The 140,424-nt window shown below is 51.1% G+C and overlaps 3 protein-coding genes across 9 annotated transcripts; all 3 read right to left on the reverse strand.

The window, feature by feature from the left end:
• Positions 1–971: 971 nt before the first annotated feature.
• On the reverse strand, positions 972–19,395 carry ERLIN1 (ER lipid raft associated 1). Of its 5 annotated transcripts, none has more exons than XM_080598622.1 (12): positions 19,200–19,395; positions 18,771–18,894; positions 17,354–17,435; positions 16,848–16,894; positions 10,479–10,540; positions 9,370–9,495; positions 8,099–8,172; positions 3,762–3,820; positions 2,636–2,727; positions 2,006–2,095; positions 1,650–1,729; positions 972–1,448 (listed from the first exon to the last, which is right to left on the reverse strand). In XM_080598622.1, the coding sequence occupies exons 2-12, from the start codon at positions 18,881–18,883 to the stop codon at positions 1,230–1,232; spliced, it is 1,044 nt and encodes a 347-aa protein (XP_080454748.1). In that variant the 5' UTR covers positions 18,884–18,894; positions 19,200–19,395; the 3' UTR covers positions 972–1,229. The 5 variants fall into 5 exon arrangements, with proteins under 5 accessions (XP_080454748.1, XP_080454749.1, XP_080454751.1 ...); XM_080598623.1 differs by having other exon boundaries at positions 19,208–19,377; XM_080598625.1 differs by having other exon boundaries at positions 19,164–19,367.
• A 158-nt stretch (positions 19,396–19,553) lies between these two features.
• On the reverse strand, positions 19,554–51,421 carry CHUK (component of inhibitor of nuclear factor kappa B kinase complex). Its single transcript, XM_080598614.1, has 23 exons — positions 51,290–51,421; positions 49,432–49,529; positions 48,953–49,342; positions 48,780–48,874; positions 47,649–47,763; positions 45,471–45,540; positions 42,969–43,057; positions 42,211–42,300; positions 41,916–42,040; positions 40,835–40,942; positions 37,757–37,892; positions 36,583–36,777; positions 36,161–36,263; positions 34,976–35,099; positions 33,579–33,730; positions 32,404–32,465; positions 29,320–29,429; positions 28,186–28,235; positions 27,335–27,431; positions 26,345–26,492; positions 23,519–23,655; positions 21,938–22,037; positions 19,554–19,951 (listed from the first exon to the last, which is right to left on the reverse strand). Exons 1-23 carry the CDS (start codon positions 51,297–51,299, stop codon positions 19,925–19,927), a joined length of 2,631 nt encoding a protein of 876 aa, XP_080454740.1. The 5' UTR covers positions 51,300–51,421; the 3' UTR covers positions 19,554–19,924.
• Positions 51,422–51,453: 32 nt separating this feature from the next.
• Positions 51,454–63,731, reverse strand: CWF19L1 (CWF19 like cell cycle control factor 1). Of its 3 annotated transcripts, XM_080598617.1 has the most exons (12): positions 62,858–63,728; positions 62,671–62,755; positions 62,172–62,250; positions 60,377–60,478; positions 59,397–59,611; positions 56,503–56,621; positions 55,691–55,775; positions 54,996–55,136; positions 54,430–54,541; positions 53,311–53,390; positions 52,175–52,384; positions 51,454–52,071 (listed from the first exon to the last, which is right to left on the reverse strand). In XM_080598617.1, the coding sequence occupies exons 1-12, from the start codon at positions 62,875–62,877 to the stop codon at positions 52,039–52,041; spliced, it is 1,281 nt and encodes a 426-aa protein (XP_080454743.1). In that variant the 5' UTR covers positions 62,878–63,728; the 3' UTR covers positions 51,454–52,038. The 3 variants fall into 3 exon arrangements, with proteins under 3 accessions (XP_080454743.1, XP_080454745.1, XP_080454744.1); XM_080598619.1 differs by lacking the exon at positions 51,454–52,071 and having other exon boundaries at positions 52,175–52,290; XM_080598618.1 differs by lacking the exons at positions 51,454–52,071; positions 52,175–52,384 and adding an exon at positions 52,406–53,167 and having other exon boundaries at positions 62,858–63,731.
• Positions 63,732–140,424: the final 76,693 nt, after the last annotated feature.

Here is a 140,424-nt window from a genome sequence, read left to right on the forward strand (position 1 = left end):
GTGCCTGTGGGACTGGAGACAGACTCCCCACTGCAGCTGGTCAAGGATGTACAAGGCAGGTCCAGCTTCTTGGAGTGATGAATGCTGCTCTGGGGAGTGGCAATGCCCTGCCAGCTTTGCAGCTGAGGAATCAATCTGCTGCAGAGCAGGGTCAACTGCACAAGTGGGATGGAGAGTGCAAAGCAGCACTGGGCTGGACAGGCTGCCTGCTGACCTCAGGCACCTGGTTCTCTGCCTGGCAGTGGTCTGTAACAGAAGGCCATCTGAGGAGCAGGATAATGACAAGACTCCTGCACTCCACCCCAAAAATTTCTTGCATCTCTCATCACTTCTCTCCTTTTGCTTTGCAGCAAGGCAAAGCCATGGAAATTCAGCACCCTTTCTGTGATGAAAAGACCTAGAGGGAAGCTGTAGTCTGACCAAAGATTTCCCAGCTCTGGACCCTCTGTTCCCAACCAGCTGCTCTGAGGTGTTCCACGCACTCTGAATTCTGGTTTACGGAGCAAGGTGAGACCCAGCCACCCAGGTGAAGTGTACTGCAGTCAGTCACGGACACCCAACGTGAGGCTCTTGCTTGGAGAAGGGGAGTTACAGAACCCCATCAGAGACTGCTTGCTCTGAGTTATCTACTTTCCACTGCCTACAGGAAAGGAAAAGATTATGGCTATGCAGATCCTATTCAAATAATCTATTCCACACCAAACCACTCCTTGCTGGGTCTTGCCCTGAGCAGGAACATGCAGCCTCTGCTGGCCAACAACAGAGTCCTTGAGGAGAGTTATGTCCCGTAGGCATAAATCTGCCTTGGAGTCCACAAAGTGAAGCTTCCCCGGCAAGACGAAGGAAAACTCTTTGCTTAGCCTCAGCGAGAGCACTGTGGAACAACCAGTGCGCAGCCACATCGCACTCAAAGCCACATATCCTACCTCACGGGTAATGCTTGCTAAATAATTGCACCTACTGCAGAAGGCTTTCCTGGTGTCCGTCTTTTAATATTCCAGTATAGGTATGTTAGTACAGGATTATCCCTCATTTGGAAGCACCAATTTAATAGGGAAGAAACGGAAGAGGCAGAGCACTTGCAATGTGCTGCTAGAAGAAAATCAACCCAACTGCCGCCTATATGCAAGATGTCCACATATGCCACATCTGCCCCACCAGCACAGGGCAACATCCCCATTCACAGCTGGGTAAGCTGTCAAACTACACCAGGTCTCTTTCTACCTCTGTCAGCCAGTACTTTCCTTTGGTTTGAGGTGGCTTTCTGCAGAGGTGTCTGGGACTTCCTGTGAAGAAAGGCTGGTTTCTTGGACAGTCCTCAGTTCAGCTTGCTGAAAGGCACAGGAATCCAGAAACACATTGGGGATGCTGTCACCAAAATACAGCTTGCTGTTCGTAGCTATCGCCTGATACTTCATTAGTTCCAGATACTCTGGGGTAAGTTTCAGCTACAAAAAAGAAACCAGAGACTGTAAGAGACAACTTTCTAGGATTGGCATCATTAGACTTCATCTCAGGTAGCTGCTTCCTGGAAGTTGGAATGTGGGCTGTTAAATCAAGTGGTTTTTTTTCAGTGCTGCCCACCTGAACCTAGTCTGTGCAGAGGAAGAGTAAGCAAGTCCTCTTCTGACCAGCTTTCAAGTGCTCACCTTGTTGGAATCTGCCAGCTTCCGAGCAGTGTAATACTCTGCATCTGCTTTTGCTTTCTCTCTTGCTAAGAATGCAGCATCTAACACAGCAACAGAGGATGGACAGGAAAAGAAGCATTAGCAAGTGAACAAGTACAGCATGCCCAGCATGGGACAAGCTGACCCATGTGTACCTGCGACAGCTCTGCTGCCAGGCACCTCCACTTCTGGCTTCTTGGAGAGGTAATCTCATGCTACTGCACCCTTTATTATTTTTGTAGGACAGTACTGCTTGTGAGCCCAGTTTGGGGTTTCTCAACCCGCAACCACCCTTAGGCTGAAAGATGCCCCCAGCAGCATGCCAGCACCACGGTTACCTTCAATCTCAGAAATTCGCTTCTCAGTTTCCTTCTCCATAATCTTCTGTTGATAGTGAATCCTGGCCACCTGAGCAGCCTTCTCTGCCTCTGCAATCACAACAGGCTCATCTCAGATATTCGCTTCTCAAGGCCTGAGCATCAGCACCCTGACCCCAGCCCTGGTCAGGGACATGCTGCCACGCAAGTGATTTGCCCTCTGCTGCCTCCCTTTCTGCTTGGGTCCTATGGTCCTGTATAGGTTCAGTGCATTTATGCTTCAAGCAACAGTTATAGAAGGACAATAGTGCTGATGCTTCTAGTACTGAACTGGCTGACACGCCTTTTACAAGTATGTCAACGTTCCCTGACTTGGGGACATTTTAAAGCACAATTAATTTTGCTGGCAGAGGGGTTAACTCTTGACCTGCTGCAGCAGCAGCTGTGCTGTAGGATGGAGGCACTCTTTGCTCTGCTGCTGTGGGGAGGGAGGTGGGAAGTAGATACAGCAACATAAACACTCCTCTTTTCTACTGTCTCTGACTGTTGGTGCAGCTTCCATCAGGACAAGGTCCTGTACCAGCTTCCTGGGGGATGCAGGAATGGGAACTCTGTCTAGCCCCAGTCTGCTGGTACTGACTGCTCACTTACCAATAAGCGCTTTTTTCCGGTCTGTCTCTGCCTCCTTCTCTACTACCTTCTGCTTCTGGGCTGCAATGAGCAGCTTGGTCTTCTCAGCCTCCCTGCAGGGCAAAAGACAATATTGCATGAAAACAGAGCAGGGGAGCAGTTCTGCAAACAAGGGCACTAGATGCCTGGGTGGGAAGATGTTGACCAGATGTCAGTAGCATTCCCTTGCAGCAATGAAGGCTAGCTCCGTCTCAGGTGCATGAGCACATGCATTGCCAGCAGATCAATGGAAGGGATTATTCCTCCTCTTTATTTGGCACTGGTGAGGCCACATCTGAACACTGCATATGGTTTGAGGCCCCCCACTGCAAAGGGGCATCGACAAACAGAAGCAAACCCGGGGAGGTTCTGGTGATGGTGGGTGGAAGACGTGTACGTGGGGGGGGGGGGGGGGTTGATACGTGTGGCCAGGATGCAGAAGCAGGGCTTGCTCAGCTGCAGGCAAGGAGGCACCAGGGTCCAGAGGGCATCTCCTCTGGCCCAAGGGGGTCCTGGAGATGCTGGGGCCAGACCCTACTCTCAAGGGTACAGTGAGAGCACTGGAGGCACCAGCACAAGTTGTAGCACCAGACACAGGCCCGAGGAGACAGCCCTTCCCATGCAAGCAGGGCGTTTCTGTCCTCGGAGACAACCCTGATGCACTGGGACGCAGCCCCAAGGAACTGTGGTGTTGGCCCTGCTTTTGGGAAGGGGTTTTGACAGGAGATCTCCACAGGTCTGTATCAACTAAAATCTTTCTATGATTCTTTAAGTTTGCAGACAGGAGCTTGCAAGCAAAGCACAAGGACTCCAGAACCCTGAATTCAGTTTATCAATCTTCTACAGGTTCTCTACAGATCAGTGTCCCCTCCATACGGGAGCAGTAATGTAGCCTTGCTACAGACTAACCATCTAATAACCATGAAAGGCTAAAAGGCTTCAGAGTGAAAGAGATATGGAAATGGAAAAAGACTGCACAGGTGTACCTAACCAAGCAACTGCATGGCTAGAGTCCACCTCTCACCTTCTGAACACGAGGTTAGAGTCTTCTAACAATACACTTATGCCTTCCAAACCAATTCATACAGTTTTAGGTGTTGCTACTCACATGAGCTCAAAATTTCTTCGGATGGCTTCTGGGATTTTGGGTTTCGTAACACGAACAGCCTATGAAAAAAAAAAAGTGGGTGCATTTTAGATTAAACATTTTGATGAGATCTGCATAGCTATGAAATGTCTTTGCAAAACTGGACATCTTCAAATTAATCCAAGACCACACATAGAGGATTCCAGTCCTTGTGTACAACACAGTTGAGTACAGCCACTTTCAGACAAGTACCTTACATTTTATTTCCTGTCTCTGCACCTTTAATGAAACCAAAGTGATCACGTAATGAATGTGGAAAAGACTCCTAAAGAGGTTCACCAGCTCTGTTAGAAGCCCAGCTCTCCATCCCACAGATGGGAAGACTCCTCAAGCATCACCAGACAACAGTTCCCAAAATAGTGCTCAAGAAAGGGGCTCACCAACCCAATGAAATTAAATTGCAGGAGTAAGAATTGCAAACAGAGGCAGAGCCACAAGCTCAGTAATGAGTTTTCTAGGAGAAAAGCTTGCAGAAGCTACCATGCAATGACAGACATTGCAGTGAAGACACAGGAGAGCAGCAGGGCATGCGAGGCAGCGGGGCACAGCTGCTGCATGTGACCACTGATCACCAAGAGCGATTTGCATGGCAATACTGATACCACGTGGCCAGAGGCAGAGCCAGTTGCTGAGCTGCTCTGCAGAGGGCTCCCTCTGAAACAGGAAGGAAACATCTAAAGATAAGACCAAGAGCTGATGCCTCCCAGCCCATGTGCTGCCTGGTTCATTAGGGAGCTTTGCAAGATGGAGATTAACACAGTCCATGGCGGTACAACGGCTTCACAACCCTCCTGCTCCACCTCTACTGCAGGCCTAGCACTGAACCTGCTGCTCACTTCTCTCTGGGGCCAGCAAACCTGCAAAGAACAGATCTGAACTTCCACAGAGGGGAACATCACACGGGCACATCCGAAACAAGTCTTTGCAGGTGGTAAGAGAAAGGGAAACGTTTGTATGACAGGTACTCCAACCCTGTTACACGCATCCTGCCTGGAGAGAAGCAGCCAGCCTGGCATCACAACAAGACACTCAGGAACAACTGCTGCTTCTCTAAACAAGCAAAGCAAGCAGATTTATGGGATATCAGACCAGAACATCTTTCAGCGAAAGGATTTTTTTTAAGCTCCTGACAGGAACAAAGCCTCTCCAAGTCCCTGGAAAGGTTCTGCATGCAGAAAGCTCACCTCGAAGCAACTCCCTCATGCTCCCAGCCACAGCAGGCTGCATAGAGGTATATTATTTCTACCTCTGTAATACCACCTGCACCAAAACAAAGACTGGTTTCCAGAAGCGTGGCTTTTCAAACATGGTCAAAGATTCCTTTTCACAGTTATTAGGAACCTCCCTTGCTGGCCGTAATCTTTCAAAGATAAGTGAGTAGCTTCACAATGTCAGGAGGCAGCAACTCAGACCCCTTGGATGCATCCCCCCTGGTTCCACCCATTTGTGTATTCCCATCTGCCTAAGCAGTTTCTATGCTCAATCGTCTTCTACAGCAGGCAATGCTTTACCTCTGCAGACTCTGGCAGCAGGGTAAGGACCTGGGCAGTCTGAGGGCAGGCCATGCTGGAAAGAAGTGATGGGCAAAGAAGGTGCCAAGTACGTGAGCCTTTTCCATGTTCTTGGCCACCACGTCCTCTGCCCCACAGTACAGTAGGCCCATGGCTTCTTGAGCCTTCCTCTCGCTTGGATGCACCTCTGAAGCCCTTTATGTTGCCCTGCACATCCACACCATTAGGTCCAAGCCCCAGCTCACCTATCCCCTTTTGTAGGCTTTTCACTTTTCAGCTCAGCTCGGCGCACTGTGTTCATCCATACCAGCCTCCTATCTCACCTACTAGACTTTCTACAATTTGGGATGTCCTTGACATTGAAGCAGACTCCTGCTCCCCTTGGCCATCCATGGTAGTCACTCGTGGGACCCTGCCAAACAGATCTTACACAAAGTGAACTCTGTTCTCCTGAAGTCCAGGCCTATATATTCTCCTGTTCATATCGCTTCTCTAAGGACCTTGAACTTACCACCTCACAGCTGCTACAGACAACGCTGCTATCTGACTTCACCTCTCAACCAGATCTTCCTTCTAAAAGGTCCAACAGAGCATCTCCTACAGTCAGCTGTGCTCACCAGTGCCAAAATCCGTATTCGACACCCTTCAGAAAATCTGGTGTTGCCTGCAGCCAACCCTTTCTGCCCTTCCAAAAAATATGTCAGTGGTTAAAGCTCTCCATGAGTACTAGTGATAATGATGCTTCCTCTGCTTTTCCACATGCAGCTTTACCTACTTCATTCTTCGCCCAGCTAGGGTGAAGGTCTGTAGCAGAAAAGGACCACACCATACCCAGTGTTTGCCTGGTCTTTACCTACAAGGTGTCTCATCTCTCGTGAGCTATCCCCAACAAGCCACGGGACTGCAAACAGGCACAGGTTTCCAGTTGCACATTTTTGTTTCCCAAGATGCACCCGTTTATGTCCAGACACATAGGAAAAGCCCCAGACTGTGCTGCTATCTGAAGGAAAGTGCAAAAGCCAGCCCTATGACACTGTCCCTAGACACCTTCTTACTATCCACTGGCCTCCGCTTCTCTTAGAATCATAGAATATCCCAAGTTGGAAGGGACCCATAGTGATCATCAAGTCCAGCTCCTGGCACCGCACAGGTCTACCCAAAAATTCACGCCATGTGACTAAGAGCACAGTCCAAACGCTTCTTAAATTCAGGCAGGCTCGGTGCAGTGACTACTTCACTGGGGAGCCCGTTCCAGTGTGCGACCACCCTCTCAGTGAAGAACTTCTTCCCGAAGTCTAGCCTAAACCTCCCCTGCCTCAGCTTGACACCATTCCCACAGGTCCTGTCACCGGTGACTAAGGAGAATAAATCAGCACCTTCCCCTCCACTCCCCCTCATGAGGAAGCTGTAGACTGCGATGAGGTCTCCCCTCAGCCTCCTCTTTTCCAGGCTGAACAGGCCAAATGATCTCAGCTGCTCCTCATATGTCTTCTCCTCTAGGCCCTTTACCATCTTTGTAGCCCTCCTCTGGACACTCTCCAACAGTTTTACATCCTTTTTGTACTGTGGTGCCCAGAACTGCACACAGTACTCGAGGTGAGGCCACAACAGTGCAGAGCAGAGCGGGACAATCACTTCCCTTGACCGACTAGCAATTCCAACTCTTCAGACTGTAGTCAACGTTCCACTTAGAAAATAAAGTTTTTTTATCAAGCAACTTGCAGGATTCGTCGAAGTTTCATCTACATTAAATAGTTTTAATAGAACCTTGAAATAAATGCTGTTAAATCCCTCTAACACCACCTTTTCAATAATGAATTGGGAGGGGCCCTTTATCAGGGAGTGTAGTGATAGGACAAGGAGTAATGGCTTTAAACTAAAAGACGGTAGATTTAGATTAGATGTAAGGAAGAACTCTCTACTTATGAGGGTGGTGAGACAGTGGCACAGGTTGTCCCAAGAAGCTGTGCATGTCCCATCCCTGGAAGTGCTCAAGGCCAGCCTGGATTGGGCTTTGAGCAGCCTGATTTGGTGGAAGGTGTCCCTGCCCGTGGCAGGGGGCCTGGAAGTAGATGATCTTTCAGGTCCCTTCCAACCCAAACCATGCTATGATTCCATGAATTATTAAGAAATAATAAGAAAAGATCTGAGCTTTTCATCATGATGGTAATTTTGTTTTACGATAATCCTCCATAGGAATGCTGTGGGCAATGTACAGTTGGGTATTTGGAAGAGCAGAGCCATCTCATCTTTTTTGGTAAGATACTGCCTGTGGTTGACTCTTGTCAACAGAGCAGCCTATGGCAAAAATACGCCTTAAAGCGGAAAGTAGTATTTACTGCAGCACTTCATATGCTGTCAAAGGGAGGCTCTCTATCCCCGCACAGCCAGCTTAGCTAAATGTGGCAATAAGAATTGCAAAACAGATTTAGTTTCATTCTTCCCCACAGTGGAAGTTTCCAGAGATTTCCATTTTAGCCCTTGCAAGCCTAAGGTTTACCCAGTTGGTTGCCCTGAACTTCAACATGACAAAAACTGGCAGGTCCCATAGCCTGACTAAGACTAAAGATGATCTTCTAACATTAAACATAAACAGAAAATCATAGCATTTCAAAGTGGTAACTGTTACATGGACAGTCTTCAACTGACAAACCTCGTATCTCCAGGCTCAACTATTTCATGAGGTGGAAAACAGAAGCAAGAAACCTCATCAAACCAATAAAACGTGAGCAAATGAGAGGTGGGAAATAAAAAAACAAAGAACGTTTTGTTAGGCAAGGAACCTACCTGGATAGTAAGACCTGGTGCCATGACATTGAGATCTTTCTGCAGGGCCAGCTTCAGATTCTCATCTATCTGATCTGTTTGGAGGACAAGAGAGAGACCAGTTAGCTTTTATCACCATTTCTCCTACACCTTGTGTGGCAACAAGTCAGCTGGCTTTGAAGAGGCATCTCTATGGTGCAAGATAAAAAGACTTTTTGAGTACATTGCTTCCCTTCCTATACTCCCTGGCAAATATTCCCAAGAGTAGAGCCATAAGAACCACACACTAGTGCCTCTGGAAAAGTTCAACTACTGATGAACTCATGATACCTGAGCTGAAGGTAAGTGGCTTTCAGGGTCTCAGAAAGGAAACATACCCAGAGCCCACAGCAGAAGTCCATCCCTCCCTAGCCAGAGCCATGCCAACCCCACTGCCAACAGCAAGCTCTGCCTTAGGTCTTGAGGGACATGCTGGATCCAATACTTGCTACTGAAAAAAATGTATTTCTGTCACTTCCAAGTTCCAGGAAGATTTTTCCACTAAACTGGACAGTTACAATGGGATTAAACTGCATGTACCATCAGAAAACTCCTCTCTGACTACAGATATTTGGCAAGTCTGAGTATAGCATTCAAAGATCTACTGTTTCTTAACATTATAAGTCTGACAGCCTTTCACCTTCCAAAGTGATAAATCCATTTTCCCCTGCTCCTTCCCTCAAGAAGGAACATAATGCTGTTATGTCTTTGGAGCCACGGGTATATGCCAAGGTCAGGGCACTGGATCCCAGGAGCAGAACATTAAATGGTATAATTCCTGAATGACTGATACCCCCTTGTGAAAAAACTAGAGCAGTGCAACGAACTGCAAGCACGTCCCTTCTGGCTCTTCCCTGCCAACAGTCAGAATTAAGCTTTTAAAGTAAAGAAGTTAATTCAGCAACAGGCTGAAAAATATAAGTGAACAAGACAGAAGCATCATCATAATGAAGACAATGAGCATGACTCCATGCACAATAGCAGAGAAACTACTTAGTATATCCAGAACTCAGTCCTAAGTGGAAGGGGACAAATCAAATTGCACATATAGATGAGGTAAGACAAAGAAATCCAAATCATTAAGGAGTGAACCTAAAAAGGAAGTGGCATACAGATACATAAGGAGATGGTTTCTAGACTACAACTTCAGTACAGAGGCTGTTTGCTCACAGGACACTGCTGTAACATATTCCACAGCAGAAGAGGGAGACTACACAGACCTTGGTGGGTGTGTCTGGCTGCCATCCACTTACCAAACAGCTCGATGTATACTTCCTGAAGAGTATGAGCACTGCAGAACTGATTCAGCTCATGATGAATTTTATTGAAGATCAAGGTCTTATCGTAGTCCGCAGTGTAGTTTTTCACAATATCATACACTGAGGAAATAAGAGAATTATCACAGCTCACCACCAGCATCGATCGCATCCAGTGACTCCGTTGACATGTACTGCTTTCTGCAATGCCTGAACCTCAAAATGACAGCTCAAGACATTAGGAAAGTAGCGCAGCGCTACTCAGGAAAGACATCAGGAAAGTAGTGCAGCAGTAGGTCACCAAAGAGGTGGGGGACCTCCATCCTTAGATGTGTCAGGACTTGGTCGGACACAGCCACAACTGCCCAGACCGGCTGTTCATGGTATGCCTGCTGCAAGTGGGAGGGAGGTCAGAGGAGAAACCCACAGTGGTCCTCTCCACAAGCACTGCTGGGGTCGTATGACTTCAAAGAGATGAGTCAATACAGCAACACATTTTGTCAAACATTGTCCTGTTTTATGATCAGCATAAACAAATGAAGCCCGTCCAGGACCCACATGTATAGGAAAGGACACTAGAAAAAAGTGATAAAAAAGCATAATTCCCACAACTGTAACATGAAAAATGCCTCAATAACACAAGAGTTTTGCATTAAACTATGCTGCTGAAAAAAAGCTGTTTGGGTCTTTGGGCTTGGCAGCTGGTGAAATAAGTTAAGAGGCTCCTACATGGGATTTGCCTTTGTAATGGTCTCAGTAGTTGAGCTGGCAAGCAGCTGGGAGCTCTGCTGTGTACGCCGAGTTTCACAGGTCTCCCTTCTCTTCAGCTCCAAGAAATAGGATTGCTCTAGCACTTGCCACAAGCAGCCTAACACGCACAGGTATAAAATCCTTCAGGGGAGAAGCAGTCCTAGAATTTACTGTCACCTCTGCAAATCTATGGCTCTTTGAAAAGCTTGCAGACACAAACATGAAACTAAGTGGTGGGAACCACAAAGGTACTAAGACAGAAAAAAAGGAAGCAGTGTTGCAAACCAAGACAGAGCTGCTAGAGGATGAGTGAAAACAGTCACAGTGCTGCTTGTTGAAACAGGACAGGAAAATACCTGCATATGGTGCCAATTTATTCACAACTTCTATTCGGTCAATGTAGATCATAACACCGCCACTACAAGTGAAAAAGAGAGTTAATGGATTACTAACTAAATTGTTAACACTGGTCTGCATTTAAAGCAAAGTTGTCTTTTTTCACCTTTTTACCAAACTGTTGGAAACTTGCAGTTAATTTTTACCCAGAACAATTCTGACCTCTTGAGCATTTTGCAATCAGATGGCAGCAAGCAAGCCCCAGCTTTGCACAGACTGGTCCCTCTCTCTGCATAAATCAAAAGCCTGTTTCAACAAGTCTGCAAGGCAGCTTTCACTTCACCTTATCTCCTACTCAACCAACAAAAGGAAAATACCCTCAAACAGGAACGTAGCTGCAACCATCAGAAAGGTGGAGTCCAACACAACGAAGGGAAGGCAGCAAGGACAGCAGGTAACACCTGCTGCAAGCAGCAGGGCCGCCTGTTTTACACAAACTGGAGACAGATTGCAGCTCTTGTAGGCAGCAAACACATTTAAATAGAAAATCCACTTAAGTTCACTAACTCCAGCAGTAACTGGACAAGGTCACTGTCAGAAATGAAAGAAAGAAAGCACGTAAGAGATTTTAATTCACATTCATGTGTCACCATGCCACACCACAGCTGCTCTGCAGCAGTAATGCAGCTGCAGGAAAAAAAAACCAAAAACCTCCAGATGCTGATAGGAAGGAACCCATGGCCCTCCTGGCGAGACCAGGCGCTGTCAGATGGGCCAGAGAAAGTTGGCAGGGCTTGGTCTCACGAGCACTTCCAAATGCTAACAGACTACTGGAGCTACTGCTCATACTCCAGAGCAACAGCAGTGACAATCCAAAACAGAACAGAAAGCTCTGAGCCAGCCCTCAAGGAAGACTCACTAGCTATTTATTTTAAACCTGTGGCACTAGATAGGAATAAACCATCATCAGCACATGGACCTCCTGATCCGAATGAGGTCTCCAAACTTGTCTCTCAGTCCGAGGCATCAAGAGGCTTCCAGTACACTTCCACTCCCTTTCACTACCTTAGCCTCTCCTAGAGCTCATCCCTACCTTTAATTTATGAAATTAAATGCCATTAAATTCAGGCCTTGTTTATGACACAGGTGAAAAGCACAGACTCTGCAGTGTAGAAAAAAACTTGCAACAGCTCTTAACTCTCTCAAGAGCACGTTTTTAAAGTATGATACTCTCTCAGTTTTACCCTCTGTTGAAAGGCAAGGCACAAACAAGAAGTTTTAGCAGAAACCATTAAGAGTCAGCTGCTCTCTAGATGTGGATCTCATCCGGCTCCAAACTGTGTGTTTTAACTCAGATGTATTCCCCACAACCAACTTGGTTTCTTATTTCGCACTTCTTAATCTCCATCAGTTAAAAGTTAAGCTTGCAGAAAAATTACCTTGCCAGTTTTAAGCCAAATCTTATTGCAAGTGGGCAGATTGAAACAGGGAATCATTTCTGTGCTCTTTTAGGAGAGGTCTGCCAGGCACAGCCTGTAGCTTGTTCTACAAACCAGTGTGCTTCACGGTAAGCTGCTAGTTGAAAAAAATGATGATGGACTGCACTTGTCTGCTGGGAGGTAAAAGCCAGCAGAAAAGACATTCATGGCTGAAGAGAAACTTACTTCCTGGTGAGATAATACTCTAAGGAGAATTTATCTCTTTTTTTGCTCAAGATTTCTTTCTAGGCCATGGTCATTCCTTCTGGCTCTCTTAAGAATTATTATTACTTTTATTTAAGACAGGCCTTCGAAGTCCTTCACAGATGTGTCAAGCTATGAGCAGTTATAACAACACAGTATGTGCATTTTTCTCCATCTCATTTGTTCTGCACTCTAACTGTCCCTCCATGCTCAAAAAAATGACTATTTCTCATTTCAAGTGACTTCCAACAGCATTCCGCAGGATTTTCTGAACCTGCTTTCATCCTAATGATTTGCTCCAGTCACCTCACAATGCTTCCACAAGGACAGGGAAATCCAGTTACCATCTTGGCTTATCTTCAAAACATCCTGGTGAGGAACCATAGCAGAAAGTGTGGGTTTCTTCCACCGCAACCCCCCAGTAGAGCAATGCTGCACATTTTAATACTGGGGTCCTTTTCGCATTTCAATTTTATGGGGCTATTAGAAGCAAAATGATAACATCTCATACAATCCGTCTCCTATGCAGCATGCATATGCAACTCCTCATCACCTCACGTGCAAGAAAGGCACCTCAGGTCAGAAAGGACTGCCTGCTCACCCTAAACCAACCAACACTATCTATAACTCTTCCAAGGATCCCAGCCACCAGTGTGGGTCAACAGAGAGGGCATAAGCGAGTATGCTCACTGAATAGGCGGGCCACCTCCTTCCTCACTGAGGGTGCAAGCCTACAAAGCAGTTAACACTGAGTTTTACATTCAGCCAGCTGTTGAAGCATCTCATCTAACACTGGGCAGCACGGATGGTCCTTTGGACCTTGCTGATGTAGATCCAGGAGCCAAACTGGACTGTAACACACTGTCCTTAAGATGAGCACTTCAGACAAGATCTCCTCGCAAACAGCCTGGTACAGAGGATACTGGTAATCTACTGGGCTGCAGGAGATAGCATCCTGGGCAGTTTGGGGACAGTTGTTCTTGCAAAGCACCATGCACTGATCTGAGATAAGAATCCAGCTGCTTTACTTGTGCTTTGGCACCTACAGCTTAAATGCCATCTCGGACAACACTCTTCCCATTTCAGCAACTGACTTCCACTCAAAAAACACCCCAATTTACAAAAGCATGCTCCTCGCCAGATGCAAGGCAGGGTGACTCTTACAGTGCAGCTCCCGCAGGGACCTCCAGTGCTTACAACTCTGCACCATAGTTTCCACAGCCTCTCACGCACTGGAATTTGCAGCCTCTGTAATGGTGACTCACGGGGCCCAAGGTCCTCACGTCAGAGCTGCTCACAAGGTTGGTCAGACAGAGCAGCCCTGAACTGATCGGGCTCTTTAGTCAGGGAGAAAAGAACAAGAAGAAATCCATAAGAAGTCTGAAAGGAGAATCAGCACATTGGCTATGTGCATCTGGGAGAAGTTTAAGCATGTGGCAGTTTGCTGTATCATCTAAGAGATGAAACCAAGAAAAGTTGCAGGGAACACAGCTAGAAAGAGACCCGTGGTAGCGGTGTCTCTACTACAAACCTTCAGCAGTACCTGTCAGCCCTAGCCACAAAACAAGATGCTCTTATTCTGGGTACTGCTAAAAAAAAAAAACACAGTAAAAAAAAAAAAGCTATCCCGAACTTTAAAGGACAGGTGAAAACGTACAGGGGATGCTACAGGAGACTGACGTACACTAGCAGGCATTTCAGTAGAACTTTGCCTCATACATTTCCGGATTTTAGCGTGTGTCAGGCCAGAAGTCAAGGGAAGAACTAAGGATGCTGCCATAAAAGAGGCTATAAAAAAAGCAAACCTTCAATGCTCACTGCTAGAGCTGACCATAGACAACACCAGACCAGGTTAGGTAATGACAGCATATAAAAACAAGGCTTAAAAGTTAGACCTGATAAACCTAACACATCCACTTGCAATCTGCATAACACATTTTTCCACAGGACTAGCTAACAGGGATCCATCCCAGAGCAGCATTCCTCTAGCACTGTGTTCCTGCCTAGAATCTTCAGCACAAACACAAGACAACTCTCACGTTTGCAAATAAACATCTAATACTACAAATAAAACATCTATAATACTAATACAAATAAAACATCTAATGTTACCTGGGTAACAATACTACTTAGTGTCTTGGCTATTTACTGTTTCTTGGCATGGTAAAACCTGTACCATATTTAGCATGAGTCCTTCCAGTTAAGTTTGTAAGAAAAATGCCACTTACCTAATTCTCTCACGCAATATTTGACTAAACTACTCTCAACCTGTTTATTATATTGCACAAGCAATACGTTCAGTGAAGTATTCTTCAAGTCAGTTCTTTGGAATACCTTGCTCTTCTACAACTAGTTTATTGAGCTCTCCTGATTTCTCCTTTATTTTGGAGATAACAGACATGCCGTGAGGAAACTGCTGAACTTCCCAAGGAACTGAGCACGCATTTTCTTGTCAGGGAAAGCCAGAAGTCTCAGACACTAGAGGCAATCACATAATTGATTTTCTTCATGGCTTAGAGCACATAAATATCCTACCTGCTATAATGAAATGGTTTTAGTCTCTGGGGTGACAGCTGTTTTATGAAAAACATACGTCTGGTGTCAAAACATTTTAAAACCTCTATTGAACATATTCATTTAATACTGTCAAGTATAAATGGGACAAGTAAGGCAAAAATTGGAGATGGGCACCCACACAGCCACTGGGAATCTTCCCAATGTAGATGAGGATACAGGGAACATGAATAAGGTGGAAGAGAAACCAGCCTTTGAAGTCTGATGGTTCAGAATACAATTACAGAACTTTTAAGTGTTTAGGGTCTACTCCTGTAACAAACTTTGAGCCTGGATAGTAAAATTTCAGATTTGATCCGTTCATTACTTAAAACATTCGTTTATATTACAGAAATTTGGATTCAAAGCTTTGGAACGGAGTGGCTTCAGACTTTGATTCCAAATGCAGAAAATTTGAATGCATAAAAGAAAATACAGAAACTCATTCTAGTAATAACATCTTAAAAATGGAAAGGTCTACTGGGACCTCTGGTCTGAAGTATATTCAATTACTAAGAACTGCTTCAGCAGCTGTTTGGTGTATTTGAGCATGCTTATTACCTGTAACTTCACAATGACTTGTAGTGCACAACTGAATTCTGCAACTCTGAAACTTAGCAGGAGCTTAATGAACTTGGTATATGAAACTACACAGTTTAGCTGTTAAATGACAAAACTGCAGAACAGCTGAAGCTGGCAGGGACCTCTGGATCTCCTGTCCAACCTCCTCTGCTCAAGCAGGGACAGAGCAGCACAGTTTAATTTTGACTGTCAGTATGTCTACCGTGGTTAAGCTTCAGCAGAAATCTCTGCTTGGTCTGTTGAGACGGCTTCCAGGACAACATCTCTGGCCCAGAGGTGTGACGCTGTTTTACGAAGTCCAGCAGGTGAAATATTATTGATACTCATAAGCCAAAAAAGTTAGCATTAAACACATTCTTAAAACTCTGCTCTGATGACTTATTTTTTACTGTGCCATTTAAGACATGGAAAAATCACAAGTCTTACTTCTCTTCCAGCAATTACTTTTCATTTGCACCCAAAGATTCTTTACCTAATAACAAAGCCCTGGCTGCAGCTCTGAACAGTAGCATTATTTACAAACACTCCTGTAAGAAGTTTAAGATCTAAAATTTAAACCTGTTAGCAATCCGTAAGAATGTAATGTTAATATTTAAGCCCAAGCAGTATCTCATGACTTGCTATAGGAATAATTCTAAGAACTAATTCTAAGAAGAAAAAGAGATCAAAATCAACTTTGCTTTATTTAAGATGTCACTAGTGTTCAACTTTTAATTTCAGCAGGGTTGCTATGTGTCATTATTCAAGTCATACTGGCAGGTTTTTTTTTAAAAAAAACAAAAAACAAAAAAACAAAAAAACACCACCACCACCAAAAAAAACCAGAAATATTAGGAGTACATTACAGTTAAAACATAGGAAGAATCACCAGTTTTGACTGATCCTGCAGGAACAGATTCAGTGATCCCTTTAACTTGAGAATGAACGAACAGACCAGAACCTGCAACCCAACTCAACTTGCCCTCTCCTTCTGTTCTTGCTCTACTTGTTGGAATTATAAAAGGATCAACTTAATTATGAAGCAGGCAAGGGCCACCCATGCATATGCTGCCTCTTTAGCCTGCCTCTTCCTTTATGTCAGGTGAAATGCTTATTCCAAAAATGCCCCAATTATCCCAAGAAACTCATTTTCTTGAGCTGTTTTTGACATGAACCATCTCCCCTTAAGGAGGAAGGATTCCTATTTTCCCATTCATTATTTACTTCTGCCCACTGCTGGAGCCAACACTTGTATGAGCCACAAGCCTCAGACTAGAAATAATGCAAAACACAGGGCAGTCCAAGGCACAACAATGGGTTTGCAGAGTAACTGAGGGAAGAAAACAACAAGTTAAGAGAATATCACCGGAAATGCAAACGATCTCTGAACATAGATTCCAGTGAAAGCAAGAACATTCTCTCCCATACCTCTGCTTAATTTCCAAGTATAATGTATGTGTTCATGTTTGGGACCAATTTTAGGGTAGGTGCCTTTACTTTTCAGCCTCCGTATCACAGTACTATACACAGTTGCAACCTACACAATGGAACACATCTGCTCATCACCAGAAGAAATACAAAGAAAAAACATACCTTGTCCCACAAGGCACGTTTTTCACTTCATCAGTCTGCAACGTGGTCTGAAATAAAAAGACAACCAGTGCTCAGAAAAACACCGTGTTCCCAAGGAAGATTGCGCAGTATCCAGTCCCTTACAACCATTACATAGGCATGTGGAATCAAAAACATGTCCTCTACCTCCCTCGTGACTTCTGTAGGTGTGAGCTGAAGACAGACTTTGTTCTGACTGCATTTTGGGAGACACAATGCAGCTGTGCTCATTTCCCTACTCATACTTCCTGCAACTCTCCTGGCAAACAATCAGGCCACAAATGCAGACTGTCTTCCTGAAGCGAGGCATGTCTTGTCCAAGCAATGCACATTGGCACCCAGGTGGTGGGAACAAAAGGCTTCTGAGGAGCTGTAGCTCCAACTGCCAACTCACTGAGCCCCTCTGGAAACACCAGTTACCTAAGTCACCCCTATCCCTTCTGACATTTGCTCCCACTCACCCTCTTCCAAGATGAGGAGGCACTAACCTGCACAGATTTGAAGGTGGTAATGAATGGGAGCATGATGTGGTAGCCTGGTCCACTCGGACTAGTTAACAATGCACCACCCCTAGAGAGAGAGAAAGAGAAATGCAGAAAAAAAAAGAGAAAATGGAGAAAAGGTTCAAGCAAACAGAAAATACTATGTGCTGGTTCCAAGAGAGAGAGCATGTTCAAAATGCCAGGAGTCACAGCTGTGGTAAGGCAAATTACATTACTCACCTGCTCCAAAGTTGCAGCATCAACACAAGGTGTCTCAGAAGGAGTCACTGCAGGCCTGTAACCTTATAGACTACAATACCAAACAGCAAGCTGGTGAGCATAAAGCAAACTGCCCTGACTACACAACTCGCCTATAAAAGAGCTGATTCTGCACAAGATGCTTGTCTGTTGCCACTTGACAATCATTTTCTTCAGTCCTGTGAGCAATTAACTTCTAGAGGTAGCAGATATTGCTAAAATCCTCCATCACTGGCAACATTGCAAAGAGCTTCAAGAACACAGATTTTTCTTCTCTAAATAGTTGACTGGCAACCATGGAAAAATCCAGCAGTTGGTGTGATACTGTCAGTTTGGATTTCCACAAGGCATTTGGTACAGTCCCTTACCCAAAGCACAAAACAAATCTGCAGTCTCTTGTGTGGTCTGACAGTTGGTTAAAAGACAGGAGGCACAGAAGAACTCTTAAGTGATCAATCCTCTCAGTGCATTAATGTCTCCTGCAGCATCCTGCTTCAACACACTTGTAATAAAAGGAAAAAGCAGCACAAAGGAAATGGCCCATGATGGCAAATGTGAAGTGTAGAAAGGATGTAACAGAAATATAGCAGAAAAAAAGGAAATCAGAAAGGCTGGGTACTGAATTCCTCTGTTCTTTCATTAAAGTTTGAAGTAAAATCTGGTCAACAGGTGGCATTTAGTGACTGCGACCACTCTCTCTCTTGCTCTGCAAAGACTATCCACAGCAGCTGCAAGCCCCCTGTGAAACTCATTCCTGAGTCAATATTCTGGATGGCCTGGCACAGAGGTAACAGCACTCAGCATGAGAGGGAGAGGGTCTACAGATAGGAAAGGACTGGGTGGACCAAGAACATTGGCTTTAAGCTTTTAAATCCAAGTTATGACCGGAAAAGCCATCTCATAAGAGATACGAAAAGTAGCTCAGGATTCAGAAAGACCAAAGTTCATAATGGCTCTGTACACAGACGGGCTTTCTAGACCCATGTTGGTGTAAGAGCGCAGAAACAACTCAGCCCGCCAATCTCTGAGCGAAACCCTGAGAAAAAAATCAGAGGGCAGCAATCACCTCCAAACGTGGTCCAAGGGCCGAGGAAGAAACCTAGCGACAGGAAAAAAAGCTACGGAAAGCCACAGAACCCTTCAGAGCGCCAGAAGGAAACAGTACCTGTAATACACAGCCAGGTGCCCCTCCTCAACCTTGTGAATGGAGGAGTACAAGAAAAAGACGAGGACTCCCGTGGCGGCTGCAACTACCGCTCCGGCCTGGGCCATGGTCATTCTCGCAGCACCTGCGGGACAAACACGGCGCGGCTCAGGGGACAGCGGGGCCGAGGTCCCGCCTCCCCTCCCGCTGCCCTTTTTGCAACGGGAAGGGAAGGGCCTGCGCGGGCCGGCGATGCGGGAGGCGTCCCCGCAGCACCCCGCTCAGCACCACGGCGGCCTCCCCCGTTCCAAGCGCTGTTACTGCCTAAGCCGCCGCGCTCCGTCTCCCGCCCCCGCCCCGCATTACCGCGACCTTCCGTCGACGCCCCCCGCCCCGGGGAGCCGCACACCTCACCGTCGCCCTGCGGGCTGACCCGGGACCGGCTCTTACCCGGTTACCTGGCGGAGCCGTCCCGGGGGAGGCGCCCGCCGGGCTCCTGTGAGGAGGGAGGGAGGGAGGCGCGAGCCGGGCCCGCTGGACGCCGCTCCCCCGGCGGAAGGCGAGGCCGGGCCGGGCCGGGCCGGGCCGCGCCCGCTGCACCGGCGGCCCAACGGGTCCCGCCGCCGCCCGCGCAAAGGCTCCGCCCCCCCCGCTCCCCTCCCTCCCTCCCTTCAGCCGCCGGGGGCGGGAGCGCGGCCGGGGAGGCGCCCGCTGATGGCGTCACGGCGCGCGGCCGCGGCCCGGTTGCCCGAGCAGGGCGGCAGGACGGCTGCGGGGGGCCTGGGGGCAGCGTTTATTTACAACAAACTCGGGTTAAAACACACGCGCGTCTGCGGCACACGTCGCGAACCGCTCCGGCCCGTTCTCCCCCCCCCCCCCCCCCCTCCCGTCGCCTTCCTTGGCGGGGCCCGGCCCCGGCCCCTCAGCGCGGAGCCCGGCAGCGGCGGCTGCTTCCTCGGTGCGGTGCCGCCCGGCTGGGTGCTCTCACGGCGGCAGGCCGCCGAACGCCGTGGCTGCCAGTCCCGTATATCCGCTGCAGCCGTTGTCACCAGCTCGGCTGCGGTTACAAAAGGCGAGGCGAGGGGGCTGCGGTGCCCCTCCGTCACGGCGCGGGGCAGCCCAGCAACCTCTCTGCGTGCAGGCACTCGCAGACAGCGGCACGGGGGGTCCCGGGGCTATTTCAGCCAACTCCAGTCAAAACCCTGCAAGAAGAAGCAAGGAGACGACTGACGTGAAGGAGGCGACTGTTCCATGCCTGCAGGCAAGGCGGTGAGCGAAGGGTTCTCGCTATCTAGCGGCTCTCCTGAAAAGCATCATTTTGACGGAACAGCTGGAAAAATCCTCACAATTTCACCTCTCGGTTTGCCTCCCGTGCAAAATTCCCTGTCCTCATTACAGCACTCAGGCACGTCACAGGCTGTACTGTGCTGTCACTTCGGAAATTATATCCTGTGAATATGTGATTTTGGGAATTATATTCTGTGTCTCAACAAAACCTAGTGCCACTGGTCCTAGTGATCGTACAGGTACTGCAAGAACACAAAAAGAAAACTAAAGTCTCCAAGTTATACTTCTGTAAGAATAGAGAAAAGAATTTTATAGTTATTCTTTTTTTCCTCTGTGTTTTTCTAAGTGAACTGGACAACTTCAATTTTCTGCTGCTTTTCCGTTGCCTAACTTCTGTTTCATGATGCAAGGAAAACAGGAAGGAAACCAAGCATAAACAAACCCTATGCTGATCTGCAGAGCGTGATTCCACCACAACAAACAATCCTTCTGGGTTAAAATATGCCAGAGACAGATGCTGCACCTTGGAATGAGAGGCCGGAGAGGACAGATTAACAGGTAACTAGGCAGTCGTAGGTCTGCTTTCTCCTCTCCAGCAACAGCAAGGAAACACAACAGGAAAGACTGTATTACAGAATTGATACCAACCCTGTGAGGGCTGAACAGAGTATTCACTGACCAATGGCTAAAGACCAAGCTATGCGTAATTAAGGTTGTTTTCTTACTAACGTAACTACTTTGCATTAATCAGTGGCTAATTTCATCCCCCCATGCATATTGCTCAATGCCTTGGTATTATGAAGTTGTCTGCAACTCCTACTAATGAGTTTTCATTTGCTGATGAGTTTTCATTTCACTGAACTCATCCTGAATAACTTAGTAACTCCAGCAAACTCAATTCACTGTTTACTATGTTTCATAAACAGCAGAACATTAAAATGTCTATGAATTAAAATGTTTAAGAATTACAAAAGCTCCATTTCGTCAAACATCTCCATTTCTCCAACCCTCTGTTCCTTGCTATTTTGGCGGTTACAACTGGTAAACAGCTTTAACTTTTTATCCCATGAGAACAGATGTTAGCCCTAAGGAGACGCTATAAGAAGCTTTTTGAAAATCCGAGGTATAGCATGCCAGCAGATCTCACTTCTCCACAGATCAGTGACTTCCTTAGAAGACTGCAGTAAATCTGTGAGACAATCTCATGCTGACAGAAGCTGTATTGACACTTCTCCTTGATAAAAAGGTTGATATACATGCCTAATTGTTCTTTTCTCATTATATTTATATAGGTGTTTCTATGATATAGCCTCCAAAATCAGGTAAGAACCTTTTCTAGAAACCTGGTATTCTGTGGTGCTCTTCATCCTCCCAGTAACTGAGCTCTTTTAAGCCGTAACTTACCAGCCTTCACCAGTAGTTCAGGAACAGTTTCAGATCACATCAACACTTCTGGGTGATCTTTATCTACTTTTGTCATGTCTTGGTATTTCAAACACAGATTAATACAAAAAGCCTTCCTAGGACTCTCTCAGCCCTGCTTCTGCCCTAAGGAGAGCTTCATTTAATAACCAGAAAAGGGCTCTGGGAATTGGAGAGCCCTGCCCACTCCAGTGCAGGGATGTGAACCAGAACAGTCTTGTTGAAAATGAAACCAATATTCTGATCAAACACTACCCGCCGGAGTCTCCCTGTGCAGTCTACCCAGCTGACACTTTTCCGAGTACTACTTTCCGTAAGGACCAGCATGTTAGCAGAGTCCAGGGGAGTGAAAGCCATTATGTGCCAGCCACAGCAATTTGCATAATTACGAATTACCCTATTTAAGGAGTTATTTGCACCCCAAAAGGATCTTGTGGCTTTTAAAAATCAGGTCCTCAGAAATACACCGACAGGCTTACCATCATGCTGTTACTCTGCTCTTGTCTTGCCTCTTGCAAAATACTGCTGAAGCGGTCGAGATAATTGAAATTCTCTTCTATCACATCAATAAAATCTTCCCTGTAGGGAAGGCATAAGAAGACAGATTTAAAAGACAATTAAAACTGATGTCAGTAGGCTCTGCACTGAAGAAAAGAAAAGAAACAAACAAAAACAACGCAAGAACTAATTGTTCTCTGCAATTATAGGAGCTGCCTTGTAGTGCACAAAACATGCCTTAAGGTGGCATCGTGCAGATCCTGACTCTGGATGTGTGGATTTGCACTCCTTCCCTTCAGAGGCAGTACACAAACCACACTGAAATCCAACCTTAACAGAACCTGGGAAGCAAGCTGAGTACAAAGGGCCTGGAATTAAATCTCTCAACTCTTTATACAGTGCCTCACAGTGAAGCCATAGTTCAAAGAGAAGCTTTGAGGAGATCACCCATTAAAGGGTGATCAATGCACATCCCTTGGAGGTGGTATTTGCCCTGCAGCAGCAGACAGAAAAGACAAAGTAGCAAGAGTTGCTCAAGTTTCAAAAAACTGACTTCCAGCAACAGCCTGCTTAGAAAATGTTTATCTTCAGACCTAAATATTTCCTTGACCACCCAAAAACAAAGAGATGGCCAAATGGTTTGATAAATGAAATGCTTGTGTTTATAACCCCTGCCCTGGTCAACAAAATCATCACTGCTGCAGATCGAGTGCTGAGCAGTCTTTGAGGAGTGTCTTCTTTCTGTTAGGCTGACTGGAAGTAAAACTATTACTGAATTCAGAAGAGCGGGGAAAAAAAAAAAAAACAAAATCCAAACCCCTCAGCTCCTGACAACTCTCCTACTTCAGCTAGGACCAGCTGATAGACCTTAATAATGAAAGTCAACCAACCACAAGACTAAGTAATCTGACATGAAAGAAATTAACGGTACAGTGCTAGCTGACGGAGATTCCAAGCAGTAGCTAAGAGTGGTATGTAGAACTTGCACAGGACCAGAGTGTGGAAGTTTGTGAATAAAGATAACCTAACTTCTGATTTTTATAGCATTAGTAACTTACTATTACTAGGTACTGAAAACTTTTTGGGAAGGACAAAAAAAAACAGACATTGAACCAGATGGACTGCTTGCTAATAACCCCAGCTTCAGACATCCATTCACACAATTAAGACTTTTTAAAATCACTGAAGCCGTCTGTAATAAGCACTAAATATAGCCTGATTTATCTAGGACTTCCACCAGAACTTGGGTATGAAAAGAAACCGGTCAAAGTCTAATTTTGCTGTGGTCCCCTGGGCCACTGTTGTGGTGTAGCTGGAAGAAATTATTTAAAAATGCCAGTCAGGAACTGAACAATGTTGCCTTCAGAGGCAGTATGGTATGCCATAACGCTCCTTGCCTGTTATCCAAAAACCACCACATGGGAAGTGAAGACATGTCAACAGGATGGGCTCCCGAACACTGGAGACTCCAGTGGCAGAGGACAGGATTTCAGAGTGTATGCACAAACAATAGTTACATTGGCTCTTTCTCTGCAGCAGCATCCTTTCCCCATAGTTCTTACCCATCTCCGGGAGTTGCCATAGATGATAGCGGGTGAGGTACATGCTCCGAGGAGCTCTGGGGGAGCCACGTGGCTGCGGAAGTTGAGGCTGCCCCTTCCAGGCTGGAGCTTACCAGTGATCGAGAAGAGCTCTGAGTCTACAAAAAAAAAATTATCGATTTGCTGTAATAGGCAAAAGGAAGAATTTAGTCAGGCTTACTTTGTATGCAAGACTTGTGATTTAGGCCCCACGAACTCCATTTGTTATATACACAATCTAAGCAAAGTCTACAGCTAGGACGTCAGCTGACAGAACCCTCAGTAAGTTTGCAGACACCAAGTTGGGGGGAACTGTTGATCTGCCAGAGGGTAGGGAGGCCCTGCAGAGGGACCTGGACAGGATGGGCAGAGGCCAAGGGGATGATGTTCAACATGGTTGTGTGCCAGCTCCTGCACTTTGGCCACAACAACCCCATGCCACACTACAGGCTTGGGGCAGGGTGGCTGGAAAGCTGTGCAGAGGAAAAGGACCTGGGGGTGTTGGTCGATGCTCACCTGAACATGAGCCAGCAGTGTGCCCAGGTGGCCAAGAAGGCCAACGGCATCCTGGCTTGTATCAGGACTAGTGCAGCCAGCAGGACCAGGGAGGTGATCGTCCTCCTGTACTCTGCTCTGGTGAGGCCACACCTCGAGTGCTGTGTTCAGCTTTGGGCCCCTCACTACAAGAAGGCCATCGAGGCCCTGGAGCGTGTCCAGAGAAGAGCTACGAAGCTGGTGAAGGGCCTGGCACACAAGTCCTGTGAGGAGCAGCGGGGTGCACTGGGGGTGTTTAGTCCGGAGAAGAGGAGGCTCAGGGGAGACCTCATTGCTCTCTGCAGCTACCTGAAAGGAAGCTGTGGGGAGCTGGGGGTCGGCCTCTTCTCACAGATAACTAGTGATAGGACTAGAGGGAATGGCCTCAAGTTGCACCAGGGGAGGTTAAGGCTGGAAATGAGGAGACATTTCTTCTCAGAGAGAGTGATTAGGCATTGGAAAGGGCTGCCCAGGGAGGTGGTGGAGTCACCGTCCCTTGGGGGATTTTAAGGAAAGGCTGGATATGGTATTTAGGGACATGGTTTAATAGGTGATAGTGGTGGTAGGGGGATGGTTGGACCACACGATCTTCGACATCTTTTCCAACTTTAATGATTTGATGATGGTTCTGCAAATAGCTGGTGCCAACTGTCTCTGCAAATAAGTCACCTGTGCTATGCATGGCATGTATTTTACAATGAGGAATTTGGAGGAGGTGTCTATTGGGTTTACATGACAAGGTTTGGGTAGTGAGGGCGGGGTGCAGGGGTGGGCAGGAGCTGCCCTGTGTTAGAGAAGAGCCAGCTCCAAAAGGGACCTGCTGTTGGCCAGAGTTGAGCTAGTGAGCAATGCTGGTTGAGCCTCTGAGAGGGGGCATTGAAGAAAGGGTAAAAAATGCTGCACAGTAGCTGGCGAAAGTGAATAAGAAAATATGAGGGAAATAACCATGCAGACACCAAGGTCAGTGAAGGAGGGCAGGAGGTGCTCCAGGCACCACATAGAAGTTCCCCCGCAGCCTGTGGACAGAACCATTGTGATGCTGGCTGTCCCGCTGCAGCCCGTGGAGGAACCCATGCTGGAGCAGGTGGATGTGCCTGGAAGGAAGATGCAACTTGTGGAGTGGAGCCCATACTGGAGCAGGTTTGTTGAAGGAGCTGCAACCTATGGGGGACCCATGCTGGAGAAGTCCTTTCCTGAAGGACTCCATCCCATCCAAAGGAGCAGCTTGGGAAGGAATGCATCCCATGGGAGGTACCCTGCACTGCAGCAGGGGAAGAGCACGAGGAAGAAGCAACATCAGAGATGAAGCGTTATGGACTGACTGCAACTCCCATTCCCCATCACTTGTGCTGCCCAAGGCAGGAACAGGCAGAAGAACAGAGATCGAAGTTGAGTCTGGAAAGAAGGGGAGGGTGAGCGAAAGTGGTTTTATTATTATTTTTTTCAGTTCTCACTGTCCTACTGTTATCAACTGGCAAAAAATTAAATTAATCTTCCCCAAGCTGAGTCTGTGATGACTGATGGTAATTAGCAAGCAATCTCCCTGTCCTTATCTCCAACCACAAGTTTCTTCATTTTATTTCTCTCCCTGTCCTGCTCTGGAAGGGGAGTGAGAGCACAGCTGGGTGGGCATGTGGTGGCCATCAAGGCCAACCCACTGCAATGTGCCATGTCCTAAACTGTGAGCCACGCACAGCAGCAACTATTTTGAGCGCGTAAAGACTATGTTTCCTATGCTGACCTTAAATGTTAGCATGTGGAAATCAGGAGATTGTTTTGGCTCTACAGTCACTAGAAATGATGCATAAAAAGCCGTGTATCCTTAGAACACCTTATACTATTCAAGAAAGCACCTATTTCACTTGTGCAGCAACACTATCATAATGATAGGTTTAAAAGAGCAGACTGGAGTTCACCTATCCCAGTATATGCCCTCCGATGCTATATGCTCAGGGAACCTAAGAACAAGGCTCATGTCGTGCCATGTCATGTGTACTGTACTCCAGCCTCCAGCAGTTTGCCATCTGAGGACTCACTGGAACCAACGACTCTTTTACTGGACTTCTTTTCCACTAATTTATCTAGTGCCTTTCTAAATCTGTGTGAACTATTAGCATTTCAAACTTCCCTTCTCTACAGTAAAGTACCGGTTGTGTGGATGTATCTTTTTTTTTTTTTGGTCTGTTTTGATCTCGTCTCTTCACAGTTTCATTTGATGTTCCCTGGTTCCTGTAATGGAAGGAAGAGCCAACAACTAATCCAAAAGCTACTTACGCAAGCAATTTTGAGCAAATGCCATATCTCCCTTTGTCTTTTGCCCTGCATCTGCATCACCGAGTTATCAGCTTCTTTGATGTTATTTAAAGCCATTTCAATCTTTGGAAGCAAGTCAATAATCTTCTGCTTACAGCCCAAGAGCTTGCTGAAATGAAAACAAAACACAGTTACTTTTCTACTTGTGTGGTAGTATGCTTTGGCAAGACCAAGGTGGCCTCATCTTGGGATTCACAAAAACGTCTGTGAGAACAGTCCTTTCTCTTAGCACAGCACTGTGATGCAGGTACAATAGCCGCAAGACTGGAGAGGCTCCTGGACTTTACTAAGTCCAGTTAAAACTCAAAAAAGCGGGCAGACAACACACAACAATACCCAGAATATAAGCTATTCTTATACGAGATACAAAAATTGGTCCTAATGACAATGAACAACAGAGAAACTCAACCATGGTATTTTAATTTTCCTTGGTCTGTACTGGTCTCTGTGGGCTAAGCATACTTTAGCCAGCAACTTTTTTTTGTGGCATAAGCCACACCTGAAAATAAAACTAGGTCATGTTTTGCTGATTACTGAGATCTGCATATTATTTCTTTTGTTGATCTGTTTGAGAATTTAATGAACAAATCAATGTTATCTTCTCAACTGTTACACTATTCTTTATTTTATTTTTAAAAAGAATTTAATCCCAACCTAAGCACTGGCAGAATTTGTCACATTTTAAAGCAGCTTCTTGGATGCTAACAGTACAAGCCATTACATTCTCCTCCCTCTTGCTACTAGTTGCATACATTAGCTGCATTTTAAAAGAGTTAGGTGGAAATTCAACTCTGACACAAAGGAGCAGAATTAATACAATTAATACTGCTATGAGAAGTTCACATTTGTGAACACATCACCTGGGTTCTGTTCTCCATGGTTTTCCTCTCCTTTCCCGCTATAAAGATACAAATACTGAAAGTTGCATGTTTGTTTTTCTGCATAAAGTACCTGAGATGGCCGAAGAGTTCCTTGAGAACTCGGTCTTGACTCTGAACTGTCTGCACAATAATCTTCACCATGTCCGTGCTGTCACTGTAGGCATGATCTGGAAGGGACATCAATCACCATATAAGTATAATACTCTTCAGTGAGGAGCCACTGTGGACACAAATGCCCAGCACCAAAGAAAGTCAATGAATACGTGCAGCCACATAAACTGAAACATAATTAAAAAATTCTGAAATCAGCTAAAATCTCTCATTAGGCCCAGCTTTTCCTTAATGTCTCTTCTCTCCACAGGTATGTATACAATTCCAGCAACTCTTGCTGCCCAGATACTGGTTTCAATAAGGTCTGCAGGTGGTTGCCAAACGCGTAAGTAACTGACTCTTCCTACTCATCAGCTACTATGTTCAGAACACCTAGCACCCAGACATGGGGCTCCATCCAGTATAATTAAGACGTAGAAGGAGGAGAAAAGAAACTGCCCTTTGACTGGAGTGATGACAGAGTTCTTCCTGAATCTGGTTGGAATAAAGGACTACCCTGTAATTGGGACAGGAGAAAAGAAATGCCTGGAGGCAGACAGACTTCTTCAAGGCTGATGCTCCAAGTCTGAAAACTGTAGGACAAACTCATGTCTGAGGAACAGTGCTACAGGAATTTGGGAGAGCTCTAGGCTGAGCAAGAAGAAGAAATCAGCTTGAGGTATGCTCTTGAGTCTGGTTAATTTTAATACAATAATTTGCCTTCTCCTAAACAGTATTTTCAGGGTTGCAGGATTTGAGTTCAGAAAAATTAGCAAAAATTAGTGGTCAGGTACAAATGCAGAACAGTCTTTGAACAATCTCCTTCCATACCTGGTGGTCTTGTTTTTAATTGCTTGTACAGGTCTATGGCTCTCTGTTCCCTTCGAAAAGAAGAAAATTATTCGTACATATATCAACAAAGAGATGACTCAAGAAAAAAAAACACAACACAACAACATTATAATTAAGTTATGCCTTGCTGAACCTCATACACTGGAGATGCCACCTTCTTCTGTTGCAAGTGCACAAGTATGGTATTTGGGATACAGTAACAGTCTTCCTGTGATGGAAGTCAAGACTTCCCTAAAAGCAGTCTCTCTTTTCCTGTGATTATATGCATTTTCTTCTCAGACAACCACTAACTGGAGGTTATTTTCAGTGTCAAATTTTCATGTGGCTCAGATGTGCAATCATTCTGTGATATCTTTAATTGTGAAACTTAATTTTCAACTATAGGTATTTCTGCACAACTGCCTGAAAAATTCTTGTTCCTGTTCTGCTTACTTTGCCTGGTCAATTTTACAGTGAAATTCTGCAAACAGAAAGACAGCCACATCAAAAACAATAGGACAATAGTGTTTTTCTTCTTCCCATTAAGTCTATGTTCTTTTACAGTGAACTCCTAATTTTCTCACGAATCACTGTAAATTCACTCTTCCCCAATTCCAAAAAAAATCCTCTGCATTTTTAATTTGAGACCAAGATATGAATATCTTAGGCCCATCCTATTCTTAGATGAAGGTCTCGTAGTCAATGACGGAAAAGCATCCTGTTCTCTCCAGCTGTGTTCTCCATGTTTCCCCAAGTCTAGTTATTGTGTGGGTGCAATTAAGTTAGACAAGCTAGGTAAGCTTGCTCCTGTGACTGAATGCTAATCTTTCTTGGACATCTAGCTTTCTGACAGATCAGTGTCAATCTGCCTTACTATGTTGCTAACTGATCAGTTGATCTTCAAGAGGAAGGAGGAGCATACGCCACAGAAAGTGGGACTTTACCTCTTACCAGCAGAATGATCTTAAACTGATTGCAACGCTACTCTGTATACTCAGATTGGAAAAAAATTGAGGAGTACATTTCTAAAGAGCTGACAGAACAGCCATTACAAAAGACAAAAAAATATTGCTCAAACACCAAAGTCCACAAAATCCATTCATGTACAACAAAAACAGCAAGCAAAGGACTTACAGACTCTCCATGACTTCTCCTTGGCGTCTTGCATACGGACTCTTCTGAAGCTCCACAATCTCTGTGTGCAGAGCCATGATCTGTTCATCTAGATGTCCGATATCTTCGGCCTAATGGGGAAACGTAGCTGCAAATCAAACTGAAGGAGATATAAATTCCCAGAATATACATTTGGGTAGTGGGCAGACTTCAGGAGACAAAGACTCTTCAACATGGCTGCTGCTGTAATAACTGAGGTCACTATTAGTACCTTCTCAGTGATTGTATCACCTACATTCACATCTCTGACAATCACACTGGACGAGAAAAAAACTTCTATATAAATCACAGTGCTTTAAGATGCACACTTCACACACACTCTGGCTCTACAAATGCTCCAGCAATGGAGAATTTTTCCCCTGCTCTTACAGAATGAACAAAGGATGTTCTCACATTTATTTTACACCTCCATATGCCGGGGGCGTAAAATAAATCTGTATTTTGGTCTGACATATTTCTAGTATTTCACACCTTCCTCAGAGCAAGGTACCAACCTCATACCAAGCCTCCCACATGGCTTAGATGAAGCAACCATCAACAAACTTCTTGAGCATGAGGACTAGCCAAGTGGTGCCTGACATGCACCAGAGATCTCCGGTAGCATGGTAGAGAAGACACAGGCTAACAGCTTTGTACCATGGACTGGGCACTGATCACACAATACAACTGGGTGGCGAAGAAACTGCCTTCCTGAGAAGGTATTTTGGGATATTTCAGCTTTTTCCTTCTGACTTGGGGCTGTAGGATCTGCAGGAGGAGTATTTTCTAGAACATACTTGGTGCTGAAGCTGCAGAAGTACTTGGCGTGAGGCTGTATAAGAGGGATGTGACCCCTTGACCAGAAAAGGACATCTTGAAAGTAAAGAACAAACCAAGAAGAGGAAAAGTCACACATGGTCAAAAGAGAATCAGATTGTGAGAAAAATGTGAAGTAAACCCTGTTGTCAGAGTCTCTATCTGGAGCACCGTGGCTCACTACACAGACTAACTGTGTCTCACAGAAGTTAAGGTGCCCTCTAGATAGTCTAAGATACCACTGTATATTACATGGTAAAATATTTTCCATTCCTGATAAATGTTATGTGGTGCAGCTACTTATTGGACTACACAGCTTGAAGACAGAACATAATTCTGATACTCTGCAAAGCAAACAAATGTTGATGCTCTTGGTTTTCTGGAAACAGCCATCAACAGCTTTGAATTATTCTGCTAGAAGCAGCTTCCGTTCTATCTTTTTTGCTTTCTAAACGGAACTGTATTGGGTTTACGTTACAAGGTTTTGGTAGCACGGGGCTGTAGGAGTGGCCTCTGTGCAAAGAGACCAGGAGCTGCCCCCATCCTGGACAGAGCCAGTTCCAGCTGGCTTCAAAAGGTACCCACTGCTGGGCAAAGCAGATGCTATCAGTGGTGCTGTCATAACCTATTTAAGGAAGGGCAAAAAACACTGTGCAACAGCAGTGAGAGAGGAGTGAGAAAAGCATGAGAGAAGCAACCCTGCAGACACCAAGACCAGTGAAGGAGGGAAGGAAGTGCTCCAGGCACCAAAGCAGATGTTTCCCCTGCAGCCCGTGGAGGACCATGTCAGAGCAGACATCCATGCTGCAGCCCGTGGAGAGTCCCCAAAGGAACAGGTGGGTATGCCCTGAAGGAAGCTGCAGCTTCCATTAGAAAAGAAGAAACAACAGCCTTTGACAATAAACTTTTACACTTATCCTACTTCCGAACCTAATTTTCATAGCTAGAAGTTTACTCTTTCCCTATTAACATCTGGACAGAACTGTAAGCAGAATTAGTGCAACTCCTCACTGCTTTCAGTGGAAGTAGAATTAAAATGCTCATTCCTCAAAAATGGAGATCAGAATTCTAAGTAGTAGATACATTTCAACTAAACCTTCTTGTAGGACTCTCTAAGAAACACAAAGCCATTATGTCAGCTCAACTGTCCACAAATGAAGACATCCATTATCCATTAGGACAACTCTGAGTAAGAACTAGCTCTAGTTCCACTCTGAATTTCTTAAGAACGCATCTGTGCTGGTGTGGCCTCACCTCAAGTACTGTGTGCAGTTCTGGGCACCACAGTACAAAAAGGATGTAGAACTGTTGGAGAGTGTCCAGAGAAGAGCTACAAAGATGGTGAAGGGCCTAGAGGAGAAGACGTATGAGGAGCAGCTGAGGTCACTTGGCTTGTTCAGCCTGGAAAAGAGGAGGCTGAGGGGAGACCTCATCACGGCCTACAGCTTCCTCACAAGGGGGAGTGGAGGGGAAGGTGCTGATCTATTCTCCTTAGTCACCAGTGATAGGACCCGCGGGAATGGTGTCAAGCTGAGGCAGGGGAGGTTTAGGCTAGACATCAGGAAGAGGTTCTTCACCGAGAGGGTGGCCACACACTGGAACAGGCTCCCCAGGGAAGTAGTCACTGCACCAAGCCTGTCTGAATTTAAGAAGAGATTGGACTGTGCTCTTAGTCACATGGTCTAAACTTTTGGGTAGACCTGTGTGGTGCCAGGAGTTGGACTCGATGATCCTTATGGGTCCCTTCCAATTCAGGATATTCTATGATTCTATGATTTAATTTCTTTTACCAAAACCTAATTTGCATATTTACTCGCAAAATCCAAACAAATGTATGTCTGTACTCCTAAATGAAGTAGTGCAATTTTGAAACCACGGTTTAGTAAGGGATTGCTACTATTTTCAGCTTCAGCAATGCAAACTTTTGTGTGTAACAAAACCAACAAAGACTCTTGGCTATAGCAATGCTATTCTCTGCAATAAATAACACATCTCTGTAGTCTCCTCTCCTATAGAGACAACTGAGTCTGGTGAAATTTGCATTTGTTTTGTTCAAACCAATAAATCCAAACAACCTTGTGACTGAGGACTGTTTCTTTTTAATGCTCCTTCCTGTAGCTATGATTTTCTCATTCTCACAGCATAAAGTGTATCAAATAGACTGAAGGGACAAAGCAACAGACGACAGTTAAAGTTCCTGTCACATCCTCCTTCACAGAGAGATAATAAAGCCTCTTTAATATCCCCTACCTGGGCACACTGAGAAGCCTTCTCTTCCATCTCCTTCCATGCTTTGAGCATCTTTTCTGAAGCTTAAGAGAAGAGATTTGTTAACTTATAAAAAGCTGTAGATAACAGAAATAAAGCGTGACCTGAACTTTGTATCTATCAGTTGAATTTGAACACAAACAGCGTAAGGCCAAATCTCCAAGCAGGAGGCATAAAACCAGAGATCAGAGAGAGCCAGCAAAGTCACAATGTAACAGAAACTCAGAGCTGACCTTAACTTGAAGCAAACTGTTTGTTAGGATTTCACTGTTTGCAATCACTGGTCTAAAATGGCTTTAAGTCTTTAAACACCATTATTAAGCTCAACAACTGTCACATTTGATTAAACACAGACTGTACAAAAACAGTTCACTGAGTACTTCTATTTTCCATCATCATCCTTCTGCCCAGTTATAATTTTTGACTCAAGTTTCATTTTCTAGCCATATGTCCAAACTGTGCATAAATTGCTACTGTCCCCTGAACAATATTTGTAAGATCCAAACATTTCTACAACATTAAAACTGCAGTTAGGGCTTTTTTTTTTACCTAATCTCTCAACCTGACTTGTGCTACCTCCTGATATCAATCACCACAAGATCGCTCTTTCAGTGCTGTTCAAAACAGTGTTACAATTACCATGTTGGTTTCTTTTGCCACAGATGGTTAGTAGCCCTCCTACTGCACATCAAGTGCAGCAACTCTGCCCTTCACTTTATGCCCACTGACCATTCCAAACCAGTAAGGCTTTGAAAAAAATAAACAGCAAACACTTACAACATGAGTATTTGGCAGAATGGGCAGTGTTATATATCTTAAATGATAAAAAAGTGACATCATTCACATGGAGCCATATGCACTACAGAAGCCCAATGTTCCTTTATTTTCTTGGCTTGGTATGATTAGTTGGGAACAATCTACTTGTTTCACTGTGCCTGAAGGTATGCAGACATCTTTTACTTATTATCTTCCTGCCTTTGCTTGTGCCAAACTCTTCCATTTTCTCCCAGAAAAAACATAAAGATGCTGAGGAACAGAACGGCAGCTCCTGCATTCATTTTCTTTTAAGCTAGTTCCTACCCACAGTCCTTCACAGTCAACTTGATCCTTTACAGGATCAGAAAAGAAACTCAGGCGAGTATTACACAAATACGTACATATGCCATAAGCCATCTGGTCACTGTATCTCTCCAGGTCAAGGCGAATGCTCTGATGAAAGAATTCCAGCTTTGCTTTCAGTTGCTGAGATGCTGATACCATATTGTTTTTCATTTTGATTAGGTTGGCATTATACCGAAGGAGACTCAGCCTAACAAATGAAACAAGAACAGCACATGTTAGTTGAAAAGTGTAGGTGGACTTATGTAGCCAGAGCCCAAAGAAGCTGTCACATCACCTGAAGGAAAGACACCGTTAGCAAAAAATTGCCTAAGATCTTTGGAACAGGGAGTCTCGGTGGGGCCACAGACTCACATCCACAGAAGCTGCAGGTGCTCAGCAAGCAAAAGAGGAAGTACTTCCATGGTTCCTTCCTCCCTCTCCCCCCCCCCCCCCCCATTTAAACTGTCTTTGCAGCGTGGACTATTTTTAGCATATATGGGCTCCTGTAGCACATGTGGCTCCATGTGAATGATGTCACCTTTTTATCATTTGAGATATAGAACAGTGCCCATTCTGCCACTCAGTCATAGGATGAAACCTACAAACGTAGCAAACAGTTCCATAGATTCTGTCACCAGTTCCATGTGAAACAACTGTCCTGGGCTGTGTTGGGAGGAGCACTGCCAGCAGGCTGAAGGAGGTGATGTGATCCCTCCCTTCTGCTCAACTGTGGTGAGGTCACACCTGGAGTGCTGGGTCCAGGTTTGCTCTCCCCAGTACAGAAGAGATGTGGAGCTACTGCAGAGAGTCCAACGAAGATGATTAAGGGACTGGAGCCCTCCTCGTGAGGATGGGCTGAGAGAGCAGGGACTGTTCAGCCTGGAGCAGAGAAGGCTGACTGAGGATCAGCATGTGCAAATACCTGAAGGGAGGGTATAGACTGAGCCAGGCTCATTTCAGTGGTGCCCAGTTACAGGATAAGAGGCAATGGGCCAAAAATGAAAACACGGGAGGTTCCATCTGAACATCAGGAAACAATTTTTTACTGCGTGGATGACGGAGCACTGGCACAGGTCACCCGGAGAGGTTGGGGGTTCTCCCTCCTTGGAGATCTTTCCAAGTTGTCTGGATGTGGTCCTGGGGAAGCTGCTTGAGCAAAGGTTAGACCAGATAACCTCCAGAGGTCCCTGCCAAACTCAGCCATTCTGGAAGTCTGTGACTATATTCAAGGTTCAACTTTCTTTAATTATTATCAACATCAGGAACTATGCAGTAAAATTCATGGAGTGGAACTATTTCCAAGCCCAGATACGCTTTATAATGTAAAAGTACAGAAGAGCAGAGGGCTGTAAAATTTTTGGTAATCAGAACTCCCCTGAGATGTACATTTCCATTCAAACAGTCTCCATGCTTATATAATACTGTATCTCCTGAAGTAGGAATAACAACTTACATGGCAGCTCTCTGGCCCTGGAAAAGCCTGCTATAATCTTCTTTTAGGCCAATCACGTAGTGAACTGCTTCTGCCCATACCTTGCGCAGCTGAGGAATTGGCAGTTGGATTTTACTATCCTGTACTGAATGCAAGAAAAACATGACTGTACATAAACGAAAGAACAACTCTAGAAAAGGAGCCTAGTGCTTACACTATTCCAAATTCCTGATTTAGGTGCCTAAACTAAGAGATCAAGACACGTAAGAGCTGCTTATATGTGCTTAAGCATCACCATGTAACAAATAAGCTTTTCATGTTACAGTTCCCAAGTACTGGCCAGGCAGTAGCTCATGTTTAAACTCACAGCTAAGATTTCTTTGAGCATGTTGGTTTTTAGCACTACAAGTCATGGACTAACACCACATGAAACACGGCAGAAGGCAGAACCCATGATTGGTTTTATCCACTAACTCCGTTACCTGAAGCACTTGCTTAAGCTATCAAAGCAAATTTAGTTGCTCTCTTTAACCAATTGACACTGGTCACTGTCCTGACACGTGTTTCATCTGAAATTGCCTTCAAATCTTCTTTACATTTCCCTCCAGAATCCTGAAGTAGATACCTAAGGAAAAGATGTAGGATTCACGTGGGTTCCCCTATAGAGATGAGGAACTGTCAGTACACTGGGATATCAATGAGCGTGTTGTAAAAAGCCTTAGCCCCAAGATATACAGCAGAATAGGGCAATACAAGGGGATTCACCAGAATAAAATAGTCCAACATATAGAAAGCAAACAAACAAACACACAAAATAAACCTGAGTGGCAGTAAAAGGAGACAGGGAAATCCTGTAGAATCAGGCCAAAGAAAATTAATCTATTTAACAGTAACTGGTATGTGTCACGAGGCATTTCCTTTACATGCAGCATCCTTGCAGATGTCTCCTGTCCTTTGACACTGTTTTTTCTTTCGTAGAGGTATAGTAGGTCAGGCAATAAATGCTTTGACCTGTTAAATCTACAAAATGTGGAAATACAGCACTGTAGATGAAACTTTGTTAGGCTGCTCCAGGTTCTTAAATGGTCCTCTTTGTACTAGAGGCTGCCCTTCAAGATATACACAGAGATCTGTAAGGCAAATCTACTTCCATATTAAGTGAGAAGCAATGCTTTCAGGTCCAAGGGGTCCTCCAGCATTACTTACCAATGTAATTTACACAGTCAGACAGACTCCGAGAAGCAAAGGGTCCATCATAGACGGTTTTGCTTTTATCAAACAAATAGACCATATAGCTATCCCAGCCTCTCTGGTGAGGAAAAAGAACATGAATATGAGAAATCCTGGTTACAACATGAACTAATTATTGTTGACAGAAACTCATCTGATGCCTTAAAAAAACACATTTTGATAGATCCTACAGAAACACAGGACCATTTGCTAGCAAGTTACTTTAAATAAAGATTTAGAGTATAACCACAGGAACCTAATTTACATTACCCAATAAAGAAAATAATGCTGCATAGAGTAAACTCTCCAGTGGGAAGAGAACAAGGCAATTAATCTTTCCTAAGATTTTACATTTCCTGAGAATGTGAAAGACATTAAATGAACAGAATCATTCTTACTACGCCATCAATAACACATTGGGAAGCAGGCTTCCGGGGGTCCAGGCAAATTCCTGTTTCCAAGAGTAGTTCCTGATTACCAGTACTTATTCCAGTTTCATACTCAATCCGAGTCTGAAGGGAATGAAGGCTTTCCTCGGGATGCAAGAGAAATGAAACAATCTTGGCAGAGGTCATATTTAGGATATGTACTATCTGTAAAAAGAGTACAAGTTAATTACAAATCACTGGCTGTCAAAGACAAAGGACACAAAGGCATTGGAGGGAGTATGTAGCAATAAATGTAAGTTAGGCTAAGAGCATCATTTGAGTTTTGATAGCCACAATAATCAAGTAAAAGCCCCATAACAAAAAATTCAAAGCCTGGGCCTTTAACTTTTAATGTCAGAGAAAACTATGATCAAACCAATTAACAGCTTGCATAAGCCAAGCCGCAGCTTAATTACATCAAAAGAATAGCGACAAGCTAGAAAAAAGGCCATCTTCAGTCCTGTTGTCTCTGATGTTGGCCAACATCGCTCCTAAGAAGGGGAGTCTCACATCTTTTAATTCCTCCATGTAAAGAAAGCATTTACACACCTCTGCCTATCATTGCTTTCTCTAGTTTTACTGTATCTGGGTGGAGACTGTAGGACCCAAACCCCACCACAATATACATATTTTTTCAAGTCCCAATTATTGGCACAACATTTCTTGCTTCTGTCTCCAATTCCTCTGGAATCCTTCCAGATCAGACCAAACTGTCCTCTGGCTTCTGCACACACTTGCCTCAGCTAGTCTCACTGCAGCAAAGCTCCAATAAATTACTTGGAGGGGAACAGCCAAGTGAATATAATCTCTGCTCTACTACACGTAGTAGTACATGGGCCTGGAAATGACAGTATCAGTAACAGTGTTCAAAAGTCATTAGAAAATATTAAACCATCACTTGAGCTTGCTGAGTCCTTACTAAGATGACAGGCAGGAATATAGGGCCATTCTTCTAGAGAGATTAATATAACTGGTGATATTCTGCCTTCGAATATGTACTGGACAGGCTGCATATACACTTCCCAATACCAACAAAAACATCCCTCATGATCCACAAGTTGGATGATGCCAGGATTATAGCCTTGCTCCACTGAATGCAGTTTCTGTCCTCTGCTTCCAGTAAACCCAATAAAACTACGCTCACCTTCAAATTCAGTATGTGATCCATTACTACGAAACACTTTGGACGGCTGGTCTCAGGATCAAAACCTCCACCCCTCTGTTGTGGATCCCAGTTCAGCATCAGTTGCAACCAGTTTTCCATGGGTTCTACAATTAAACTAAACAATAACAACTTTATAAACAGAAGAGTCATGAGAAAGAGAAGGCAGATATTCTGCCACGCTAAACCCACTTAGGAAACCAAAGTCTTACAAAAGCAGTAAGGTTACGAGAACATCTCAAAGAATAGTACGCAGTGCAAAAAGCTCAAAGCACTACATAACTCTAGTTATATTTCATTCTCAATTTCAGTACTTTTCCTAGAAGTTTGCCAGTGCCAATGAGTTGTGCTGCACCTGCTGGGCACTTTTAGCACTTGTGTCTTTAGATAAGCGACAAATAACCTGAGTCTGACTTCTGACTTGGTCAGAATCCTTAATTCTTCCTTCTTAATTTGGGTTGGAGGCACTCCCAGAGGTCTCTCAGTCTGGGCATTGCTCCCAGCAGGGCCAGTGCCACAGATCCAGCAGGCTGCACAGGGCCGCGTCAGGGATATAAACATGAAGAATTCCCACTGCCTGGGCCTGTCCCATGGATGCATTACTAGCACGGGGTAACTTTTTCTTGTGTCAAATTTCACTTCCCTTTTTGAAACTTGCACTGTGGCCTTCTGTCCTCTCATTTTGCCCCCTGGTAAGAGTCTGAATCCATTGTCTCTGTAATGTCCCACTAGACAGTGGGAGACAAAAATCAGATCCCCCTTTGCCTTCTTTGTCGTTCTGAACAAGCCCAGCTTCAGGGACCTCTTTTTTAATACGCTCAGCATGCTCTGACCATCTTTGTGTCCTTTGCTGGGCTTGCTGCAGTTTTTATCCATCACAAGTACTAGAAGCCTTTGCTTTCACCGAGCAGCTAATTCAAGTACCTGTGACTAAGTTGTATTAGAAGTGTTTAAGACCTGGTTTATGAGATTTAATACCATCAAATTTTCAGGTAGATATTACTCAGTGGCCGTGTGATAATGGGCGGAAAGCAGTGACAGAGCTCACACTGCAAGGTGAACTGCTACCGTATCATTTATACCGCCACTCTCAGTGAACAGCCCAAAGTATCAAAAAAAGAGCCACTGTGGCTATAGGCTATTCACAGAATCACAGAATGGTGTGGGTTGGAAGGGAACTTAAAGCCCATCCATTTCCAAGTCCTGCCATGCACAGGGACACCTCCCACCAGCCCAGGCTTCCCAGAGCCCCATCCAACCTGGCCTTGGGCACTGCTGGGGTGGGCCATCCACAGCTTCTCTGGGCAGTCTGTGCCAGTGTCCCACCACCCTCACAGGGAAGAATTTCTTCCTAACGTCTAATCTAAACCTACGCTCTCTTAGTTTAAAGCCATTTCACCTTGTCCTATCACTACACTTCCTGACAAAGAGTCCCTCTCCAGCTTTCCTGTGGACCGCCTTTAGGTACTGGAAGGCTGCTGTATGGTCTCCCCGGAGCCTTCCTCAGGCTGAACAATCCAAACTGCCTCAGCCTGACTCTGTAGCAGAGGTGCTCCAGCCCTTTGACCATCCTTGTGGCCCCCTCTGGACTCGCTCTAATAGGTCCATGCATGTCCTTCTTGTTGTGAGGGCCCCAGAGCTGAACACAGGGCTCCAGATGGGGTCTGACGAGAGCAGAGCAGAGGGGGACATTCCCCTCCCTCGCCCTGCTGCCCACACTGCTGTTGGTGCAGCCCAGGGTACAGTTGGTTTTCTGGGCTGCACGCACACATTACTAGCTCTTGTTGAGCTTCTCATCAACCAACACTCCCAGGTCCTTCTCCTTAGAGCTGCTCTCAATCCACTGCCTGCCCAGCTTGGATTTGGGCTTGGGATTGTCCTGGCCCAGGTGCAGGACCTTACACTTGGCCTTGTTGAACCTCATGAAGTTCACAAGGGCCCACTTCTTAAGCCTGCCCAGGTCCCTCTGGATGGCATCCCTTCCCTTCCCTCCAGTGTGTCTACTGGTGTCATCAGCAAACTTGCTGAGGGTGCACTTCATCTCACTGTCCATGTCACAGACAAATACATCAAACAGCATCACTCCCAATACCAACACCTGAGGAACACCACTCGTCACTGGTCTCCACCTCGACAATGAGCCGTTGACTGCAACTCTTTGAGTGCAACCATCCAGCCAATTCCTTACCCAGCGAGTAGTCTATCCGCCCAATCCATGCCTCTCCAATTTAGAGACAAGGATATCATGGGGGACAGTGTCAAATGCTTTGCATAAGTCCAGATAGACGATGTCAGCTGCTCTTCCCCTATTCACCAATGCTGTAACCCCATGTTGTGGTTTAACCCGGCCAGCAACTAAGCACCACACAGCCATTCGCTCACCACCATTCGATGATTGATGCCCAGCCTATCCCCAAGCAGCCAGTCCCCCCACCCCGGCCAGCCCTCCCACATTAATTGTTCAGCATGCTGTCAGATGGTACGGAATACCCCTTTGGCCAGTTTGGGTCAGCTGTCCTGGGTCTGTCCCCTCCCAGCTCCTGCTGCACCCCCAGCCTGCCCGCTTGAAAAGTCCTTGGCTTAGTGTAAGCACTGATCTGCAACAATTAAAGCATCAGTGTGATATCAACATTATTCTCATCCTAAATCCCAAACACAGCACCATACCAGCTACTAGGAGGAAAGTTAACTCTATCCTAGGTGAAACCAGGACACCCCATCATAGCAGGCCACCAGATTTGTTAGGCACAATCTGCAGTTAGTGAAGTCATGTAGGCTTTCGCCAACCACCTCCTCATTTTCCATGTGCCTTAGCAGAGTTTCCAGGAGGATCTTCTCCATGATACTGCTGGGCACAGAGATAAGACTGACTGGCCTGTAGTTCCCCTAGTCTTCCTTCTTTCCCTTATTAAAAATGCGGCTTATGTTTCCCATACCCTATTACTTAACTGCAAATGGTAGCTTGCCTGAGGGCTCAAACAGTGTTTAGAAGAAAGAAGGACCCTTCTGTTTAAAAGGCGAGCCAAAAATTATCACTTGTAACCACATCGTCACGCTTACCTACAGACACTGTGAGGCTGTGGCAAATGAGTACTAAAGCGAACTTCCCCATTCATCTCTTCGAAAGCAAATATGTGCTTTGGATCCTTCTTCTTGATTTTTTCATGCCTAGAAAATAATTTGTGGATATACTAACAGTTTTACTTTTGTAAAGGGACAAGTTAAATTTGGCATCAGCCCGAAGTGCCAAATTATAGTAACTTTAGAAAATAAACTGTTCTTTCAGGGCAAAGAAGACATTTCCAAACAATCCACCTAGAACAACTACCTCCAAGAGGAAGAAATGAACCCTTGCAATTATCTCTGCCTCTGGAAGCATTTTCACATCTGCTTGCAAGGACATCTGGAGAGCATTAAACAAAAGGATCAAGAGGTAACCAATCACTGACCCCAGGGCAAGTTTTCCATATGTTGGAAAAAGTGGGACAAATACTGAATTACTAAAATAATAAAATAATGTTTGTTCTGTTGCAGAATCACCCTTTTAAATACCTGGCTTACATACAGTACTGATATTGCAAGGTAAGAAGTGGAAATACATAAATAAGCATCTCTGCCCCTTGTTGTAGCTATCAAAGAGCAAGAAGAAACTTCCACATGCAGGTTAAAGTCTTTTAGTCCTCATTTTTGTAAAGTTATTTAAAAGCACTTCCTATGTGTTTACTACAGAACACACTGTCTGGTGTGTGTTATTTATTGCTAAAACCTAAGTAACCTCACAGCCTAGGTGAACATAGGACTGTATGACTCCTCCCCATACCTGAAATTTTTCTGACACTGCTGCTGCCTCAGTGCACCATCATTTAAATGACTGGCTTATAATTTAATTTTTTTGATTCAAATTTCCCTTTTGAAGGAACTGCTATACCCAGAGGCTATCACAGGAGGTAAGCAGCACCTATGGCAGTATATATAAATGGCCAATTGAATCATCATTGATGCCATGGAAGAAACACCTGCTTCTGCAAAGCTGAACAGAGCAACAGCCTCACCATGCAACCGGCAATAAATCTGTCATTCCGGTTCACACAGTCCCCTCACTACATACAACAGACGTTGGGTCCTCTTGAGAATGTCTTACCAGGTGAATGGCTGTAGATTATGTAAGAAAGGTCGAAATCCTGCAATGCACTCAAACACCATCGTTCCAAAGCTCCAGTAATCAACAGTAACAGAGTAGGATTTATTCTCAAAGAGTTCAGGAGCCTAGAAAACAGCATAAAGAGACATTTTGAAAGCAGTGTTTTCAGGCCACAGCTGCCCTGACCTAGAGCTGGTGCCAGCCCCAGTGCCAGCTGGAGGCTGACAAGGGACCTGTGCAGGTTCTGACACATGCTTCCATTTGTATACATCACCCACCCACTCCCCCATCTTACCAAATACTGTAATGTTCCAACAAATGAAGTGCATAAACTTCCTTGGTCCAGGTCCTTCGCATAACCCAGGTCTATTATTTTGTGAACAATCTGAAAGCAGTTTAAATAGTTCATCAAACACCAAACAAAACAATCAAACAAAACCAAACCTGTTCAGTGACATCCAAAGCATGCATCTAAGAAGGGGGAAAGAGAACAGAAATTCCAGAAAAGGTCCATGGTGAAACTCTGAAACGTGACACAGTGTTAAAGCCTGCTGTTTCACCATGTAAGCTGGCCTCATTCACCTAACTCAGCTTAGACTCTATTTATAGAGCTTGGCCAGTTATAACTTGGCTGTATCTAGCTTTCTGTCTTGGCATTTGAAGTTATTTATTAAAACAGTAACAATAAAGAAAACCCCTTTTATTAAAAAATCCCCTAGGTTGTCTATTTGAACTAGTTTGATTGTACATGCAACTGTCAACCCCACAAATGTACCATTATCAAAGGCTACTATCTCATATCATTCATATTCTGTTGCATGAAAGGTTCTTGAATGGAAGCAAAAGTTGTTTGACATGGTTTTCAGAATAAGCAAAATAGGATTTGATTCTCCAAGAAGATGTGAACTTTTCACAAATTCAGAGTTGAGTTTTCAGCCCAGTTCAATGCCAGAAACTACCCGCTCTCTTTTATTTCTCTCAGGCAAAACAAAGCTGCTGACAATTTCTAGAAATGACAGCTGGAACACTGCCGACAGAGGCCACCTGACCTACCTTCCCACCTTCATCCTGTAGAACAATGTTTTCAGGCTTTAAATCTCTGTGTATAATTTTGTTTTCATGCAAATACTGGATACCAGACCCTGAAAGACACGTGTGATTTAAGAGAAAAAAAACACACTGATTAAAGACATTGTTAATAAAAATCTAATGTCTCTGATTTTAGGGTTGACAGTAGCGTATTTTCATTTAAAAGCATCACTAAGAACTTGACTTAGATTTATTAGCTTTTAGTGTATGGATACAAGACTAAACAAGCCCTGTTCCTCTGCTCTGCAAAAATGGAGCCCATTGTGGGGTTTAGATCTTGTGGTATAACCACAGGTCAAATCCCTTGCCTTAAAGGTGAGAGAAGGGAGATGAATTCTTCTCAAATTGTACAGTTACAAAATGAACCACGACATGCAGACAAGAGAAAGGTCTCTAAAACGTGCAGACTGCCTGAAACCTCTCTACATCTCCTCTGTTCTAAGACATTGATAAATTAAGACAAGATAATGAGAAGGCCTATTTATACTTTACGGACGTTATGCAAAATATTGTTGTAAGAAAGCACTGACATTCATTATGTAAATGAAACAAGTCCAGCTTTCTTTTGACCTAGAAGTACTGCCAAACAGTGGCTTACAAAGTGCCTCATAAACTTGCACTGCTCCTTGAAGCAGTGCAGTGCACATCATTGCTTCAGGGAGGGGATTGTCCAGCTGTGGTAAGACAGAAGCACAGCTGGAGCTAAGGACTCATGTCTGGGTAGCCTCTGCTTAGCACTGCATGGAGCAGCAGCCCCATCAGTAACAGCAGCACTGAACTCACTGGCTTAGGGAATCCCCTCTCCTGCTGGGGAACCGGTGTGCTCAAAGCAGCATTGCTTTTGTCACTCCCACCCTTAAAAACGTAATTCCACGGTTGCTTTAAGCTGATCTACATGGGGTCTGTCCCCAGAATGAACACAGGTTCCTGAACTCTCCTTTCCCAGACACAACTTCCATGGCAGCACAAGCGTTTATCAGGCTGTGTGATCAGCTTGATCCCGGAGCTGATCCAGCTGGAAAATGCACAAGAAAAAAATAAATCAGGTTTTAGCCAGGCTGGTTTCCAGAGCCTACTCCTCACATGGTTGTGGGTGAGGCTGGAGGGAACAGGAGCACACACCCAAGAAAAGGCAAAGGACAGGATTTTGCCTTGTGGCAAGTTGCCTTGAGGTGACTGTAAAGCCACTAGCAAAAAAAGAAACACAGCACAAATCCTGCCACACAGAAGGGGAAAAATCAGGTCTGTCCAAAGAACAATGCAGGCTGCTAAATAAAAGGTTTTCTACTAAGTATCTGCCACACGACAAATCCATAGACAAAAAAAGACTTTCAAAATCCAATTTATTTTTTCTAAGTCATGACTTTTCAGTCTTGGAGATGTCCAAGTGGAAACAAATAAACGAAAAAGATCCTGTGAAAGGCCCAAGACAGGTAGTGTATCTTCCTATCTCCATCACAGGGTACTTTAAATTTTGCTATGCAAAAGGTATTCAGACTGCTAATTGTGTTAATCCAGAAGCCTAGTACTAACCAGCCATGCCTGTAAATTCATTATGGGATTATTATAAGGGAAAAATTCAACCCATGTGCCTTATCCACAGTTCAACACTTTATCCCATCAGAGCCAAGCCCCCAGCCCTCACTGATTTATCACTCATTTACACACTTAACAGCTTTTCACTTGTGCATTTCTTTTCCATGGCATTTTCAAATGCCTTGGGAGCCACTGCAGAGACAGAAAAGCAGCTATAGCATGAATTTAATACAAAGGCAGCAAAACTCTGTCTGCATGTGGAAAAGGAATAGGGATGAAGGAAGATGAGAGTTGCATCTGATTTGGGAAATTCAGCTGCAAGTCCTCTGAGCACTGGAAGGAGAGAAGCATGCTGCTAAACGGGCTGTGAATGTGGAGAGGCCTTTGAGTTCACACACCTGATCCGCACCTCCAACACTTCTGAGTTGGACAGTTTCCTGTGATTTTTCAAGTGGTGTCATACCCACCACTTGAAATGTTGTTTTTTTTTTTTTCCACCAAACACAAGTTCCTTGTTACTAAGCGAACCCCACACAGACAAGCCACACTGCAACTTTGGCGCTTCTCAGATTGCTTCTTGCTTTTAGGCATGTACAAGTTGCTTCAGCTGACATGGAGCTTGGCATCCGCAGAGCCAGGAACTGAGCGTTCAGAACAGTAAAACTGCCACCTTAATGCTACGGTTACCCACAACTGATCAGTACACATCTTTTCCAGTCCCTTTCCACAGACACATCATTAGTGCATGTTTCTCATCTCTGTGATCAGGAGGGACAGAAACAAGGTCCTTCCTCTGGAACAAAAGCCCAATTTGGTTTTGCACCCTGATCTTGTTAGTACCCTTCTCAGGGTCAGCTGAAAAAGCAAAATGCCATTACACATAATAAAGACATAAAAACAAACAAACAAGAAAGGCAGTAGGCTACGTACCAATGTCGCTAAGCAGAGACAGTATTTGACTTTCCTTAAGTCCACAGCAGTTTTCTGGTTTGTTTAGCAGCTACAGTAAAGAAAAAGATGTTTACACTCATAATGCAACAGTTAATAGTCTAGAATGTCATCTTACATTCCCTGCCAACATGACACAGCAAACAGCATAGCTCAAACGTAACTCTAGTTGAACAGAGTGAAATAAAAGAGGGGACGGGAGGAAAGAAAACAAGTTGGACCAAACAAAAATTCACTGCACTGAGTCAGGGTTGAAAAGAGTTGGACTGCTAGAATAATAGCACAGAAGCATAAAAGCCATCGGAAGGCAAGAGACTCAGGCAGGGCTGCATGCAACTTAACCAAGCCCTGTTTTGGAGCACGGTCTCTCTCCTGACTGCTCTCCCAAAATGGCAAGAAGCTGTTCAGCACTCAGGCATGCTGACTCTGAGATCAACCACATAGTTAACCCTGAAGTAAAAAGCAGATCATGGACCACGATTTGGAGTCTCGGCTCTGCACCCACTCTAAAGCCCTCCTTCATCTCTCCTCTCCCTTGCCCTGAGTATTTTTCCTCTAGAAAAAGGTGTGGCAGAAGCACTGCAGGCCACCCCCTCCTAAATTACTGTCTCAGACAGTGCATACGCCCTTGAATCAACCGGCATGTGATCTGTTTTTTTTCACTGAGGACTTTTATAAATGACTGAGGTACCCTCTGCTCTGCAGCCACCTGCTGTACCCTTGTACTTCTGCCTGCCTCCGACATCTCAGGCACAAGCAGCAGTCAGACTTCTACAGGAAGAGAAACCAAACTTCACCATCCTGCTCCCTGAACTCTGGGTGTTGCTCTACTGAGCAACAAAGGAGGATGGGGCAAAGTCAGAAATCAGGCTCAGAGCTGACAGTACTACCCTAAAAAAGCACAAACCAAAAATATGTGCATAGCCCATATACAGAAGCTGTCTTTATGGAAGATTATGGATGTGTAATGAGAAATTAACAGCAGTGCAAAACACAATGCCAAGCAACTGGAAGAGAAAGACTCAAAGATGAGTAGGATCAGAACTAAGAAACCATGGTTATTTTTTTTAAGGAACAAAGCATTACATATGATCAAGTGAAATAAAGCATGTTACTTCTTAAATTGTACCACTATCTATGCATTAGAAATTAAATACTGCACTGAAGGTAGAGCTAATATAACCCCAAATTTCTTGGACTCCAATTTACCTTTAAGTGTCCCCAAAACTTCTCCATAAATACAACACCCAACTGTCACAGTTCTTTGGAATTTTCTTTGCAATATGCTATTTTCATGCACACCCACTTCCTTTAACTGCCAACCTTTCAGCCTCTTAATGTCCCAATTGTTTCAAACAGCACTAAAAAACACAATGAGGCTAAGTAAGTTACACATTAACTGCTGTCACAGATACGCAGTTACTGCATTCAACATCTACTCACATTTCCTAGTTCGTCTGCTATGTAGTTCCAGAAAACAGTTTAGTAGTAGTAGTAGTTCCAGAAACAGTTTAACAGAAAAAAAAGTTTCCCGATCGCTTATATAAGCCAACTCCTAAGCAGATGTTAAGCAACAGAAATTTACTTCTTCATCCGTAAACAAACGGCTGCTTCCTGAACTTAACTTTCTACAATGGAAATGGAGCACAAGCTCCTCTCTGGCCATGCAGCTGCTGCCTTCCTCTTGAGTGCTGCTGCTTTGCAGAGGGGGCAGTTCCCAGCTCAGCAAGAAAGAACCTGCTAAAGCCTCTGAAATCCTAGTGGCCCCAACCCAGTACGAAAGAATTCTTCCTTAAGCTGTGAGCAATGCAACACCAGAGAGACACAAATTAATTTTAAACAGATACAGACACAGAGCAACAAAGCCAGACACACTGGGTGCTAGGATCCAGGCTGCAGGAAGCTGCACTAATGCTGAAGCAGTTCTGTGAGAGGATACACTGCTTCAAGATAACGTAATACGGATTGCTGTCTGTCATCTGGCTTCAGTAGTGCAAACCTTATTTCCCCACTCATGATCACTGTACATTTACTTCCCTGCACTTGTACTAAAAAGAGAAGTGCCACAGAACGTGCAGGGTTTCACAGATGACCACGGCTATGGACATAGCATTAATCGCACTCATTTTGCTACACAGTGCAAAGCAAAGCAGACATTACCTTACGGAGGTCACCCCCTGAACAATACTCCATTGACAGACGAGGAACACCATTAACAAGAAAGTTCATCTCCTCAGGAACTTCACAGGCTTTTACTACATTTGGATGGTTCAACCTAGGCACATGGAGATCTTGATGAAAACTCCAACTCCTCTTTTGGAAGAACGGGAATAAAAATTGCCAGCTAACCAGGTTTTTTGTTTCAGGTATAATTTCTGTTCCCCAAACAAATCCTTGCTAAGAAGTGCTACCTACCAGTTGGTATCCAATTGCATAAAATTTCTACTTTGTATCATCCCTTACCACTGCAGGGGGGTTAGAATTAGATGATCTTTAAGGCCCCTTCCAACCCAAGCCACTCAATGATTCTGTGATTCTATGAATACAGAAACATCTCAAAGCCAAGATATAGGACTTTGATGCTGAAGATCCAGGTTTCTGGATTCCTGCACATTCCCTGCAAAGTCATTTTGTATGTGTCTCTATTTCTGCATATGGGTACAGCCTCTTTCTGGCCCAGGGGTTTCTTGAGAATATTGTCTAACTGTACGGGAGAGGTGGAAGCAGGTGGGTAAAACACATGTACACTACAAAGGATTCCTTTCTGCAACTGAATTCTAGCAGGGGCCCCCAACTACCTCTAATTCACTACTGCTAGGAACAATGACGGAATTAGATGATCTTTAAGGTCCCTTCCAACCAAAATCACTCTGTGATTCTATGACAAACATATCCGGGAGAACCTGAAGACAAATTCCTCCTCCGTAGGCATCCCAACCCCCCTAGAAGCCAACACAAAAGCAGCTGCAGACGTGTGTCTGAGCGTCCGTGCTCAGCAAATTAACAGGTTTGTGTGAAAACGTGAGCGAGAGCAGCAACCCCCCCGTCCCAGCTCAGACTGGGCTGCCAAGCGCTGCCTGGGAGCGGCTTCCTTTGCCACCAGGCCAGCAAGGCGCGGCACGACGAGGGCTGGGGGGGACAAGGGCTGCTGGCAGGGCCCAGCGCCCCCTGCATCCCCAGCATGGGGTCAGGCGGGTGAGGCCCCGGCACCCAGCGCCGCATCCACGGGGAAAACCCCCAAGGGCAGGGAATCGCAGCTGAGGCGACTCGAGGGCCGTGCCCCGCACTCACTTCTTCATGATGTCGATCTCGTGACACCAGCGGTCCTTGTTCTTCACGCTCAGCTCCAGCCGGCACGACTTGACGGCCACCTTGGCTCCCGTGTCCTGCGGGACGCAGCGCCGTCAGCGGGCCCCCTCCCGGCCCCGGCTCCCGGCCCCCCGCCCGCCGCCGCCCGGCCCCACCTGGTGCTGGTAGAGGCACACGTTGCCGAAGCCGCCGGTGCCCAGGCGGTCGCGCATCTCCCAAAGCCCGCAGCTCGCCGCCGGCTGCCCGCGCGGCGCCGGGCCGCTGCTCGGGGGGCCCCGCTCCGCGCCCCGCTCCATGGCGCCGCAGCCGACTCCGCGCCCGGGCAGCTCCGCCTTTATTGCCGCGTCAGCGCCGCCAGCCGCCCGCCCGCCCGCCCCTCCGCCCGCCCGGCGCCCCGGCGTCACTCCGGCGGGGCCAAGTCGAAGGGCTGGAAGTCGCGGCGGAAGGCGCAGGCCTGCGCCGCCTCCTCGGGCCGCCCCGCGGCGCAGCGCCGCCAGTCGGCGCGCTCCGGCAGCGCCAGCAGGGCCGGGCTGGCCAGCACCGCCCTGCGAACACAACGGGGCCGCCTCAGCGCCGGGCAGCGGCCGGCGGAGGGGCCGGGGGAGCGGGGGGAGAGGGAGAGGGAGGCGCCCACCTGCCGAACTGCAGCGGGAAGCTGCGGCGGATGCGGTGGAAGAGCTTCTCGCCCGTGTCCAGCTCCACGTAGAAGTACGGCGTGCCCGGCCGCGCTACCTGCGGGGAGGGGAAGCAGGAGGCTGAGGCCTGCGCTCCGATCGCCAAAGCAGATGCCCTCCTGGGATGGGTTTCCCTGCCGATTCCTCACCACTTGCTTCCCTAGGTGCCAAGGGAACTCGTGTTTCCCCCAGCACTTCTCCGAGACCATACAGACCCCAAAGTTCAAGCCTTTTGGTTTGAAAACGCATGCAGAGCCTATGCACGTCTGGTAGCTACTCTAAAGAGCAGGCGTTGCCTCGCAAGAGTCTCCGGCTCCATTACTTTTAGATGGGAGCCCAACAAAACAAGCAAACCCAGACTGCAGCACGCATTCCAAACCGCGTCAGTGGAGATCTCAAAAAGTTAACTTCCAAATATAAGGAAGTGGTGGATTGAAAAGTCTTATGAAGAGAGGCAGAGGGAACTAGGGTTTCATAGCCTGGAGAAAAGGAGGCTCAGGGGAGACCTCGTTGCTTTCTACAACTACCCCAAAGGAGGCCGCAGTGGGGTGGGGGTCCATCTCTTCTCCCAAGCAACCAGCGAGAGGATAAGAGGAAATGGCCTCAAGTTGTGCCACAGGAGGTTCACGTTGGGTATCAGGAAGAATTCCTTCACTGAAAGGGTTGTGAAGCAACCCTGGGACAGGCTACCCAGGGAAGTGGTCGAGTCCCCATCCCTGGAGGTATTCAAACGATGTGTAGATGTGGTGCTCAGGGACATGGTTTGGTGGCAGACTTGGCAGTGCTAGGCTAACGGTTGGACTTGATGATCTTTTCCAACCTAAATGATTCTATGATTGGTTTCTGCTGGGTTCACTGTCTACCCTTGCCACACAGGGCACTGGACAGTACACTACTATAATACTTGTTGCAGTTTAATTCTGCAGATGGCACTACAGGGACATTAAATAACTGAGCTTGGGTACAAATTATCAGAACTGCCTGGCTAAGCCATCCCATGCTAATATGCCATATTGTAGAGAAAGAAAGGAAAATTACATGAATAGAGTACATCTGCACTTCTCAGATGAGAAACTGGCCTCAAAGCTTGCCAGGGTGGCTATAAGCAATTGCAATGACTAAGAAAGCAACCAGCATGCACAGTGCATGCTGTTTCAGGCTCCTGCTGCAGATACAGACTCCCTGTGACCACTTGGTACACACAGAAGAAGCCCAAGTCCCTGCTGACTCACTTCTCTCACTGTAACAGGAGGATTTCTTTAAAATTCCTATCTGGTGGAAATTAAAACTACCTGATATTTAGTGACACTGGAAAAGGGGTTGTTGATCTCAGGAGGAGTAAGTTCAGCAAGCCTTACACAGAGCTGAAGTAACATGACAAGGGCTATTTCTTAAATCCCTGCCCTTTGAGTCATGTTTGTGCCTCACCCTTTTGTCTTAGCTGTATTTTGAGTTTTGCCTCTAGGAAAAGCCATGCTGAGGAAACCAGAGGACATCTTAGCATTCTGCATTGTGATAGAAGTGCTAAGAGAACCTAGAAGCACAGATGTCTGTCAAATGGAAAGAAGACCTATGCTTTAGGCCCTCCAAGGGTAGTCAACAAATGCTGTAGGCAGACAAACCACTTAATTTTCAGATAAACAATGCATCTTACATTGTTTGCAGGAACTTTACCTGGGCAGAACACATCTGGCATGGGGGCTCCAAATCAAGTCTACCATGGTCTGCCTCCAACAGCTTAATCTTACCCCACAAAGTGATCTCATGGGGAAACAGAAGCCCCAACAGGACAGAGGTGAAGTAAAGTGGAAGTGAAACCTTGTCTCATACTTGCGTGATATCCGAGTGCTCTGGGATTTCTAATAGATCAATCTGTTGCTCCTGTGCCTGTGTAATAAAGGACTCTTTAATGTCTTCGGAAGTACAGTCCAATGGGACAGGAATTACCTGGAGAGGGGAGACAACATTTCCAAAGAGATGAGTGAAACAACTGACTTGCAAAAAGCAAATCAATCCATCATTGGAGCTGGTATGCTCCTCAGTTCTGATCGACATCATCAAACAGGAACGGTGAGCACCTCCCTGTACAGGCTTAAACTTATGAGAGATTTTCTGTCGGAGGTGAACAAAAAGCTGAAAACTAAGAGTCTGAAAAAGTTCTCAGCACAGCCTCCCTCCTTTCTGATCTCTGTGGTAGTTCAAGGCCGCTCTGATACAGTTACAGATCTGCCAAATCCAGAAGCCACCACAACAGGCCACTGACCGATATACAAAGAAAATAAAACCAAAGGGTTGGCATGACAATGACCAGAGTTCTGCATATATCCTTAGATTTTCAGTCTACTCCAGTTAAACTGTGAGCATCAAGAGCTTCTGTATCCATGGGAGCTTATCAGAGGAGGAGCAAGGTCTCGTAACTTGTCTGGAAACCTTGTGGGCTTTTAAGATCAGGTCCAAGGGAAAAGTATTCCTTACCCACTCAACACAGTCAACACTGTGCTGCTGTACCAGGAAGAATTTAAGGGCTGTGGCAGAACCATCACACTGGTTTTATTTTTATTCTGCCTCTATCTGTGGGCAGAATGACTTCTCCCTGTACTCTGGAAAGGCACAGAATGAAGAGGGAAAGCTGAAGGTGAGCTTTCTCTTTCAATTTATTCAAGTGCAAGGTTATACTCTCTTAAGGTTACACTAAAACCATACCTGTAACTGCAGATGTTGACTCCTATAGTTTCTTTCAAATAAAACATATCTCTTCCCCTTGCTTCTGAAAAATTCCTTCAGGGCAGATTTGTACTTGGTCACTTCTTCCATCACCTCTGGAGACAAGTCAACCACTGACTGATAGTGCCCAATAGGCAAAATCAACACATGATCAGGTAGTAAGCCACCCTTGGCCAGCGCAAGATAACACTAGAGTGACACAATACGCAACAGTTACTCACTGCAAGCAACACTTACTGGTATGCTGTGGAAATTTACTTGTGCTCTCTGGCTGCGCTCTAGGTATCCCCCAGCCTAGCTGTTTTACCTCAGGAATAGTACAGTCTTTTACCCCATGTCACTTATTAGGGATTGTTCAATAGCAATCAATAAATTACGAGAGGAATGAGAAAGAGAAATGAACTGCTAAATTTATAAATAAATAAATAACACTCTTCTGAATGCCAGAGAATGCAAGGCCTGCAGGAAAACAGCTGAGTGAACTTTACCACTGCTGCTAGAATTTCTCATCATGACAGGAAAATCCACTTGAAAATTTAAGCTAAAAACATGGACAAAGGTGTCCTAGCAGTTTGAAGTGGATTATTCCATACAGTAGCAACAACTTGAGGCAACGTAAATGTACCAATGACTTAATTAGTCTCCAAGACGTACTTTGAAATGTTGACTTAAAAGCTGTCTCATCTTCCGCTTAATCTACATGCGACAATATTGGAACCAATCAATGCAGGGACTTTTGGCATAATACCAGACAGCGCATCCCCTTGTCAGCAAGGTCCCAGTTTACACCAAGTTCATACTGGAAAAATTTTGACAGTTAGTAACTGAAGCAAATCGTGAAGATTGCCCCAGCAAAAACTCTTCAGGCTCTAGAACTCAGCTCTGCTGATGGAGCAAAACAGGGCCACGTTTCGTACTTGAAAAGACTTCTGCCTATATACCTATGTCTTCTGTAGGGGGGATGCGAAGTAACTGAAAACAAATATAGGGAGTCAGTTCCAAACAGATTGTTTGTTTGCTTCTTTTTTTAACATTTAAAATTAGAGACAGGTATTTTATATTGCCACGCATTAGCATGATTCTGCTTCATGTCGGAAATTGCTACGGGTACTTACATGCGTGCCAATGCTGACAACCAAGTGCTTCTCCACTTCTGGGCTGGCAAGGCAGAACCAGCAGGGCCCCGTGGGCTGTGCTTTATTGGGAAAGGAAAAAGAATAAGTGTTAGATAAAAGCCCATTGGTCAGAACAAGGTCTGGCAGAGCTGAATTTTCCGGCCACCTTTCCCAGTCAGTGCAGTGCTGAAGACATCAAAAGGTCACAGCCCTGGGAAATAGGATCTGGCCAGAGAACCGATGCCTCTGGGAAATTCCAGCAAGAGAGCAGCAGGTGGCAGAGTCACAAACTTGCTGAATGCCATTCCCACTGAGTGCTCTGATTTACTGGAAGAGCACTATGTCCAAGAATTTCGTGATTACAGCTCACTAATAAAAAAGCACCACTCAATTTAAACACAAATCAAAATGAGTTAAAATTACTGTATAGATATAAGGACAGATGCTGTCAAACACACACGCTTGTTTTGGCCTATTCATCACACTCAAAACATCTGAATTCACACCCGAATTGCAATACTTGATCTGACCTTTAATATAAACTGTTGGCATTGATAAACTAGGCCTCTCATTAGGGTCAAACACTACATTCACACCCTCCTCCACAAGCTTTGTACAGGAACAATCAGCTTTGCAAATGCAATACATGATAGGGCTCTCTCAAGAACCGCGGGAGGTAACCAAAGGTCCAAGACAAGGGTTCATTTCCAAACAAGACAGTGTATTGAGGCTCCCTTTGTACAACATGAAACTCCAGAAGATTTTGGAAGTTATATGAACGTGCACAAGGGTACGCTATGTCCCACAGAACAAGCTGGTCTGCAGAACTGCCTGCTGTCAAGTTGAGAGGCCAGTCTGGTTCACAGGGTAAATGGCATTAGCCCAAGACTCACAGTTCAACTAACTTTTAAACTGTATTTTTGACTTTTCTTTCATCTGTTTATTGCCAGTTTTTTAGGAAACAAGGGATTGCTCATTCCTCTGTATACCTACATTACCTAGTACATTAGCAAAGTGATATCATAGATAGCCCAACAGCCTGAGAAAAATGAAGAGTGAGATGGCCCAGTGCCTTCAAAGAAGCTCTTAGGGGAAAAAAAAAAGCATCCACAGACTTACAGGGGTTTTTGGCTTGCTTAGGTTGCGAGTTCCCTCTCTCTTTCCCATCTGAGGGACGTTTCTTTCCTTGATGTTTGTTCAAATCAAAGAAAAACTGACACGCTGGTTCTTCCTGTTTAGAAAATGAAAATCAAAACCCATTCATTATACCTGCATCCCAGAGAGTCACAGTGCATACAAGAATCTGCTGTTTTCCTGAAGAAGTGCGTAGCCATCTAGAAAAACATCAATATCCTGGATCAGGACAGCTTCAGCTCTCTCAGTCATGCAATAGTCTTTGCCAGCCTGGATACATATCCTCAACTGGGGAAAGAATTATGGAAGAGCTGCCCCAAATTGCTACATTTTTCTGCGTAGCCTCATGTCCAACATTCAGAATTGCTCAATTCTACAGATGATTCATATCTCTTTTGACTTCACAGCCGGTGCTAAAATGATGGCTTTATCTCTTTGTGGCTAGACTCACAGCAGACTCACATGGAGTCTGAAATCATTTGATCAAGCAGTAATATAAGAAAGAACACCTGAGCACAGAGTGAAACCAGAGCAGCTGAGTGCAGCAGTACCTCTGCACACACAAGTGCTTTGGTCTTCTGTGCCTCCTTTCGTGACTTTCGGTATGGATTTTCTGTGACGTCTTGTGGCTGTTTCACTAGCTCTGCAGGATCCATCAAGCTCATCGGAACAATGCTGAATGCGTAGAGATACTGGAAAGAAAACAGACTGCTCAAATGCAAGAAGCTTTTGCTACGACAGTAGCTCTGAAGAGGTCAGTTCTAAACTACCAACATGTCCCTCTATACCAATATTCTGTAACTTTCTTAAGGGGAGAAGAGAAACAGGTTAAAAAAAAAAAAAAACACAGACAAAACACCCATCTCACCCCAGAAGATATTTTAAGCAATTTGTAAGGATTCTCATAGAACTTTGCTTTTTTCCTAAAGCAGCCCATGGGAAGGGAAAATTACATAAAGCAGCTGAGGAAGGGGAAGGAATGGCAGTTTTCTAACCATTTTCCTCTGTAGCAGTCTTCACAGCTAAATGCCATTTGACCAGGTGGAGAGAAACAAAGGTGTCTCAGAATACATCTTGCAGTCGGTACCCTTTTGACATGATGGGCAAATGATGTTACTCAAGTGAGACACCTCCACTTCAGCAGAGCTTTTAAGTGATTTACACTGTATTCCGACTAGCCAAATTTGGGGTTACTGCCCTATTATTTGTACTTGAGAAACGAAGAAAGATTCAAGAGTGCCAGTACCTTTTTCTTGCTTGTATTGCCAACATCAGCAAGAGCAATAAACCTGCTCACATGCTGTGGGGTCTCCTGTAGCACTGTGTGATTTCTGTAGGGAAACAAAATGCGATTGTATTGGCACATATGTAAAGGACAGTGAGAAAACCACATGCCCTCCATGAAGGCACTCAGATACCACATCAAACACATCAAGGCTTTCACCGAGAACGAGAAGGTTTGAGAAGAGAAAGACTCATGGGATCTAATGACCAACAGCTATGCAGACCAAAATGGCATCTCACTGCAGACCAAACATGGAGCCAAGAGGACAATTCACTAGACTGAAAACAACTACATTTTCCAAGTGTTTTTGCTGTGGCAAGGGTATTACACAGCATTCACATAAACAGCCTTAGTTTTATTTGTAGGTTGTTCTGACACCTTCTTTATGTCACTAGTCACATTTTGTGTATGAAGTTATAACTGAAGACACCAAACTCTTAACCATATGACAGCTCTTCCACAATACACTTTAGAGATATACCCCTAAATTAGACTGAACGATTTTGAAATAGGACTCAGGGCGACTAAATTGGCATCAGATTCACAGCGATATACTTGGATCAGCATCATCAACAATAGCACAATTTTTGAGGCAGCAGGCATTATGGTCATAAGAGATATCTGAGAAACAATCTTGACTCGTTGTTGAAAAAAGTGAGAGGTTTAAAGGGGTAGCGTGACTTCATAAAATTACTTTAGAGATTTCCTCCTGTGTTCTTCAAAAATTGAACTCTCATTACAAAATAAGTGTGATTTCAGAGGGTCTCACAAACCTGTAAGGAAGTCTTTCATAATAGGCCTTCTCCAATGCAGCAAAGTGATACCTTGGTTTGAGACTTGCAGCTAGATCAGATATTAATGTGGAACCACATTTCTTGGTATCTATTTTTCCCTACAAAATATAAAACAAGTTTTATTTTAAAAACTCTGTCAGGTTACAGTGAAAAGAAATTGTTTTATAACAAAATGCTTGCTGGAAACTTAGAGGTTATAACTACAACTGTTGCTATTCCTCGTAGCAGGAAAGTAAAAATGGCTTCATCTCTTATCTCCAACCCAAGCCTACTCATTTATTCCATTCTGTGGGCTCAAGGTTTGCATCTATTCATTTCACCAATTCAAATTTGTCCTTTTTTTTTTTTCTTCTTTTGGTCTTGTGAAGCCAGTGCAGCATATAATGAGTTTTGGCAAACACCAACACACATCAAAATCATTAAAATGAGTTTTAAGCACATGCCCAGAATGTCAGAGCTATAGTCCACGAGTCAAGCGAATAAGAAAATGCTGAAGTTTCCTGAGGAAGCAAAATGTTATCCCACTCCTGTCCCTAAGACATCAGAGCAAACCAAAATACCAATAAAGAGCAGACTTGAAACTATTTTCTTGGGTGAAGGCTATTTTTGCCCTGTCTGTTCCTTATTAGCCTGAAAAGTCACTTCATTACTGAGAAGTAGAGAACAAGGGAATCTCAGAGACTTATTACAGAAATCTTCAGGTCCTGAACTATACATTTCAGTAAGATGCCTATTTTAATAGCAATATTAACATATTCATCTCTTAATCCAAGTGAGTACGTTTTCAGAAATTAATGTTGAAGTAAACCAAGATCAGAACAATATGCTGAACTACTACAGAGGATCCCCATGTGGATTTCTAGACATTTTTTTTCTTGAATGTAGAACACCCCTACATCTTGATTCTCTCCAACCACCTAGTCTTGTGGGGTTGGCCTTTTTATTTGTTTCATTGTTTTGTAGATGTTTTCCTTTTGAGGGGCCTGGGAAGACAGTTTTTATGCTTTTACAGGGAGGATCATATCTCCCTTTTGCATGTCAGAAGATGCTGAGAGGAAGCAAAAAGTTGTCCGTTTGTCATATGTAGCATTCCTCTCCAGGGAGGTTTCAGATCATCTGAGTTATGACTGGCAAGTCATTTCTGCCGAGCAACAGTTACAACTGTAAGTTGTACACAAACTAAACAACACCCTCAAAATCCTGACAGAGGAAGAATCAGACCATTTAGTACAACTGACCTAAGGAAATAAACACAAACACCTGAAAAGTTTTGAAGAGTGGAGAAAGATGACTTGATATCAAGTCATAAGGGAGGTGGTTAGAACACAGCATTCAGAGACTAACGGCATGGCCCCACAATAACTGCATCCAGTTGAATGCAGAGCAATAGCTGTGAGTAAAAGAAAGCTGTTTACTCTGATTTTTCCATCACAGAAAGATAAAATACGCTGAAATTTCACAAATCCCCCTCCCCTTCTGTCCTTAACTTCATTGCTGAAGAAGACACAGAACATCCAATGTCACTCTCAACTTTAGCAAGCCCTTGGAGATGGCCCAATGACTGGGATTCAACTTTGATGTAAATGACAAAACTGACAGCTACTTTGGTAAAGCTGAAGTTCAGGAGTATCAAGAATGCTGGGTGGAGAGGGAAAAAGACATACTGGAAAAAAACTTGTGGCCCTCTCATAGCAACATCCACAAAAGGCGAAGATTGGATCAGGTTCTTCACAAGCAACATTTCTATATGTCTGGACTTTTGCAGTGCCAAAGGGAAAAATGCTCGAGAGATACTCTCTATATCTGAGGCAAGTTTTAAGCGGCAGCCTGTGTTTGACAAGGACAGCTGTCAAGAGAGGCACCAGGACAGAGAAAGTACAGAGTAAGCCTGACACAAGTTTCCTCTAACAATTAAAGAACTGAAGGGAAAAAATGACTCTCAAACCAGAGCAGTTTCCTCCATCACCTTCATTTAAGCCAGCTCTCAACGCTGGATTGAAGTAACCTGTAAAAACAGAGCAAGCAGCTTTTACTTAAACCCACTGATAAGTCCTGCTTTACAACACTGCTTTGGGGTTCAAGAGACTCATGTTGACTAGATTAAATGTGCAGAGCTACAAGAACAGAACAGTGCCATGAAGGGACTATTAAAGAAAATAATATATGTACAAGGAAAAAAAAACACAACAAAATTCAAGGAAATAATAACTTAGCCTTTCCATGATTATCACAACTGTGATGTTTCCTTAAAAAAAAAAATAAATTACCAGAAACCTAAGTTTAAGGTAAAGCATGATTAGTTATAGAATGAGCAAGGATTACTCACTCCAGAGACAGCAGTAAAGATATCTAAGGATTAGGATGAATTTTATATCTGATGAAACAGCATTAGCACCCTGGCAGCCTGAAGGCTTACAGAAGACTATGGAGAAAACTGCAATCCTGGGCTTTTTGTGGGGTCATTTTCCTGCAACGGGCTTTGCCTTTGCACAACCAAGGCAAACCAAACATTTCCACTTGAGCCTTCCAACTGCAAAGCCAGGATCCCAGGGGGGTCAAGTCTGAAGGACTCAGAAAGACTTTGCTGAGAAAATAATGATTCCAAGGGAGCAGCATTGCCAGGAGGTACAGCCTCACAGTCTCAGCACAGCACCTTGCTGTAAGCTTTACTTACTGGACCCCAACTTTTCTACACAAATGCTAGTAATCTCCATGGAAAGAAAGCTCTTTTAGGCAATTATCCCCCAAAGCCCTTACCTACGTAAATTCCAGCAAAGAGAAGGGTCCTTCTGCTAACAGCCAGAACAAGCAGAAAGGCAGTCATTTGTTAAATTTATCTGGAAACTCATTCCACCAAAAAACACAAGACTTACCGGACTGTTGGCAAAATTCCCCACATCTCTGGGCCATGGAGACGTCAGCAATATATCCACACCCTTGAAGTTTGGGGTTGATAACAAAGATGTTTTTAATTCTGTCACATCCTTTGAGCTAAAGCTGTAGGCAGGAGCTGGCTCATCCTGGGACTCAGTGCCACTCAGGTATGCAATCTGCAGTCCAGAGGTACTGCTGAAAACACCTCGACGGCCTGCATGAACACACAGGCAAGCACTTAAGAGATTACTTGCAGTGTTTGAATCTCATTTGTGTTGTAAACAGAGGACCAAATTTAGCAGTCCTGCCTTACTTTGACTGAAACTTTACTTATGGATAGATCATTTTCTGTGTTCATAAACATGCTGTAGTGAAATGGCAACAAACAAAGAGTGCAACAAACCCCGATGACAGTGAAGAAGACATTTAGACAACTCCCAGTTTTTCTTTCCTCACTGCTACCTTACCTCCCAAAAATCAATAGATATCGAAAGCTTGGTATAAAGACTGAATAAAAAAAGCCAACTGCAAGTGCCTTCATTTGTTACTATTTTGTCAGGCAGCATTCTAGAAAGAAATCAGCTTTTCATTTTGCTACAGCTTCATTACCTTTAAAGATGATACTTACCTCTGCTACTCCAATACAGTCTTACAACACAACAAAATCATGCTTCATGTACGAAACCTTCACCGCACAGAGATGGACACGGGACAGGAATAAATTGTTCTCACACAAGACTCTAAACCACTCTTTATTTTGGTTAGCGAAGTTCAGAGAGTGTTAGAAAACAATAAAAAACTGCTTTTTCCCATTTTACAGGGCAGATAATATCAGCCTTTCAATGTGAAGTTCAACTCCTGTCTGAGTGTCAGAATAAAAAACACCATCTTAAAATTTCCAGAAAAGAGAATGGAAGAGAAAAGAAAAAGCAGAAAATCACAAAACTTTCATGAAAGCATCATCACTCAACTATGTTACCTAAATAGGTGATGTTCTCAGCTAATTCGCAGCCACTGACGTCTGGAAAATAGCGCACAGTCTCTTGGTCATTAGCGCCAAGCACAAAGGTTTGAATTGGAGCTGAGGGAGAAAAGGCAATTGGTCTGGTGTAAGTCAAGTACATTAAGAGAAGCTCAGTCCACATATACTAGGAATCACAGCCATCAATTCACCATCCAGACACCCCCTCCTTCGCAGCGGGCTGAAAAGCAATAAGCCCAGAACAAGTAAGTAAACTTCCTTCAAAGTAAGGCCCCCAAGCCTGCTGCTTCAAAAAAATGCTTATCTCACCAGCTGAGAGCAACCTCTGGTTTAACTACAACTAGCTCTGCCATCTGCATATGATGTTCTATGTACGAGCATCATCTGCTCCTATGTGATCCACAGCTCTAAGAACACACATCTTGCCTAGGGTGACGCTAAGTAAATACTACAACACAGGGACACCTGGTGATTCACTTTAAGCTGATCTAAATTCCTATGGCTATTGAAAACCTGCAAACCACTGCCATTTTTCTTAGGGGAAAAGGTCAAGAACATCATAGTTTTGATTCACTTGGCAGAAGAACCTGTTACATCATATAAGGAAGAAATTCTTTACTCTGAGGGTGGTGAGGCACTGGAACAGGATGCCCCATCCCTGGAAGTGCTCAAGGCCAGACTGGATGGGGCTTTGAGCAGCCTGGGCTGGTGGAAGGTGTCCCTGTGCATGGCAGGGGGTTGGAATTAGATGATCTTTAAGGTCCCTTCCAACCTTAAACCATTCTATGATTCCCTCTCAACATGCACACAAACCATACCCCTTGCAAGGCCAGAACTAGTGGATATATGTTAAAAATAAAAACAATGTGAAGTACCAGTTTTAAGTTTTCTACAACTAAGTGATCAGTAAAGATTGTACTTATGCTGTTTGGATAAATCAATTTCCTCAGGCTACTAAAAGTTGGAAAAAGCAATGGCTGGTGTCAGAGACACCTCCTGTAGATTTCCTGCCAGACCAGCATGGCAGTAAGCCTGTCAACACCTCACATGGTCAGGCCATACTAAGCTCTTCCCTGAATGAAATCCAGCGATAGCTTCCTACTTTGGAGCAGAGAGCTGCAGCAATATAGCAACTCTGCCACAGCTCTTGCTAGACTTGTGCTTGAAGTTCCAGCTCCCATCACCAAATGATACGAGAAACTGATTAGCCTCCCTGTGCTAAGTCCTCATCTACGAGCTGCATACAGGACAACTGTCATCCAGACAGCTCACACAAGCCAGAGTGTAACTCTGGGGAGCGACACAGAAGCAGAGATGAACAGGAAAGCCAGAACCCCAGCTCCCTTCTGGCTCTCCTTGTGCCAGAGTTAAGAGCCAGAGCAATGCTGAAAAGGAAAGAGGAACAAATACTCATGAAAATGCATCGTGAGAGAGCACCTCCCTTGTAAGAGGCACGTGGAAAGAGGCAGAGGAGAAGCCCACGCAGCATTTTTCATACCCGCTGGTGGAAAACCACCTTTGATGCCCAAGCCATGGAAGAACCACTTGGAGACATACATCCTCATACTTCTGAGCACAGGACTAGTAGCGGAATGGGTTTGATTTTAAAATAAACCCATCTTTCCCTCCTGCATAGCATTTTCCTACTTTAGCTACGTTTAACTACTCCAACATTGCAACCTGTACAACTGAATTCAAACACCTGTCACAATGAAGCAGGTAAGTGGGTTGCTAAATAGGACAATCCCCAGCACATTAATGCATATGCCATCCAGAACAACTTCTTCCTTACCTTTCTTGGCCCCTGTGCGATACTCTGTCCATTCAGTGTCTGAAGTAGAGCCAAAGAAATTCCCAACACACAAAAGCATCTAAAAACATCGCACAAAGTGAGAGTTGCTACAGAACCACGGCAAGGTACACTCAGGAAGATGTTTCACCACACCACGACACGCATCTCTTCAATGCTATTTCATTTAGCAAGGAAGCACCTCTCTGCTCTTTGATGCCAAGAACTAAAGGCATAAGGGAGACTTTACTGCATTTAAACCTAAAAAAGGAAGAGTTGCTCTCCCGCATGCCCTGCCTGCTCCCCCAGCACCTCGGCACATGGCCAGCAAGGCCGCCGGCCCGCGAAGACCCCGCCGCCGGCCCCCTCGCCCACGGGCACGGCACAGGCCGTGGGGGGACGGCCAGCCACCTCCGGGACAGCCTCCGCCCCGCGCCCACGGAGGGAGCCGAGCGGGGCGACGCGCCCCGGCACCGCTCCCCCCGCCCCGCCGCAGCCTTACGTCGAAGCGGCCGCTCTTGTCCTGGATGGCCCGGACCCGCCCGAAGAGCGCCTCCAGCCGCCCCTCCGCGTCGCCGCACGCCAGCCTGCGGGAGACAGCACCTCAGCGGCTGCCGCGGCGCGACCCCGCCGCGCCTCGGCCGCCTCCTCGCCCGCGGCTGCCCCCGCCCCGAGCCCGCTCCGCTCACACACGCAGCGGCGCCGCCATCTCGAGACCGCTCGGCCCGGCCGCCCTTCCGGCCGCGCCGCCCAAAGCGCCCCGCTGTCGCCACCAAGCGGGAGAAACAGAGGCGGCCGGGCTCGTCCGCGGCGCGGGGCGGTGCCGGTCCCCCGCAGCGGGCTCCGGGGCTCGCCAGAGAGGCAGCAGGAGGTGTTTGCGTGGATTTAGGAAGGGGAAATGTTCTTCACCAGCCTGGTGAAGGCCTTCTGCAGCTTGGGGGCTGCCTGCAGCCTTAGCACAGCCGCAAGTGACACGAAATCGGTGGTGCGTTGACAACCTGTGGAACCTCACCAGCCTGAGAGAAACCTCGTGGGGTTCAGTTAAGGGAAACGCAAAGCTCTGCCCCTGGGGAGGAGCAGTCCCACGCACTAGGATGTGCTGGAGGCGACTAGTTGGAAGGCAGATCTGTAGAAAAGGGCCTGGGGTGAGACAGGGAACAAGATAAAGGATGTTGATTCCGTAGGTCTTAGCTAGCACAATTGTATGTTAATGACCCCAAATATACGCGAGTAAAAGACTGTATGCATAGATAACGGAACCGGCAATAACTGGCTTGACTGATGAATTCTGTCAGAGAAAGGAAATGTCAGAAGTTCAGCAGTGAGGAAGACTTCTGGACTTCATCAAAAGACCACCAGAGAACGCCGGATGATCACCCAAGGACTCCAGTATCCACGCGAATAGGGGCGGGAACCTATGTTAATGATTCTTCGGAGACCTGATGAATATGCAAGACACTTATGGGAAATAAAATGAATATGTATTTAGCCCACTAAAATAAGCACACTGCCAGTAACCCTTGGTGTGTGTGTGTGTTAGGTGCAGCGATCCCCCCCACACCCAGCGCCGTAATAAAGAATACCTGCTTAATAACTTTGGTTATTTAGTTTTCACTGTGTCAGGGGGTCCTGCCTGATGGCAGGGCACACTGAACGCTGCTGTGTTACCAGCACTGGGTTAAGTGACAAATGCAAAACATCTTAGCAGTGCTAGAGGTGCCCCTTCACTCCTGCCTTTCAAAGGGCAAACATAGTTTGGGCTGGTGCAAAATAGAACTTTTCAAAGGCAGGGAGCCAGCCACATTTGAGAGCAAGCTCTCAGGCAGTCAGGCAGGGACTTTCTTGTAAGACCTTGAGGTCCCGCAGTTCGCCAGCAATGCCGGTGCCTTACCACCTTGAGCCTACCAGCCAGGAGAGAGGGAAGCCACTGCCCTCACACACACTCAGCAGCTGGGATCCCTCAGCCCCAGCTGGCCTGGAGGCCCCCATGCCCTTGCTGTGCCTAGAGCACCCAGCATGTGTCAGCTCCTCCTGTGGGGCTAGGGGCTAGAGGACAGGGCCCAAGTAACAGGGCTCACTCCGTTCTGTCCCCAGAGGCTCTGGCTGGCATGCCACCTTTCCCTAGGGCAGGCCAGGAGCAGCAACTGGCAGCAGTTGGAGGTGCCAGGCCCTGGTAGGACCAGCCTTGCTACCTCCAGGACCCTGCACAGCTGTGGGGCTCCAGCCATCTGCTCTCCTCTTGCCATCCACAGAGAGTCCAAGGCTCCATGGGCTGCAGCTCCTGGGGGATTGTCTCCTCTCTCCTGGCTCAGCCCACGCAGACTCTGTGGGCCAGCCAGGATGGGATATGGCCAGGGCTGGGTTTCAGTAGCTAGCAGTCTTCGTGGCTGGCTTTAGGGACTCTGGTCCTGGGACAATACCCTGGAGTGGCCAGTTCTCCTCTCTGGCCACTATCATCTATCATCTGGTACCCACATGAAACAATATCTGTGGATAATAGTCAATGAGCTGTACAAGTCTTATGGTGACATCCCTGATACGAGCCCCTGATAGGTAGCATGCCTGTCTTGTGAGTGGGTCAAGTCAGCAAATGCATGCCTCCATACCTCTTAGAGGAGGGTCGCCTACAACTATCACAAGATTGCCTTTTCTTGGTGTCCCTGGTTGTTACAGAGGGAGAAGACTGGGCTGGCTTAGTCAGCACGAGTCTCCCCTGATGTGACGGATCCTTCCTCTTCAGTCCAGCCAGCAGTGAAGCAGTTCTGCAAGGGCACTCCAGGCTGTGAGGGAAGCCTCTTCCTCCTGCTGGTCCTTGCCACTGCAAGCTTCCATTCTTCTGCATTATTGGACTCCCTCCCTTCTCTGTGTACTTGTAGGGGAGTTTCTGTTTGTTTGGCTATGGGTCCATTACAGACTACGCTTGGAACCAGCTAAGTCCTCCTGAGTCTCCCTGATATTACACAGCCTCCTCACTGCCTCCTGCAGCTGAGCCATCCAGGAGGTCCTCCACCTGGGCACGTTTTTGCAGGCAGGTCTGTTGCCTATCCCTGCCACAGGAGAAAGATCTAGTCACTATCTCCACTCTGAGGTGTGCACTGCAGTCTTTCCCTTCAGCAGCTCCATCTGGATGGTGGCATCAGCCAGCACTGGTGTAGATGGTGCAGACCCCCAGCTGGAGCTTTACTCTTGGATGAGTTCTGCACATTCTGCCCTAAGGCTCAGGTAGGAGGAGTGCCCTTGAGCAAAGCAAATCACCACTGAGCAGTCCCCGGTTCTTGGGTTAAATGTGTGTTGAATGTCCCACTCTGACAGTACAATAGCCTTCTTTCAAAGAGGTGTCCTCCCCGTGCCCTTCCACACACACTGCATCATAAATTGTCCTCCCTGGTCAGAGTGCTCTCTAGGGCTTCCTTTTGTAAGTGTGGGGGTTGGCCACTGTTGTTCCTGGCACTGCCCAAGCCCCATCAGCTGCTCTCCTGAGAGCTGCCAGCTGTCAGTGGTTCTGTCACCCTAGGCTTTCCTTGGTAGAGGAAAACATCCTGTACAGTGTGAACCTTCACTCTGCTGCAGATCGTTCAGACACAAGAGTTGATCACCACGGCAAGTGATTTAGGCACATGAAATTCCATGTCAATACAAGAAAACACTTTCTTACTGTGAGACTGGTCAGACACTACAACAGATTGCTCAGAGAAGTTGTGTATACAAATCTGAGATACTCCAAACTCTGTGGACTGTGTATTGAACACCAGCTCAAGCTGACCCTGCATGAATAGGTAGGTTGGACTAAGGGGTCTCTGTGCTTGAAGGAGCTTAAAAAATATAATGCATTTGGTTCTGTCTGACTTTCAGGGAAGCACTCAGCAGCCTCTTTTGTCACTCTCCAAAGCCTCAAGGTCCTCCTTTCTCATGCATTCTCCACTTCCCGAGCAGAACGAGAAGAATAAGAGGCAAGACCTGTGAAGCCATAACTCTGCAGTTCTTGGAAGGGAAGAGCTTGACTTTCCCTTACTGGATGAAGTCCCAACCCCACTGACTTCCCCTGGTGTGGCAGGGATGTGTGTGAATCAGCACACAGCAGCTTCACAGAGACCCACTGCAAAGCCACATTGGACAAACCTCATCTCCTTCTGACCAACCTCATCTCCTTCTATGACCAGGTAACCTGCCTTGTGAATGAGGGAAAACCTGTTCACATAGTCTACCTAGACTTCAGCAAAGCCTTTGACATGGTCTCACACAGTAGTCTTCTGGAGAAGATGGCAGCCCATGGCTTGGACAAGTACACTCTTTGCTGGGTTAAAAACTGGCTGGATGGCCAGGCCCAGAGAATGGTGGTGAATGGAGTGAAATCCAGCTCGTGACCGGTCACCAGTGGTGTTCTCCAGTGGTCGGTGTTGGGGCCCTTCCTCTTTAATATCTTTACTGATGACTTGGATGGGGGAATTGAGTGCACCCTCAGTAAGTTTGCAGATGACACCAAGTTGGGGGGAAGTGTCGGTCTGCCAGAGGGTAGGAAGGCCCTGCAGAGGGACCTGGACAGGATGGGTCGATGGGCAGAGGCCAAGGGGATGATGTTCAACATGGCTAAGTGCCGGGTCCTGCACTTTGGTCACAACAACCCCATGCAACACTACAGGCTTGGGGCAGGGTGGCTGGAAAGCTGTGCAGAGGAAAAGGACCTGGGGGTGTTGGTCGATGCTCGCCCGAACATGAGTCAGCAGTGTGCCCAGGTGGCCAAGAAGGCCAACGGCATCCTGGCTTGTGTCAGGACTAGTGCAGCCAGCAGGACCAGGGAGGTGATCGTCCTCCTGTACTCTGCTCTGGTGAGGCCGCACCTCGAGTACTGTGTTCAGCTTTGGGCCCCTCACTACAAGAAGGCCATCGAGGCCCTGGAGCGTGTCCAGAGAAGGGCTACGAAGCTGGTGAAGGGCCTGGCACACAAGTCCTGTGAGGAGCGGCTGAGGGCACTGGGGTTGTTTAGTCTGGAGAAGAGGAGGCTCAGGGGAGACCTCATTGCTCTCTCCAGCTACCTGAAAGGAAGCTGTGGGGAGCTGGGGGTCGGCCTCTTCTCAGAGGTAACTAGTGATAGGACTAGAGGGAATGGCCTCAAGTTACGCCAGGGGAGGTTCAGGTTGGAAATGAGGAGACATTTCTTCTCAGAGAGAGTGATTAGGCATTGGAATAGGTTGCCCAGGGAGGTGGTGGAGTAACCATCCCTGAGGGTGTCTAAGGAAAGGTTGGACATGGTATTTAGGGACATGGTTTAGTGAGTGATATTGGTGGTATAGGTTGGACCACATCTTTGGTCCAGGTCTTGGACACCTTTTCCAGCCTTAATGACTCTATGATCTACAGGAGAGGCCTGGGAGCCCCCATCCCTACATACAACAGGATTTCTCTCCAGCTCTGAGTCCTCCTTTCTGTGTGTGATTGACTTGGTGGAGGCATATCTGCGCTCTGACCTTCTGCTAAGGCCTGCAGACTTCTGCTTCTCAGGATTGGCCTCAGGTCCTTTGTAGCAAGCCCTCAGAGGTGATAAAGTTTTTCCTGAGGGTTATTCACTCTCCCCAGAACCAGAAGGATGTCAGTAAACAACACACATCTGTGGCCAGGATCTTCTGAAACTGTTGAGAAGAAACAGGCATGACGCCTGTCAGGATCCTTGGTCTTCTGAGTTGCAACTGGGCTTGCTCTCAAAGATCATGTTGCCTCACTGAGAGGCTGAAAAGAAGCCAAGTGCTACAGATGAGAAACAACCTTGGCTGGGCTTGCAATGAGGTTGGGATTTGAACCCATGCACGGAGAGTACGATGAATTGATTAGCAGTGCATCACCTTCACCACTCATTGACCTCATCAGCCAGTTGCAATGTCTGTAATAGCTGCTTCTAGCCCTGTTGTTCTTGCTGATCCTTCTCCAGCCCATGCTCCTGCTGATCCTGCTGATCATGATACTCCTGCTGTAGTTGGTACTCTTCCACTTACTGCTCCTGCTGCTGCACTTACTGTGCCTGCTACTCCTATCTTCCTAATGTGGATGCTCCTGCTTCTGCTTTTGCTGCTTCTGCGGCTGCTGCTCCTTAAGTGCTCCCCTAAGCTGAGACTCTCTGTGCCTTGAAGGCCAGACACTGAGAAGGGCAAAATGGTGCAGAGGCCAGGCTTCATGTCCCAATGGACAAAGCTGGAGGGGTGGGGCTCTCTTGCACTACCACAGACAACTCCTAGAAGGGCTGTGTACTTGGGACTGGTACCATCATGACAGACTGATTCCAGCGCCTGGGTCATGCAGGCATGATAACAGAAAGGTGGGTATGGGATAGCCACTTTGGCACAGATACAGTTCCAGGGCCTTAGAAACCCAAGCTGTCTGTACAACGTGTGCTATCCCAGAGATCAGAGCCTGCTCATGGACATTTTGCAGCCAAAAGATCTCAGCCCACAAATGACCTTATGTCCAGTGCGAGGGATGAAAGACAAGGCTCTTTCCAAGCCCGCAAACTGCGTTTACAAAACGGGGTTTTGTAAAGGAAGGAACTCTTTTGCCTACTCAGCTGCCCGGGCTGTGCGAAGAGGGGAGAATGAAACAAGACTCCAAAGGTGATGCTCAATGTCTTTAATGAGAAAATCAAAGGAACATGCAAAAGATGAGAGCTCAGGCAATGCACTTTGGATGTTTGGCAAAGCTCCGAGAACTGCCCTAATGCTCGGAGCAGGCTTTGGGCATGGATGCTCCCCGTGCCCCTTACACCACCTTGTCTGCCCGGGAAGCTCAGCCGGGAGGGACGACAAGGCAAGTGGACAGTTCACCAACTCTAATCTACAGAGTCTTTTAATGGGAAAAAGGCAAAGAAGAAGACCACCGCAAGACCAAGAAATGCATTCGCCATGATGCAGAAAGCTCAGAGAAGTGTTCCCGTCTGAAGGCACACCCCCATGCCCGGGGTGCTTCTTTTCCAATTGCCCTTCAAGGCAAAGGAGAGTAAAGGTGGGAAAGAGGGCAGGCTGATGAGGAGAAGTAGGAGGCTGGCACAGGCACCCGCCTCCAGGCACAGAGGCGGAAGCTTGGCTCCTCTGCAGACCACTGCCGTGCTCTCAGGGCTGGCTCCAGGGCTCCCTTGGAAGCTTGTGGTGCTCGTCCACAGGCAGGTGATGGACGGGCTTTAGCAGAGGAGATTGCCCCGTCCGAGAGGTCCGCAGAGCCCACGGCCCAGCCCTGACCACCCAAAGCCCCCCAGGCCCAGGGAGCCCCCGGCACTGATGGGCACGCTGCTAGCGCTGAGCGAGCTCCCCACGGCAGCCGATGCTGTGGATCCCACGGCTGTGCTCTGAGGGAAGGAGCTGAGGATTGGGCCCGGCAGCGTCACCAGGACTGGCGAGGGCTGGATCGCAACGCTGGAGTCAGCACACCGGAGGACACACGGCTCGTTGCAGCTGTTTGCAAGCGGGGCTGGGCCGGAGGCACCTGGCAGGCACGGGCTGTAGCACGACATGTCTGGTGGAGGAGGGAGCTGACCCTGCAAGATGGAGGCGGGAGGGAGCAGAAGGCGTGAGCTGTCGCACCCTTTCAGGCCCCCCCAGCTCCCGGCTTAGCTCCTCTCGTGACCTGGGAGCTCAGCGGAGAGCAGGACCTTGGCAAGGGGCCTCGTTCCGGCAAGCTATGTCCGGCAAGAGGGTCCGCCACGGCGCCACGCTGTGTTTGGGCAGAACAGCACAGCGCAGCACAATGCAGCAGTTGTGCAGCACAAGGCACTCTGGTAGCACGACCCGATTGTTGAAGGCCCTGCAGTGGCACCAGAGGGGGTGTTTGTGGGTGTTTGGGTGGGCATGCGGTGGGTAGCTGTTGGTAGCTTAAGGGTGATCGCAGAGGGGGAGGCTCCCCCTGTGCAACTCAAGCTCCTGTCCAGCCTGTCTCGCCTCTCCCCAGCGTGCCCGGTGGAGGCACTCTCCAGCCTCCGCTTGCTCCATTTCCAAGGGTACATCTCCAGACCGCAAGGCTGTTTCCTTCGCAGCCTACAACAAGGGTTCTGCTCCGCCTTGAAGGCTGCGCTGGAAAATTTGCTAGGGAAAAGCGAGTCCTCGGTTCACCAGCTCCCGAGGAAGGTAGGAGGAACTGGATGCAAACTGTTTCTCATCGGTTGAGTTTAGCCTTGCTGCTAGTGCCTCAGACAGGGCAAGATTTTCTACCGCAGACCAAGAGGCTCCCTCTCGCCATCACGCTGAGAAGGTCTTGCTCATCAGCCGCCGTTCCCAGCAGAAGGCAACTTATTCTGCCAGCATCTGGACCTCAGTTTGTTTGCTCTCTCAAACAGGTCTCCTCCCCCTCCCAAGCGCCCTGGTCTTGTCAGGTAAACTCCTCTCTCCCACTTCTTTCAGCGGGGGACAGGTCTGAGTAGAAGACAACGGGTCTCCTGAGGACATTAGCCACCATACCGCAAGACGTCTGGGGTGCGGGGGGGGGTTGGTCTAGGTCTCCTTTGGGAACTCCTCATCACGCTAATAATGAAACAAGGGCGCTGCTTCCCCACGGATGGTGGAGGAAGAAGCCCGGTCATTGTTTAGAGAGCGTCGGCCGTACCCGCGGAGCCTTGAAGAGAGCTACGACTGGCAAAGAAGGCCACCCAAGCCCCGTTTCAGGTGAAAGAAGCTACGCCTTCCCACGTTCCCTCCCAGAAGAGAAGTCAGGCGCGGTTGTCGGTCCAGGCCATTTGCGGAGGACGGGGGAGGAAAACGAGTGCAGCCCTCTCCACAAAATCCACTCTGAGCAGTGAGGAGACAAGAGGCAAAGGGAACTGAACTGAGACTTACCGATTTCACAGAGGAGAGGAAGGCCCAAGCAGAGGATAGAGCAGCTGGGAGCTGGGCACCTTCTTATACTGCAGCCCAGAGCCCTGAGGCAGCTGAAATGGCATGAACGTGAAGCACAGGCAGAAAGGGTAATTTGGGCTTTCAAAGCTCTGCTGGCAGATGAAAGACATTCCTCCTTCCCCTGAACTGTTTGGCTGTCTTGTTGTGCCACGTAAGGTGGAAGAGATTTGTTTGAGGGCAAATCTGTTTCTGCCTCAGACCAATTCTCCGTTTGAGGGCTCATTGCAGTTGCTGGTGAGGACGTGCAGAAGATTCAGGCCACGAGCAGGTGTTGCGCTCGTCCTCCCCTTGCTGGGGATCATGGCCACCGCTTAGGACTTCACCCGTGGAGCGCTGATGAGGGGACCTCTCGAGCGTTTCCCGTTGACAGGCGGAGGCCGAGCCTGAGCAACAGCGGTGCCCGCAGGCTATGGAGGAGCTCAGAGCACAGGCAAGCCTCTGTAGGAGGACTGTCCCAGTGCAGGACAGAGCCTGGAGGAGACTCAGATCCGCTGGGGTGGGCGGAAGGTGGCGGTCAGGCAAGGCCCCCTGCGATCTGGATAGAAACCCTTGTGTGTGTGCAGGGCGAGGGACCCTGAGGCCAACTGCTGCAGTGGGTCAGGCCTCCCCATGGCAAGTCTCTGCTCCCCTCCGGCCTCGATGATGCACGCACTTTGGTGCCACGCAAAGGGCAGTTCAGCTGTTGCCTTCAGCCAGGGAAGGTCAGAGTTTTTTCCTGGAGAAGGGCGCAGCCCGTGCCTTACCTGACTGGCCGTACTCATTCCACACCTGAGGAGAGGCCAGAGCTCCACGAGGCCCTGGAGAGTGATGAAGGAGGCTGCTGAGTCATGCCCGAAAGTGAGCCGTAGCCAGGAGAATCTGTTGGCTTCAGCACTGTGTTGCAGAGCCACAGTCATCTTGGCACCGTTCCCCGGTGGGTTGTTTTTGCGGTCACTGACCCAGAGGCTCTGGCTTGTTTGCTCTCGCTAAGGGACAGAGAGGCACATGCAGTGCCCTTTAATTGCAAGGTGGTGTCAGCAGACCGCCTTGCGCTTACCTGTGAGTCACCAAAAAGTGCTGAGGCATTGTAAGAAACCTCAGGTGAACCTCGGTGCGAGTCATCCACGTCCTGGCATCCGCGATACTGGGGAAAAAGCTTCCGGTGTGTAAGTGACTCTGGTCACGACCCCACATCCTTGTACTTGCAGAAACGTAGCCTTCCTTGCAGTGTTGTCGCGGCCATTGGCATCTTGCCCGACCGCTTGGTGATGCCTTGAAACACCGTCACGCTCCTTGATGAAAGGGCAGACAAAGGAGGACAGCAGAGATGTGCCCTGGCGTTCCTACTCTCGGTCACTGGTGGAGCACAGACCAAAAAGAGGAAAGTTGCTGTCCTTACGTGGCCAGGGGCTGGAAAGGCAACTTTTCTGATGGGCCGGTGTGCCAGAGCATGGGACTGAGGCAGCAGGCGTTGGGTGGCACCGCGTGGTTCAAGCTGTCACTCAGCAAGATATCGAGGCAACCGTGCTGGTCTGGAAAGGTCCGGGGACGCTCTGAGGCCCGGTGTGGGTCTCCAGCCCCAAGCGATGGCTAGAAAACTGTCAGGAGATGTCCCGTGCTCCTTGGGAAGACGAGCCACGCTCTCACTCGGGCAGAATAGTATTTGGCGGCAAGAGACCAGGACAGAACCTCCGCTTCTCACGTGGTGCCTTCTTTGTCACCAGGCAGGACCACACCACAGCCCTTTAGAGCTGCGGTAGAGCAGGTAGTGAGTGCCAGTGCTGGGCTGCTCTTCTCCATGGCCTGCCATCTTGCCCTGCTGCTGGCTGTGGGAGGGGTGTGGGGGGCGTTCCTCTACGGCGTGAGGAGCGTGTCCTTTGCTGGGACGGAGCGCACCCTCATCAAGTGTGCAGCTGGTACCAAACGCGGAGGGGTGAGTGGTAGACAAGATGGTTGCGCCGCCATCGCGAGGGACCTGGAGAGGCTGGAGACCTGGTCTGAGAGGCACCTCATGAGGTCCGACAACGGGAGAGGCAAAGTCCATCACCGGGGGAGGAGTCACCCGAGTGTTACGCCAGGAACTGGCGGTGAAGCCCAGGGGTCAACACTGCGTCTAATCCTCTCTTTGTCTTCATGAACGATGCGGACGATGGGGCAGAGTGTACCCTCAGCAAGTCTGCTGATGATCCCAAACTGGGAGGAGTGTCTGATGCAGCAGAGGGTCATGCTGCCTGCCAGAGCGACGTGGACAGGCAGGAGAAATGGCCTGACGGAACCTGATGGGGTTCAACAAGGGGAAGTTTGAAGTCGTGCCCCTGGGGAGGAACAAGCAGAGGCACCAGGCCATGCCGGGAGTGCCCAGCTGCAAAGGAGCTCTGCAGACAAGGAGCTGGAAGAGCAATGGTCTCCAAAGCAGAGGTGGAGCTGACTTAGGCAAGAGGAAGGGCTTCTGCAGAGGAAGCCCTTGTTGTTCTGAAGAGGAAGATTCAAGGAAACGCAACTGTCCTGATAAATAAGACAGGAGAACTAGTGACAATCGACGTGGAGAAGGCTGAGGTACTCCGACGAGGTTTAGCCTCAGTTTTCCCTGGCAGTGGCTTTTCCCTGGGCTGCATCAGGAGCAGCGCTGCCAGCAGCTTGCTGTGATTCTTCCTCTCAGCTCAGCTGTGGTGAGGCCACACCTGGAGGACTGGGTCCAGCTGGGGGCTCCCCAGTGCAGGAGAGGCACGGACGGAGCGGAGGGAGTCCAGTGAGCGGCAGCCCAGCCACTCCTGGGTGCAGGACTGGAGCATCTCTGCTACGAGGAGAGACAGAGAGCTGGGACTGTTCGTCCTGGAGAAGAGCGGGCTCGGCGGGGATCTCCTCGCTATATATAAATACGCAAAGAGAGGGTGCAAAGAAGACGAAGCCAGGCCCTTTCCGGTGGTGCCCAGTGTCCACCTGTCTCTAGGCAGCCTTGCTTGAGCAGGGGTTTGGAGCAGATGACCTGCAGAGGCCCCTCCCAAACCCTCTGCGAGTCTGGTGTTTTTGCAAAGACTTGAGCCAATGCAGGGTCGTTCAGAAAAAGGAGCCTGAGCAATCGGGAAATCGTGAAGCAGGCTTTGCTTTGATGGGCTTTGCAAGCCCAGGGTCTGTCTGTCAGGCTGGGTGAGGTCGTGGGTGCTGTCACAATGCAACAGCGGGATTTACCCGTGTTGCGTTACAGTGTAAGGAAGTTTGGCAGGACCTAGCCGGCTTGCGTTTCAGCTTGTACTCAGATCTCCGAGGGGCTTGGGGCGGCTGGGCTTAGATTCTGAGTGATGCCCAATTTGGCGCTGTAAGTCCAGTTCCATTCAGTCTATGAAATTATCCCGATCAGGGATGCACAAATAGCAAAATACGCTTTCAGTCCAGTAAATGACTGGTGTAGTTTATTGAAGTAACAGGAGTACAAGTTCTTTTGGACTGCCGGTGATATATACACTGTCTGCAAAAGCACGTGCAAATGCCAAGAATGTGACAAACACAACCACCATATGACATGCTGACTTATGAAACAATGCCATAGAGAATGTTAGGATTGCCAGGGAAGCACTCGGTATAACCAAGAGTTCGAATCTCACCCAATAGGCGTCCCTGGTGGAGGAGGAGGTGGAGGAGGGGAGAGGTTCAGCCTGTCAGCGGATCCCAGAAGTAAGCGACGGCCTTCCAACTTGTCTGTGATGGTGACTTGCTCTCCATTTTCCTTCTCTTGAGCCATTTTTAGACTATTTTCTTACTTGTAGGTGGAGCCTGAGTGACTCTAGTCATACGTGTCTTCGTTGTGATTGGTATAAATTTTTCTCGCTTTTGTTTACAGGTATAGGCTCAGAGAAATTCAGAAGGCATGCTCAGTGAAGGGTGGTCGCACCTTGGGAGGCGGGTAGCCTTTGGGATGGAGGTGTGTTTTGGCATTATGATGAGATTATAAGGAGCAAAGTTCACCCAGAGGACATGTTTTGGCAGTTAGACTCAGGGCTGGCCATGCAATCTGTCAACTCCATAGTACCATCCACTTCCCTCTCCCTGCAGCGACAGCATAGAGCCTGTCTGCGGAGCCTTCACTGCGCTCTACCCTCCGCGCCATCTCTCTTCCAGTCAGCACACCAAGCTCCCGTGGCGTTACCAGTACCTAAGGCTGCAGGCTACGTTGGCGAGGGGACCATCCTGGAACAGATTCCTTGCATATCCGCCGCATCTCACGTTGGAAGTTTCCTCAACGCTGAACCTTCTCTTAAGAAGCGGACAAACATTTAGCCTCAACAAGTCACCTCCAGCACTTAGTCCACAAGGCGGCCCATGGCTGTATAGAGATGGCAACAGTGGGTTTGGAGGATTCCGGACAAGGACACAAGGACACGCAGGCTTTATTTTCTAAAACCCTGTGTTTATTACAGATCAGCAGCAATCACCACTAGCAAGCCTACTGTGATTAAGAAGGCACAGGATAGGTAAGTAGATAGCTAGCTAGTTACATTGATTGATAGCTGGGTAGGTAGGAAAGAGAGAGAGAGACAGCGAGGATGAGCTACTCTGTGTGTATTCCTCGTCGAATCAAATCTATGTCCGAGCTGGATCAGGACATTACTGGGGTTCCCCCACAAGGATGAACTCGCTCCCTTCAAAACCTCCTTCATTAGGCATGCTGACTACATCCCTTGTTACACTGTCCCGTTTGTGGGAAGAGGGTAAACGCACGCAGTCTCTTCCTGCCTCCAGAAATGGAGCCCTGAGGGTTGCCTCTGTCTTGCCCCTTGGCTTTCTGTACTTGTTGCAAGACTGGCGCTGCCCCGTGTGGAAAAGGAGTTGGAAAGCTGACTTTCTACAGGCTGTGCAAGATACTTTGGCTTGACGTTCTGGCTTCTTAGCAGGGCGTTTCCTCGCAAAGTAGCCAGGGCCAGTGTCGGCTCTCACTGACCCAGCAATCTGTCGAGCCCCTGCTCTAGGCAGTGCAGCACAGGGACATTCAACAGAAAACGTGGGCTTCCTTCCTACTTTGCTTTGTGGCTTTTGAGGCGTGCCAATGTGTAATGATTCTCTATCCAAACAAGCTCTCAGCCCACAAATGACCTTATGTCCAGTGCGAGGGATGAAAGACAAGGCTCTTTGCAAGCCCGCAAACTGCGTTTACAAAACGGGGTTTTGTAAAGGAAGGAACTCTTTTGCCTACTCAGCTGCCCGGGCTGTGCGAAGAGGGGAGAATGAAACAAGACTCCAAAGGTGATGCTCAATGTCTTTAATGAGAAAATCAAAGGAACATGCAAAAGATGAGAGCTCAGGCAATGCACTTTGGATGTTTGGCAAAGCTCCGAGAACTGCCCTAATGCTCGGAGCAGGCTTTGGGCATGGATGCTCCCCGTGCCCCTTACACCACCTTGTCTGCCCGGGAAGCTCAGCCGGGAGGGACGACAAGGCAAGTGGACAGTTCACCAACTCTAATCTACAGAGTCTTTTAATGGGAAAAAGGCAAAGAAGAAGACCACCGCAAGACCAAGAAATGCATTCGCCATGATGCAGAAAGCTCAGAGAAGTGTTCCCGTCTGAAGGCACACCCCCATGCCCGGGGTGCTTCTTTTCCAATTGCCCTTCAAGGCAAAGGAGAGTAAAGGTGGGAAAGAGGGCAGGCTGATGAGGAGAAGTAGGAGGCTGGCACAGGCACCCGCCTCCAGGCACAGAGGCGGAAGCTTGGCTCCTCTGCAGACCACTGCCGTGCTCTCAGGGCTGGCTCCAGGGCTCCCTTGGAAGCTTGTGGTGCTCGTCCACAGGCAGGTGATGGACGGGCTTTAGCAGAGGAGATTGCCCCGTCCGAGAGGTCCGCAGAGCCCACGGCCCAGCCCTGACCACCCAAAGCCCCCCAGGCCCAGGGAGCCCCCGGCACTGATGGGCACGCTGCTAGCGCTGAGCGAGCTCCCCACGGCAGCCGATGCTGTGGATCCCACGGCTGTGCTCTGAGGGAAGGAGCTGAGGATTGGGCCCGGCAGCGTCACCAGGACTGGCGAGGGCTGGATCGCAACGCTGGAGTCAGCACACCGGAGGACACACGGCTCGTTGCAGCTGTTTGCAAGCGGGGCTGGGCCGGAGGCACCTGGCAGGCACGGGCTGTAGCACGACATGTCTGGTGGAGGAGGGAGCTGACCCTGCAAGATGGAGGCGGGAGGGAGCAGAAGGCGTGAGCTGTCGCACCCTTTCAGGCCCCCCCAGCTCCCGGCTTAGCTCCTCTCGTGACCTGGGAGCTCAGCGGAGAGCAGGACCTTGGCAAGGGGCCTCGTTCCGGCAAGCTATGTCCGGCAAGAGGGTCCGCCACGGCGCCACGCTGTGTTTGGGCAGAACAGCACAGCGCAGCACAATGCAGCAGTTGTGCAGCACAAGGCACTCTGGTAGCACGACCCGATTGTTGAAGGCCCTGCAGTGGCACCAGAGGGGGTGTTTGTGGGTGTTTGGGTGGGCATGCGGTGGGTAGCTGTTGGTAGCTTAAGGGTGATCGCAGAGGGGGAGGCTCCCCCTGTGCAACTCAAGCTCCTGTCCAGCCTGTCTCGCCTCTCCCCAGCGTGCCCGGTGGAGGCACTCTCCAGCCTCCGCTTGCTCCATTTCCAAGGGTACATCTCCAGACCGCAAGGCTGTTTCCTTCGCAGCCTACTACAAGGGTTCTGCTCCGCCTTGAAGGCTGCGCTGGAAAATTTGCTAGGGAAAAGCGAGTCCTCGGTTCACCAGCTCCCGAGGAAGGTAGGAGGAACTGGATGCAAACTGTTTCTCATCGGTTGAGTTTAGCCTTGCTGCTAGTGCCTCAGACAGGGCAAGATTTTCTACCGCAGACCAAGAGGCTCCCTCTCGCCATCACGCTGAGAAGGTCTTGCTCATCAGCCGCCGTTCCCAGCAGAAGGCAACTTATTCTGCCAGCATCTGGACCTCAGTTTGTTTGCTCTCTCAAACAGGTCTCCTCCCCCTCCCAAGCGCCCTGGTCTTGTCAGGTAAACTCCTCTCTCCCACTTCTTTCAGCGGGGGACAGGTCTGAGTAGAAGACAACGGGTCTCCTGAGGACATTAGCCACCATACCGCAAGACGTCTGGGGTGCGGGGGGGGGTTGGTCTAGGTCTCCTTTGGGAACTCCTCATCACGCTAATAATGAAACAAGGGCGCTGCTTCCCCACGGATGGTGGAGGAAGAAGCCCGGTCATTGTTTAGAGAGCGTCGGCCGTACCCGCGGAGCCTTGAAGAGAGCTACGACTGGCAAAGAAGGCCACCCAAGCCCCGTTTCAGGTGAAAGAAGCTACGCCTTCCCACGTTCCCTCCCAGAAGAGAAGTCAGGCGCGGTTGTCGGTCCAGGCCATTTGCGGAGGACGGGGGAGGAAAACGAGTGCGGCCCTCTCCACAAAATCCACTCTGAGCAGTGAGGAGACAAGAGGCAAAGGGAACTGAACTGAGACTTACCGATTTCACAGAGGAGAGGAAGGCCCAAGCAGAGGATAGAGCAGCTGGGAGCTGGGCACCTTCTTATACTGCAGCCCAGAGCCCTGAGGCAGCTGAAATGGCATGAACGTGAAGCACAGGCAGAAAGGGTAATTTGGGCTTTCAAAGCTCTGCTGGCAGATGAAAGACATTCCTCCTTCCCCTGAACTGTTTGGCTGTCTTGTTGTGCCACGTAAGGTGGAAGAGATTTGTTTGAGGGCAAATCTGTTTCTGCCTCAGACCAATTCTCCGTTTGAGGGCTCATTGCAGTTGCTGGTGAGGACGTGCAGAAGATTCAGGCCACGAGCAGGTGTTGCGCTCGTCCTCCCCTTGCTGGGGATCATGGCCACCGCTTAGGACTTCACCCGTGGAGCGCTGATGAGGGGACCTCTCGAGCGTTTCCCGTTGACAGGCGGAGGCCGAGCCTGAGCAACAGCGGTGCCCGCAGGCTATGGAGGAGCTCAGAGCACAGGCAAGCCTCTGTAGGAGGACTGTCCCAGTGCAGGACAGAGCCTGGAGGAGACTCAGATCCGCTGGGGTGGGCGGAAGGTGGCGGTCAGGCAAGGCCCCCTGCGATCTGGATAGAAACCCTTGTGTGTGTGCAGGGCGAGGGACCCTGAGGCCAACTGCTGCAGTGGGTCAGGCCTCCCCATGGCAAGTCTCTGCTCCCCTCCGGCCTCGATGATGCACGCACTTTGGTGCCACGCAAAGGGCAGTTCAGCTGTTGCCTTCAGCCAGGGAAGGTCAGAGTTTTTTCCTGGAGAAGGGCGCAGCCCGTGCCTTACCTGACTGGCCGTACTCATTCCACACCTGAGGAGAGGCCAGAGCTCCACGAGGCCCTGGAGAGTGATGAAGGAGGCTGCTGAGTCATGCCCGAAAGTGAGCCGTAGCCAGGAGAATCTGTTGGCTTCAGCACTGTGTTGCAGAGCCACAGTCATCTTGGCACCGTTCCCCGGTGGGTTGTTTTTGCGGTCACTGACCCAGAGGCTCTGGCTTGTTTGCTCTCGCTAAGGGACAGAGAGGCACATGCAGTGCCCTTTAATTGCAAGGTGGTGTCAGCAGACCGCCTTGCGCTTACCTGTGAGTCACCAAAAAGTGCTGAGGCATTGTAAGAAACCTCAGGTGAACCTCGGTGCGAGTCATCCACGTCCTGGCATCCGCGATACTGGGGAAAAAGCTTCCGGTGTGTAAGTGACTCTGGTCACGACCCCACATCCTTGTACTTGCAGAAACGTAGCCTTCCTTGCAGTGTTGTCGCGGCCATTGGCATCTTGCCCGACCGCTTGGTGATGCCTTGAAACACCGTCACGCTCCTTGATGAAAGGGCAGACAAAGGAGGACAGCAGAGATGTGCCCTGGCGTTCCTACTCTCGGTCACTGGTGGAGCACAGACCAAAAAGAGGAAAGTTGCTGTCCTTACGTGGCCAGGGGCTGGAAAGGCAACTTTTCTGATGGGCCGGTGTGCCAGAGCATGGGACTGAGGCAGCAGGCGTTGGGTGGCACCGCGTGGTTCAAGCTGTCACTCAGCAAGATATCGAGGCAACCGTGCTGGTCTGGAAAGGTCCGGGGACGCTCTGAGGCCCGGTGTGGGTCTCCAGCCCCAAGCGATGGCTAGAAAACTGTCAGGAGATGTCCCGTGCTCCTTGGGAAGACGAGCCACGCTCTCACTCGGGCAGAATAGTATTTGGCGGCAAGAGACCAGGACAGAACCTCCGCTTCTCACGTGGTGCCTTCTTTGTCACCAGGCAGGACCACACCACAGCCCTTTAGAGCTGCGGTAGAGCAGGTAGTGAGTGCCAGTGCTGGGCTGCTCTTCTCCATGGCCTGCCATCTTGCCCTGCTGCTGGCTGTGGGAGGGGTGTGGGGGGCGTTCCTCTACGGCGTGAGGAGCGTGTCCTTTGCTGGGACGGAGCGCACCCTCATCAAGTGTGCAGCTGGTACCAAACGCGGAGGGGTGAGTGGTAGACAAGATGGTTGCGCCGCCATCGCGAGGGACCTGGAGAGGCTGGAGACCTGGTCTGAGAGGCACCTCATGAGGTCCGACAACGGGAGAGGCAAAGTCCATCACCAGGGGAGGAGTCACCCGAGTGTTACGCCAGGAACTGGCGGTGAAGCCCAGGGGTCAACACTGCGTCTAATCCTCTCTTTGTCTTCATGAACGATGCGGACGATGGGGCAGAGTGTACCCTCAGCAAGTCTGCTGATGATCCCAAACTGGGAGGAGTGTCTGATGCAGCAGAGGGTCATGCTGCCTGCCAGAGCGACGTGGACGGGCAGGAGAAATGGCCTGACGGAACCTGATGGGGTTCAACAAGGGGAAGTTTGAAGTCGTGCCCCTGGGGAGGAACAAGCAGAGGCACCAGGCCATGCCGGGAGTGCCCAGCTGCAAAGGAGCTCTGCAGACAAGGAGCTGGAAGAGCAATGGTCTCCAAAGCAGAGGTGGAGCTGACTTAGGCAAGAGGAAGGGCTTCTGCAGAGGAAGCCCTTGTTGTTCTGAAGAGGAAGATTCAAGGAAACGCAACTGTCCTGATAAATAAGACAGGAGAACTAGTGACAATCGACGTGGAGAAGGCTGAGGTACTCCGACGAGGTTTAGCCTCAGTTTTCCCTGGCAGTGGCTTTTCCCTGGGCTGCATCAGGAGCAGCGCTGCCAGCAGCTTGCTGTGATTCTTCCTCTCAGCTCAGCTGTGGTGAGGCCACACCTGGAGGACTGGGTCCAGCTGGGGGCTCCCCAGTGCAGGAGAGGCACGGACGGAGCGGAGGGAGTCCAGTGAGCGGCAGCCCAGCCACTCCTGGGTGCAGGACTGGAGCATCTCTGCTACGAGGAGAGACAGAGAGCTGGGACTGTTCGTCCTGGAGAAGAGCGGGCTCGGCGGGGATCTCCTCGCTATATATAAATACGCAAAGAGAGGGTGCAAAGAAGACGAAGCCAGGCCCTTTCCGGTGGTGCCCAGTGTCCACCCGTCTCTAGGCAGCCTTGCTTGAGCAGGGGTTTGGAGCAGATGACCTGCAGAGGCCCCTCCCAAACCCTCTGCGAGTCTGGTGTTTTTGCAAAGACTTGAGCCAATGCAGGGTCGTTCAGAAAAAGGAGCCTGAGCAATCGGGAAATCGTGAAGCAGGCTTTGCTTTGATGGGCTTTGCAAGCCCAGGGTCTGTCTGTCAGGCTGGGTGAGGTCGTGGGTGCTGTCACAATGCAACAGCGGGATTTACCCGTGTTGCGTTACAGTGTAAGGAAGTTTGGCAGGACCTAGCCGGCTTGCGTTTCAGCTTGTACTCAGATCTCCGAGGGGCTTGGGGCGGCTGGGCTTAGATTCTGAGTGATGCCCAATTTGGCGCTGTAAGTCCAGTTCCATTCAGTCTATGAAATTATCCCGATCAGGGATGCACAAATAGCAAAATACGCTTTCAGTCCAGTAAATGACTGGTGTAGTTTATTGAAGTAACAGGAGTACAAGTTCTTTTGGACTGCCGGTGATATATACACTGTCTGCAAAAGCACGTGCAAATGCCAAGAATGTGACAAACACAACCACCATATGACATGCTGACTTATGAAACAATGCCATAGAGAATGTTAGGATTGCCAGGGAAGCACTCGGTATAAACAAGAGTTCGAATCTCACCCAATAGGCGTCCCTGGTGGAGGAGGAGGTGGAGGAGGGGAGAGGTTCAGCCTGTCAGCGGATCCCAGAAGTAAGCGACGGCCTTCCAACTTGTCTGTGATGGTGACTTGCTCTCCATTTTCCTTCTCTTGAGCCATTTTTAGACTATTTTCTTACTTGTAGGTGGAGCCTGAGTGACTCTAGTCATACGTGTCTTCGTTGTGATTGGTATAAATTTTTCTCGCTTTTGTTTACAGGTATAGGCTCAGAGAAATTCAGAAGGCATGCTCAGTGAAGGGTGGTCGCACCTTGGGAGGCGGGTAGCCTTTGGGATGGAGGTGTGTTTTGGCATTATGATGAGATTATAAGGAGCAAAGTTCACCCAGAGGACATGTTTTGGCAGTTAGACTCAGGGCTGGCCATGCAATCTGTCAACTCCATAGTACCATCCACTTCCCTCTCCCTGCAGCGACAGCATAGAGCCTGTCTGCGGAGCCTTCACTGCGCTCTACCCTCCGCGCCATCTCTCTTCCAGTCAGCACACCAAGCTCCCGTGGCGTTACCAGTACCTAAGGCTGCAGGCTACGTTGGCGAGGGGACCATCCTGGAACAGATTCCTTGCATATCCGCCGCATCTCACGTTGGAAGTTTCCTCAACGCTGAACCTTCTCTTAAGAAGCGGACAAACATTTAGCCTCAACAAGTCACCTCCAGCACTTAGTCCACAAGGCGGCCCATGGCTGTATAGAGATGGCAACAGTGGGTTTGGAGGATTCCGGACAAGGACACAAGGACACGCAGGCTTTATTTTCTAAAACCCTGTGTTTATTACAGATCAGCAGCAATCACCACTAGCAAGCCTACTGTGATTAAGAAGGCACAGGATAGGTAAGTAGATAGCTAGCTAGTTACATTGATTGATAGCTGGGTAGGTAGGAAAGAGAGAGAGAGACAGCGAGGATGAGCTACTCTGTGTGTATTCCTCGTCGAATCAAATCTATGTCCGAGCTGGATCAGGACATTACTGGGGTTCCCCCACAAGGATGAACTCGCTCCCTTCAAAACCTCCTTCATTAGGCATGCTGACTACATCCCTTGTTACACTGTCCCGTTTGTGGGAAGAGGGTAAACGCACGCAGTCTCTTCCTGCCTCCAGAAATGGAGCCCTGAGGGTTGCCTCTGTCTTGCCCCTTGGCTTTCTGTACTTGTTGCAAGACTGGCGCTGCCCCGTGTGGAAAAGGAGTTGGAAAGCTGACTTTCTACAGGCTGTGCAAGATACTTTGGCTTGACGTTCTGGCTTCTTAGCAGGGCGTTTCCTCGCAAAGTAGCCAGGGCCAGTGTCGGCTCTCACTGACCCAGCAATCTGTTGAGCCCCTGCTCTAGGCAGTGCAGCACAGGGACATTCAACAGAAAACGTGGGCTTCCTTCCTACTTTGCTTTGTGGCTTTTGAGGCGTGCCAATGTGTAATGATTCTCTATCCAAACAAGCTCTCAGCCCACAAATGACCTTATGTCCAGTGCGAGGGATGAAAGACAAGGCTCTTTGCAAGCCCGCAAACTGCGTTTACAAAACGGGGTTTTGTAAAGGAAGGAACTCTTTTGCCTACTCAGCTGCCCGGGCTGTGCGAAGAGGGGAGAATGAAACAAGACTCCAAAGGTGATGCTCAATGTCTTTAATGAGAAAATCAAAGGAACATGCAAAAGATGAGAGCTCAGGCAATGCACTTTGGATGTTTGGCAAAGCTCCGAGAACTGCCCTAATGCTCGGAGCAGGCTTTGGGCATGGATGCTCCCCGTGCCCCTTACACCACCTTGTCTGCCCGGGAAGCTCAGCCGGGAGGGACGACAAGGCAAGTGGACAGTTCACCAACTCTAATCTACAGAGTCTTTTAATGGGAAAAAGGCAAAGAAGAAGACCACCGCAAGACCAAGAAATGCATTCGCCATGATGCAGAAAGCTCAGAGAAGTGTTCCCGTCTGAAGGCACACCCCCATGCCCGGGGTGCTTCTTTTCCAATTGCCCTTCAAGGCAAAGGAGAGTAAAGGTGGGAAAGAGGGCAGGCTGATGAGGAGAAGTAGGAGGCTGGCACAGGCACCCGCCTCCAGGCACAGAGGCGGAAGCTTGGCTCCTCTGCAGACCACTGCCGTGCTCTCAGGGCTGGCTCCAGGGCTCCCTTGGAAGCTTGTGGTGCTCGTCCACAGGCAGGTGATGGACGGGCTTTAGCAGAGGAGATTGCCCCGTCCGAGAGGTCCGCAGAGCCCACGGCCCAGCCCTGACCACCCAAAGCCCCCCAGGCCCAGGGAGCCCCCGGCACTGATGGGCACGCTGCTAGCGCTGAGCGAGCTCCCCACGGCAGCCGATGCTGTGGATCCCACGGCTGTGCTCTGAGGGAAGGAGCTGAGGATTGGGCCCGGCAGCGTCACCAGGACTGGCGAGGGCTGGATCGCAACGCTGGAGTCAGCACACCGGAGGACACACGGCTCGTTGCAGCTGTTTGCAAGCGGGGCTGGGCCGGAGGCACCTGGCAGGCACGGGCTGTAGCACGACATGTCTGGTGGAGGAGGGAGCTGACCCTGCAAGATGGAGGCGGGAGGGAGCAGAAGGCGTGAGCTGTCGCACCCTTTCAGGCCCCCCCAGCTCCCGGCTTAGCTCCTCTCGTGACCTGGGAGCTCAGCGGAGAGCAGGACCTTGGCAAGGGGCCTCGTTCCGGCAAGCTATGTCCGGCAAGAGGGTCCGCCACGGCGCCACGCTGTGTTTGGGCAGAACAGCACAGCGCAGCACAATGCAGCAGTTGTGCAGCACAAGGCACTCTGGTAGCACGACCCGATTGTTGAAGGCCCTGCAGTGGCACCAGAGGGGGTGTTTGTGGGTGTTTGGGTGGGCATGCGGTGGGTAGCTGTTGGTAGCTTAAGGGTGATCGCAGAGGGGGAGGCTCCCCCTGTGCAACTCAAGCTCCTGTCCAGCCTGTCTCGCCTCTCCCCAGCGTGCCCGGTGGAGGCACTCTCCAGCCTCCGCTTGCTCCATTTCCAAGGGTACATCTCCAGACCGCAAGGCTGTTTCCTTCGCAGCCTACAACAAGGGTTCTGCTCCGCCTTGAAGGCTGCGCTGGAAAATTTGCTAGGGAAAAGCGAGTCCTCGGTTCACCAGCTCCCGAGGAAGGTAGGAGGAACTGGATGCAAACTGTTTCTCATCGGTTGAGTTTAGCCTTGCTGCTAGTGCCTCAGACAGGGCAAGATTTTCTACCGCAGACCAAGAGGCTCCCTCTCGCCATCACGCTGAGAAGGTCTTGCTCATCAGCCGCCGTTCCCAGCAGAAGGCAACTTATTCTGCCAGCATCTGGACCTCAGTTTGTTTGCTCTCTCAAACAGGTCTCCTCCCCCTCCCAAGCGCCCTGGTCTTGTCAGGTAAACTCCTCTCTCCCACTTCTTTCAGCGGGGGACAGGTCTGAGTAGAAGACAACGGGTCTCCTGAGGACATTAGCCACCATACCGCAAGACGTCTGGGGTGCGGGGGGGGGTTGGTCTAGGTCTCCTTTGGGAACTCCTCATCACGCTAATAATGAAACAAGGGCGCTGCTTCCCCACGGATGGTGGAGGAAGAAGCCCGGTCATTGTTTAGAGAGCGTCGGCCGTACCCGCGGAGCCTTGAAGAGAGCTACGACTGGCAAAGAAGGCCACCCAAGCCCCGTTTCAGGTGAAAGAAGCTACGCCTTCCCACGTTCCCTCCCAGAAGAGAAGTCAGGCGCGGTTGTCGGTCCAGGCCATTTGCGGAGGACGGGGGAGGAAAACGAGTGCAGCCCTCTCCACAAAATCCACTCTGAGCAGTGAGGAGACAAGAGGCAAAGGGAACTGAACTGAGACTTACCGATTTCACAGAGGAGAGGAAGGCCCAAGCAGAGGATAGAGCAGCTGGGAGCTGGGCACCTTCTTATACTGCAGCCCAGAGCCCTGAGGCAGCTGAAATGGCATGAACGTGAAGCACAGGCAGAAAGGGTAATTTGGGCTTTCAAAGCTCTGCTGGCAGATGAAAGACATTCCTCCTTCCCCTGAACTGTTTGGCTGTCTTGTTGTGCCACGTAAGGTGGAAGAGATTTGTTTGAGGGCAAATCTGTTTCTGCCTCAGACCAATTCTCCGTTTGAGGGCTCATTGCAGTTGCTGGTGAGGACGTGCAGAAGATTCAGGCCACGAGCAGGTGTTGCGCTCGTCCTCCCCTTGCTGGGGATCATGGCCACCGCTTAGGACTTCACCCGTGGAGCGCTGATGAGGGGACCTCTCGAGCGTTTCCCGTTGACAGGCGGAGGCCGAGCCTGAGCAACAGCGGTGCCCGCAGGCTATGGAGGAGCTCAGAGCACAGGCAAGCCTCTGTAGGAGGACTGTCCCAGTGCAGGACAGAGCCTGGAGGAGACTCAGATCCGCTGGGGTGGGCGGAAGGTGGCGGTCAGGCAAGGCCCCCTGCGATCTGGATAGAAACCCTTGTGTGTGTGCAGGGCGAGGGACCCTGAGGCCAACTGCTGCAGTGGGTCAGGCCTCCCCATGGCAAGTCTCTGCTCCCCTCCGGCCTCGATGATGCACGCACTTTGGTGCCACGCAAAGGGCAGTTCAGCTGTTGCCTTCAGCCAGGGAAGGTCAGAGTTTTTTCCTGGAGAAGGGCGCAGCCCGTGCCTTACCTGACTGGCCGTACTCATTCCACACCTGAGGAGAGGCCAGAGCTCCACGAGGCCCTGGAGAGTGATGAAGGAGGCTGCTGAGTCATGCCCGAAAGTGAGCCGTAGCCAGGAGAATCTGTTGGCTTCAGCACTGTGTTGCAGAGCCACAGTCATCTTGGCACCGTTCCCCGGTGGGTTGTTTTTGCGGTCACTGACCCAGAGGCTCTGGCTTGTTTGCTCTCGCTAAGGGACAGAGAGGCACATGCAGTGCCCTTTAATTGCAAGGTGGTGTCAGCAGACCGCCTTGCGCTTACCTGTGAGTCACCAAAAAGTGCTGAGGCATTGTAAGAAACCTCAGGTGAACCTCGGTGCGAGTCATCCACGTCCTGGCATCCGCGATACTGGGGAAAAAGCTTCCGGTGTGTAAGTGACTCTGGTCACGACCCCACATCCTTGTACTTGCAGAAACGTAGCCTTCCTTGCAGTGTTGTCGCGGCCATTGGCATCTTGCCCGACCGCTTGGTGATGCCTTGAAACACCGTCACGCTCCTTGATGAAAGGGCAGACAAAGGAGGACAGCAGAGATGTGCCCTGGCGTTCCTACTCTCGGTCACTGGTGGAGCACAGACCAAAAAGAGGAAAGTTGCTGTCCTTACGTGGCCAGGGGCTGGAAAGGCAACTTTTCTGATGGGCCGGTGTGCCAGAGCATGGGACTGAGGCAGCAGGCGTTGGGTGGCACCGCGTGGTTCAAGCTGTCACTCAGCAAGATATCGAGGCAACCGTGCTGGTCTGGAAAGGTCCGGGGACGCTCTGAGGCCCGGTGTGGGTCTCCAGCCCCAAGCGATGGCTAGAAAACTGTCAGGAGATGTCCCGTGCTCCTTGGGAAGACGAGCCACGCTCTCACTCGGGCAGAATAGTATTTGGCGGCAAGAGACCAGGACAGAACCTCCGCTTCTCACGTGGTGCCTTCTTTGTCACCAGGCAGGACCACACCACAGCCCTTTAGAGCTGCGGTAGAGCAGGTAGTGAGTGCCAGTGCTGGGCTGCTCTTCTCCATGGCCTGCCATCTTGCCCTGCTGCTGGCTGTGGGAGGGGTGTGGGGGGCGTTCCTCTACGGCGTGAGGAGCGTGTCCTTTGCTGGGACGGAGCGCACCCTCATCAAGTGTGCAGCTGGTACCAAACGCGGAGGGGTGAGTGGTAGACAAGATGGTTGCGCCGCCATCGCGAGGGACCTGGAGAGGCTGGAGACCTGGTCTGAGAGGCACCTCATGAGGTCCGACAACGGGAGAGGCAAAGTCCATCACCAGGGGAGGAGTCACCCGAGTGTTACGCCAGGAACTGGCGGTGAAGCCCAGGGGTCAACACTGCGTCTAATCCTCTCTTTGTCTTCATGAACGATGCGGACGATGGGGCAGAGTGTACCCTCAGCAAGTCTGCTGATGATCCCAAACTGGGAGGAGTGTCTGATGCAGCAGAGGGTCATGCTGCCTGCCAGAGCGACGTGGACGGGCAGGAGAAATGGCCTGACGGAACCTGATGGGGTTCAACAAGGGGAAGTTTGAAGTCGTGCCCCTGGGGAGGAACAAGCAGAGGCACCAGGCCATGCCGGGAGTGCCCAGCTGCAAAGGAGCTCTGCAGACAAGGAGCTGGAAGAGCAATGGTCTCCAAAGCAGAGGTGGAGCTGACTTAGGCAAGAGGAAGGGCTTCTGCAGAGGAAGCCCTTGTTGTTCTGAAGAGGAAGATTCAAGGAAACGCAACTGTCCTGATAAATAAGACAGGAGAACTAGTGACAATCGACGTGGAGAAGGCTGAGGTACTCCGACGAGGTTTAGCCTCAGTTTTCCCTGGCAGTGGCTTTTCCCTGGGCTGCATCAGGAGCAGCGCTGCCAGCAGCTTGCTGTGATTCTTCCTCTCAGCTCAGCTGTGGTGAGGCCACACCTGGAGGACTGGGTCCAGCTGGGGGCTCCCCAGTGCAGGAGAGGCACGGACGGAGCGGAGGGAGTCCAGTGAGCGGCAGCCCAGCCACTCCTGGGTGCAGGACTGGAGCATCTCTGCTACGAGGAGAGACAGAGAGCTGGGACTGTTCGTCCTGGAGAAGAGCGGGCTCGGCGGGGATCTCCTCGCTATATATAAATACGCAAAGAGAGGGTGCAAAGAAGACGAAGCCAGGCCCTTTCCGGTGGTGCCCAGTGTCCACCCGTCTCTAGGCAGCCTTGCTTGAGCAGGGGTTTGGAGCAGATGACCTGCAGAGGCCCCTCCCAAACCCTCTGCGAGTCTGGTGTTTTTGCAAAGACTTGAGCCAATGCAGGGTCGTTCAGAAAAAGGAGCCTGAGCAATCGGGAAATCGTGAAGCAGGCTTTGCTTTGATGGGCTTTGCAAGCCCAGGGTCTGTCTGTCAGGCTGGGTGAGGTCGTGGGTGCTGTCACAATGCAACAGCGGGATTTACCCGTGTTGCGTTACAGTGTAAGGAAGTTTGGCAGGACCTAGCCGGCTTGCGTTTCAGCTTGTACTCAGATCTCCGAGGGGCTTGGGGCGGCTGGGCTTAGATTCTGAGTGATGCCCAATTTGGCGCTGTAAGTCCAGTTCCATTCAGTCTATGAAATTATCCCGATCAGGGATGCACAAATAGCAAAATACGCTTTCAGTCCAGTAAATGACTGGTGTAGTTTATTGAAGTAACAGGAGTACAAGTTCTTTTGGACTGCCGGTGATATATACACTGTCTGCAAAAGCACGTGCAAATGCCAAGAATGTGACAAACACAACCACCATATGACATGCTGACTTATGAAACAATGCCATAGAGAATGTTAGGATTGCCAGGGAAGCACTCGGTATAACCAAGAGTTCGAATCTCACCCAATAGGCGTCCCTGGTGGAGGAGGAGGTGGAGGAGGGGAGAGGTTCAGCCTGTCAGCGGATCCCAGAAGTAAGCGACGGCCTTCCAACTTGTCTGTGATGGTGACTTGCTCTCCATTTTCCTTCTCTTGAGCCATTTTTAGACTATTTTCTTACTTGTAGGTGGAGCCTGAGTGACTCTAGTCATACGTGTCTTCGTTGTGATTGGTATAAATTTTTCTCGCTTTTGTTTACAGGTATAGGCTCAGAGAAATTCAGAAGGCATGCTCAGTGAAGGGTGGTCGCACCTTGGGAGGCGGGTAGCCTTTGGGATGGAGGTGTGTTTTGGCATTATGATGAGATTATAAGGAGCAAAGTTCACCCAGAGGACATGTTTTGGCAGTTAGACTCAGGGCTGGCCATGCAATCTGTCAACTCCATAGTACCATCCACTTCCCTCTCCCTGCAGCGACAGCATAGAGCCTGTCTGCGGAGCCTTCACTGCGCTCTACCCTCCGCGCCATCTCTCTTCCAGTCAGCACACCAAGCTCCCGTGGCGTTACCAGTACCTAAGGCTGCAGGCTACGTTGGCGAGGGGACCATCCTGGAACAGATTCCTTGCATATCCGCCGCATCTCACGTTGGAAGTTTCCTCAACGCTGAACCTTCTCTTAAGAAGCGGACAAACATTTAGCCTCAACAAGTCACCTCCAGCACTTAGTCCACAAGGCGGCCCATGGCTGTATAGAGATGGCAACAGTGGGTTTGGAGGATTCCGGACAAGGACACAAGGACACGCAGGCTTTATTTTCTAAAACCCTGTGTTTATTACAGATCAGCAGCAATCACCACTAGCAAGCCTACTGTGATTAAGAAGGCACAGGATAGGTAAGTAGATAGCTAGCTAGTTACATTGATTGATAGCTGGGTAGGTAGGAAAGAGAGAGAGAGACAGCGAGGATGAGCTACTCTGTGTGTATTCCTCGTCGAATCAAATCTATGTCCGAGCTGGATCAGGACATTACTGGGGTTCCCCCACAAGGATGAACTCGCTCCCTTCAAAACCTCCTTCATTAGGCATGCTGACTACATCCCTTGTTACACTGTCCCGTTTGTGGGAAGAGGGTAAACGCACGCAGTCTCTTCCTGCCTCCAGAAATGGAGCCCTGAGGGTTGCCTCTGTCTTGCCCCTTGGCTTTCTGTACTTGTTGCAAGACTGGCGCTGCCCCGTGTGGAAAAGGAGTTGGAAAGCTGACTTTCTACAGGCTGTGCAAGATACTTTGGCTTGACGTTCTGGCTTCTTAGCAGGGCGTTTCCTCGCAAAGTAGCCAGGGCCAGTGTCGGCTCTCACTGACCCAGCAATCTGTTGAGCCCCTGCTCTAGGCAGTGCAGCACAGGGACATTCAACAGAAAACGTGGGCTTCCTTCCTACTTTGCTTTGTGGCTTTTGAGGCGTGCCAATGTGTAATGATTCTCTATCCAAACAAGCTCTCAGCCCACAAATGACCTTATGTCCAGTGCGAGGGATGAAAGACAAGGCTCTTTGCAAGCCCGCAAACTGCGTTTACAAAACGGGGTTTTGTAAAGGAAGGAACTCTTTTGCCTACTCAGCTGCCCGGGCTGTGCGAAGAGGGGAGAATGAAACAAGACTCCAAAGGTGATGCTCAATGTCTTTAATGAGAAAATCAAAGGAACATGCAAAAGATGAGAGCTCAGGCAATGCACTTTGGATGTTTGGCAAAGCTCCGAGAACTGCCCTAATGCTCGGAGCAGGCTTTGGGCATGGATGCTCCCCGTGCCCCTTACACCACCTTGTCTGCCCGGGAAGCTCAGCCGGGAGGGACGACAAGGCAAGTGGACAGTTCACCAACTCTAATCTACAGAGTCTTTTAATGGGAAAAAGGCAAAGAAGAAGACCACCGCAAGACCAAGAAATGCATTCGCCATGATGCAGAAAGCTCAGAGAAGTGTTCCCGTCTGAAGGCACACCCCCATGCCCGGGGTGCTTCTTTTCCAATTGCCCTTCAAGGCAAAGGAGAGTAAAGGTGGGAAAGAGGGCAGGCTGATGAGGAGAAGTAGGAGGCTGGCACAGGCACCCGCCTCCAGGCACAGAGGCGGAAGCTTGGCTCCTCTGCAGACCACTGCCGTGCTCTCAGGGCTGGCTCCAGGGCTCCCTTGGAAGCTTGTGGTGCTCGTCCACAGGCAGGTGATGGACGGGCTTTAGCAGAGGAGATTGCCCCGTCCGAGAGGTCCGCAGAGCCCACGGCCCAGCCCTGACCACCCAAAGCCCCCCAGGCCCAGGGAGCCCCCGGCACTGATGGGCACGCTGCTAGCGCTGAGCGAGCTCCCCACGGCAGCCGATGCTGTGGATCCCACGGCTGTGCTCTGAGGGAAGGAGCTGAGGATTGGGCCCGGCAGCGTCACCAGGACTGGCGAGGGCTGGATCGCAACGCTGGAGTCAGCACACCGGAGGACACACGGCTCGTTGCAGCTGTTTGCAAGCGGGGCTGGGCCGGAGGCACCTGGCAGGCACGGGCTGTAGCACGACATGTCTGGTGGAGGAGGGAGCTGACCCTGCAAGATGGAGGCGGGAGGGAGCAGAAGGCGTGAGCTGTCGCACCCTTTCAGGCCCCCCCAGCTCCCGGCTTAGCTCCTCTCGTGACCTGGGAGCTCAGCGGAGAGCAGGACCTTGGCAAGGGGCCTCGTTCCGGCAAGCTATGTCCGGCAAGAGGGTCCGCCACGGCGCCACGCTGTGTTTGGGCAGAACAGCACAGCGCAGCACAATGCAGCAGTTGTGCAGCACAAGGCACTCTGGTAGCACGACCCGATTGTTGAAGGCCCTGCAGTGGCACCAGAGGGGGTGTTTGTGGGTGTTTGGGTGGGCATGCGGTGGGTAGCTGTTGGTAGCTTAAGGGTGATCGCAGAGGGGGAGGCTCCCCCTGTGCAACTCAAGCTCCTGTCCAGCCTGTCTCGCCTCTCCCCAGCGTGCCCGGCGGAGGCACTCTCCAGCCTCCGCTTGCTCCATTTCCAAGGGTACATCTCCAGACCGCAAGGCTGTTTCCTTCGCAGCCTACAACAAGGGTTCTGCTCCGCCTTGAAGGCTGTGCTGGAAAATTTGCTAGGGAAAAGCGAGTCCTCGGTTCACCAGCTCCCGAGGAAGGTAGGAGGAACTGGATGCAAACTGTTTCTCATCGGTTGAGTTTAGCCTTGCTGCTAGTGCCTCAGACAGGGCAAGATTTTCTACTGCAGACCAAGAGGCTCCCTCTCGCCATCACGCTGAGAAGGTCTTGCTCATCAGCCGCCGTTCCCAGCAGAAGGCAACTTATTCTGCCAGCATCTGGACCTCAGTTTGTTTGCTCTCTCAAACAGGTCTCCTCCCCCTCCCAAGCGCCCTGGTCTTGTCAGGTAAACTCCTCTCTCCCACTTCTTTCAGCGGGGGACAGGTCTGAGTAGAAGACAACGGGTCTCCTGAGGACATTAGCCACCATACCGCAAGACGTCTGGGGTGCGGGGGGGGGTTGGTCTAGGTCTCCTTTGGGAACTCCTCATCACGCTAATAATGAAACAAGGGCGCTGCTTCCCCACGGATGGTGGAGGAAGAAGCCCGGTCATTGTTTAGAGAGCGTCGGCCGTACCCGCGGAGCCTTGAAGAGAGCTACGACTGGCAAAGAAGGCCACCCAAGCCCCGTTTCAGGTGAAAGAAGCTACGCCTTCCCACGTTCCCTCCCAGAAGAGAAGTCAGGCGCGGTTGTCGGTCCAGGCCATTTGCGGAGGACGGGGGAGGAAAACGAGTGCAGCCCTCTCCACAAAATCCACTCTGAGCAGTGAGGAGACAAGAGGCAAAGGGAACTGAACTGAGACTTACCGATTTCACAGAGGAGAGGAAGGCCCAAGCAGAGGATAGAGCAGCTGGGAGCTGGGCACCTTCTTATACTGCAGCCCAGAGCCCTGAGGCAGCTGAAATGGCATGAACGTGAAGCACAGGCAGAAAGGGTAATTTGGGCTTTCAAAGCTCTGCTGGCAGATGAAAGACATTCCTCCTTCCCCTGAACTGTTTGGCTGTCTTGTTGTGCCACGTAAGGTGGAAGAGATTTGTTTGAGGGCAAATCTGTTTCTGCCTCAGACCAATTCTCCGTTTGAGGGCTCATTGCAGTTGCTGGTGAGGACGTGCAGAAGATTCAGGCCACGAGCAGGTGTTGCGCTCGTCCTCCCCTTGCTGGGGATCATGGCCACCGCTTAGGACTTCACCCGTGGAGCGCTGATGAGGGGACCTCTCGAGCGTTTCCCGTTGACAGGCGGAGGCCGAGCCTGAGCAACAGCGGTGCCCGCAGGCTATGGAGGAGCTCAGAGCACAGGCAAGCCTCTGTAGGAGGACTGTCCCAGTGCAGGACAGAGCCTGGAGGAGACTCAGATCCGCTGGGGTGGGCGGAAGGTGGCGGTCAGGCAAGGCCCCCTGCGATCTGGATAGAAACCCTTGTGTGTGTGCAGGGCGAGGGACCCTGAGGCCAACTGCTGCAGTGGGTCAGGCCTCCCCATGGCAAGTCTCTGCTCCCCTCCGGCCTCGATGATGCACGCACTTTGGTGCCACGCAAAGGGCAGTTCAGCTGTTGCCTTCAGCCAGGGAAGGTCAGAGTTTTTTCCTGGAGAAGGGCGCAGCCCGTGCCTTACCTGACTGGCCGTACTCATTCCACACCTGAGGAGAGGCCAGAGCTCCACGAGGCCCTGGAGAGTGATGAAGGAGGCTGCTGAGTCATGCCCGAAAGTGAGCCGTAGCCAGGAGAATCTGTTGGCTTCAGCACTGTGTTGCAGAGCCACAGTCATCTTGGCACCGTTCCCCGGTGGGTTGTTTTTGCGGTCACTGACCCAGAGGCTCTGGCTTGTTTGCTCTCGCTAAGGGACAGAGAGGCACATGCAGTGCCCTTTAATTGCAAGGTGGTGTCAGCAGACCGCCTTGCGCTTACCTGTGAGTCACCAAAAAGTGCTGAGGCATTGTAAGAAACCTCAGGTGAACCTCGGTGCGAGTCATCCACGTCCTGGCATCCGCGATACTGGGGAAAAAGCTTCCGGTGTGTAAGTGACTCTGGTCACGACCCCACATCCTTGTACTTGCAGAAACGTAGCCTTCCTTGCAGTGTTGTCGCGGCCATTGGCATCTTGCCCGACCGCTTGGTGATGCCTTGAAACACCGTCACGCTCCTTGATGAAAGGGCAGACAAAGGAGGACAGCAGAGATGTGCCCTGGCGTTCCTACTCTCGGTCACTGGTGGAGCACAGACCAAAAAGAGGAAAGTTGCTGTCCTTACGTGGCCAGGGGCTGGAAAGGCAACTTTTCTGATGGGCCGGTGTGCCAGAGCATGGGACTGAGGCAGCAGGCGTTGGGTGGCACCGCGTGGTTCAAGCTGTCACTCAGCAAGATATCGAGGCAACCGTGCTGGTCTGGAAAGGTCCGGGGACGCTCTGAGGCCCGGTGTGGGTCTCCAGCCCCAAGCGATGGCTAGAAAACTGTCAGGAGATGTCCCGTGCTCCTTGGGAAGACGAGCCACGCTCTCACTCGGGCAGAATAGTATTTGGCGGCAAGAGACCAGGACAGAACCTCTGCTTCTCACGTGGTGCCTTCTTTGTCACCAGGCAGGACCACACCACAGCCCTTTAGAGCTGCGGTAGAGCAGGTAGTGAGTGCCAGTGCTGGGCTGCTCTTCTCCATGGCCTGCCATCTTGCCCTGCTGCTGGCTGTGGGAGGGGTGTGGGGGGCGTTCCTCTACGGCGTGAGGAGCGTGTCCTTTGCTGGGACGGAGCGCACCCTCATCAAGTGTGCAGCTGGTACCAAACGCGGAGGGGTGAGTGGTAGACAAGATGGTTGCGCCGCCATCGCGAGGGACCTGGAGAGGCTGGAGACCTGGTCTGAGAGGCACCTCATGAGGTCCGACAACGGGAGAGGCAAAGTCCATCACCAGGGGAGGAGTCACCCGAGTGTTACGCCAGGAACTGGCGGTGAAGCCCAGGGGTCAACACTGCGTCTAATCCTCTCTTTGTCTTCATGAACGATGCGGACGATGGGGCAGAGTGTACCCTCAGCAAGTCTGCTGATGATCCCAAACTGGGAGGAGTGTCTGATGCAGCAGAGGGTCATGCTGCCTGCCAGAGCGACGTGGACGGGCAGGAGAAATGGCCTGACGGAACCTGATGGGGTTCAACAAGGGGAAGTTTGAAGTCGTGCCCCTGGGGAGGAACAAGCAGAGGCACCAGGCCATGCCGGGAGTGCCCAGCTGCAAAGGAGCTCTGCAGGCAAGGAGCTGGAAGAGCAATGGTCTCCAAAGCAGAGGTGGAGCTGACTTAGGCAAGAGGAAGGGCTTCTGCAGAGGAAGCCCTTGTTGTTCTGAAGAGGAAGATTCAAGGAAACGCAACTGTCCTGATAAATAAGACAGGAGAACTAGTGACAATCGACGTGGAGAAGGCTGAGGTACTCCGACGAGGTTTAGCCTCAGTTTTCCCTGGCAGTGGCTTTTCCCTGGGCTGCATCAGGAGCAGCGCTGCCAGCAGCTTGCTGTGATTCTTCCTCTCAGCTCAGCTGTGGTGAGGCCACACCTGGAGGACTGGGTCCAGCTGGGGGCTCCCCAGTGCAGGAGAGGCACGGACGGAGCGGAGGGAGTCCAGTGAGCGGCAGCCCAGCCACTCCTGGGTGCAGGACTGGAGCATCTCTGCTACGAGGAGAGACAGAGAGCTGGGACTGTTCGTCCTGGAGAAGAGCGGGCTCGGCGGGGATCTCCTCGCTATATATAAATACGCAAAGAGAGGGTGCAAAGAAGACGAAGCCAGGCCCTTTCCGGTGGTGCCCAGTGTCCACCCGTCTCTAGGCAGCCTTGCTTGAGCAGGGGTTTGGAGCAGATGACCTGCAGAGGCCCCTCCCAAACCCTCTGCGAGTCTGGTGTTTTTGCAAAGACTTGAGCCAATGCAGGGTCGTTCAGAAAAAGGAGCCTGAGCAATCGGGAAATCGTGAAGCAGGCTTTGCTTTGATGGGCTTTGCAAGCCCAGGGTCTGTCTGTCAGGCTGGGTGAGGTCGTGGGTGCTATCACAATGCAACAGCGGGATTTACCCGTGTTGCGTTACAGTGTAAGGAAGTTTGGCAGGACCTAGCCGGCTTGCGTTTCAGCTTGTACTCAGATCTCCGAGGGGCTTGGGGCGGCTGGGCTTAGATTCTGAGTGATGCCCAATTTGGCGCTGTAAGTCCAGTTCCATTCAGTCTATGAAATTATCCCGATCAGGGATGCACAAATAGCAAAATACGCTTTCAGTCCAGTAAATGACTGGTGTAGTTTATTGAAGTAACAGGAGTACAAGTTCTTTTGGACTGCCGGTGATATATACACTGTCTGCAAAAGCACGTGCAAATGCCAAGAATGTGACAAACACAACCACCATATGACATGCTGACTTATGAAACAATGCCATAGAGAATGTTAGGATTGCCAGGGAAGCACTCGGTATAACCAAGAGTTCGAATCTCACCCAATAGGCGTCCCTGGTGGAGGAGGAGGTGGAGGAGGGGAGAGGTTCAGCCTGTCAGCGGATCCCAGAAGTAAGCGACGGCCTTCCAACTTGTCTGTGATGGTGACTTGCTCTCCATTTTCCTTCTCTTGAGCCATTTTTAGACTATTTTCTTACTTGTAGGTGGAGCCTGAGTGACTCTAGTCATACGTGTCTTCGTTGTGATTGGTATAAATTTTTCTCGCTTTTGTTTACAGGTATAGGCTCAGAGAAATTCAGAATGCATGCTCAGTGAAGGGTGGTCGCACCTTGGGAGGCGGGTAGCCTTTGGGATGGAGGTGTGTTTTGGCATTATGATGAGATTATAAGGAGCAAAGTTCACCCAGAGGACATGTTTTGGCAGTTAGACTCAGGGCTGGCCATGCAATCTGTCAACTCCATAGTACCATCCACTTCCCTCTCCCTGCAGCGACAGCATAGAGCCTGTCTGCGGAGCCTTCACTGCGCTCTACCCTCCGCGCCATCTCTCTTCCAGTCAGCACACCAAGCTCCCGTGGCGTTACCAGTACCTAAGGCTGCAGGCTACGTTGGCGAGGGGACCATCCTGGAACAGATTCCTTGCATATCCGCCGCATCTCACGTTGGAAGTTTCCTCAACGCTGAACCTTCTCTTAAGAAGCGGACAAACATTTAGCCTCAACAAGTCACCTCCAGCACTTAGTCCACAAGGCGGCCCATGGCTGTATAGAGATGGCAACAGTGGGTTTGGAGGATTCCGGACAAGGACACAAGGACACGCAGGCTTTATTTTCTAAAACCCTGTGTTTATTACAGATCAGCAGCAATCACCACTAGCAAGCCTACTGTGATTAAGAAGGCACAGGATAGGTAAGTAGATAGCTAGCTAGTTACATTGATTGATAGCTGGGTAGGTAGGAAAGAGAGAGAGAGACAGCGAGGATGAGCTACTCTGTGTGTATTCCTCGTCGAATCAAATCTATGTCCGAGCTGGATCAGGACATTACTGGGGTTCCCCCACAAGGATGAACTCGCTCCCTTCAAAACCTCCTTCATTAGGCATGCTGACTACATCTCTTGTTACACTGTCCCGTTTGTGGGAAGAGGGTAAACGCACGCAGTCTCTTCCTGCCTCCAGAAATGGAGCCCTGAGGGTTGCCTCTGTCTTGCCCCTTGGCTTTCTGTACTTGTTGCAAGACTGGCGCTGCCCCGTGTGGAAAAGGAGTTGGAAAGCTGACTTTCTACAGGCTGTGCAAGATACTTTGGCTTGACGTTCTGGCTTCTTAGCAGGGCGTTTCCTCGCAAAGTAGCCAGGGCCAGTGTCGGCTCTCACTGACCCAGCAATCTGTTGAGCCCCTGCTCTAGGCAGTGCAGCACAGGGACATTCAACAGAAAACGTGGGCTTCCTTCCTACTTTGCTTTGTGGCTTTTGAGGCGTGCCAATGTGTAATGATTCTCTATCCAAACAAGCTCTCAGCCCACAAATGACCTTATGTCCAGTGCGAGGGATGAAAGACAAGGCTCTTTGCAAGCCCGCAAACTGCGTTTACAAAACGGGGTTTTGTAAAGGAAGGAACTCTTTTGCCTACTCAGCTGCCCGGGCTGTGCGAAGAGGGGAGAATGAAACAAGACTCCAAAGGTGATGCTCAATGTCTTTAATGAGAAAATCAAAGGAACATGCAAAAGATGAGAGCTCAGGCAATGCACTTTGGATGTTTGGCAAAGCTCCGAGAACTGCCCTAATGCTCGGAGCAGGCTTTGGGCATGGATGCTCCCCGTGCCCCTTACACCACCTTGTCTGCCCGGGAAGCTCAGCCGGGAGGGACGACAAGGCAAGTGGACAGTTCACCAACTCTAATCTACAGAGTCTTTTAATGGGAAAAAGGCAAAGAAGAAGACCACCGCAAGACCAAGAAATGCATTCGCCATGATGCAGAAAGCTCAGAGAAGTGTTCCCGTCTGAAGGCACACCCCCATGCCCGGGGTGCTTCTTTTCCAATTGCCCTTCAAGGCAAAGGAGAGTAAAGGTGGGAAAGAGGGCAGGCTGATGAGGAGAAGTAGGAGGCTGGCACAGGCACCCGCCTCCAGGCACAGAGGCGGAAGCTTGGCTCCTCTGCAGACCACTGCCGTGCTCTCAGGGCTGGCTCCAGGGCTCCCTTGGAAGCTTGTGGTGCTCGTCCACAGGCAGGTGATGGACGGGCTTTAGCAGAGGAGATTGCCCCGTCCGAGAGGTCCGCAGAGCCCACGGCCCAGCCCTGACCACCCAAAGCCCCCCAGGCCCAGGGAGCCCCCGGCACTGATGGGCACGCTGCTAGCGCTGAGCGAGCTCCCCACGGCAGCCGATGCTGTGGATCCCACGGCTGTGCTCTGAGGGAAGGAGCTGAGGATTGGGCCCGGCAGCGTCACCAGGACTGGCGAGGGCTGGATCGCAACGCTGGAGTCAGCACACCGGAGGACACACGGCTCGTTGCAGCTGTTTGCAAGCGGGGCTGGGCCGGAGGCACCTGGCAGGCACGGGCTGTAGCACGACATGTCTGGTGGAGGAGGGAGCTGACCCTGCAAGATGGAGGCGGGAGGGAGCAGAAGGCGTGAGCTGTCGCACCCTTTCAGGCCCCCCCAGCTCCCGGCTTAGCTCCTCTCGTGACCTGGGAGCTCAGCGGAGAGCAGGACCTTGGCAAGGGGCCTCGTTCCGGCAAGCTATGTCCGGCAAGAGGGTCCGCCACGGCGCCACGCTGTGTTTGGGCAGAACAGCACAGCGCAGCACAATGCAGCAGTTGTGCAGCACAAGGCACTCTGGTAGCACGACCCGATTGTTGAAGGCCCTGCAGTGGCACCAGAGGGGGTGTTTGTGGGTGTTTGGGTGGGCATGCGGTGGGTAGCTGTTGGTAGCTTAAGGGTGATCGCAGAGGGGGAGGCTCCCCCTGTGCAACTCAAGCTCCTGTCCAGCCTGTCTCGCCTCTCCCCAGCGTGCCCGGTGGAGGCACTCTCCAGCCTCCGCTTGCTCCATTTCCAAGGGTACATCTCCAGACCGCAAGGCTGTTTCCTTCGCAGCCTACAACAAGGGTTCTGCTCCGCCTTGAAGGCTGCGCTGGAAAATTTGCTAGGGAAAAGCGAGTCCTCGGTTCACCAGCTCCCGAGGAAGGTAGGAGGAACTGGATGCAAACTGTTTCTCATCGGTTGAGTTTAGCCTTGCTGCTAGTGCCTCAGACAGGGCAAGATTTTCTACCGCAGACCAAGAGGCTCCCTCTCGCCATCACGCTGAGAAGGTCTTGCTCATCAGCCGCCGTTCCCAGCAGAAGGCAACTTATTCTGCCAGCATCTGGACCTCAGTTTGTTTGCTCTCTCAAACAGGTCTCCTCCCCCTCCCAAGCGCCCTGGTCTTGTCAGGTAAACTCCTCTCTCCCACTTCTTTCAGCGGGGGACAGGTCTGAGTAGAAGACAACGGGTCTCCTGAGGACATTAGCCACCATACCGCAAGACGTCTGGGGTGCGGGGGGGGGTTGGTCTAGGTCTCCTTTGGGAACTCCTCATCACGCTAATAATGAAACAAGGGCGCTGCTTCCCCACGGATGGTGGAGGAAGAAGCCCGGTCATTGTTTAGAGAGCGTCGGCCGTACCCGCGGAGCCTTGAAGAGAGCTACGACTGGCAAAGAAGGCCACCCAAGCCCCGTTTCAGGTGAAAGAAGCTACGCCTTCCCACGTTCCCTCCCAGAAGAGAAGTCAGGCGCGGTTGTCGGTCCAGGCCATTTGCGGAGGACGGGGGAGGAAAACGAGTGCAGCCCTCTCCACAAAATTCACTCTGAGCAGTGAGGAGACAAGAGGCAAAGGGAACTGAACTGAGACTTACCGATTTCACAGAGGAGAGGAAGGCCCAAGCAGAGGATAGAGCAGCTGGGAGCTGGGCACCTTCTTATACTGCAGCCCAGAGCCCTGAGGCAGCTGAAATGGCATGAACGTGAAGCACAGGCAGAAAGGGTAATTTGGGCTTTCAAAGCTCTGCTGGCAGATGAAAGACATTCCTCCTTCCCCTGAACTGTTTGGCTGTCTTGTTGTGCCACGTAAGGTGGAAGAGATTTGTTTGAGGGCAAATCTGTTTCTGCCTCAGACCAATTCTCCGTTTGAGGGCTCATTGCAGTTGCTGGTGAGGACGTGCAGAAGATTCAGGCCACGAGCAGGTGTTGCGCTCGTCCTCCCCTTGCTGGGGATCATGGCCACCGCTTAGGACTTCACCCGTGGAGCGCTGATGAGGGGACCTCTCGAGCGTTTCCCGTTGACAGGCGGAGGCCGAGCCTGAGCAACAGCGGTGCCCGCAGGCTATGGAGGAGCTCAGAGCACAGGCAAGCCTCTGTAGGAGGACTGTCCCAGTGCAGGACAGAGCCTGGAGGAGACTCAGATCCGCTGGGGTGGGCGGAAGGTGGCGGTCAGGCAAGGCCCCCTGCGATCTGGATAGAAACCCTTGTGTGTGTGCAGGGCGAGGGACCCTGAGGCCAACTGCTGCAGTGGGTCAGGCCTCCCCATGGCAAGTCTCTGCTCCCCTCCGGCCTCGATGATGCACGCACTTTGGTGCCACGCAAAGGGCAGTTCAGCTGTTGCCTTCAGCCAGGGAAGGTCAGAGTTTTTTCCTGGAGAAGGGCGCAGCCCGTGCCTTACCTGACTGGCCGTACTCATTCCACACCTGAGGAGAGGCCAGAGCTCCACGAGGCCCTGGAGAGTGATGAAGGAGGCTGCTGAGTCATGCCCGAAAGTGAGCCGTAGCCAGGAGAATCTGTTGGCTTCAGCACTGTGTTGCAGAGCCACAGTCATCTTGGCACCGTTCCCCGGTGGGTTGTTTTTGCGGTCACTGACCCAGAGGCTCTGGCTTGTTTGCTCTCGCTAAGGGACAGAGAGGCACATGCAGTGCCCTTTAATTGCAAGGTGGTGTCAGCAGACCGCCTTGCGCTTACCTGTGAGTCACCAAAAAGTGCTGAGGCATTGTAAGAAACCTCAGGTGAACCTCGGTGCGAGTCATCCACGTCCTGGCATCCGCGATACTGGGGAAAAAGCTTCCGGTGTGTAAGTGACTCTGGTCACGACCCCACATCCTTGTACTTGCAGAAACGTAGCCTTCCTTGCAGTGTTGTCGCGGCCATTGGCATCTTGCCCGACCGCTTGGTGATGCCTTGAAACACCGTCACGCTCCTTGATGAAAGGGCAGACAAAGGAGGACAGCAGAGATGTGCCCTGGCGTTCCTACTCTCGGTCACTGGTGGAGCACAGACCAAAAAGAGGAAAGTTGCTGTCCTTACGTGGCCAGGGGCTGGAAAGGCAACTTTTCTGATGGGCCGGTGTGCCAGAGCATGGGACTGAGGCAGCAGGCGTTGGGTGGCACCGCGTGGTTCAAGCTGTCACTCAGCAAGATATCGAGGCAACCGTGCTGGTCTGGAAAGGTCCGGGGACGCTCTGAGGCCCGGTGTGGGTCTCCAGCCCCAAGCGATGGCTAGAAAACTGTCAGGAGATGTCCCGTGCTCCTTGGGAAGACGAGCCACGCTCTCACTCGGGCAGAATAGTATTTGGCGGCAAGAGACCAGGACAGAACCTCCGCTTCTCACGTGGTGCCTTCTTTGTCACCAGGCAGGACCACACCACAGCCCTTTAGAGCTGCGGTAGAGCAGGTAGTGAGTGCCAGTGCTGGGCTGCTCTTCTCCATGGCCTGCCATCTTGCCCTGCTGCTGGCTGTGGGAGGGGTGTGGGGGGCGTTCCTCTACGGCGTGAGGAGCGTGTCCTTTGCTGGGACGGAGCGCACCCTCATCAAGTGTGCAGCTGGTACCAAACGCGGAGGGGTGAGTGGTAGACAAGATGGTTGCGCCGCCATCGCGAGGGACCTGGAGAGGCTGGAGACCTGGTCTGAGAGGCACCTCATGAGGTCCGACAACGGGAGAGGCAAAGTCCATCACCAGGGGAGGAGTCACCCGAGTGTTACGCCAGGAACTGGCGGTGAAGCCCAGGGGTCAACACTGCGTCTAATCCTCTCTTTGTCTTCATGAACGATGCGGACGATGGGGCAGAGTGTACCCTCAGCAAGTCTGCTGATGATCCCAAACTGGGAGGAGTGTCTGATGCAGCAGAGGGTCATGCTGCCTGCCAGAGCGACGTGGACGGGCAGGAGAAATGGCCTGACGGAACCTGATGGGGTTCAACATGGGGAAGTTTGAAGTCGTGCCCCTGGGGAGGAACAAGCAGAGGCACCAGGCCATGCCGGGAGTGCCCAGCTGCAAAGGAGCTCTGCAGACAAGGAGCTGGAAGAGCAATGGTCTCCAAAGCAGAGGTGGAGCTGACTTAGGCAAGAGGAAGGGCTTCTGCAGAGGAAGCCCTTGTTGTTCTGAAGAGGAAGATTCAAGGAAACGCAACTGTCCTGATAAATAAGACAGGAGAACTAGTGACAATCGACGTGGAGAAGGCTGAGGTACTCCGACGAGGTTTAGCCTCAGTTTTCCCTGGCAGTGGCTTTTCCCTGGGCTGCATCAGGAGCAGCGCTGCCAGCAGCTTGCTGTGATTCTTCCTCTCAGCTCAGCTGTGGTGAGGCCACACCTGGAGGACTGGGTCCAGCTGGGGGCTCCCCAGTGCAGGAGAGGCACGGACGGAGCGGAGGGAGTCCAGTGAGCGGCAGCCCAGCCACTCCTGGGTGCAGGACTGGAGCATCTCTGCTACGAGGAGAGACAGAGAGCTGGGACTGTTCGTCCTGGAGAAGAGCGGGCTCGGCGGGGATCTCCTCGCTATATATAAATACGCAAAGAGAGGGTGCAAAGAAGACGAAGCCAGGCCCTTTCCGGTGGTGCCCAGTGTCCACCCGTCTCTAGGCAGCCTTGCTTGAGCAGGGGTTTGGAGCAGATGACCTGCAGAGGCCCCTCCCAAACCCTCTGCGAGTCTGGTGTTTTTGCAAAGACTTGAGCCAATGCAGGGTCGTTCAGAAAAAGGAGCCTGAGCAATCGGGAAATCGTGAAGCAGGCTTTGCTTTGATGGGCTTTGCAAGCCCAGGGTCTGTCTGTCAGGCTGGGTGAGGTCGTGGGTGCTGTCACAATGCAACAGCGGGATTTACCCGTGTTGCGTTACAGTGTAAGGAAGTTTGGCAGGACCTAGCCGGCTTGCGTTTCAGCTTGTACTCAGATCTCCGAGGGGCTTGGGGCGGCTGGGCTTAGATTCTGAGTGATGCCCAATTTGGCGCTGTAAGTCCAGTTCCATTCAGTCTATGAAATTATCCCGATCAGGGATGCACAAATAGCAAAATACGCTTTCAGTCCAGTAAATGACTGGTGTAGTTTATTGAAGTAACAGGAGTACAAGTTCTTTTGGACTGCCGGTGATATATACACTGTCTGCAAAAGCACGTGCAAATGCCAAGAATGTGACAAACACAACCACCATATGACATGCTGACTTATGAAACAATGCCATAGAGAATGTTAGGATTGCCAGGGAAGCACTCGGTATAACCAAGAGTTCGAATCTCACCCAATAGGCGTCCCTGGTGGAGGAGGAGGTGGAGGAGGGGAGAGGTTCAGCCTGTCAGTGGATCCCAGAAGTAAGCGACGGCCTTCCAACTTGTCTGTGATGGTGACTTGCTCTCCATTTTCCTTCTCTTGAGCCATTTTTAGACTATTTTCTTACTTGTAGGTGGAGCCTGAGTGACTCTAGTCATACGTGTCTTCGTTGTGATTGGTATAAATTTTTCTCGCTTTTGTTTACAGGTATAGGCTCAGAGAAATTCAGAATGCATGCTCAGTGAAGGGTGGTCGCACCTTGGCAGGCGGGTAGCCTTTGGGATGGAGGTGTGTTTTGGCATTATGATGAGATTATAAGGAGCAAAGTTCACCCAGAGGACATGTTTTGGCAGTTAGACTCAGGGCTGGCCATGCAATCTGTCAACTCCATAGTACCATCCACTTCCCTCTCCCTGCAGCGACAGCATAGAGCCTGTCTGCGGAGCCTTCACTGCGCTCTACCCTCCGCGCCATCTCTCTTCCAGTCAGCACACCAAGCTCCCGTGGCGTTACCAGTACCTAAGGCTGCAGGCTACGTTGGCGAGGGGACCATCCTGGAACAGATTCCTTGCATATCCGCCGCATCTCACGTTGGAAGTTTCCTCAACGCTGAACCTTCTCTTAAGAAGCGGACAAACATTTAGCCTCAACAAGTCACCTCCAGCACTTAGTCCACAAGGCGGCCCATGGCTGTATAGAGATGGCAACAGTGGGTTTGGAGGATTCCGGACAAGGACACAAGGACACGCAGGCTTTATTTTCTAAAACCCTGTGTTTATTACAGATCAGCAGCAATCACCACTAGCAAGCCTACTGTGATTAAGAAGGCACAGGATAGGTAAGTAGATAGCTAGCTAGTTACATTGATTGATAGCTGGGTAGGTAGGAAAGAGAGAGAGAGACAGCGAGGATGAGCTACTCTGTGTGTATTCCTCGTCGAATCAAATCTATGTCCGAGCTGGATCAGGACATTACTGGGGTTCCCCCACAAGGATGAACTCGCTCCCTTCAAAACCTCCTTCATTAGGCATGCTGACTACATCCCTTGTTACACTGTCCCGTTTGTGGGAAGAGGGTAAACGCACGCAGTCTCTTCCTGCCTCCAGAAATGGAGCCCTGAGGGTTGCCTCTGTCTTGCCCCTTGGCTTTCTGTACTTGTTGCAAGACTGGCGCTGCCCCGTGTGGAAAAGGAGTTGGAAAGCTGACTTTCTACAGGCTGTGCAAGATACTTTGGCTTGACGTTCTGGCTTCTTAGCAGGGCGTTTCCTCGCAAAGTAGCCAGGGCCAGTGTCGGCTCTCACTGACCCAGCAATCTGTTGAGCCCCTGCTCTAGGCAGTGCAGCACAGGGACATTCAACAGAAAACGTGGGCTTCCTTCCTACTTTGCTTTGTGGCTTTTGAGGCGTGCCAATGTGTAATGATTCTCTATCCAAACAAGCTCTCAGCCCACAAATGACCTTATGTCCAGTGCGAGGGATGAAAGACAAGGCTCTTTGCAAGCCCGCAAACTGCGTTTACAAAACGGGGTTTTGTAAAGGAAGGAACTCTTTTGCCTACTCAGCTGCCCGGGCTGTGCGAAGAGGGGAGAATGAAACAAGACTCCAAAGGTGATGCTCAATGTCTTTAATGAGAAAATCAAAGGAACATGCAAAAGATGAGAGCTCAGGCAATGCACTTTGGATGTTTGGCAAAGCTCCGAGAACTGCCCTAATGCTCGGAGCAGGCTTTGGGCATGGATGCTCCCCGTGCCCCTTACACCACCTTGTCTGCCCGGGAAGCTCAGCCGGGAGGGACGACAAGGCAAGTGGACAGTTCACCAACTCTAATCTACAGAGTCTTTTAATGGGAAAAAGGCAAAGAAGAAGACCACCGCAAGACCAAGAAATGCATTCGCCATGATGCAGAAAGCTCAGAGAAGTGTTCCCGTCTGAAGGCACACCCCCATGCCCGGGGTGCTTCTTTTCCAATTGCCCTTCAAGGCAAAGGAGAGTAAAGGTGGGAAAGAGGGCAGGCTGATGAGGAGAAGTAGGAGGCTGGCACAGGCACCCGCCTCCAGGCACAGAGGCGGAAGCTTGGCTCCTCTGCAGACCACTGCCGTGCTCTCAGGGCTGGCTCCAGGGCTCCCTTGGAAGCTTGTGGTGCTCGTCCACAGGCAGGTGATGGACGGGCTTTAGCAGAGGAGATTGCCCCGTCCGAGAGGTCCGCAGAGCCCACGGCCCAGCCCTGACCACCCAAAGCCCCCCAGGCCCAGGGAGCCCCCGGCACTGATGGGCACGCTGCTAGCGCTGAGCGAGCTCCCCACGGCAGCCGATGCTGTGGATCCCACGGCTGTGCTCTGAGGGAAGGAGCTGAGGATTGGGCCCGGCAGCGTCACCAGGACTGGCGAGGGCTGGATCGCAACGCTGGAGTCAGCACACCGGAGGACACACGGCTCGTTGCAGCTGTTTGCAAGCGGGGCTGGGCCGGAGGCACCTGGCAGGCACGGGCTATAGCACGACATGTCTGGTGGAGGAGGGAGCTGACCCTGCAAGATGGAGGCGGGAGGGAGCAGAAGGCGTGAGCTGTCGCACCCTTTCAGGCCCCCCCAGCTCCCGGCTTAGCTCCTCTCGTGACCTGGGAGCTCAGCGGAGAGCAGGACCTTGGCAAGGGGCCTCGTTCCGGCAAGCTATGTCCGGCAAGAGGGTCCGCCACGGCGCCACGCTGTGTTTGGGCAGAACAGCACAGCGCAGCACAATGCAGCAGTTGTGCAGCACAAGGCACTCTGGTAGCACGACCCGATTGTTGAAGGCCCTGCAGTGGCACCAGAGGGGGTGTTTGTGGGTGTTTGGGTGGGCATGCGGTGGGTAGCTGTTGGTAGCTTAAGGGTGATCGCAGAGGGGGAGGCTCCCCCTGTGCAACTCAAGCTCCTGTCCAGCCTGTCTCGCCTCTCCCCAGCGTGCCCGGTGGAGGCACTCTCCAGCCTCCGCTTGCTCCATTTCCAAGGGTACATCTCCAGACCGCAAGGCTGTTTCCTTCGCAGCCTACAACAAGGGTTCTGCTCCGCCTTGAAGGCTGCGCTGGAAAATTTGCTAGGGAAAAGCGAGTCCTCGGTTCACCAGCTCCCGAGGAAGGTAGGAGGAACTGGATGCAAACTGTTTCTCATCGGTTGAGTTTAGCCTTGCTGCTAGTGCCTCAGACAGGGCAAGATTTTCTACCGCAGACCAAGAGGCTCCCTCTCGCCATCACGCTGAGAAGGTCTTGCTCATCAGCCGCCGTTCCCAGCAGAAGGCAACTTATTCTGCCAGCATCTGGACCTCAGTTTGTTTGCTCTCTCAAACAGGTCTCCTCCCCCTCCCAAGCGCCCTGGTCTTGTCAGGTAAACTCCTCTCTCCCACTTCTTTCAGCGGGGGACAGGTCTGAGTAGAAGACAACGGGTCTCCTGAGGACATTAGCCACCATACCGCAAGACGTCTGGGGTGCGGGGGGGGGGTTGGTCTAGGTCTCCTTTGGGAACTCCTCATCACGCTAATAATGAAACAAGGGCGCTGCTTCCCCACGGATGGTGGAGGAAGAAGCCCGGTCATTGTTTAGAGAGCGTCGGCCGTACCCGCGGAGCCTTGAAGAGAGCTACGACTGGCAAAGAAGGCCACCCAAGCCCCGTTTCAGGTGAAAGAAGCTACGCCTTCCCACGTTCCCTCCCAGAAGAGAAGTCAGGCGCGGTTGTCGGTCCAGGCCATTTGCGGAGGACGGGGGAGGAAAACGAGTGCAGCCCTCTCCACAAAATCCACTCTGAGCAGTGAGGAGACAAGAGGCAAAGGGAACTGAACTGAGACTTACCGATTTCACAGAGGAGAGGAAGGCCCAAGCAGAGGATAGAGCAGCTGGGAGCTGGGCACCTTCTTATACTGCAGCCCAGAGCCCTGAGGCAGCTGAAATGGCATGAACGTGAAGCACAGGCAGAAAGGGTAATTTGGGCTTTCAAAGCTCTGCTGGCAGATGAAAGACATTCCTCCTTCCCCTGAACTGTTTGGCTGTCTTGTTGTGCCACGTAAGGTGGAAGAGATTTGTTTGAGGGCAAATCTGTTTCTGCCTCAGACCAATTCTCCGTTTGAGGGCTCATTGCAGTTGCTGGTGAGGACGTGCAGAAGATTCAGGCCACGAGCAGGTGTTGCGCTCGTCCTCCCCTTGCTGGGGATCATGGCCACCGCTTAGGACTTCACCCGTGGAGCGCTGATGAGGGGACCTCTCGAGCGTTTCCCGTTGACAGGCGGAGGCCGAGCCTGAGCAACAGCGGTGCCCGCAGGCTATGGAGGAGCTCAGAGCACAGGCAAGCCTCTGTAGGAGGACTGTCCCAGTGCAGGACAGAGCCTGGAGGAGACTCAGATCCGCTGGGGTGGGCGGAAGGTGGCGGTCAGGCAAGGCCCCCTGCGATCTGGATAGAAACCCTTGTGTGTGTGCAGGGCGAGGGACCCTGAGGCCAACTGCTGCAGTGGGTCAGGCCTCCCCATGGCAAGTCTCTGCTCCCCTCCGGCCTCGATGATGCACGCACTTTGGTGCCACGCAAAGGGCAGTTCAGCTGTTGCCTTCAGCCAGGGAAGGTCAGAGTTTTTTCCTGGAGAAGGGCGCAGCCCGTGCCTTACCTGACTGGCCGTACTCATTCCACACCTGAGGAGAGGCCAGAGCTCCACGAGGCCCTGGAGAGTGATGAAGGAGGCTGCTGAGTCATGCCCGAAAGTGAGCCGTAGCCAGGAGAATCTGTTGGCTTCAGCACTGTGTTGCAGAGCCACAGTCATCTTGGCACCGTTCCCCGGTGGGTTGTTTTTGCGGTCACTGACCCAGAGGCTCTGGCTTGTTTGCTCTCGCTAAGGGACAGAGAGGCACATGCAGTGCCCTTTAATTGCAAGGTGGTGTCAGCAGACCGCCTTGCGCTTACCTGTGAGTCACCAAAAAGTGCTGAGGCATTGTAAGAAACCTCAGGTGAACCTCGGTGCGAGTCATCCACGTCCTGGCATCCGCGATACTGGGGAAAAAGCTTCCGGTGTGTAAGTGACTCTGGTCACGACCCCACATCCTTGTACTTGCAGAAACGTAGCCTTCCTTGCAGTGTTGTCGCGGCCATTGGCATCTTGCCCGACCGCTTGGTGATGCCTTGAAACACCGTCACGCTCCTTGATGAAAGGGCAGACAAAGGAGGACAGCAGAGATGTGCCCTGGCGTTCCTACTCTCGGTCACTGGTGGAGCACAGACCAAAAAGAGGAAAGTTGCTGTCCTTACGTGGCCAGGGGCTGGAAAGGCAACTTTTCTGATGGGCCGGTGTGCCAGAGCATGGGACTGAGGCAGCAGGCGTTGGGTGGCACCGCGTGGTTCAAGCTGTCACTCAGCAAGATATCGAGGCAACCGTGCTGGTCTGGAAAGGTCCGGGGACGCTCTGAGGCCCGGTGTGGGTCTCCAGCCCCAAGCGATGGCTAGAAAACTGTCAGGAGATGTCCCGTGCTCCTTGGGAAGACGAGCCACGCTCTCACTCGGGCAGAATAGTATTTGGCGGCAAGAGACCAGGACAGAACCTCCGCTTCTCACGTGGTGCCTTCTTTGTCACCAGGCAGGACCACACCACAGCCCTTTAGAGCTGCGGTAGAGCAGGTAGTGAGTGCCAGTGCTGGGCTGCTCTTCTCCATGGCCTGCCATCTTGCCCTGCTGCTGGCTGTGGGAGGGGTGTGGGGGGCGTTCCTCTACGGCGTGAGGAGCGTGTCCTTTGCTGGGACGGAGCGCACCCTCATCAAGTGTGCAGCTGGTACCAAACGCGGAGGGGTGAGTGGTAGACAAGATGGTTGCGCCGCCATCGCGAGGGACCTGGAGAGGCTGGAGACCTGGTCTGAGAGGCACCTCATGAGGTCCGACAACGGGAGAGGCAAAGTCCATCACCAGGGGAGGAGTCACCCGAGTGTTACGCCAGGAACTGGCGGTGAAGCCCAGGGGTCAACACTGCGTCTAATCCTCTCTTTGTCTTCATGAACGATGCGGACGATGGGGCAGAGTGTACCCTCAGCAAGTCTGCTGATGATCCCAAACTGGGAGGAGTGTCTGATGCAGCAGAGGGTCATGCTGCCTGCCAGAGCGACGTGGACGGGCAGGAGAAATGGCCTGACGGAACCTGATGGGGTTCAACAAGGGGAAGTTTGAAGTCGTGCCCCTGGGGAGGAACAAGCAGAGGCACCAGGCCATGCCGGGAGTGCCCAGCTGCAAAGGAGCTCTGCAGACAAGGAGCTGGAAGAGCAATGGTCTCCAAAGCAGAGGTGGAGCTGACTTAGGCAAGAGGAAGGGCTTCTGCAGAGGAAGCCCTTGTTGTTCTGAAGAGGAAGATTCAAGGAAACGCAACTGTCCTGATAAATAAGACAGGAGAACTAGTGACAATCGACGTGGAGAAGGCTGAGGTACTCCGACGAGGTTTAGCCTCAGTTTTCCCTGGCAGTGGCTTTTCCCTGGGCTGCATCAGGAGCAGCGCTGCCAGCAGCTTGCTGTGATTCTTCCTCTCAGCTCAGCTGTGGTGAGGCCACACCTGGAGGACTGGGTCCAGCTGGGGGCTCCCCAGTGCAGGAGAGGCACGGACGGAGCGGAGGGAGTCCAGTGAGCGGCAGCCCAGCCACTCCTGGGTGCAGGACTGGAGCATCTCTGCTACGAGGAGAGACAGAGAGCTGGGACTGTTCGTCCTGGAGAAGAGCGGGCTCGGCGGGGATCTCCTCGCTATATATAAATACGCAAAGAGAGGGTGCAAAGAAGACGAAGCCAGGCCCTTTCCGGTGGTGCCCAGTGTCCACCCGTCTCTAGGCAGCCTTGCTTGAGCAGGGGTTTGGAGCAGATGACCTGCAGAGGCCCCTCCCAAACCCTCTGCGAGTCTGGTGTTTTTGCAAAGACTTGAGCCAATGCAGGGTCGTTCAGAAAAAGGAGCCTGAGCAATCGGGAAATCGTGAAGCAGGCTTTGCTTTGATGGGCTTTGCAAGCCCAGGGTCTGTCTGTCAGGCTGGGTGAGGTCGTGGGTGCTGTCACAATGCAACAGCGGGATTTACCCGTGTTGCGTTACAGTGTAAGGAAGTTTGGCAGGACCTAGCCGGCTTGCGTTTCAGCTTGTACTCAGATCTCCGAGGGGCTTGGGGCGGCTGGGCTTAGATTCTGAGTGATGCCCAATTTGGCGCTGTAAGTCCAGTTCCATTCAGTCTATGAAATTATCCCGATCAGGGATGCACAAATAGCAAAATACGCTTTCAGTCCAGTAAATGACTGGTGTAGTTTATTGAAGTAACAGGAGTACAAGTTCTTTTGGACTGCCGGTGATATATACACTGTCTGCAAAAGCACGTGCAAATGCCAAGAATGTGACAAACACAATCTCAATATGACGCAATGCTGACTTATGAAACAATGCCATAGAGAATGTTAGGATTGCCAGGGAAGCACTCGGTATAACCAAGAGTTCGAATCTCACCCAATAGGCGTCCCTGGTGGAGGAGGAGGTGGAGGAGGGGAGAGGTTCAGCCTGTCAGTGGATCCCAGAAGTAAGCGACGGCCTTCCAACTTGTCTGTGATGGTGACTTGCTCTCCATTTTCCTTCTCTTGAGCCATTTTTAGACTATTTTCTTACTTGTAGGTGGAGCCTGAGTGACTCTAGTCATACGTGTCTTCGTTGTGATTGGTATAAATTTTTCTCGCTTTTGTTTACAGGTATAGGCTCAGAGAAATTCAGAAGGCATGCTCAGTGAAGGGTGGTCGCACCTTGGCAGGCGGGTAGCCTTTGGGATGGAGGTGTGTTTTGGCATTATGATGAGATTATAAGGAGCAAAGTTCACCCAGAGGACATGTTTTGGCAGTTAGACTCAGGGCTGGCCATGCAATCTGTCAACTCCATAGTACCATCCACTTCCCTCTCCCTGCAGCGACAGCATAGAGCCTGTCTGCGGAGCCTTCACTGCGCTCTACCCTCCGCGCCATCTCTCTTCCAGTCAGCACACCAAGCTCCCGTGGCGTTACCAGTACCTAAGGCTGCAGGCTACGTTGGCGAGGGGACCATCCTGGAACAGATTCCTTGCATATCCGCCGCATCTCACGTTGGAAGTTTCCTCAACGCTGAACCTTCTCTTAAGAAGCGGACAAACATTTAGCCTCAACAAGTCACCTCCAGCACTTAGTCCACAAGGCGGCCCATGGCTGTATAGAGATGGCAACAGTGGGTTTGGAGGATTCCGGACAAGGACACAAGGACACGCAGGCTTTATTTTCTAAAACCCTGTGTTTATTACAGATCAGCAGCAATCACCACTAGCAAGCCTACTGTGATTAAGAAGGCACAGGATAGGTAAGTAGATAGCTAGCTAGTTACATTGATTGATAGCTGGGTAGGTAGGAAAGAGAGAGAGAGACAGCGAGGATGAGCTACTCTGTGTGTATTCCTCGTCGAATCAAATCTATGTCCGAGCTGGATCAGGACATTACTGGGGTTCCCCCACAAGGATGAACTCGCTCCCTTCAAAACCTCCTTCATTAGGCATGCTGACTACATCCCTTGTTACACTGTCCCGTTTGTGGGAAGAGGGTAAACGCACGCAGTCTCTTCCTGCCTCCAGAAATGGAGCCCTGAGGGTTGCCTCTGTCTTGCCCCTTGGCTTTCTGTACTTGTTGCAAGACTGGCGCTGCCCCGTGTGGAAAAGGAGTTGGAAAGCTGACTTTCTACAGGCTGTGCAAGATACTTTGGCTTGACGTTCTGGCTTCTTAGCAGGGCGTTTCCTCGCAAAGTAGCCAGGGCCAGTGTCGGCTCTCACTGACCCAGCAATCTGTTGAGCCCCTGCTCTAGGCAGTGCAGCACAGGGACATTCAACAGAAAACGTGGGCTTCCTTCCTACTTTGCTTTGTGGCTTTTGAGGCGTGCCAATGTGTAATGATTCTCTATCCAAACAAGCTCTCAGCCCACAAATGACCTTATGTCCAGTGCGAGGGATGAAAGACAAGGCTCTTTGCAAGCCCGCAAACTGCGTTTACAAAACGGGGTTTTGTAAAGGAAGGAACTCTTTTGCCTACTCAGCTGCCCGGGCTGTGCGAAGAGGGGAGAATGAAACAAGACTCCAAAGGTGATGCTCAATGTCTTTAATGAGAAAATCAAAGGAACATGCAAAAGATGAGAGCTCAGGCAATGCACTTTGGATGTTTGGCAAAGCTCCGAGAACTGCCCTAATGCTCGGAGCAGGCTTTGGGCATGGATGCTCCCCGTGCCCCTTACACCACCTTGTCTGCCCGGGAAGCTCAGCCGGGAGGGACGACAAGGCAAGTGGACAGTTCACCAACTCTAATCTACAGAGTCTTTTAATGGGAAAAAGGCAAAGAAGAAGACCACCGCAAGACCAAGAAATGCATTCGCCATGATGCAGAAAGCTCAGAGAAGTGTTCCCGTCTGAAGGCACACCCCCATGCCCGGGGTGCTTCTTTTCCAATTGCCCTTCAAGGCAAAGGAGAGTAAAGGTGGGAAAGAGGGCAGGCTGATGAGGAGAAGTAGGAGGCTGGCACAGGCACCCGCCTCCAGGCACAGAGGCGGAAGCTTGGCTCCTCTGCAGACCACTGCCGTGCTCTCAGGGCTGGCTCCAGGGCTCCCTTGGAAGCTTGTGGTGCTCGTCCACAGGCAGGTGATGGACGGGCTTTAGCAGAGGAGATTGCCCCGTCCGAGAGGTCCGCAGAGCCCACGGCCCAGCCCTGACCACCCAAAGCCCCCCAGGCCCAGGGAGCCCCCGGCACTGATGGGCACGCTGCTAGCGCTGAGCGAGCTCCCCACGGCAGCCGATGCTGTGGATCCCACGGCTGTGCTCTGAGGGAAGGAGCTGAGGATTGGGCCCGGCAGCGTCACCAGGACTGGCGAGGGCTGGATCGCAACGCTGGAGTCAGCACACCGGAGGACACACGGCTCGTTGCAGCTGTTTGCAAGCGGGGCTGGGCCGGAGGCACCTGGCAGGCACGGGCTATAGCACGACATGTCTGGTGGAGGAGGGAGCTGACCCTGCAAGATGGAGGCGGGAGGGAGCAGAAGGCGTGAGCTGTCGCACCCTTTCAGGCCCCCCCAGCTCCCGGCTTAGCTCCTCTCGTGACCTGGGAGCTCAGCGGAGAGCAGGACCTTGGCAAGGGGCCTCGTTCCGGCAAGCTATGTCCGGCAAGAGGGTCCGCCACGGCGCCACGCTGTGTTTGGGCAGAACAGCACAGCGCAGCACAATGCAGCAGTTGTGCAGCACAAGGCACTCTGGTAGCACGACCCGATTGTTGAAGGCCCTGCAGTGGCACCAGAGGGGGTGTTTGTGGGTGTTTGGGTGGGCATGCGGTGGGTAGCTGTTGGTAGCTTAAGGGTGATCGCAGAGGGGGAGGCTCCCCCTGTGCAACTCAAGCTCCTGTCCAGCCTGTCTCGCCTCTCCCCAGCGTGCCCGGTGGAGGCACTCTCCAGCCTCCGCTTGCTCCATTTCCAAGGGTACATCTCCAGACCGCAAGGCTGTTTCCTTCGCAGCCTACAACAAGGGTTCTGCTCCGCCTTGAAGGCTGCGCTGGAAAATTTGCTAGGGAAAAGCGAGTCCTCGGTTCACCAGCTCCCGAGGAAGGTAGGAGGAACTGGATGCAAACTGTTTCTCATCGGTTGAGTTTAGCCTTGCTGCTAGTGCCTCAGACAGGGCAAGATTTTCTACCGCAGACCAAGAGGCTCCCTCTCGCCATCACGCTGAGAAGGTCTTGCTCATCAGCCGCCGTTCCCAGCAGAAGGCAACTTATTCTGCCAGCATCTGGACCTCAGTTTGTTTGCTCTCTCAAACAGGTCTCCTCCCCCTCCCAAGCGCCCTGGTCTTGTCAGGTAAACTCCTCTCTCCCACTTCTTTCAGCGGGGGACAGGTCTGAGTAGAAGACAACGGGTCTCCTGAGGACATTAGCCACCATACCGCAAGACGTCTGGGGTGCGGGGGGGGGGTTGGTCTAGGTCTCCTTTGGGAACTCCTCATCACGCTAATAATGAAACAAGGGCGCTGCTTCCCCACGGATGGTGGAGGAAGAAGCCCGGTCATTGTTTAGAGAGCGTCGGCCGTACCCGCGGAGCCTTGAAGAGAGCTACGACTGGCAAAGAAGGCCACCCAAGCCCCGTTTCAGGTGAAAGAAGCTACGCCTTCCCACGTTCCCTCCCAGAAGAGAAGTCAGGCGCGGTTGTCGGTCCAGGCCATTTGCGGAGGACGGGGGAGGAAAACGAGTGCAGCCCTCTCCACAAAATCCACTCTGAGCAGTGAGGAGACAAGAGGCAAAGGGAACTGAACTGAGACTTACCGATTTCACAGAGGAGAGGAAGGCCCAAGCAGAGGATAGAGCAGCTGGGAGCTGGGCACCTTCTTATACTGCAGCCCAGAGCCCTGAGGCAGCTGAAATGGCATGAACGTGAAGCACAGGCAGAAAGGGTAATTTGGGCTTTCAAAGCTCTGCTGGCAGATGAAAGACATTCCTCCTTCCCCTGAACTGTTTGGCTGTCTTGTTGTGCCACGTAAGGTGGAAGAGATTTGTTTGAGGGCAAATCTGTTTCTGCCTCAGACCAATTCTCCGTTTGAGGGCTCATTGCAGTTGCTGGTGAGGACGTGCAGAAGATTCAGGCCACGAGCAGGTGTTGCGCTCGTCCTCCCCTTGCTGGGGATCATGGCCACCGCTTAGGACTTCACCCGTGGAGCGCTGATGAAGGGACCTCTCGAGCGTTTCCCGTTGACAGGCGGAGGCCGAGCCTGAGCAACAGCGGTGCCCGCAGGCTATGGAGGAGCTCAGAGCACAGGCAAGCCTCTGTAGGAGGACTGTCCCAGTGCAGGACAGAGCCTGGAGGAGACTCAGATCCGCTGGGGTGGGCGGAAGGTGGCGGTCAGGCAAGGCCCCCTGCGATCTGGGTAGAAACCCTTGTGTGTGTGCAGGGCGAGGGACCCTGAGGCCAACTGCTGCAGTGGGTCAGGCCTCCCCATGGCAAGTCTCTGCTCCCCTCCGGCCTCGATGATGCACGCACTTTGGTGCCACGCAAAGGGCAGTTCAGCTGTTGCCTTCAGCCAGGGAAGGTCAGAGTTTTTTCCTGGAGAAGGGCGCAGCCCGTGCCTTACCTGACTGGCCGTACTCATTCCACACCTGAGGAGAGGCCAGAGCTCCACGAGGCCCTGGAGAGTGATGAAGGAGGCTGCTGAGTCATGCCCGAAAGTGAGCCGTAGCCAGGAGAATCTGTTGGCTTCAGCACTGTGTTGCAGAGCCACAGTCATCTTGGCACCGTTCCCCGGTGGGTTGTTTTTGCGGTCACTGACCCAGAGGCTCTGGCTTGTTTGCTCTCGCTAAGGGACAGAGAGGCACATGCAGTGCCCTTTAATTGCAAGGTGGTGTCAGCAGACCGCCTTGCGCTTACCTGTGAGTCACCAAAAAGTGCTGAGGCATTGTAAGAAACCTCAGGTGAACCTCGGTGCGAGTCATCCACGTCCTGGCATCCGCGATACTGGGGAAAAAGCTTCCAGTGTGTAAGTGACTCTGGTCACGACCCCACATCCTTGTACTTGCAGAAACGTAGCCTTCCTTGCAGTGTTGTCGCGGCCATTGGCATCTTGCCCGACCGCTTGGTGATGCCTTGAAACACCGTCACGCTCCTTGATGAAAGGGCAGACAAAGGAGGACAGCAGAGATGTGCCCTGGCGTTCCTACTCTCGGTCACTGGTGGAGCACAGACCAAAAAGAGGAAAGTTGCTGTCCTTACGTGGCCAGGGGCTGGAAAGGCAACTTTTCTGATGGGCCGGTGTGCCAGAGCATGGGACTGAGGCAGCAGGCGTTGGGTGGCACCGCGTGGTTCAAGCTGTCACTCAGCAAGATATCGAGGCAACCGTGCTGGTCTGGAAAGGTCCGGGGACGCTCTGAGGCCCGGTGTGGGTCTCCAGCCCCAAGCGATGGCTAGAAAACTGTCAGGAGATGTCCCGTGCTCCTTGGGAAGACGAGCCACGCTCTCACTCGGGCAGAATAGTATTTGGCGGCAAGAGACCAGGACAGAACCTCTGCTTCTCACGTGGTGCCTTCTTTGTCACCAGGCAGGACCACACCACAGCCCTTTAGAGCTGCGGTAGAGCAGGTAGTGAGTGCCAGTGCTGGGCTGCTCTTCTCCATGGCCTGCCATCTTGCCCTGCTGCTGGCTGTGGGAGGGGTGTGGGGGGCGTTCCTCTACGGCGTGAGGAGCGTGTCCTTTGCTGGGACGGAGCGCACCCTCATCAAGTGTGCAGCTGGTACCAAACGCGGAGGGGTGAGTGGTAGACAAGATGGTTGCGCCGCCATCGCGAGGGACCTGGAGAGGCTGGAGACCTGGTCTGAGAGGCACCTCATGAGGTCCGACAACGGGAGAGGCAAAGTCCATCACCAGGGGAGGAGTCACCCGAGTGTTACGCCAGGAACTGGCGGTGAAGCCCAGGGGTCAACACTGCGTCTAATCCTCTCTTTGTCTTCATGAACGATGCGGACGATGGGGCAGAGTGTACCCTCAGCAAGTCTGCTGATGATCCCAAACTGGGAGGAGTGTCTGATGCAGCAGAGGGTCATGCTGCCTGCCAGAGCGACGTGGACGGGCAGGAGAAATGGCCTGACGGAACCTGATGGGGTTCAACAAGGGGAAGTTTGAAGTCGTGCCCCTGGGGAGGAACAAGCAGAGGCACCAGGCCATGCCGGGAGTGCCCAGCTGCAAAGGAGCTCTGCAGACAAGGAGCTGGAAGAGCAATGGTCTCCAAAGCAGAGGTGGAGCTGACTTAGGCAAGAGGAAGGGCTTCTGCAGAGGAAGCCCTTGTTGTTCTGAAGAGGAAGATTCAAGGAAACGCAACTGTCCTGATAAATAAGACAGGAGAACTAGTGACAATCGACGTGGAGAAGGCTGAGGTACTCCGACGAGGCTTAGCCTCAGTTTTCCCTGGCAGTGGCTTTTCCCTGGGCTGCATCAGGAGCAGCACTGCCAGCAGCTTGCTGTGATTCTTCCTCTCAGCTCAGCTGTGGTGAGGCCACACCTGGAGGACTGGGTCCAGCTGGGGGCTCCCCAGTGCAGGAGAGGCACGGACGGAGCGGAGGGAGTCCAGTGAGCGGCAGCCCAGCCACTCCTGGGTGCAGGACTGGAGCATCTCTGCTACGAGGAGAGACAGAGAGCTGGGACTGTTCGTCCTGGAGAAGAGCGGGCTCGGCGGGGATCTCCTCGCTATATATAAATACGCAAAGAGAGGGTGCAAAGAAGACGAAGCCAGGCCCTTTCCGGTGGTGCCCAGTGTCCACCCGTCTCTAGGCAGCCTTGCTTGAGCAGGGGTTTGGAGCAGATGACCTGCAGAGGCCCCTCCCAAACCCTCTGCGAGTCTGGTGTTTTTGCAAAGACTTGAGCCAATGCAGGGTCGTTCAGAAAAAGGAGCCTGAGCAATCGGGAAATCGTGAAGCAGGCTTTGCTTTGATGGGCTTTGCAAGCCCAGGGTCTGTCTGTCAGGCTGGGTGAGGTCGTGGGTGCTGTCACAATGCAACAGCGGGATTTACCCGTGTTGCGTTACAGTGTAAGGAAGTTTGGCAGGACCTAGCCAGCTTGCGTTTCAGCTTGTACTCAGATCTCCGAGGGGCTTGGGGCGGCTGGGCTTAGATTCTGAGTGATGCCCAATTTGGCGCTGTAAGTCCAGTTCCATTCAGTCTATGAAATTATCCCGATCAGGGATGCACAAATAGCAAAATACGCTTTCAGTCCAGTAAATGACTGGTGTAGTTTATTGAAGCAACACGAGTACAGGTTCTTTTGGATTGCCGGTGATATATACACTGTCTGCAAAAGCATGTGCAAATGCCAAGAATGTGACAAACACAATCTCAATATGACGCAATGCTGACTTATGAAACAATGCCATAGAGAATGTTAGGATTGCCAGGGAAGCACTCGGTATAACCAAGAGTTCGAATCTCACCCAATAGGCGTCCCTGGTGGAGGAGGAGGTGGAGGAGGGGAGAGGTTCAGCCTGTCAGCGGATCCCAGAAGTAAGCGATGGCCTTCCAACTTGTCTGTGATGGTGACTTGCTCTCCATTTTCCTTCTCTTGAGCCATTTTTAGACTATTTTCTTACTTGTAGGTGGAGCCTGAGTGACTCTAGTCATACGTGTCTTCGTTGTGATTGGTATAAATTTTTCTCGCTTTTGTTTACAGGTATAGGCTCAGAGAAATTCAGAATGCATGCTCAGTGAAGGGTGGTCGCACCTTGGGAGGCGGGTAGCCTTTGGGATGGAGGTGTGTTTTGGCATTATGATGAGATTATAAGGAGCAAAGTTCACCCAGAGGACATGTTTTGGCAGTTAGACTCAGGGCTGGCCATGCAATCTGTCAACTCCATAGTACCATCCACTTCCCTCTCCCTGCAGCGACAGCATAGAGCCTGTCTGCGGAGCCTTCACTGCGCTCTACCCTCCGCGCCATCTCTCTTCCAGTCAGCACACCAAGCTCCCGTGGCGTTACCAGTACCTAAGGCTGCAGGCTACGTTGGCGAGGGGACCATCCTGGAACAGATTCCTTGCATATCCGCCGCATCTCACGTTGGAAGTTTCCTCAACGCTGAACCTTCTCTTAAGAAGCGGACAAACATTTAGCCTCAACAAGTCACCTCCAGCACTTAGTCCACAAGGCGGCCCATGGCTGTATAGAGATGGCAACAGTGGGTTTGGAGGATTCCGGACAAGGACACAAGGACACGCAGGCTTTATTTTCTAAAACCCTGTGTTTATTACAGATCAGCAGCAATCACCACTAGCAAGCCTACTGTGATTAAGAAGGCACAGGATAGGTAAGTAGATAGCTAGCTAGTTACATTGATTGATAGCTGGGTAGGTAGGAAAGAGAGAGAGAGACAGCGAGGATGAGCTACTCTGTGTGTATTCCTCGTCGAATCAAATCTATGTCCGAGCTGGATCAGGACATTACTGGGGTTCCCCCACAAGGATGAACTCGCTCCCTTCAAAATCTCCTTCATTAGGCATGCTGACTACATCCCTTGTTACACTGTCCCGTTTGTGGGAAGAGGGTAAACGCACGCAGTCTCTTCCTGCCTCCAGAAATGGAGCCCTGAGGGTTGCCTCTGTCTTGCCCCTTGGCTTTCTGTACTTGTTGCAAGACTGGCACTGCCCCGTGTGGAAAAGGAGTTGGAAAGCTGACTTTCTACAGGCTGTGCAAGATACTTTGGCTTGACGTTCTGGCTTCTTAGCAGGGCGTTTCCTCGCAAAGTAGCCAGGGCCAGTGTCGGCTCTCACTGACCCAGCAATCTGTTGAGCCCCTGCTCTAGGCAGTGCAGCACAGGGACATTCAACAGAAAACGTGGGCTTCCTTCCTACTTTGCTTTGTGGCTTTTGAGGCGTGCCAATGTGTAATGATTCTCTATCCAAACAAGCTCTCAGCCCACAAATGACCTTATGTCCAGTGCGAGGGATGAAAGACAAGGCTCTTTCCAAGCCCGCAAGCTGCGTTTAGAAAACGGGGTTTTGTAAAGGAAGGAACTCTTTTGCCTACTCAGCTGCCCGGGCTGTGCGAAGAGGGGAGAATGAAACAAGACTCCAAAGGTGATGCTCAATATCTTTAATGAGAAAATCAAAGGAACATGCAAAAGATGAGAGCTCAGGCAATGCACTTTGGATGTTTGGCAAAGCTCCGAGAACTGCCCTAATGCTCGGAGCAGGCTTTGGGCATGGATGCTCCCCGTGCCCCTTACACCACCTTGTCTGCCCGGGAAGCTCAGCCGGGAGGGACGACAAGGCAAGTGGACAGTTCACCAACTCTAATCTACAGAGTCTTTTAATGGGAAAAAGGCAAAGAAGAAGACCACCGCAAGACCAAGAAATGCATTCGCCATGATGCAGAAAGCTCAGAGAAGTGTTCCCGTCTGAAGGCACACCCCCATGCCCGGGGTGCTTCTTTTCCAATTGCCCTTCAAGGCAAAGGAGAGTAAAGGTGGGAAAGAGGGCAGGCTGATGAGGAGAAGTAGGAGGCTGGCACAGGCACCCGCCTCCAGGCACAGAGGCGGAAGCTTGGCTCCTCTGCAGACCACTGCCGTGCTCTCAGGGCTGGCTCCAGGGCTCCCTTGGAAGCTTGTGGTGCTCGTCCACAGGCAGGTGATGGACGGGCTTTAGCAGAGGAGATTGCCCCGTCCGAGAGGTCCGCAGAGCCCACGGCCCAGCCCTGACCACCCAAAGCCCCCCAGGCCCAGGGAGCCCCCGGCACTGATGGGCACGCTGCTAGCGCTGAGCGAGCTCCCCACGGCAGCCGATGCTGTGGATCCCACGGCTGTGCTCTGAGGGAAGGAGCTGAGGATTGGGCCCGGCAGCGTCACCAGGACTGGCGAGGGCTGGATCGCAACGCTGGAGTCAGCACACCGGAGGACACACGGCTCGTTGCAGCTGTTTGCAAGCGGGGCTGGGCCGGAGGCACCTGGCAGGCACGGGCTGTAGCACGACATGTCTGGTGGAGGAGGGAGCTGACCCTGCAAGATGGAGGCGGGAGGGAGCAGAAGGCGTGAGCTGTCGCACCCTTTCAGGCCCCCCCAGCTCCCGGCTTAGCTCCTCTCGTGACCTGGGAGCTCAGCGGAGAGCAGGACCTTGGCAAGGGGCCTCGTTCCGGCAAGCTATGTCCGGCAAGAGGGTCCGCCACGGCGCCACGCTGTGTTTGGGCAGAACAGCACAGCGCAGCACAATGCAGCAGTTGTGCAGCACAAGGCACTCTGGTAGCACGACCCGATTGTTGAAGGCCCTGCAGTGGCACCAGAGGGGGTGTTTGTGGGTGTTTGGGTGGGCATGCGGTGGGTAGCTGTTGGTAGCTTAAGGGTGATCGCAGAGGGGGAGGCTCCCCCTGTGCAACTCAAGCTCCTGTCCAGCCTGTCTCGCCTCTCCCCAGCGTGCCCGGTGGAGGCACTCTCCAGCCTCCGCTTGCTCCATTTCCAAGGGTACATCTCCAGACCGCAAGGCTGTTTCCTTCGCAGCCTACAACAAGGGTTCTGCTCCGCCTTGAAGGCTGCGCTGGAAAATTTGCTAGGGAAAAGCGAGTCCTCGGTTCACCAGCTCCCGAGGAAGGTAGGAGGAACTGGATGCAAACTGTTTCTCATCGGTTGAGTTTAGCCTTGCTGCTAGTGCCTCAGACAGGGCAAGATTTTCTACCGCAGACCAAGAGGCTCCCTCTCGCCATCACGCTGAGAAGGTCTTGCTCATCAGCCGCCGTTCCCAGCAGAAGGCAACTTATTCTGCCAGCATCTGGACCTCAGTTTGTTTGCTCTCTCAAACAGGTCTCCTCCCCCTCCCAAGCGCCCTGGTCTTGTCAGGTAAACTCCTCTCTCCCACTTCTTTCAGCGGGGGACAGGTCTGAGTAGAAGACAACGGGTCTCCTGAGGACATTAGCCACCATACCGCAAGACGTCTGGGGTGCGGGGGGGGGTTGGTCTAGGTCTCCTTTGGGAACTCCTCATCACGCTAATAATGAAACAAGGGCGCTGCTTCCCCACGGATGGTGGAGGAAGAAGCCCGGTCATTGTTTAGAGAGCGTCGGCCGTACCCGCGGAGCCTTGAAGAGAGCTACGACTGGCAAAGAAGGCCACCCAAGCCCCGTTTCAGGTGAAAGAAGCTACGCCTTCCCACGTTCCCTCCCAGAAGAGAAGTCAGGCGCGGTTGTCGGTCCAGGCCATTTGCGGAGGACGGGGGAGGAAAACGAGTGCAGCCCTCTCCACAAAATCCACTCTGAGCAGTGAGGAGACAAGAGGCAAAGGGAACTGAACTGAGACTTACCGATTTCACAGAGGAGAGGAAGGCCCAAGCAGAGGATAGAGCAGCTGGGAGCTGGGCACCTTCTTATACTGCAGCCCAGAGCCCTGAGGCAGCTGAAATGGCATGAACGTGAAGCACAGGCAGAAAGGGTAATTTGGGCTTTCAAAGCTCTGCTGGCAGATGAAAGACATTCCTCCTTCCCCTGAACTGTTTGGCTGTCTTGTTGTGCCACGTAAGGTGGAAGAGATTTGTTTGAGGGCAAATCTGTTTCTGCCTCAGACCAATTCTCCGTTTGAGGGCTCATTGCAGTTGCTGGTGAGGACGTGCAGAAGATTCAGGCCACGAGCAGGTGTTGCGCTCGTCCTCCCCTTGCTGGGGATCATGGCCACCGCTTAGGACTTCACCCGTGGAGCGCTGATGAAGGGACCTCTCGAGCGTTTCCCGTTGACAGGCGGAGGCCGAGCCTGAGCAACAGCGGTGCCCGCAGGCTATGGAGGAGCTCAGAGCACAGGCAAGCCTCTGTAGGAGGACTGTCCCAGTGCAGGACAGAGCCTGGAGGAGACTCAGATCCGCTGGGGTGGGCGGAAGGTGGCGGTCAGGCAAGGCCCCCTGCGATCTGGATAGAAACCCTTGTGTGTGTGCAGGGCGAGGGACCCTGAGGCCAACTGCTGCAGTGGGTCAGGCCTCCCCATGGCAAGTCTCTGCTCCCCTCCGGCCTCGATGATGCACGCACTTTGGTGCCACGCAAAGGGCAGTTCAGCTGTTGCCTTCAGCCAGGGAAGGTCAGAGTTTTTTCCTGGAGAAGGGCGCAGCCCGTGCCTTACCTGACTGGCCGTACTCATTCCACACCTGAGGAGAGGCCAGAGCTCCACGAGGCCCTGGAGAGTGATGAAGGAGGCTGCTGAGTCATGCCCGAAAGTGAGCCGTAGCCAGGAGAATCTGTTGGCTTCAGCACTGTGTTGCAGAGCCACAGTCATCTTGGCACCGTTCCCCGGTGGGTTGTTTTTGCGGTCACTGACCCAGAGGCTCTGGCTTGTTTGCTCTCGCTAAGGGACAGAGAGGCACATGCAGTGCCCTTTAATTGCAAGGTGGTGTCAGCAGACCGCCTTGCGCTTACCTGTGAGTCACCAAAAAGTGCTGAGGCATTGTAAGAAACCTCAGGTGAACCTCGGTGCGAGTCATCCACGTCCTGGCATCCGCGATACTGGGGAAAAAGCTTCCGGTGTGTAAGTGACTCTGGTCACGACCCCACATCCTTGTACTTGCAGAAACGTAGCCTTCCTTGCAGTGTTGTCGCGGCCATTGGCATCTTGCCCGACCGCTTGGTGATGCCTTGAAACACCGTCACGCTCCTTGATGAAAGGGCAGACAAAGGAGGACAGCAGAGATGTGCCCTGGCGTTCCTACTCTCGGTCACTGGTGGAGCACAGACCAAAAAGAGGAAAGTTGCTGTCCTTACGTGGCCAGGGGCTGGAAAGGCAACTTTTCTGATGGGCCGGTGTGCCAGAGCATGGGACTGAGGCAGCAGGCGTTGGGTGGCACCGCGTGGTTCAAGCTGTCACTCAGCAAGATATCGAGGCAACCGTGCTGGTCTGGAAAGGTCCGGGGACGCTCTGAGGCCCGGTGTGGGTCTCCAGCCCCAAGCGATGGCTAGAAAACTGTCAGGAGATGTCCCGTGCTCCTTGGGAAGACGAGCCACGCTCTCACTCGGGCAGAATAGTATTTGGCGGCAAGAGACCAGGACAGAACCTCCGCTTCTCACGTGGTGCCTTCTTTGTCACCAGGCAGGACCACACCACAGCCCTTTAGAGCTGCGGTAGAGCAGGTAGTGAGTGCCAGTGCTGGGCTGCTCTTCTCCATGGCCTGCCATCTTGCCCTGCTGCTGGCTGTGGGAGGGGTGTGGGGGGCGTTCCTCTACGGCGTGAGGAGCGTGTCCTTTGCTGGGACGGAGCGCACCCTCATCAAGTGTGCAGCTGGTACCAAACGCGGAGGGGTGAGTGGTAGACAAGATGGTTGCGCCGCCATCGCGAGGGACCTGGAGAGGCTGGAGACCTGGTCTGAGAGGCACCTCATGAGGTCCGACAACGGGAGAGGCAAAGTCCATCACCGGGGGAGGAGTCACCCGAGTGTTACGCCAGGAACTGGCGGTGAAGCCCAGGGGTCAACACTGCGTCTAATCCTCTCTTTGTCTTCATGAACGATGCGGACGATGGGGCAGAGTGTACCCTCAGCAAGTCTGCTGATGATCCCAAACTGGGAGGAGTGTCTGATGCAGCAGAGGGTCATGCTGCCTGCCAGAGCGACGTGGACGGGCAGGAGAAATGGCCTGACGGAACCTGATGGGGTTCAACAAGGGGAAGTTTGAAGTCATGCCCCTGGGGAGGAACAAGCAGAGGCACCAGGCCGTGCCGGGAGTGCCCAGCTGCAAAGGAGCTCTGCAGACAAGGAGCTGGAAGAGCAATGGTCTCCAAAGCAGAGGTGGAGCTGACTTAGGCAAGAGGAAGGGCTTCTGCAGAGGAAGCCCTTGTTGTTCTGAAGAGGAAGATTCAAGGAAACGCAACTGTCCTGATAAATAAGACAGGAGAACTAGTGACAATCGACGTGGAGAAGGCTGAGGTACTCCGACGAGGTTTAGCCTCAGTTTTCCCTGGCAGTGGCTTTTCCCTGGGCTGCATCAGGAGCAGCGCTGCCAGCAGCTTGCTGTGATTCTTCCTCTCAGCTCAGCTGTGGTGAGGCCACACCTGGAGGACTGGGTCCAGCTGGGGGCTCCCCAGTGCAGGAGAGGCACGGACGGAGCGGAGGGAGTCCAGTGAGCGGCAGCCCAGCCACTCCTGGGTGCAGGACTGGAGCATCTCTGCTACGAGGAGAGACAGAGAGCTGGGACTGTTCGTCCTGGAGAAGAGCGGGCTCGGCGGGGATCTCCTCGCTATATATAAATACGCAAAGAGAGGGTGCAAAGAAGACGAAGCCAGGCCCTTTCCGGTGGTGCCCAGTGTCCACCCGTCTCTAGGCAGCCTTGCTTGAGCAGGGGTTTGGAGCAGATGACCTGCAGAGGCCCCTCCCAAACCCTCTGCGAGTCTGGTGTTTTTGCAAAGACTTGAGCCAATGCAGGGTCGTTCAGAAAAAGGAGCCTGAGCAATCGGGAAATCGTGAAGCAGGCTTTGCTTTGATGGGCTTTGCAAGCCCAGGGTCTGTCTGTCAGGCTGGGTGAGGTCGTGGGTGCTGTCACAATGCAACAGCGGGATTTACCCGTGTTGCGTTACAGTGTAAGGAAGTTTGGCAGGACCTAGCCGGCTTGCGTTTCAGCTTGTACTCAGATCTCCGAGGGGCTTGGGGCGGCTGGGCTTAGATTCTGAGGGATGCCCAATTTGGCGCTGTAAGTCCAGTTCCATTCAGTCTATGAAATTATCCCGATCAGGGATGCACAAATAGCAAAATACGCTTTCAGTCCAGTAAATGACTGGTGTAGTTTATTGAAGTAACAGGAGTACAAGTTCTTTTGGACTGCCGGTGATATATACACTGTCTGCAAAAGCACGTGCAAATGCCAAGAATGTGACAAACACAACCACCATATGACATGCTGACTTATGAAACAATGCCATAGAGAATGTTAGGATTGCCAGGGAAGCACTCGGTATAACCAAGAGTTCGAATCTCACCCAATAGGCGTCCCTGGTGGAGGAGGAGGTGGAGGAGGGGAGAGGTTCAGCCTGTCAGCGGATCCCAGAAGTAAGCGATGGCCTTCCAACTTGTCTGTGATGGTGACTTGCTCTCCATTTTCCTTCTCTTGAGCCATTTTTAGACTATTTTCTTACTTGTAGGTGGAGCCTGAGTGACTCTAGTCATACGTGTCTTCGTTGTGATTGGTATAAATTTTTCTCGCTTTTGTTTACAGGTATAGGCTCAGAGAAATTCAGAATGCATGCTCAGTGAAGGGTGGTCGCACCTTGGGAGGCAGGTAGCCTTTGGGATGGAGGTGTGTTTTGGCATTATGATGAGATTATAAGGAGCAAAGTTCACCCAGAGGACATGTTTTGGCAGTTAGACTCAGGGCTGGCCATGCAATCTGTCAACTCCATAGTACCATCCACTTCCCTCTCCCTGCAGCGACAGCATAGAGCCTGTCTGCGGAGCCTTCACTGCGCTCTACCCTCCGCGCCATCTCTCTTCCAGTCAGCACACCAAGCTCCCGTGGCGTTACCAGTACCTAAGGCTGCAGGCTACGTTGGCGAGGGGACCATCCTGGAACAGATTCCTTGCATATCCGCCGCATCTCACGTTGGAAGTTTCCTCAACGCTGAACCTTCTCTTAAGAAGCGGACAAACATTTAGCCTCAACAAGTCACCTCCAGCACTTAGTCCACAAGGCGGCCCATGGCTGTATAGAGATGGCAACAGTGGGTTTGGAGGATTCCGGACAAGGACACAAGGACACGCAGGCTTTATTTTCTAAAACCCTGTGTTTATTACAGATCAGCAGCAATCACCACTAGCAAGCCTACTGTGATTAAGAAGGCACAGGATAGGTAAGTAGATAGCTAGCTAGTTACATTGATTGATAGCTGGGTAGGTAGGAAAGAGAGAGAGAGACAGCGAGGATGAGCTACTCTGTGTGTATTCCTCGTCGAATCAAATCTATGTCCGAGCTGGATCAGGACATTACTGGGGTTCCCCCACAAGGATGAACTCGCTCCCTTCAAAACCTCCTTCATTAGGCATGCTGACTACATCCCTTGTTACACTGTCCCGTTTGTGGGAAGAGGGTAAACGCACGCAGTCTCTTCCTGCCTCCAGAAATGGAGCCCTGAGGGTTGCCTCTGTCTTGCCCCTTGGCTTTCTGTACTTGTTGCAAGACTGGCGCTGCCCCGTGTGGAAAAGGAGTTGGAAAGCTGACTTTCTACAGGCTGTGCAAGATACTTTGGCTTGACGTTCTGGCTTCTTAGCAGGGCGTTTCCTCGCAAAGTAGCCAGGGCCAGTGTCGGCTCTCACTGACCCAGCAATCTGTCGAGCCCCTGCTCTAGGCAGTGCAGCACAGGGACATTCAACAGAAAACGTGGGCTTCCTTCCTACTTTGCTTTGTGGCTTTTGAGGCGTGCCAATGTGTAATGATTCTCTATCCAAACAAGCTCTCAGCCCACAAATGACCTTATGTCCAGTGCGAGGGATGAAAGACAAGGCTCTTTCCAAGCCTGCAAGCTGCGTTTAGAAAACGGGGTTTTGTAAAGGAAGGAACTCTTTTGCCTACTCAGCTGCCCGGGCTTTGCGAAGAGGGGAGAATGAAACAAGACTCCAAAGGTGATGCTCAATGTCTTTAATGAGAAAATCAAAGGAACATGCAAAAGATGAGAGCTCAGGCAATGCACTTTGGATGTTTGGCAAAGCTCCGAGAACTGTCCTAATGCTCGGAGCAGGCTTTGGGCATGGATGCTCCCCGTGCCCCTTACACCACCTTGTCTGCCCGGGAAGCTCAGCCGGGAGGGACGACAAGGCAAGTGGACAGTTCACCAACTCTAATCTACAGAGTCTTTTAATGGGAAAAAGGCAAAGAAGAAGACCACCGCAAGACCAAGAAATGCATTCGCCATGATGCAGAAAGCTCAGAGAAGTGTTCCCGTCTGAAGGCACACCCCCATGCCCGGGGTGCTTCTTTTCCAATTGCCCTTCAAGGCAAAGGAGAGTAAAGGTGGGAAAGAGGGCAGGCTGATGAGGAGAAGTAGGAGGCTGGCACAGGCACCCGCCTCCAGGCACAGAGGCGGAAGCTTGGCTCCTCTGCAGACCACTGCCGTGCTCTCAGGGCTGGCTCCAGGGCTCCCTTGGAAGCTTGTGGTGCTCGTCCACAGGCAGGTGATGGACGGGCTTTAGCAGAGGAGATTGCCCCGTCCGAGAGGTCCGCAGAGCCCACGGCCCAGCCCTGACCACCCAAAGCCCGCCAGGCCCAGGGAGCCCCCGGCACTGATGGGCACGCTGCTAGCGCTGAGCGAGCTCCCCACGGCAGCCGATGCTGTGGATCCCACGGCTGTGCTCTGAGGGAAGGAGCTGAGGATTGGGCCCGGCAGCGTCACCAGGACTGGCGAGGGCTGGATCGCAACGCTGGAGTCAGCACACCGGAGGACACACGGCTCGTTGCAGCTGTTTGCAAGCGGGGCTGGGCCGGAGGCACCTGGCAGGCACGGGCTGTAGCACGACATGTCTGGTGGAGGAGGGAGCTGACCCTGCAAGATGGAGGCGGGAGGGAGCAGAAGGCGTGAGCTGTCGCACCCTTTCAGGCCCCCCCAGCTCCCGGCTTAGCTCCTCTCGTGACCTGGGAGCTCAGCGGAGAGCAGGACCTTGGCAAGGGGCCTCGTTCCGGCAAGCTATGTCCGGCAAGAGGGTCCGCCACGGCGCCACGCTGTGTTTGGGCAGAACAGCACAGCGCAGCACAATGCAGCAGTTGTGCAGCACAAGGCACTCTGGTAGCACGACCCGATTGTTGAAGGCCCTGCAGTGGCACCAGAGGGGGTGTTTGTGGGTGTTTGGGTGGGCATGCGGTGGGTAGCTGTTGGTAGCTTAAGGGTGATCGCAGAGGGGGAGGCTCCCCCTGTGCAACTCAAGCTCCTGTCCAGCCTGTCTCGCCTCTCCCCAGCGTGCCCGGTGGAGGCACTCTCCAGCCTCCGCTTGCTCCATTTCCAAGGGTACATCTCCAGACCGCAAGGCTGTTTCCTTCGCAGCCTACAACAAGGGTTCTGCTCCGCCTTGAAGGCTGCGCTGGAAAATTTGCTAGGGAAAAGCGAGTCCTCGGTTCACCAGCTCCCGAGGAAGGTAGGAGGAACTGGATGCAAACTGTTTCTCATCGGTTGAGTTTAGCCTTGCTGCTAGTGCCTCAGACAGGGCAAGATTTTCTACCGCAGACCAAGAGGCTCCCTCTCGCCATCACGCTGAGAAGGTCTTGCTCATCAGCCGCCGTTCCCAGCAGAAGGCAACTTATTCTGCCAGCATCTGGACCTCAGTTTGTTTGCTCTCTCAAACAGGTCTCCTCCCCCTCCCAAGCGCCCTGGTCTTGTCAGGTAAACTCCTCTCTCCCACTTCTTTCAGCGGGGGACAGGTCTGAGTAGAAGACAACGGGTCTCCTGAGGACATTAGCCACCATACCGCAAGACGTCTGGGGTGCGGGGGGGGGTTGGTCTAGGTCTCCTTTGGGAACTCCTCATCACGCTAATAATGAAACAAGGGCGCTGCTTCCCCACGGATGGTGGAGGAAGAAGCCCGGTCATTGTTTAGAGAGCGTCGGCCGTACCCGCGGAGCCTTGAAGAGAGCTACGACTGGCAAAGAAGGCCACCCAAGCCCCGTTTCAGGTGAAAGAAGCTACGCCTTCCCACGTTCCCTCCCAGAAGAGAAGTCAGGCGCGGTTGTCGGTCCAGGCCATTTGCGGAGGACGGGGGAGGAAAACGAGTGCAGCCCTCTCCACAAAATCCACTCTGAGCAGTGAGGAGACAAGAGGCAAAGGGAACTGAACTGAGACTTACCGATTTCACAGAGGAGAGGAAGGCCCAAGCAGAGGATAGAGCAGCTGGGAGCTGGGCACCTTCTTATACTGCAGCCCAGAGCCCTGAGGCAGCTGAAATGGCATGAACGTGAAGCACAGGCAGAAAGGGTAATTTGGGCTTTCAAAGCTCTGCTGGCAGATGAAAGACATTCCTCCTTCCCCTGAACTGTTTGGCTGTCTTGTTGTGCCACGTAAGGTGGAAGAGATTTGTTTGAGGGCAAATCTGTTTCTGCCTCAGACCAATTCTCCGTTTGAGGGCTCATTGCAGTTGCTGGTGAGGACGTGCAGAAGATTCAGGCCACGAGCAGGTGTTGCGCTCGTCCTCCCCTTGCTGGGGATCATGGCCACCACTTAGGACTTCACCCGTGGAGCGCTGATGAAGGGACCTCTCGAGCGTTTCCCGTTGACAGGCGGAGGCCGAGCCTGAGCAACAGCGGTGCCCGCAGGCTATGGAGGAGCTCAGAGCACAGGCAAGCCTCTGTAGGAGGACTGTCCCAGTGCAGGACAGAGCCTGGAGGAGACTCAGATCCGCTGGGGTGGGCGGAAGGTGGTGGTCAGGCAAGGCCCCCTGCGATCTGGATAGAAACCCTTGTGTGTGTGCAGGGCGAGGGACCCTGAGGCCAACTGCTGCAGTGGGTCAGGCCTCCCCATGGCAAGTCTCTGCTCCCCTCCGGCCTCGATGATGCACGCACTTTGGTGCCACGCAAAGGGCAGTTCAGCTGTTGCCTTCAGCCAGGGAAGGTCAGAGTGTTTTCCTGGAGAAGGGCGCAGCCCGTGCCTTACCTGACTGGCCGTACTCATTCCACACCTGAGGAGAGGCCAGAGCTCCACGAGGCCCTGGAGAGTGATGAAGGAGGCTGCTGAGTCATGCCCGAAAGTGAGCCGTAGCCAGGAGAATCTGTTGGCTTCAGCACTGTGTTGCAGAGCCACAGTCATCTTGGCACCGTTCCCCGGTGGGTTGTTTTTGCGGTCACTGACCCAGAGGCTCTGGCTTGTTTGCTCTCGCTAAGGGACAGAGAAGCACATGCAGTGCCCTTTAATTGCAAGGTGGTGTCAGCAGACCGCCTTGCGCTTACCTGTGAGTCACCAAAAAGTGCTGAGGCATTGTAAGAAACCTCAGGTGAACCTCGGTGCGAGTCATCCACGTCCTGGCATCCGCGATACTGGGGAAAAAGCTTCCGGTGTGTAAGTGACTCTGGTCACGACCCCACATCCTTGTACTTGCAGAAACGTAGCCTTCCTTGCAGTGTTGTCGCGGCCATTGGCATCTTGCCCGACCGCTTGGTGATGCCTTGAAACACCGTCACGCTCCTTGATGAAAGGGCAGACAAAGGAGGACAGCAGAGATGTGCCCTGGCGTTCCTACTCTCGGTCACTGGTGGAGCACAGACCAAAAAGAGGAAAGTTGCTGTCCTTACGTGGCCAGGGGCTGGAAAGGCAACTTTTCTGATGGGCCGGTGTGCCAGAGCATGGGACTGAGGCAGCAGGCGTTGGGTGGCACCGCGTGGTTCAAGCTGTCACTCAGCAAGATATCGAGGCAACCGTGCTGGTCTGGAAAGGTCCGGGGACGCTCTGAGGCCCGGTGTGGGTCTCCAGCCCCAAGCGATGGCTAGAAAACTGTCAGGAGATGTCCCGTGCTCCTTGGGAAGACGAGCCACGCTCTCACTCGGGCAGAATAGTATTTGGCGGCAAGAGACCAGGACAGAACCTCCGCTTCTCACGTGGTGCCTTCTTTGTCACCAGGCAGGACCACACCACAGCCCTTTAGAGCTGCGGTAGAGCAGGTAGTGAGTGCCAGTGCTGGGCTGCTCTTCTCCATGGCCTGCCATCTTGCCCTGCTGCTGGCTGTGGGAGGGGTGTGGGGGGCGTTCCTCTACGGCGTGAGGAGCGTGTCCTTTGCTGGGACGGAGCGCACCCTCATCAAGTGTGCAGCTGGTACCAAACGCGGAGGGGTGAGTGGTAGACAAGATGGTTGCGCCGCCATCGCGAGGGACCTGGAGAGGCTGGAGACCTGGTCTGAGAGGCACCTCATGAGGTCCGACAACGGGAGAGGCAAAGTCCATCACCGGGGGAGGAGTCACCCGAGTGTTACGCCAGGAACTGGCGGTGAAGCCCAGGGGTCAACACTGCGTCTAATCCTCTCTTTGTCTTCACGAACGATGCGGACGATGGGGCAGAGTGTACCCTCAGCAAGTCTGCTGATGATCCCAAACTGGGAGGAGTGTCTGATGCAGCAGAGGGTCATGCTGCCTGCCAGAGCGACGTGGACGGGCAGGAGAAATGGCCTGACGGAACCTGATGGGGTTCAACAAGGGGAAGTTTGAAGTCGTGCCCCTGGGGAGGAACAAGCAGAGGCACCAGGCCATGCCGGGAGTGCCCAGCTGCAAAGGAGCTCTGCAGACAAGGAGCTGGAAGAGCAATGGTCTCCAAAGCAGAGGTGGAGCTGACTTAGGCAAGAGGAAGGGCTTCTGCAGAGGAAGCCCTTGTTGTTCTGAAGAGGAAGATTCAAGGAAACGCAACTGTCCTGATAAATAAGACAGGAGAACTAGTGACAATCGACGTGGAGAAGGCTGAGGTACTCCGACGAGGTTTAGCCTCAGTTTTCCCTGGCAGTGGCTTTTCCCTGGGCTGCATCAGGAGCAGCGCTGCCAGCAGCTTGCTGCGATTCTTCCTCTCAGCTCAGCTGTGGTGAGGCCACACCTGGAGGACTGGGTCCAGCTGGGGGCTCCCCAGTGCAGGAGAGGCACGGACGGAGCGGAGTCCAGTGAGCGGCAGCCCAGCCACTCCTGGGTGCAGGACTGGAGCATCTCTGCTACGAGGAGAGACAGAGAGCTGGGACTGTTCGTCCGAGCGGGCTCGGCGGGGATCTCCTCGCTATATATAAATACGCAAAGAGAGGGTGCAAAGAAGACGAAGCCAGGCCCTTTCCGGTGGTGCCCAGTGTCCACCCGTCTCTAGGCAGCCTTGCTTGAGCAGGGGTTTGGAGCAGATGACCTGCAGAGGCCCCTCCCAAACCCGCTGCGAGTCTGGTGTTTTTGCAAAGACTTGAGCCAATGCAGGGTCGTTCAGAAAAAGGAGCCTGAGCAATCGGGAAATCGTGAAGCAGGCTTTGCTTTGATGGGCTTTGCAAGCCCAGGGTCTGTCTGTCAGGCTGGGTGAGGTCGTGGGTGCTGTCACAATGCAACAGCGGGATTTACCCGTGTTGTGTTAAAGTGTAAGGAAGTTTGGCAGGACCTAGCCGGCTTGCGTTTCAGCTTGTACTCAGATCTCAGAGGGGCTTGGGGCGGCTGGGCTTAGATTCTGAGTGATGCCCAATTTGGCGCTGTAAGTCCAGTTCCATTCAGTCTATGAAATTATCCCGATCAGGGATGCACAAATAGCAAAATACGCTTTCAGTCCAGTAAATGACTGGTGTAGTTTATTGAAGCAACACGAGTACAGGTTCTTTTGGATTGCCGGTGATATATACACTGTCTGCAAAAGCATGTGCAAATGCCAAGAATGTGACAAACACAATCTCAATATGACGCAATGCTGACTTATGAAACAATGCCATAGCGAATGTTAGGATTGCCAGGGAAGCACTCGGTATAACCAAGAGTTCGAATCTCACCCAATAGGCGTCCCTGGTGGAGGAGGAGGTGGAGGAGGGGAGAGGTTCAGCCTGTCAACGGATCCCAGAAGTAAGCGATGGCCTTCCAACTTGTCTGTGATGGTGACTTGCCCTCCATTTTCCTTCTCTTGAGCCATTTTTAGACTATTTTCTTACTTGTAGGTGGAGCCTGAGTGACTCTAGTCATACGTGTCTTCGTTGTGATTGGTATAAATTTTTCTCACTTTTGTTTACAGGTATAGGCTCAGAGAAATTCAGAAGGCATGCTCAGTGAAGGGTGGTCGCACCTTGGCAGGCGGGTAGCCTTTGGGATGGAGGTGTGTTTTGGCATTATGATGAGATTATAAGGAGCAAAGTTCACCCAGAGGACATGTTTTGGCAGTTAGACTCAGGGCTGGCCATGCAATCTGTCAACTCCATAGTACCATCCACTTCCCTCTCCCTGCAGCGACAGCATAGAGCCTGTCTGCGGAGCCTTCACTGCGCTCTACCCTCCGCGCCATCTCTCTTCCAGTCAGCACACCAAGCTCCCGTGGCGTTACCAGTACCTAAGGCTGCAGGCTACGTTGGCGAGGGGACCATCCTGGAACAGATTCCTTGCATATCCGCCGCATCTCACGTTGGAAGTTTCCTCAACGCTGAACCTTCTCTTAAGAAGCGGACAAACATTTAGCCTCAACAAGTCACCTCCAGCACTTAGTCCACAAGGCGGCCCATGGCTGTATAGAGATGGCAACAGTGGGTTTGGAGGATTCCGGACAAGGACACAAGGACACGCAGGCTTTATTTTCTAAAACCCTGTGTTTATTACAGATCAGCAGCAAACACCACTAGCAAGCCTACTGTGATTAAGAAGGCACAGGATAGGTAAGTAGATAGCTAGCTAGTTACATTGATTGATAGCTGGGTAGGTAGGAAAGAGAGAGAGAGACAGCGAGGATGAGCTACTCTGTGTGTATTCCTCGTCGAATCAAATCTATGTCCGAGCTGGATCAGGACATTACTGGGGTTCCCCCACAAGGATGAACTCGCTCCCTTCAAAACCTCCTTCATCAGGCATGCTGACTACATCCCTTGTTACACTGTCCCGTTTGTGGGAAGAGGGTAAACGCACGCAGTCTCTTCCTGCCTCCAGAAATGGAGCCCTGAGGGTTGCCTCTGTCTTGCCCCTTGGCTTTCTGTACTTGTTGCAAGACTGGCGCTACCCCGTGTGGAAAAGGAGTTGGAAAGCTGACTTTCTACAGGCTGTGCAAGATACTTTGGCTTGACGTTCTGGCTTCTTAGCAGGGCATTTCCTCGCAAAGTAGCCAGGGCCAGTGTCGGCTCTCACTGACCCAGCAATCTGTTGAGCCCCTGCTCTAGGCAGTGCAGCACAGGGACATTCAACAGAAAACGTGGGCTTCCTTCCTACTTTGCTTTGTGGCTTTTGAGGCGTGCCAATGTGTAATGATTCTCTATCCAAACAAGCTCTCAGCCCACAAATGACCTTATGTCCAGTGCGAGGGATGAAAGACAAGGCTCTTTGCAAGCCCGCAAACTGCGTTTAGAAAACGGGGTTTTGTAAAGGAAGGAACTCTTTTGCCTACTCAGCTGCCCGGGCTGTGCGAAGAGGGGAGAATGAAACAAGACTCCAAAGGTGATGCTCAATGTCTTTAATGAGAAAATCAAAGGAACATGCAAAAGATGAGAGCTCAGGCAATGCACTTTGGATGTTTGGCAAAGCTCCGAGAACTGCCCTAATGCTCGGAGCAGGCTTTGGGCATGGATGCTCCCCGTGCCCCTTACACCACCTTGTCTGCCCGGGAAGCTCAGCCGGGAGGGACGACAAGGCAAGTGGACAGTTCACCAACTCTAATCTACAGAGTCTTTTAATGGGAAAAAGGCAAAGAAGAAGACCACCGCAAGACCAAGAAATGCATTCGCCATGATGCAGAAAGCTCAGAGAAGTGTTCCCGTCTGAAGGCACACCCCCATGCCCGGGGTGCTTCTTTTCCAATTGCCCTTCAAGGCAAAGGAGAGTAAAGGTGGGAAAGAGGGCAGGCTGATGAGGAGAAGTAGGAGGCTGGCACAGGCACCCGCCTCCAGGCACAGAGGCGGAAGCTTGGCTCCTCTGCAGACCACTGCCGTGCTCTCAGGGCTGGCTCCAGGGCTCCCTTGGAAGCTTGTGGTGCTCGTCCACAGGCAGGTGATGGACGGGCTTTAGCAGAGGAGATTGCCCCGTCCGAGAGGTCCGCAGAGCCCACGGCCCAGCCCTGACCACCCAAAGCCCCCCAGGCCCAGGGAGCCCCCGGCACTGATGGGCACGCTGCTAGCGCTGAGCGAGCTCCCCACGGCAGCCGATGCTGTGGATCCCACGGCTGTGCTCTGAGGGAAGGAGCTGAGGATTGGGCCCGGCAGCGTCACCAGGACTGGCGAGGGCTGGATCGCAACGCTGGAGTCAGCACACCGGAGGACACACGGCTCGTTGCAGCTGTTTGCAAGCGGGGCTGGGCCGGAGGCACCTGGCAGGCACGGGCTGTAGCACGACATGTCTGGTGGAGGAGGGAGCTGACCCTGCAAGATGGAGGCGGGAGGGAGCAGAAGGCGTGAGCTGTCGCACCCTTTCAGGCCCCCCCAGCTCCCGGCTTAGCTCCTCTCGTGACCTGGGAGCTCAGCGGAGAGCAGGACCTTGGCAAGGGGCCTCGTTCCGGCAAGCTATGTCCGGCAAGAGGGTCCGCCACGGCGCCACGCTGTGTTTGGGCAGAACAGCACAGCGCAGCACAATGCAGCAGTTGTGCAGCACAAGGCACTCTGGTAGCACGACCCGATTGTTGAAGGCCCTGCAGTGGCACCAGAGGGGGTGTTTGTGGGTGTTTGGGTGGGCATGCGGTGGGTAGCTGTTGGTAGCTTAAGGGTGATCGCAGAGGGGGAGGCTCCCCCTGTGCAACTCAAGCTCCTGTCCAGCCTGTCTCGCCTCTCCCCAGCGTGCCCGGTGGAGGCACTCTCCAGCCTCCGCTTGCTCCATTTCCAAGGGTACATCTCCAGACCGCAAGGCTGTTTCCTTCGCAGCCTACAACAAGGGTTCTGCTCCGCCTTGAAGGCTGCGCTGGAAAATTTGCTAGGGAAAAGCGAGTCCTCGGTTCACCAGCTCCCGAGGAATGTAGGAGGAACTGGATGCAAACTGTTTCTCATCGGTTGAGTTTAGCCTTGCTGCTAGTGCCTCAGACAGGGCAAGATTTTCTACCGCAGACCAAGAGGCTCCCTCTCGCCATCACGCTGAGAAGGTCTTGCTCATCAGCCGCCGTTCCCAGCAGAAGGCAACTTATTCTGCCAGCATCTGGACCTCAGTTTGTTTGCTCTCTCAAACAGGTCTCCTCCCCCTCCCAAGCGCCCTGGTCTTGTCAGGTAAACTCCTCTCTCCCACTTCTTTCAGCGGGGGACAGGTCTGAGTAGAAGACAACGGGTCTCCTGAGGACATTAGCCACCATACCGCAAGACGTCTGGGGTGCGGGGGGGGGTTGGTCTAGGTCTCCTTTGGGAACTCCTCATCACGCTAATAATGAAACAAGGGCGCTGCTTCCCCACGGATGGTGGAGGAAGAAGCCCGGTCATTGTTTAGAGAGCGTCGGCCGTACCCGCAGAGCCTTGAAGAGAGCTACGACTGGCAAAGAAGGCCACCCAAGCCCCGTTTCAGGTGAAAGAAGCTACGCCTTCCCACGTTCCCTCCCAGAAGAGAAGTCAGGCGCGGTTGTCGGTCCAGGCCATTTGCGGAGGACGGGGGAGGAAAACGAGTGCAGCCCTCTCCACAAAATCCGCTCTGAGCAGTGAGGAGACAAGAGGCAAAGGGAACTGAACTGAGACTTACCGATTTCACAGAGGAGAGGAAGGCCCAAGCAGAGGATAGAGCAGCTGGGAGCTGGGCACCTTCTTATACTGCAGCCCAGAGCCCTGAGGCAGCTGAAATGGCATGAACGTGAAGCACAGGCAGAAAGGGTAATTTGGGCTTTCAAAGCTCTGCTGGCAGATGAAAGACATTCCTCCTTCCCCTGAACTGTTTGGCTGTCTTGTTGTGCCACGTAAGGTGGAAGAGATTTGTTTGAGGGCAAATCTGTTTCTGCCTCAGACCAATTCTCCGTTTGAGGGCTCATTGCAGTTGCTGGTGAGGACGTGCAGAAGATTCAGGCCACGAGCAGGTGTTGCGCTCGTCCTCCCCTTGCTGGGGATCATGGCCACCACTTAGGACTTCACCCGTGGAGCGCTGATGAAGGGACCTCTCGAGCGTTTCCCGTTGACAGGCGGAGGCCGAGCCTGAGCAACAGCGGTGCCTGCAGGCTATGGAGGAGCTCAGAGCACAGGCAAGCCTCTGTAGGAGGACTGTCCCAGTGCAGGACAGAGCCTGGAGGAGACTCAGGTCCGCTGGGGTGGGCGGAAGGTGGCGGTCAGGCAAGGCCCCCTGCGATCTGGATAGAAACCCTTGTGTGTGTGCAGGGCGAGGGACCCTGAGGCCAACTGCTGCAGTGGGTCAGGCCTCCCCATGGCAAGTCTCTGCTCCCCTCCGGCCTCGATGATGCACGCACTTTGGTGCCACGCAAAGGGCAGTTCAGCTGTTGCCTTCAGCCAGGGAAGGTCAGAGTTTTTTCCTGGAGAAGGGCGCAGCCCGTGCCTTACCTGACTGGCCGTACTCATTCCACACCTGAGGAGAGGCCAGAGCTCCACGAGGCCCTGGAGAGTGATGAAGGAGGCTGCTGAGTCATGCCCGAAAGTGAGCCGTAGCCAGGAGAATCTGTTGGCTTCAGCACTGTGTTGCAGAGCCACAGTCATCTTGGCACCGTTCCCCGGTGGGTTGTTTTTGCGGTCACTGACCCAGAGGCTCTGGCTTGTTTGCTCTCGCTAAGGGACAGAGAGGCACATGCAGTGCCCTTTAATTGCAAGGTGGTGTCAGCAGACCGCCTTGCGCTTACCTGTGAGTCACCAAAAAGTGCTGAGGCATTGTAAGAAACCTCAGGTGAACCTCGGTGCGAGTCATCCACGTCCTGGCATCCGCGATACTGGGGAAAAAGCTTCCAGTGTGTAAGTGACTCTGGTCACGACCCCACATCCTTGTACTTGCAGAAACGTAGCCTTCCTTGCAGTGTTGTCGCGGCCATTGGCATCTTGCCCGACCGCTTGGTGATGCCTTGAAACACCGTCACGCTCCTTGATGAAAGGGCAGACAAAGGAGGACAGCAGAGATGTGCCCTGGCGTTCCTACTCTCGGTCACTGGTGGAGCACAGACCAAAAAGAGGAAAGTTGCTGTCCTTACGTGGCCAGGGGCTGGAAAGGCAACTTTTCTGATGGGCCGGTGTGCCAGAGCATGGGACTGAGGCAGCAGGCGTTGGGTGGCACCGCGTGGTTCAAGCTGTCACTCAGCAAGATATCGAGGCAACCGTGCTGGTCTGGAAAGGTCCGGGGACGCTCTGAGGCCCGGTGTGGGTCTCCAGCCCCAAGCGATGGCTAGAAAACTGTCAGGAGATGTCCCGTGCTCCTTGGGAAGACGAGCCACGCTCTCGCTCGGGCAGAATAGTATTTGGCGGCAAGAGACCAGGACAGAACCTCCGCTTCTCACGTGGTGCCTTCTTTGTCACCAGGCAGGACCACACCACAGCCCTTTAGAGCTGCGGTAGAGCAGGTAGTGAGTGCCAGTGCTGGGCTGCTCTTCTCCATGGCCTGCCATCTTGCCCTGCTGCTGGCTGTGGGAGGGGTGTGGGGGGCGTTCCTCTACGGCGTGAGGAGCGTGTCCTTTGCTGGGACGGAGCGCACCCTCATCAAGTGTGCAGCTGGTACCAAACGCGGAGGGGTGAGTGGTAGACAAGATGGTTGCGCCGCCATCGCGAGGGACCTGGAGAGGCTGGAGACCTGGTCTGAGAGGCACCTCATGAGGTCCAACAACGGGAGAGGCAAAGTCCATC

This window comes from Anser brachyrhynchus (assembly GCF_964034855.1).
Source record: "Anser brachyrhynchus genome assembly, chromosome: 6".
NCBI lineage: Eukaryota > Metazoa > Chordata > Aves > Anseriformes > Anatidae > Anser > Anser brachyrhynchus.

What these genes read in the sequence shown, in the direction of transcription:
- ERLIN1 (XM_080598622.1), bottom strand. Translation starts at nt 18,883, where the DNA reads ATGACCATGGCCCAGGCCGGAGCGGTAGTTGCAGCCGCCACGGGAGTC. An exon ending in AACGTGCCTTGTGGGACAAG is followed by an intron (nt 10,541 to 16,847) that starts GTATGTTTTTTC and finishes TTTCACTTGTAG; the next exon opens with TGGCGGTGTTATGATCTACA. An exon ending in TAAATTGGCACCATATGCAG is followed by an intron (nt 9,496 to 10,478) that starts GTATTTTCCTGT and finishes TTATTTCCTCAG; the next exon opens with TGTATGATATTGTGAAAAAC.
- CHUK (XM_080598614.1), bottom strand. An exon ending in TTCCCGCTGCAGTTCGGCAG is followed by an intron (nt 49,343 to 49,431) that starts GTGGGCGCCTCC and finishes TTGTGTTCGCAG; the next exon opens with GGCGGTGCTGGCCAGCCCGG. An exon ending in ATGGCAACTCCCGGAGATGG is followed by an intron (nt 22,038 to 23,518) that starts GTAAGAACTATG and finishes CCTTCCCTACAG; the next exon opens with GGAAGATTTTATTGATGTGA.
- CWF19L1 (XM_080598617.1), bottom strand. Translation starts at nt 62,877, where the DNA reads ATGGCGGCGCCGCTGCGTGT. An exon ending in TGAGAACATCACCTATTTAG is followed by an intron (nt 59,612 to 60,376) that starts GTAACATAGTTG and finishes GTGTTCATGCAG; the next exon opens with GCCGTCGAGGTGTTTTCAGC. An exon ending in TAAGCAAGCCAAAAACCCCT is followed by an intron (nt 53,391 to 54,429) that starts GTAAGTCTGTGG and finishes TTCCCAATAAAG; the next exon opens with CACAGCCCACGGGGCCCTGC.